General features: G+C 40.6%; 3 protein-coding genes across 8 annotated transcripts; all 3 read left to right on the top strand.

Annotated features, from left to right (window-relative positions):
• Positions 1 to 1319: 1319 nt before the first annotated feature.
• Positions 1320 to 15026, top strand: rpl26 (ribosomal protein L26). Of its 2 annotated transcripts, none has more exons than XM_078411598.1 (4): positions 1320 to 1441; positions 1793 to 1965; positions 9317 to 9457; positions 13932 to 15026. In XM_078411598.1, exons 2-4 carry the CDS (start codon positions 1798 to 1800, stop codon positions 14058 to 14060), a joined length of 438 nt encoding a protein of 145 aa, XP_078267724.1. In that variant the 5' UTR covers positions 1320 to 1441; positions 1793 to 1797; the 3' UTR covers positions 14061 to 15026. The 2 variants fall into 2 exon arrangements, with proteins under 2 accessions (XP_078267724.1, XP_078267725.1); XM_078411599.1 differs by having other exon boundaries at positions 1423 to 1446.
• Positions 15027 to 34305: 19279 nt separating this feature from the next.
• Positions 34306 to 58855, top strand: atp6v0e1 (ATPase H+ transporting V0 subunit e1). 2 transcript variants are annotated; one of them, XR_013548089.1, is made up of 5 exons: positions 34306 to 34459; positions 35478 to 35525; positions 51924 to 52050; positions 52163 to 52211; positions 56834 to 58855. XR_013548089.1 is itself a non-coding variant. In XM_078411600.1 (4 exons), the coding sequence occupies exons 1-3, from the start codon at positions 34356 to 34358 to the stop codon at positions 52015 to 52017; spliced, it is 246 nt and encodes an 81-aa protein (XP_078267726.1). In that variant the 5' UTR covers positions 34306 to 34355; the 3' UTR covers positions 52018 to 52050; positions 56834 to 58850. The 2 variants fall into 2 exon arrangements, 1 of the variants encoding a protein (XP_078267726.1); XM_078411600.1 differs by lacking the exon at positions 52163 to 52211 and having other exon boundaries at positions 56834 to 58850.
• A 5860-nt stretch (positions 58856 to 64715) lies between these two features.
• Positions 64716 to 116856, top strand: crebrf (creb3 regulatory factor). Of its 4 annotated transcripts, none has more exons than XM_078411125.1 (9): positions 64716 to 64799; positions 83171 to 83347; positions 85959 to 86084; positions 87565 to 88627; positions 92804 to 93001; positions 95986 to 96175; positions 104856 to 104929; positions 112832 to 112954; positions 113674 to 116856. In XM_078411125.1, the coding sequence occupies exons 2-9, from the start codon at positions 83339 to 83341 to the stop codon at positions 113787 to 113789; spliced, it is 1899 nt and encodes a 632-aa protein (XP_078267251.1). In that variant the 5' UTR covers positions 64716 to 64799; positions 83171 to 83338; the 3' UTR covers positions 113790 to 116856. The 4 variants fall into 4 exon arrangements, 3 of the variants coding, with proteins under 3 accessions (XP_078267251.1, XP_078267250.1, XP_078267252.1); XR_013548049.1 differs by lacking the exon at positions 113674 to 116856 and adding an exon at positions 99582 to 99652 and having other exon boundaries at positions 64723 to 64868; positions 112832 to 112894; XM_078411124.1 differs by having other exon boundaries at positions 64723 to 64868.
• Positions 116857 to 122313: the final 5457 nt, after the last annotated feature.

Raw genomic sequence — 122313 nt, forward strand, 5'->3', positions numbered from 1 at the left:
CCTGCTCCGCGCCTCGCTTCCTGCAGCTCTTCGACCCCTCGCCACTCCTGCTGGCCCTCCAGCCTCTTCTCCCCGCTCGCCATCTCCGTCATCCCGGGGTCCACTTTCACTTGACCGGCGCACAAAACCTCGAGGCTGGGGCAGCCGAGCAGAGCCGTGGCCAGTTCCTCCCCCTCGGCTCCCAGCACCCGGCCCAGCTCTCGCTACTGCTCGGCCTCTGCTGCTGATCGGCTTCTCCCCGGTCCTCTTCGGCTCGACACTCTGCTCCTCCTCTTCCACTGCCGCCTCTTCCACTGCCGCCTCCTCCAAGCCCGTCGAGCTCTTCCTCGCTGGGCCCTTCGCCCTCAGGCGGGTCGCCGACCTCCAGCGCTCGCTGCTTCTGCCCCTGCAGACCTATAGGCCCCTCGGCTCGGGGTCTTCCCGCTGCTCCTCTCCCAGCTCGCTCAACCCCGTCCTTTCCTCCTCCTCCGCCTCTTCTTCTCCCCCGGCCGGTCGGTGACACTCTGCTTCTCGGCCTTGCTCTCCTGCCTCCCTTCCCGGCCGTGTTTCCCCTTCTGCCTGCTGGCCAGACATCTTCCTAGCTGTTTCTTGCATCCGCGGCTTGGCAGCCCTTCTCCTGGTTCCTCTTCCTCCGCCGGATCCTCCTGCTTCTTCCTCATTTTTTACAGCACAAAAATTGGCCATTTTGGCGTTTTTTTCAAGGTAAGAATGTACCTGTTGTATGTGTTGGTAGTATAAGCAGGAAGCTTCGATGTCCTCCAGACGGCTTCAGCGACCGTGCGTCAAGCACTTTGACCTTACGATCTTACGTGCAATCCCCCCTATTGTTTACAAATGCCTAATCTCTGCTTCCATGACTTTTAAAAATAAAACAAAAAGAGATACAGCTCGTGGAGGTGAAATTAAAATTTGCAGAGAAAGCAAAGAACAGTGCATTAAATATAATCAATTGGCCTGATACATACAGAGTGGATCTCTAGTACAAATATTCAATCAGGTACATCCAAAGTTTAAAGATCACGAAGCAGCAACTCTTCAAGAAATAGTTATAAATGTGAACTATCAACTTATCCAAGAAGTTGAACAAAAATAATTGTTTGCAAACATTTTATATCCGAAGAAATCGCAGAGTTGTGAACACTGCCCAGTCTAGCACACAGATTCTGCTTACTAAAATGGCGCTGACATTTATCCATGACCTACTACGGTTTATAGAGTCGAGTGGTCTATCATGCTCCTCTAGTATCTTTGCTTCCTACACACTCTGCACAGATGCTGCCTGACCCGCTGAGTTCTCCAGCACTTTGTGTTTTACTCAGGGTTCCGGCATCTGCAGGATTTTACGTTTCCGTAATCTCGCGCGGAAGGGAAGCGCACTAGTGATGCACAGCGCATGCGTGCGTTCTCTTTCACCGGCGGCCATCGGAGAGCGGTCGGGGCGGTAAGGTGCTACCACTAATATCTGAAGCCATCCTATGCCTTGCGAGGTTCTCCGGGCTAAACGGTTGTCGATGTTGTTCTTGGGGACATTATGCCCGAAGATTGTGTCAATATTTTTGAACGACGTGGTGCCACACGGCGAACATATCTGTAGAAAGCTGCGGGGCCTAATGGCAGGGTCGGGGATGGCGGGTTGGGGGCTTGGCGTTTGCTGTACCCACTTTCTGGGCTCCTGTTGGCTCTGGCTCCAGTTTTAGTGCTCAGTATTTTTTTACTCGTGTTTAGACTCGGGGACAGCTGTTGTTTTTGTTTCAAAGCCAGCCAATTAAATCTGCATTTATTATCTGTGCAGCCAAGATGAAGCTCAACCCATTTGTAACTTCTTCACGGAGGAAGAATCGTAAAAGACACTTCAATGCTCCGTCGCACATCCGCAGGAAAATCATGTCCTCGCCGCTGTCTAAGGAATTGAGGCAGAAATACAATGTTCGCTCAATGCCCATACGCAAGGATGATGAGGTTCAGGTATGGAACGAGGAAAAGGGAAATTACGAATGTTGAAAATTAACCCGAGATTTTATTTAACGTGTCACCTAGAGTCCGATATAGTCCTCGTTTCTGATTTGCAAATGCTGGTTTGTACCGAAGATAGACACAAAAAGTAACTCGGAATGAAGAAGGGTCCCGACCCGAAATGTCACCCTTCTTTCCAATACTGCTGCCTATCCTGCTTACTTATTCCAACATTTTGTATCTATCTCGTTTATGATTTGTTGTAATGTGCAAACATGAGCATATTTAAAAAAAATAATAAGTTGTAATTATTGTATTAGCAAAGTACAAAGCAAAAGTGCATTTAAGAGGTTACTCCAACATTTTGTGTCAATCTTTGGTATAAACCAACAAGTGACAGATAGGTTTTGCCTTTCTATAGCTATATTCTACATTGGAATTATTGATTTGCGTATTTGAAATTTAATTATCAAATGTTCACCAGCATTTGCAATTTTAGATTTTTAAAAATTTGTTATAGTGTTGTTGTTCAGGTGGAAACATTTGGTTTTGATGACTTATTGGTGGTAATTAATTAAGTACTTGGTTCTACTGAACCATGAAAAACACACTGCAAAATCAACATAGGAAATAAATTAATGTATTCAATTTATAACTTTTCCTCAGAACTAAGAAAAGTTAGATTTTTTTTTCAAGTTCTAGAGTACGGGAAGGGATGACAATAGACAATAGGTGCAGGAGTAGGCCATTCAGCCCTTCGAGCCAGCACCGCCATTCAATGCGATCATGGCTGATCACTCTCAATCAGTACCCCGTTCCTGCCTTCTCCCCATACCCCCTCACTCCGCTATCCTTAAGAGCTCTATCCAGCTCTCTCTTGAAAGCATCCAACGAACTGGCCTCCACTGCCTTCTGAGGCAGAGAATTCCACACCTTCACCACCCTCTGACTGAAAAAGTTCTTCCTCATCTCCGTTCTAAATGGCCTACCCCTTATTCTCAAACTGTGGCCGCTTGTTCTGGACTCCCCCAACATTGGGAACATGTTATCTGCCTCTAATGTGTCCAATCCCCTAATTATCTTATATGTTTCAATAAGATCCCCCCTCATCCTTCTAAATTCCAGTGTATACAAGCCCAATCGTTCCAGCCTTTCAACATACGACAGTCCCGCCATTCCGGGAATTAACCTAGTGAACCTACGCTGCACGCCCTCCATAGCAAGAATATCCTTCCTCAAATTTGGAGACCAAAACTGCACACAGTACTCCAGGTGCGGTCTCACCAGGGCCCGGTACAACTGTAGAAGGACCTCTTTGCTCCTATACTCAACTCCTCTTGTTACGAAGGCCAACATTCCATTGGCTTTCTTCACTGCCTGCTGAACCTGCATGCTTCCTTTCATTGACTGATGCACTAGGACACCCAGATCTCGTTGAACTCCCCCTCCTCCTAACTTGACACCATTCAGATAATAATCTGCCTTTCTATTCTTACTTCCAAAGTGAATAACCTCACACTTATCTACATTAAACTGCATCTGCCATGTATCCGCCCACTCACACAACCTGTCCAAGTCACCCTGCAGCCTTATTGCATCTTCCTCACAATTCACACTACCCCCCAACTTAGTATCATCTGCAAATTTGCTAATGGTACTTTTAATCCCTTCGTCTAAGTCATTAATGTATATCGTAAATAGCTGGGGTCCCAGCACCGAACCTTGCGGTACCCCACTGGTCACTGCCTGCCATTCCGAAAGGGACTCATTTATCCCCACTCTTTGCTTTCTGTCTGTCAACCAATTTTCTATCCATGTCAGTACCCTACCCCCAATACCATGTGCCCTAATTTTGCCCACTAATCTCCTATGTGGGACCTTGTCGAAGGCTTTCTGAAAGTCGAGGATGGACTTGACAAAGGGAATGTGACAAGGCGGAGGTTGGTGAAAGCATTTGGTTTCATCTGTGGAGGTGATCGCATTGTGAGAAGATTAAATTGGAAGAATTGACAGTGATTGTAAGTGTCAGATTACGGGGAGAAGGCAGGAGAATGGAGTCGAGTGGGAAAGATAGATCAGGCATGATTGAAAGGGCTTGATGGGCCGAATTAGCTAATACAGCTGCTAGAATTTATGAACTAATAAATTGTTATTTTGTATTGAAGAATTGTGCCCCAGGATTGTGAAATGGTAGGTATGGCATCACCTGTTAGCATGGGTAGGTGTTGAGAGAAGCAGAATGATTGGAGAGGGAAGTGTGAGACAAGAAGCAAGAGAGGGAATGACATTTTTTTGAAATGCATGACAATTTATACACAGGGATGATCCATTAAAGTTTATTGCTAAAGGCATGATTATGGTGAGGCATAGGTTGCATCCCTGGCACAAACTCAGACAAGCACACAAGAGACGGATTACGCGTGAATTGCACATGCATTATACTTTGGTTTGAAAAACAAGACATTGGTGCAACAAATAATTAGAAAATTTAAAAGAAACATCCATATTATTTAAGAGTTGGGCCTTGGTAGTCTGTTGTTGAGGTACACTGATTGGTTACGTAGATTCGTTCAAGAACCTGGTAATTGAAGGAAAGTAGCTGTTCCTGAACCTGGTATTGTGGAACTTACGGCTTCTGTACCCCGTGTCTGATTCCAGCAGTGAGAAGAGGGCATTTCCTGGATGGTGGGGATACTTGATAGATGCCGTCTTCTGAAGTTAGCATATCATATAGCTGCTTTTGATAGAGGGGAGGGCTGGGCCCGTGATGGACTGGGCTGAATTTACTCCTCAATTGCTATTGAGATGGAAAAGAACAACTAAATTTAATTTTCATCACTGGGTGGGGGCCAAAGTGTGAGAAATTGGATTACTGCATTTATAGGAACTTTGTCAACTACATTAAAAAGAAATCTACAATTAAGAGGAGACTTCTGAAGGACTGGTGTGGAAATATTCAGACTTTGTAATTGTCCTACATACCATGAGCAGAAAAATTGAATTCTTACTTGTTGCAGCTTTTCAGGCCCATTACTGCAATAACGCAATAAATACATAATACAACTAATTAATAATCAGTAATACTAAGTAACCAGACCATAATAATGCAAGATAGACACAAAATGCTGGAGTAACTCAGCAGAAACGGGCAGCATTTCTGGAGAGAAGGAATAGGTGATGTTTCGGGTCTGAAGAAGGGTCTCGTAACAAGAGGATTTCAGTATAGGAGTAGCGAGGTTCTTCTGCAGTTGTATAGGGCCCTAGTAAGACCACATCTGGAGTATTGTGTACAGTTTTGGTCTCCTAATTTGAGGAAGGACATCCTTGTAATTGAGGCAGTGCAGCGTAGGTTCACGAGATTGATCCCTGGGATGGCGGGACTGTCATATGAGGAAAGATTGAAAAGACTAGGCTTGTGTTCACTGGAGTTTAGAAGGATGAGAGGGGATCTTACAGAAACACATAAAATTATAAAAAGGACTGGACAAGCTAGATGCAGGAAAAATGTTCCCAATGTTGGGCGAGTCCAGAACCAGGGGCCACAGTCTTAGAATAAAGGAGAGGCCTTTTAAAACTGAGGTGAGAAGAAACTTTTTCACCCAGAGAGTTGTGAATTTGTGGAATTCTCTGCCACAGAGGGCAGTGGAAGCCAAATCACTGGATGGATTTAAGAGAGAGTTGGATAGAGCTCTAGGGGCTAGTGGAATCAAGGGATATAGGGAGAAGGCAGGCACGGGTTATTGATTGAGGTCGATCAGCCATGATCACAATGAATGGCAGTGCTGGCTCGAAGGGCCGAATGGCCTCCTGCACCTATTTTCTATGTTTCTGCAGGTCTTGTCCCAAGACGTCACCCATTCTCTCCAGAGATGCTGTCTATCCCGCTGAGTTACTCCAGCATTCTGTGTCTATCTTCGATTTAAACCAGCATCTGCAGGTTTTCCTATCCATAATGCAAACCTGAAGTATGCAGATTGTTGCTGAGATCACGTTGAGCAATGTGTTTCAAGAGCCTGATGGTTGTTGGGAAGAAGCTGTTCTTGAACCACCTTCCCTGATAGCAGCAGCAAAATGAGAGCATGGCCAGGGCCGTGTGATACTTTGATATTTGTTGTCATTTTGAGACTGCTCCTGCAGATCCCTTCGATGGTGGAGAGGTCAGTGCCTGTGATGGGTGGGCAATGTGTGCCATTTTCTGGGCCTCCCTAATTCCTGAACATTTAAGTTATCGAGCCATGATGTGATGGAACCAGTCAGTATGTTCTCTACTGTGTACACCTGTGGGAGTTTGATGGTGTATTTGGTGAAGTACCAAATCTCCTCAGTCTTCCAAGATAATGGGCTTTCTTTGTGAATCCATCAATACCCTGGGCCCAGGACGCATCATCCGAGGTGTGCAAACCCACAAACGTGAAGCTGTTGACTCTCCATTGCAGTCTCGTCAACAAAGATAGGTTCGTGAATCCTTGGATTTCCCTTCCTGAATTATCGGGGCAGAAATGATGAGGCCAGCGCAACTGAAATGGAGATGTTCTTGGAAACAGTCGTGGGAGGCTGGTCTGGGCTATTCTTGCAGATTGTGCAACTACAACACTGCCCTATCCAGCAGCTTTGATGATAATGTTGGGGTTAGAGGAGAATGCTGTAGGTGCAAGGGGGATGGGGAGGAAATTAACGTTGAGGCAATGGAAAAATGGAGATTATCAGTGCACGTTGACAGCTGGCAATGCAGAGTGGGCGAATTAACATGAGATTATTAATTACAATTTCAGCTCGGGTATGAAAGAGGGGGTCATTTTCTATTTGGGAATCTAGTCAGAGGGGTGATTGGTGTGGCCGACCTGTTTTGCAATCAAGGTTAATAATTTGGAAGAGGATCACATGTGTGTTCAGATCTACTGATGATGCAAAGCAGGGTGGCTGTAGGGCGGATACAAGGAGATTTTGGGGGGGGGGGGGTAAAAGACAGCAAGGTGACGGGTAAGAATGTTGAAAACGGGAGTATAATTTGGAACAGCATAAGATCGTCTATTTTGGTGGGAAATGTTACGGCAGAGATCTTTGAAAATTGTGAGAGCGTGAAAATAATTGGTGTTCAACAGGAATTGGAATGTTCTTGCACGCAAATTCCTTGACGGTTCAACAAACAAGCAAACAACGTATTGGCATTTATTGGAAGACTAGACCAAGTGGATCTGTTAGGCCCAAAACTCTCCTGCGTTGGTGCAACACCCCCTCCTTCCCGTCCTCTCCTCCCTCCCTTCCCCCACTCCATCCCCCTTATCCTCCCCATCCCGAGGAGATAGATTTAAACTTTTAAATGTGAATAATTTCAATAAAACTTCTTCCATTAGCACCAAAGGGACGACAGTGAGTAAGGTGGGCCTAAACCGTTTTGGCTGTTGTTTGGGAACAAACAAACAAGAGTTTTAGTATATAGAGAAGATGACGATTGGGGTATAAGAGAGATGTCTTGCCCCAATTATATTTATGTTGGGACTGCTGGAATGATTTGTGCAGATCTGATATTCCTACCCAAGGGCTGTTGCAAATACCATGGATGACAAGTTTGTTGTACGAGCATATCGGTGGGAGATTAAAACAATACTTGAGTTTAGTAGAATGGAAGTCTAATCATGTTTGCATTTTAGTCCCACCATTGATTATCGTACATCTCTGCTTGATCTCAGTATTTTGACTAGTGTTGGAGGGAATTTTGTGTTTTACCTGTACACTGATCTTCACGTGAGGCCCAGTTGCCCTCTTAATTACAGCTCAGATAAGAACAAACACAAAGAGTATCTTCTAGATCCGTGGTGAATTTTTAAACGTCGGTTTATTCAAGGCCTTAACGGTATGCACTGGAACACGTTCTGAGAGAACCCAAAGTGTTTCAAAGATTTGTACCTAACAAATGGATGGAAAAAGGACACCTGTTTCTTGGGCAGCTTTCAGCCCAGCAGTATGATTGTTGATTTCTCTAACTTCAAGTAATCCTTGCATCCCCTCTCTCACCGTCCCTCCCCCCACCCTAGTCATTGTACTAGTTTTACTGTCATCTTGCTATTTCATTGTATAACTCGTAATCTTCTAGTTTGCAACCCAAAATAGACCGTTTCCATGATCATTTTTTACATATCTTTCATTCATTTGTTCTATATCTCTCTGTATCACCATGTATATCTCTCTCATTTCCCTTTCCCCTGACTCATTCTGAAGAAGGGTCTCGACCCAAAATGTCACCGATTCCTTTTCTCCAGATAAGCTGCCCGATCGCTGAGTTACTCCAGCTTTTTGCGTCTATCTTCAGTTTAAACCAGCATCTGCAGTTCCTTCCTACAACTCTATTTCTTGTTACACGAGGATTGTGCACCTTACAAACAATTCACCTTTGATCATGTCTCTAGACTTTCATCTTTAAGTTCCTTTCACTATGTTGGCATCTTTTCCCATCATGCTTTCCCAGTACATAAACTCTCGGATTAACCATATCACAACACTACTCGTCTTTCTTATAATTTTTAGATTTTCCTTTATCAGATTCCCCCTTGGCACTTGACCACGCCCAAGTAAGCTGTATTAAATAACACCATCTAATATACCTTCCAGAACTAATTAATGTTGTTGTCCTTTCCTACCTACTTGACCAATATCAAGGTATTCAACTTATCATATTGCTTTTTATTATAACAAATCAGAAAATCAAAACCATCGCAATCAATAACTCTGCTAATACTAATATGTGATAAAGTCCTAATCCATGGTTGTACATTAGCATTCAGTGCCCCGTTCCAGATCCTTCCCAAGTCCATTTTTTTCAAAATGTCTTCGAGCTCTCAGAACATTCATGAACAATCCTTCATCAGTGCCTTCCAATCAGTGTGGAGGTGTGGTATTGGAAATTTGGTTGCAATAAATCTTAATGTCTCATCAGTGTCGTTTTGTAGCACAAAGCTGACTATTATCAAATGTTCATCTTACGGAATCATCAATTCCTTGTCTCTGGTCGTGATCTGTTTAGAAAAACCATGAACTATGACATACTCTGGTATTTTGAAATGTGTAAAACATGCTTAACACATTTTGTGTGTCAACTATTTTAGAAAGTTTTTAGTGTAAACGAATAATGTGTCTCTTATACTTTGTAACTTGGTTTATTTTTTTTAATAAACAGCTCACTTTTGTGGTGTAATGATTCTTTTTCATGGCATGTTTTAATTGTGTTATGTAATTTTTGAGAGCGAACAATTTAAGGGAAATGGAGTGCCTCATAAGCGGTTGGATCCAAATATTAATGGGCTACAAAGGGGATTTTGGTTGTATTCGTGTTAATTAAGAATTTTATTTGATGTTTTTTGTGCAGGTCGTCAGAGGTCACTACAAGGGGCAGCAGATCGGCAAAGTTGTCCAAGTCTACAGGAAGAAATATGTGATCTATATTGAGCGCGTGCAGCGTGAAAAGGCCAATGGTACCACAGTTCATGTTGGCATTCATCCCAGCAAGGTAGTTGCAGCAGAAACTCATTTGTGTCTGAGAATCAAGGAGCTTAACAGCATGGTGAAGGGCCCTTCCGCCTAATTCGTCCATGCTAACCAAGTTGCTTAAGCGAGCTAGTCCTGCTTATGGCCCAAATGGAATACTCTTTATTCCAGGCATACATTGGCCCTATCCCCCAACTCTTTTTCTGCCATACCAACAACTGCATCGGGGCTATCTTGTGCACCTGTGCAGAACTCCTGGACTTTATTAACTTCACCACTAACTTTCACTCGGCCCACAAATGCAACTGGACTGTCTTGGGACACACCCCCCCCCCCCCCTTTCTCGATCTCTCTGTCTCCATCAGGGGAGACAGGCTACCGACAGACATCTGTTACAAAAAAAACCTACTGACTTCCGCTGGTATCTAGATGACACTCCCTCCCACCCCGCCTCTTGCAAAGGCGCTATTCCCTACTCTGAATTCCTCCATCTCTGTCACATCTGCTCTCAAGATAAAGTGTTCTATATTTGGACATCCGAGATGTAATTCTTCAGGGAACTTAGGTTCCCTCCCTCTGTGTCTCGTAGTTCTGCACTCTTCCCCCTCCCCCACAGAAGCAACATTGGCAGAGTTCCCCTCGTTCTCACCTTTCACCCACCAGCTTCCGTATCTAACACATTATCCTTTTACATTTCCGTCACCTCCTAAGGAATCCCACACTAATCACATCTTCCCCTTTCTGCAAGGACCATTCCCTCCACAACTTCTTGGTCCATTCCCACCCAAACCACAGCTTCCCCAGGTACTTTCGCCTAAAAAATTAGGAAATGCACGCCTTTCCTTGTACCTCCTCCCTCGACTCCAACCAGGGACCCTGACCATCCTTTAGACAGAGGATAGTCAGAGGTTCACATCTGCCTCTAACTACATCTATTGATGTGGGCTCCTGTACATTGGTGAGGTCAAATGTGAACAGTGATTTTCGGTGAACATTTGCTCTCGGTCCGTCCCGGTTGCTAACCATTTCAATTCCCATTCTCACACTGACCTTTCTGTCCTGGGCCGCCTCCATTGTCAGAGTGAGGCCACATGCAAATTGGAAGAACAGTGCCTCATTTTTGGTTGGGGTATAAACATTGAATTCTCTAATTTTAAGTAACTTCTACTTCCTTTTTCTGCCGCCCTCCCCTTTGCCCCCTTTCTTAAATCTAGTCAATTTACCAGATCCACGGTCCTCCACATTGTTTTCCTCTTGATATTGCACCTTCCCATACCAACAATCGGCTTACCAGCCATCAGCCTGCCTGAGGTCATCTGGCCAGCCCTGATTGGTCCTGGTGTTTTCTTCCCTCCACCCCCCAGATACATGATAAAGGGAATGAGAAGGGTCCCGACCTGAAATGTCATCCATCCTTTGACTCCAGAGATGCTGGCAGACTATCTCCAGCACAATAGACAATAGGTGCAGGAGTAGGCCATTCGGCCCTTCGAGCCAGCACCACCATTCAATGTGATCATGGCTGATCATTCTCAATCAGTACCCTGTTCCTGCCTTCTCCCCATACCCCCTGACTCCGCTATCCTTAAGAGCTCTATCTAGCTCTCTCTTGAAAGCATCCAGAGAATTGGCCTCCACTGCCTTCTGAGGCAGAGAATTCCACAGATTTACAACTGACTGAAAATGTTTTTCCTCATCTCCGTTCAAAATGGCCTACCCCTTATTCTTAAACAGTGGCCCCTGGTTCTGGCCTCCCCCAACATTGCGAACATGTTTCCTGCCTCTAACGTGTCCAATCCCTTAATAATATATGTTTCAATAAGATCCCCTCTCATCCTTCTAAATTCCAGTGTATACAAGCCTAGTCGCTCCAGTCTTTCAACATACGACAGTCCCGCCGTTCCAGGAATTAACCTAGTGAACCTACGCTGCATGCCCTCAATAGCAAGAATATCCTTCCTCAAATTTGGAGTCCAAAACTGCACACAGTACTCCAGGTGCTGTCTTACTAGGGCCCTGTACAACTGCAGAAGGACCTCTGCTCCTGTACTCAACTCCTCTTGTTATGAAGGCCAACATTCCATTGACTTTCTTCACTGCCTGCTGTACCTGCATGCTTCCTTTCAGTGATTGATGCACTAGGATACCCAGATCTCGTTGTACGTCCCCTTTTCCTAACGTGACACCATTCAGATAATAATCTGCCTTCCTATTCTTACCTCACATGTATCCACATTAAACTGCATCTGCCCACTCACACAACCTGTCCAAGTCACCCTGCAACCTCGTAACATCTTCCTCACAGTTCACACTGCCACCCAGCTTTGTCTCATCTGCAAATTTGCTAATGTTACTTTTAATCCCTTCATCCAAGTCATTAATGTATATTATAAATAGCTGCGGTCCCAGCACCGAGCCTTGCAGTACCCCACTAGTCACTGCCTGCCATTCTGAAAGGGGCCCATTTATCCTCACTCTTTGCTTTCTGTCTGCCAACCAATTTTCTATCCATGTCAGTACCCTACCCCCAATACCATGTGCACTAATTTTGCCTATTAATCTATGTGGGACCTTGTCCAAGGCTTTCTGAAAGTCGAGGTACACTACATCTACCGGCTCTACCCTGTCCATTTTCCTAGTTACTTCCTCAAAAAATTCCAGAAGATTAGTCAAGCATGATTTCCCCTTCATAAATCCATGCTGACTCGGAACGATCCTGTTACTGCTATCCAAATGCTCCGCAATTTCGTCTTTTATAATTGACTCCAGTATCTTCCCCACCACTGATGTCAGACTATCGTGACCATCTCTGCTACTTGCCCATATCCCTCCGAATCTTTCCTGTCCATTGTGACTTAAATGTTATTGTTCGACCTTTTAATTACATTATACTAGACTAAGTGGACCCGTTGGGCCCAAACCTCTCCTGCATTGGTGCTGCACCCTGTTATTGGAGAGCAGCATGGATTTCTAATTCAACTGATCCGTTCAAGAAAAAGTGGGTTAATTATTTGAAGCAGGGACCTGAGAACATTGGAAAAGGAGCAGGGTTTTATCACCAGGATGTGTAGGGACAAAAACTGTAGATGAGGCTTTCACGAGGGTCTCCTCAATATCCCGTTGCTCTGCTCTTACTCCCCCTATTCGTTACAAGGAAAGAGTCCCCCTTGTGCTCACCTTCCACCCCATCAGCCGCCGCATACAACATTTCCGTCACCTCCCAACTGGATCCCACTACAGGCCACATCTTCCCGTCTCCACCCCTTTCTGCTTTCCGCAGAGACCGTTCCCTCCGTAATTCCCTGGTCCACTCATCCCTTCCCACCCAAACCACCCCTCCCCAGGTACTTTCCCCTGCAACCTCAGGAGATGCAACACCTGTCCCTTTACCTCCCCCCTCGACTCCATCTGAGGACCCAAACTGTCTTTCCAGGTGAGACAGGTTCACCTGCACCTCCTCCAACATCATCTACTGTATCTGCTGTTCCAGGTGTTAACTTCTCTATATCGGCGAGACCAAGCGCAAGCTTGGCGATCGTTTCGCTGAACACCTCCGGTCAGTCCGTCTTAACCAACCTGATCTCCCGGTGGCTCAGCACTTCAACTCCCCCTCCCATTCCCAATCTGACTTTTCTGTCCTGGGCCTCCTCCATTGTCAGCGTGAGACCCGGCGCAAATTGGAGGACCCTATATTTCGCTTGGGTAGTTTACAGCCCAGCAGTATGGACATTGACTTCTCTAAGTTCAGATAGTCCCTGCTTTCCCTCTCTATCCCCTCCCTCTTCCTAGTTGTCCCACTAGTCTTCCTGTCTCCTACTACATCCTATCTTTGTCCTGCCCCCTCCTCTGACATCAGTCTGAAGAAGGGTCTCGACCCGAAACGTCTCCCATTCCTTCTCTCCAGAGATGCTGCCTGACCCGCTGAGTTACTCCAGCATTTTGTGCCTGCCAGGGCTTTATCACCTTCAGCTGATGCAAACTGGGTAGAAAGATGGCTTTCTGTGCTCTAGGCTGTCAAACTATGAACTGGCCGATGTGAAAATAATTAGTCACTTTGCAAATTGAGAGGTGTTTTGAGATGTGTGGCTCACTTTTCTTTGGCAATTCTGTTGCATTATTGAAATGATCATTGTGACTTAGACAATAGGTGCAGGAGTAGGCCATTCGGCCCTTCGAGCCAGCACCGCCATTCAATGTGATCATGGCTGATCATTCTCAAATCAGGACCCCGTTCCTGCCTTCTCCCCATACCCCCTGGCTCTATCTACCTCTCTTGAATGCATTCAGAGAATTGGCCTCCACTGCCTTCTGAGGCAGAATTCCACAGATTCACAACTCTCTGACTGAAATTCTTCTGCATTTGTTGAGACAATTCTTTCTCATTACTTAATTTCTGAAAATATTTTTGAAAAATTGCCTATAATGTATGATTGGTATTGATTTATTATTGTCATTGTCATGTACTGAGATAGTGAAAGATTTGTTATTTGTTGCAGGTGGTGATTACCAGGCTAAAGCTGGATAAGGATCGAAAGAAGATTCTGGAGCGCAAAGCGAAATCTCGCCAAGTTGGCAAGGACAAGGGAAAATATAAGGAAGAATCCATTGAAAAAATGCAGGAGTAATCTTTTTTCCGTCTTTGTTGCTTTAAATAAAAATTGGGGAAAAAATGTTTGGTGTCACAGAAAATATAGATTTTTCATATCTTTAACATTCATTTTCGGTTGATTTTACTTTGAAAAGAAATATTGATGCACTACTGTGAACCTACTACAAGAATGCCCCTCCATCTGACCATGGCAATGAGCTGGGAATAATTCCTGACTGGGGAAAGTCTTGAGGTTTTGTTTTTAATGTCAACAGATTGTTGAAGAATTGCAAGTAATGAGCCCATGTGCTGGTGTTCACTACCAAAATATTGAAATGTATAATTGATCCACTATCCCAAGTATTGAAAGAATGTGCTCTTTTCAACAATGTATTGTGATATGGGGTTCGAGTTGGACATTTTTTAGATGATGTCTCGGTTTACACTGAATTCAATGATGCATAGATTATTGAAAATGTAAACTTTACACGTGCTAGTATACAAAAAGGTGAGATCAAATAAGGACCTTGACATATCACAAATCAATACAATTCAGTTTTTTTAAATAGTAAGATCTGAAGAAGCTCTTGTTTGAAAAAAATGTTGGAACAAATTTTGAACAAACAATCTGCTAAAAGAGAGACAAGGAGTATTCCAGAATATATTTTGAGATCAACTGCAATTTTATCTGTACGTCTATCCTAATTTGGTTTGAGGACAAGTGAATGAATTTTGCATTCACTTCTCAAGTTTAGTGAGGTTTTTAGTACGGTATTTATCAGTTAGACATTCTTTATGCAGCTCTACCTCATGTTTTTTTTAGATTAGTTTACAAATCTGAACTTACTTCAACCAGGCAATCTTTTGGGGTTGAAGAAGAAGGCACTGTTTCTGTGTACAATTGTTGAAAATGTTCAGGTGTCGACAAGATTAGCCATTGCTATGGTCTTTTGCAAAATTAATTGGCACTCGTACAATAATAAAATTATGTTAATACCCTGAATGGTGACGATCAAAAGTACAGCCACTTGAGCATTGTGGTCTTCTGCACGTCATAGTAGTGTGCCAATTTGCTTGAGGGTGAGATGACCAGTTTACTACATAATGTAACTTGCCAATTAATATATCCCCACGCGAGGCAGTTCATTTGCAGCGGTTTCTGGTCATTCATTCTCGTTATACACAGGATTGCTATGGACATATATAATAATAATCCATTTATTTTATATAGCGCCTTATCACATGCTCAAAGCGCTTTACAAAAACAATTAACATAGAAACAAACAGACAAACTATCCTGACGGAAAAGCGGCGAATACTCAACGCCAGCGTCCTCTCACGTCAGGGTCCGGCAGTAGACATTAAAAAGCACAAGACACACAGATATAATTTTTTACACAAAACAGCCATCACAGTGATTGCTCTAGGCATACCCTCACTGTGATGGAAGGCAAAGTCTTATCTCCTCCTCATTCTTCTCCCGAGGTGATCGAGGCTCCCAACTTTTTGAAGCCCCCACCGGGCGATGGAAAGTCCCAGGGCCGAGCCGAGCAGGCCGATGAAAGTCCTGAGCCCCCACCGGGCAATGGAAAGTCCCAGGGCCGAGCCGAGCAGGCCGATGAAAGTCCTGAGCCCCCACCGGGCGATGGAAGGTGCCGCGGCCGGGCCACGCAGGGCGATGAGGGGCCTGCGGGCGGGTTGATCGTACCTCGCGCTTCGGGGCGGTCGAAGCTGCTACGGCTGGAGCTCCCAAAAGCCGGTCGCCAGCCAGGGACCTGCGAACTCCCGATGTTGCGGTCTGCAGGGCCCACGGCCGAAGCCTCCGAGATGGTAAGTCCAGGCCCTGCGACCGGAGTCTTTGAGGTCGATCCCAGCTGGAGGCCGCCGACTCCACGATGTTAGGCCATAGCGCGAACGGAGATACGACACGGTAAAGGTCGCATCTCCGTTGAGGAGATTTGAAAAAAAGGTTTCCCCCAACCCCCCCACCACCCCCCTACTTACACAGAATTAAAAATAAAACAAAACGTACATTTAACAACGACAATGACAAAAAAACAACAAAAAAAACGGAGAGACTGCCGGTGAGCCGCAGCTGCAGAACACAGCCACGCCCCCAATATTGCAGGTTTATCATTTACAACACCTGTCAACTTATTCTAAATTGAAATGCAATGACATTCATTGTATAGGGCGCTTGCATGGTAGGTCAAAGGGTGTGACACACGGAGTCACTCAAGTATACTGGAGGACAAGCAAGCCTCTGGCGTACGCTCGTCACGCACGCAACACGTGCGTTCTTACCTGGAAAATACCATAAAAATGGTTGGTTTTTGTGCTGCCTGTCCCGCTGAGTTGCTCCAGTATTTTGTCTACCTTCGATTTAAACCAGCATCTGCACTTCTTCCCGACACATTTTGTCAGTTCCACTGCAAAATCTCAAGGGATGTCTACTTTGAAGAAGTTCTCTCCGACGAGAGTTCAGCAACATCCTCTCTCGCTGCTCCCCCTCTGATTCCGCTATATTATTTTGTCAGGCCAAACCCATAGCCATCCTTTTCTCCTTAACTTCATCCAGCTTGGCTACACTCCCTGTCTCCATTGTCTTCCAATTCCAGCATTTAAGTGAGCTCATTTAACTCCCTCCACCACTGGTATCCATAACCTTAAAGGCTTTGCAGGAATATCTTGAAATCTAACCAGAGCCACTGCAATTGGTCTGTGTACCAAAGCAAGAAAAAGGAACTGTGAAATATAAGTAAGCTCTTTTTCATTAAGCCCTAAGGAAAGACACAAAGTGCTGGAGTAACTCAGCAGGTCAGGCAGCAACCTGGGAGAACATGGACAGGTGATGTTTTGAGCTGGGACCCTTTAGATCAGTCTGAAGAAAGGTTCCAACCCGAAACGTCGCCTATTCACATTCTTCGGGGATGCTACCTGACCTGCTGAATTATTCTGGCATACGTGTCTTTATCTGGTATAAACCAGCATTTGCTGTTCCTTGTTATTACAAGCCACAAGGAACAGTGATTTACGAGTTCTGCAGTTGGTATCTGGCTTATCATCTGTCATCAAAAGAGCATCTTAAATTTAAATATCATCTTCACTATAGAAAGAGGTCCCAAAGAATGTTACAACAATTGGCACAAAATAACAAGGACAAATTAGTCCACCCAATCAATGAGTAAGGGTAGGGAGAATGTGCGAAAGAAGTTGCTGGGGGTTATGGAGAAAATACCAGAGCTCAGAACCAAGCAGAGAGAACCATATTCCATAAGTCATTTCCAGAAAGGTGGAAACAAAATAGAATTTTAAAAAAGGTCTGCTTTAAACAAGGAGAGAAATATTGAGGAATATATCCTGTCTATTTTCAGCTATGAGAAGAATTATTTACTTTGATACGAAGAATTAAAACAAAAGCAGATTTATTTAGAAAAAAACATTCTGCTCAATATCACTGCAAAGAATTACAAGAGTGCTGATAAAACAGAAAATTAAAATGCTGTATGTCAAACGGTGTTTTGATCTTTATTTCCAAAAGGAAAAAAAAAACAGAAAACAAAAAATAAAGAATAGTTTGAACATTCAGCAGTCAAGTAGCATTTCATAGAATCATAGAGGAATATAGCACCAAACAGGCCCTTTGGCCCATCTTGCTCTGATGATCAACAACCTAGCTATATTAATCTCATCTACAGTACTTCATTTATAGTCTTTTATGCCTTAGCAATTCAAATGTTCATCCAGATACTTAAATACTATTAGTCTCTGCTTCCACTCCTTCAGCCAATGTGCTCTAGTTTCCAGTCACAATGTCAGTTTTTGTGCTGTTAAAAATTGTGGCAATAGGGCGTGAGAGCCATTTATCATACTTCAGAATTCCAAAAGTGAGGAGAAATGATGGTAGAGAGAAGCGAGAGTTGAAGGGATAATAACAGCTAAAGTGGTTGGCAAACATTGGCCATGCTAATAACAAGATGGAAAAGATCGAGAATTATCACATTTGTTCACTGCATATCATCAACAGTAAGGCATTTGTGTTTTTTCTTGATTCCTTTGGTATCTAAAAAGTTTTAGAAGTGACAAATCTGGCTGGAAAATTGTTAACAATTTCTTTAAATCAATATTGAATCAATTGCAAATCATTACCACGCCATGTCTATGCAGTAACTCAATACAGGGTCGCCATTCATTGACCCGTACACTGACCCGTATCTTTTCGCATGCAATATGGTGCGTTCTAATTCATGTGGGTATTATTGAAAAGTACAGTCGTAATGCTGTTGCCAGTTGCCCTGTTATGCTTTCGATCGCAAGTCACGCCAGCTCATGGACAGATGCCGGGAGGGATGAGGTTAAATTTATTGATGGCGATTCACTTCCGTGTTCGTATGATTTGTTTACCATGGTTGTCAAGTGGGTGTTTACATGCAAAAAGACAACGTTTCTGAAGGGAAATTTCTCAGAAAAAAATCGCAAATCTTTTATATAATTGAACTCAGGGCCTACAAAATTATACGTGAGTTTTGAATTACATTTTACTCAGGTGCAAGCCAAGGAATGGCAGAATTATTAGCTAGTAATTGAACATAATTCAGTTCAGTCAATTGACAATATCTTTGAAAGGGAGGGGTTTTTAAGCTTTCAGGACATTATTATTATTTTCCAAAATATACGTTTCAATTTTACATGCTTACAGCCCTGTCTAATGTCTCTCTGACAATGACCAACATTGTATCCTCCATGGGGGTCAGGCCCTGCAGGAAAGTATCTCCCATTTTGACTAGTTCTTGCTACCTCTAATTGCAGAAACTTGTCTTCTACAGGAATGAAGAAGTACTATGGATTATACTGGGGTGGTGAGATTGACATGGTTCAACAGGCAGTGTATGCATGTTGTGGTATGTAGCGTGAGGTTTGCAGCTGTACTAAGTTTATTGGGATGAAGTTAAGCAGCCTGGTGTGATTAATTATGTGGTGCCATTCATAAAGATTTTTGGTTGGGACTGAGGTGTTGCAAGTTTAGTAGCGATTTTGGCTTCAGAGTCTGGCAGAATTCTGGCAAAAAAACTGCGACAATTCAACGGCTGCTGGGACCGAAGACGGTCCCTCTGTACTGGCAGCCATAGTAATCAACACACTTGTGCTTGCCTCCAGTGCACCGCTTGTCCTCCAAAAGGCTTTGCATGGCAACATTATGGGTCAAGTGTCGTGACCTCGCCGGCTGTGCAAGCGCCCTATAGCAAAAGAGAATCTGCCTGAGGAACTCAAGAGGTGATGCAGCATCTGCAGAGGCAAAGGGATAGTCAAAGTTGCTGGTTAAGCATTCTTAATCCATCCAAGACACAAAAAAAAACAAAGACAAAGCGCTAGAGTAACTTGGGTCAGGCAGCATCTGGAGAACATGGATAGATCAAATTTTGGCTTTTCAGTCTGAAGAAGGGTCCTGACCTGAAACGTTGCCTATCCATGTTCTCCAGAGATGCTGCTGGAGCTGCTGAGTTACGCCACCACTTTGTGTCTTTTTGTAAACCAGCATCTGCAGTTCTTTGTATCCACAAAAATAAAATGTGTGTTGATGAGGCAAATTACTGACTAGCTACAATGTTGTTAGCTGCTGTACTCATCTTTATGAACAGGTGTTGCACAAGCTTAACAAAACATCCACCACCATTCATTACAAAATAATTGACTTTCACCAACAAGGCTGTGAGGAGTTGCTTCATTTTGTGAATTACTCCAAAGATGATTTGCTCAAAATGTGCCCAACCTGTTCCTTTTGTCTCAGCTCATGCAAACTGCTTACTCTTAAAGCTTGGTTAGTTGAGTTGGCTTTGTTTGTTCTGCTTGTGACAGCCATATCAGCTGCACTCCATTCACTGTTCTAAGATGTTGGAAGTTTCTCCATTAACACTGGCAGATATCAAGTAATAGGCAAATTAATTGCACTAAATGATCATAATGTTTTTTTTAAATTCCTTCAATCTTAGCATTCAGTCAATAAACACGAGTAATGAGCCTTATCTGAATTTCTATCCTTACTGTCCAGTGGTCAATGTGCTGTACATTAAGACAAAGAACCAACCTTATTTAAGCAAAACTGAACTATATAAAAATTCATTTTATTTAAGATTTGTCACTTTTACAGAATTACTATTGGAATTACATCACTAAGAATTTTCAGTAGGATCTAAGCCTTTATTCTCTGCACAGGAAATATGAACCAGGGCAGGTTCATCTAAGTGTTCAATATCGCTGTCTGAATTCTCCTGTGATTTGTCTCGGTGAATCATTTTGTAAACAACCTTCATTGAACCATGGCGTGAAGGGGAACGACTCAATGGCTTTAATGTTGTTAGTTCATCTTCAGTCAGTAAAGGTGACACAAGACCATCAAGGCCACCAGAAGGTGACCTTCGTGGAGATCTACGTCTGCTGATCACAAAGGCTCCACCCATGTGTTCCTCTTTTCGAACAGCTTCCACCTGTTTGTGATGAGAACTATTTATCCCAGCACTGATGCTAGCCTGTGGTTTACGGTACACATCCTTCCCAAATCCAAATTCATCTTCATCTGTATTTTCATCATCTGCTTCAATTGTACCCTCATAATTATCTCCCAACTGAGACACATTCTGGGCACGTTTCTGAGAGAAACTATCACTCTCACGGCGTGATAATGAATGACAGAGGAAGCACAGTCGATCCCTTTTTGACTCACTTCTCCCGTATCTGGGTCCTTTCCCTTTTTGTAATAAACGTGAGTTACCTACATCATCGCCAGCATTTGACAATTGTAGAAGTTGGGAAAATGTTGCGTAATCCATGGAAAGGTCTGTGACATTACGGAAAATCTGTTGGTAATCCAGATATGAAGTATTTCTGACCAGTCTCTCTGACAGAGTTTTAGCTGTTAACAGCGTGTGCTCGGCATTATCTGTCACATCACTGGCAAAAGAAAGCACTTCTTCAGAATATTTAAAAGCAAGCTGTGCTTTTTTCTCACTTTCTCTTGCTTTTTGAGCTGTTGTTGCCGCCGTGATCATTAAATCAACCAGTGCTCGGATCAGGTTCTCCTCACTTTTGGGAGACACTGAACTGCAACTCGCACTTCCCTCAGGTTTACTCTCAGGAGCCTCCTTGTGCGGCTTCAGAGACTCTTGGGGTTGTGGATGGACTTGATTATTATCCTCCACCTCCATCTCAGTGCTAAGAATGAAAAATCCAGCTGTTACAACTTAATGGAATGTAATATCATGATGTGGACCACAGTATTATGATGCAAGCATGATGTAACAAAATTGTAAAGGACGTAAGTGGAGTGTCCAAATACGGTTTAAAGATAGGATAAATACTTAGTCATTTTTTCCAGTGGTAAGAAAAGTGGCATAGTTTTCGTCAGGTTTTCCGTATGTTGGCTCCATGCATGTTGCAATATAATATGATGTTTCCCATAGGCAGAGGAGTTTTGTGTCAATTTACATTACTGACACTGATCCATGAGATTTGGAGAGTGGTTCTGAGAGCAACTTGATGACATCTCAAAAAGTATAGGAAACAGAAAATAGGAATAGGCCATTCAGCCCTTTGAGCCTGCTTTGTCATTCTGTTTGATCATGGCTGTTCATCCAAATTCAATAAACCTGTTCCTACTTTCTCTTCATATTCCTTGACCTCTTATGCCTTAATTACTATATTTATCTCCTTAAATAAACAATAATTTGGCCTCAACTTCCTCAGTCCTGCTCTTTCCTAAATGGCATACCCTGTATTAGGCTGTGAGCCCCTAGTTTTCATAGAGTCCTACAGCACAGAAAGAGGCCCTTCGGCCCATCGTGTCCGTGCCGCCCGTTACCAAACACAGTCTAATTTTAATCCCATTTTCCCGCATTTGGACCGTAGCCCTGAATGTTGTAGCATTTCAAGTGCCCATCCAAATGCTTCTTAAACGTTGTGAGTGTTCCCGCCTCCACCACCACCCCAGGCAGTGAGTTCCAGACTCCAACCACCCTCTGGGTGAAAAAGTTCTTTCTCACATCCCCCCGAAACCTCCCTCCCCTTACCCTGTATCTATGTCCCCTCGTTGTTAAACCTTCCACCAGTGGAAGAAGTTCCCCGCCATCTACCTTATCTATGCCCCTCATGATCTTGTACACCTCGATCATGTCCCCTCTCAGCCTTCTCTGCTCCAGGGAAAACAACCCCAGTCTGCTCAGTCTCTCCTCATAGCCGAGGCCCTTCATCCCTGGCAGCATCCCGGTGAATCTCCTCTGCACCCTCTCCAAAGCTATCACATCTTTTCTATAATGTGGTGACCAGAACTGTACACAATACTCCAGCTGTGGCCTCACCAGTGTTCTGTACAATTCCATCATTACCCCCCTACTTTTATATTTGATGCCCCGGCTAATGAAGGCCAGTAACCCATATGCCTTTTTAACCACCCTGTCCACCTGTCCTGCTGCCTTCAAGGACTTGTGTACCTGTACTCCAAGGTCCCTCTGTACCCCTGTCTTCCCTAGGGTCCTTCCATTCATGGTGTACTCCCTCTCCAAGTTATTTCTGCCAAAGTGCATCACCTCGCACTTTTCAGGATTAAATTCCATCTGCCACTGCTCTGCCCATCTGACCATCTCATCTATATCTTCTTGCAGCTTGCAGATCCCTTCCTCGCTGTTCACCACCCCCCCCTACCTTTGTGTCATCTGCAAACTTGCCGATCATGCCCTGTACGTTGACATCCAGATCATTTATGTAGATTACAAACAGTAAGGGATCCAACACCGATCCCTGCGGCATCCCACTGGACACCGGCCTCCAGTCACAGAAGCACCCTTCTACCATCACCCTCTGCCTTCTGTCACTAAGCCAGTTTTTTATCCATTTTGCCAAGGTGCCCTGGATCCCATGGGCTCTTACCTTCTTGACTAGTCTCCTGTGTGGGACCTTGTCAAAAGCCTTACTGAAATCCATGTATACCACATCCACTGCACTACCCCCATCTACCTCCTTGGTCACCCCTTCAAAAAATTCAATCAAGTTAGTCAGACACGACCTTCCCTTAACAAAGCCATGTTGACTATCCTTAATTAACCCTCGATCCTCCAAGTGAAGACTGATTCTGTCCCTCAGAATCTTTTCTAGCAGCTTCCCCACCACCGATGTCAGCCTCACCGGCCTGTAGTTCCCAGGTTTATCCCTACTGCCCTTTTTAAATAATGGCACCACATTAGCTATCCTCCAGTCCTCCGGTACATCCCCTGTTGCAAGAGAGGCTCTGAAAATTTGTGCCAGAGCCCCCGCAATCTCCTCCCTTGCCTCTCTCAGCATCCTGGGATACATCTCGTCAGGGCCCGGAGACTTATCCACTTTTAAGCCTGCCAGAGCCTCCAGCACCGCCTCCCTGTCAATAGCAATATGCTCAAGAACATCACAACCCTCCTGCTCCATTTCTAAGTCCGCATCACCCTCCTCCCTCGTAAAAACAGATGCAAAAAATTCATTTAAAACATCTCCTACATCCTCTGGCTCCACACACAGCTTTCCACTATGGTCCCTGATGGGCCCCACTCTTTCCCTCGTTATCCTCTTACCCTTGATATACTTATAGAACACTTTGGGATTTTCTTTTATTTTGCCCGCTAGTGCTATCTCATGGCCCCTTTTTGCTCCTAATTTCTTTTTTAAGAACCGCCTAACACCTTCTATATTCCTCTAATGATGTCTGTGCCTTAAGTTCTTTATGCCTTCCAAAAGCCCCCCTTTTTTTCCGAATCAATCCTACTATATCGTTCGACATCCAAGGTTCTTTGGACTTGTTTGTCCCACCCTTGAACTTTAGGGGAACATGCTTCCTCTGTACTTTTTCAATTATTCCTTTGAATGACTCCCACTGTTCTGATGCGGTCCTCCGCACGAGAAGCTGATCCCAGTCCACCAGGGCCAACTTCTGCCTTATCAGATTAAAATCGGCCTTGCCCCAATTTAGAAATTTTCCTCTTTCCTCTGGTCCCTCTTTATCCTTTTCCATTACCACCTTAAATATCACTGAATTGTGATCACTGTCACCAAAATGCTCTGCCACTGACACTTCAGCCACCTGTCCGGCCTCATTTCCCAAGATTAAGTCCAATACCGCCCCCTCCCTTGTTGGACTTTCAACATATTGGCTCAAAAAGCCCTCCTGGATGACCCTTAGGAAATCTGCACCCTCAGAGCCCTTGACACTTTGGCTATCCCAATCAATATTCGGGAAGTTGAAATCCCCTACTATTACTACACTTGTTTTCACACACCCCCGAGATTTGCCTACAAATATGTTCTTCTATTTCCCTCTGACTGTTTGGGGGTCTGTAGTATACACCCAGTAAGGTGCATGCCCCTTTTCTATTTCTCAATTCCACCCAAATAGCCTCATTTGAGGAACCCGCTAATATGTCATCCCTTCTTACAGCAGAAATAGATTCTTTGATTAATACTGCAACACCCCCTCCCCTTTTTCCCTGCTCTCTGTCTCTCCTGAAGATTCTATACCCTGGAATATTGAGCTGCCAGTCCTGCCCTTCCTTCAACCATGTTTCCGTAATGGCAACAATGTCGTACTCCCATTTGTTCAGTAACACCTTCAATTCATCCCCCTTGCTTCCAATACTCCTTGCATTAAAATAAATGCCGTTCAGACTTGCCCTACCCCATTGTGCTGGGGCATTCTTGTTCTGCCTCCCAATCTGACCAGTTTTTTCCTCTATATTTTCCTTCTCCTCACCCCCTATACTAACTCCATGCTGTATCCCAACCCCCTGCCAAATTAGTTTAAACCCTCCCCAACAGTGCTAGCAAACCTCCCTGCCAGGATATTGGTCCCCCTCTGGTTAAGGTGGAGACCGTCCGGCCTATACAGTTCCCACCTTTCCCAGAAACAGGCCCAATTATCCAGAAAAACGAATCCCTCCCCCCTGCTCCAACTCCTGAGCCACACATTAAACTGCTCTATCCTCCTATTTCTATACTCACTAGCTCGTGGCACAGGGAGTAATCCAGAGATTACAACCTTAGATGTCCTACACTTCAATCCTCTACCTAGTCCTTTTTTTTAACTCTCTTCCTAGCGCCCTAAATTCTCCTTTCAGGACCTCTTCCCTTATCCTACCTATATTGTTGGTACCAATATGTACCACGACCTCTGGCTCCTCTCCCTCCCCTTTCAGGATATCCTGGACACGCTCAGACACATCCCGGACACCGGCACCAGGGAGGCAAACCACCATCCGGGTCTCCCGACTGTGTCCACAGAATCGCCTATCTGACCCCCTCACTATAGAGTCCCCTATCACTATCGCTCTCCTCTTCCTTTCCCTACCCTTCTGAGCAACAGGGCCGGACTCCGTGCCAGAGGCCCGGGCGCCATCGCTGCCCCCAGGTAGGCTATACTCCCCAACAACACCTAAACAGGAGTATTTATTGCCAAGGGGTACATCCACTGGGGTACTCTCTCGTCCCTGCCTCTGCTCCTTGCCCCCCCCTAACCGTGACCCACTTGTCTACCTCCCGTGGTCTTGGAGTGACCACCTCTTTATAACTCCTCTCTATAACCTCCTCACTCTCCCTAACCAGACGGAGGTCATCAATCTGCCGCTCCAGGTTCCTAATACGGTCCCTTAGGAGCCCCATCTCATCGCACCTGGCACAGATGTGGATGTCTGGAAGACTATCAGACTCCCAGATTCCCCACATCCGACACCCAGAACAATAAACTGCCCTGGCACACAAACTTTTGGACTCACAATTTCGATCGTCGGCCACGTTCTTTCAGCATCTTGTGGGTCCACCCATCAGAATTTTATACATTTCAACGAGGATCCATCTATTTTCAGTAGCCTTGCTAACGCTAGTCCAATTTCTCTTATCCCTCTTCATCCATCAGTTCTCTCGTATCTGGAATCAATCTGGTGAAATTTCACAACCCTACCCCCGCAGCAAGGACATCATTCTTCAGATAAGGAGACCGAAGGTCCATGCAACACTCAAATTGTGGACTCATTGAGTCTCTGTAGAATTTCAGAAAGACTCCCCTATTTTTGTGTTCAATCTCTCTCACTGGAAAGGCAAACATACAATTTGCATTCTTAAACTGTCTGCTGCATGGTTATTTTGGTTGACAGATGAACAAGGACGTGTGTGTCTCACTGTATCTCCCCCCTTCCTAATCAGCCTTTTGATTTTGCCCAGGAATAATCTCACTCCAGAAATGTTATTCTGCAGGAGAAAATGATGGGTGAATGTTCCTGTGTGCAGTGCAGCCAAGACATGTTCACTGCACAATGGATGCCTCAGCCACAGAAGAGGGAGGAGCAAGAATCTAAAAGCAATAGTTGATGGAAAACAGGTGCTTCTGCGACTAAAGACATAAATCCAGGATGGTGGTTTGCCTCCATTATGCCAGACCTAACAATGTCACAGAACAATTGTAGGACATTCTAAAGGGGGAGATTAAACAGTACGAGTTACAGTAAGGGTATAAAAGAGTTACAGTAAGAAATACTAATAACAGATAAAATGAAGGAAGAGCTCCTGCAACTTGAATTTAGAGTGCAAGGTAGTACATTAATAAACAGGACATCCTAAATTATAATCACTGCTTTACTTCTAGTGCCAGGTGCTAGTGAATATAGGAGATTAGGACAGGTGGCTAAAGGGACAGTGGAGGAGGGAGGACATTCGATTTGTGAATTACTGAGATCATGTCTGGGGAAAGTGGGACTTGTGTAAAATGGAATTTGCACAAGAACAGGAACAAAATCAATGTCCATGTGAAGGGTGGGAGGAGGAGGGGGAGGGTAGCGGTGGGTTAGGAGGTGCAGAACTGCTGAACGGCTGACTTTAAATTAATTTTGCCTGGTAACAGGACACAGTAGGAGCCCAGTAGAAAGTGAGAATATTCAAATGCACAAATCATCAATTTCATCAACTTCACCATCAACGTCCATCTGAGGAAAGACATTCTTGCCATAGAGAAAGTTCACCAGATTGATTCCTGGGATGGCAGGACTTTCATATGAAGAAAGACTGGATAGGCTCGGCTTGTACTCGCTGGAATTTAGAAGATCGAGGGGGGATCTTATAGAAACTTACAAAATTCTTAAGGGGTTGGACAGGCTAGATGCAGGAAGATTGTTCCCGATGTTGGGGAAGTCCAGAACAAGGGGGTCACAGTTTAAGGATAAGGGGGAAGTCTTTTAGGACCGAGATGAGAAAGTTTTTTTTCACAGAGAGTGGTGAATCTGTGGAATTCTCTGCCACAGAAGGTAGTTGAGGCCAGTTCATTGGCTATATTTAAGAGGGAGTTAGATGTGGCCCTTGTGGCTAAAGGGATCAGGGGGTATGGAGAGAAGGCAGGTACGGGATACTGAGTTGGATGATCAGCCATAATCATATTGAATGGCGGTGCAGGCTCAAAGGGCTGAATGGCCTACTCCTGCACCTATTTTCTATGTTTCTATGTTTCTATCCTGCCAACAAATTCACTTTGATCACTTCTGACATCTCCTTCCCTTTTCTTGATCTCTGTCTCCATTTCAGGAGACTATCCATATATATATATTCCAAACCCACTGCAATAAAATTGCTGATTCCCTCAGCTACATTACTACACCTCCTCCCACCCTCTCTCTTGCAAGAATGCTATCCCTTTCCCAACGTTTCTCCATGTCTGCCGCATCGCCTCTTAAGATGAGGCTTTCCACCCTAGGACATCTGACATGCCATATTCAGTCAACGTGGTTTCTCCTCTGTACTTGTGGATGGAGCCTTCACAGAGGTCTCCTCCATCTCGCACAGTTCTGCTCTTGTGCACCCTCTTCCCCTCCCCCAGTGTTAGAGTCATCGAGTCAAACAGTGTAGAAACATGGAAAATAGGTGCAGGAGCAGGCCATTCGGCCTTTCAATCCAGCACTACCATTCAGTGATCATGGGTAATCATCTAAAATCAGTACCGCGTTCCTGTTTTTTCCCCATATCCCCCGATTCCTTTAGCCCTAAGAGCTAAATCTAACTCTCTTGAAAACATCTAGTGAATTGGCCTCCACTGCCTATTGTGGCAAAGAATTCCACAGCTTCACAACTCTCTGGGTGAAAAAAGTTTTCCTCATACTCTCTAGGTGAAAAAGTTTTTCCTATGGAAATTTCCTTCGGAAATAGGCCCTTCAGCTTAACTCGTCCATGCCGAGATGCTCTGTCTAAGGCAGTAAGTGCTATTTACCTGTGTTTGGCCCATTTCCTTCTAAACCTTTCCTATCCACGTACCTGCCTAATTATCTTTAAAAAATACTCTGTGCATTCACCCAATCTATACCTCTCGTTATTTTATACACCATTATAAATTCACTCTTCGGCCTCATGTGCTCCAAGGAATAGTCCTAACCTCTCCCTATATCTCAGCTACTCGAGTACTGGCAACATCTCCTTAATGGCACCTTTGCTATATCAGGGTGACCCAAACTGTACAAAATAGTCCAAGTGCGGCCTTACCAACATCTCGTAGAACTGTAACATAACGTCCCAATTTTTATACTGAATCTCCTGACTGATGAAGGCCAATGTGCCAAAAGCATTCTTCACCACCCTATCGACCTGCAACAACACTTTCAGGGAACTACGTACCTGTACTCCTAGACTCCTCTGCTTCACAATACTGCCCTAACTTTCACTGTGAAGGTTCTGTCCTGGTTGGCTTCCCAAAATGCAAACTTCACACACATCTGAATTAAACTCTTTCAGCCCACGTGACCTGCTGACCAAGATCCTGCTATAATTATTGATAACCATCTTTACTGTCTACTATTTTGGTATCATCTGCAAACTTACTAATCATGCCTTGTACCTTCTCTTCCAAATCATTGAAATAGATGACAAACAGTAATGGGCTAAGCACCAATCTCTGAGACACACCACTGTTCAATTTCAACACATAATTTCCACCAGGTTCAATGTGATTCCACTGCCAGTCTCATTTTCATGTACTCACCCCTTTCTGCTTTCCACAGAGACCACTCCCTCTGAGACATCCTCGTTGCTTATCCCTTTCCACTTACCCTCCCCAGGCACTTTAACCTAAAACCACAGGAGATGCCACACCTGTCCCTGCACCTCCCTCACCTCTATGAAAGGAGACTAACAGCCCTTCCAGGTAAGCCAAAGGTTTGCTTGCACCTCCTCCAACCTCATCTATTGCATTCAGTGCTCTTGAAGTGGCCTCCACTACATCGATGAGATCAAGCATAGACTTGGGGACTGCTTCGCCAAAAAACTTTCTCCGTCCACCAGGGCTCCTGGAGCCCTCGATTGCAAATCGTTAATTCCCCTTCCCATACTGATCTGTCTGTCCTTGTTCTCCTCTGCTGCCAGAATGAGGCCTTGTGCAAACTGGAAGAACAGTATCTCATATTCCACTTTGATAGCTTGCAACTTAATGGCCTTCCTTTCCACGCCCCAAGCCTCCTTCCTGTTACTTTATCCTCCTCCATCCACACACTTCCCACGCTGGTTCTACATTTCACACTCCATCTTCATTCCTTGTCATGTTCCACCATCTGCACCGTTTTGTCTTCTCTACTTATCATCTCCAGTCTCACTTTCAATCTCTTCCTCGTCTGACTCATCTGCTATTCAACCACTCTTCATCTGAAACCACTTATCACTTACTTGCACTTCTCCCACCACTTCTCTACCTTTGTGTACTGGCTATCTCCCCACAACACCATCAGTCTGAAGAAGGGTCCTGATCTGAAATGTCGCCTGTTAATTTCCTTCCAGAGATGCTGCCTAACCCGCTGAGTTCCTTCAGTAGTTTGTTTTTAATTCAAGATTCCATGCTCTGCAGTCCATAGCAGGAAAATGCATAGACCTGACAAGGCACATGGGAATGCAAGGCAGCATGACTGAAAGAAGAGCAGGACAATCAATGCAATACCTCATACTTTGTTTGGGTAGCTTACAACCCAATGGTATGAACATTGAATTTGAACATTGAACATCGATTTAAAGTAACTTCCACAAACACCTCCCTTCCCCCTCCCCTTTCTGCCTATCCGATACTCCCCCTTCTTTACTATTTCCCCCACTCCCTGCCCATAACCCTCCCCAGTCAACCTTGGTTGACCTTGCACCAGTTCCCTCCACCCTCCTCCACTAAATGTCCATTAACTAACTTCACAGTTCGCAACTAGATATCCCTCATGCGCTCACACGTTTCTCTATCCAACATTTTGCCTATTGGGGAACCCCCATATTTGAGGTTATCTGTTGCAGCCTTGATTTGTCCTGCCTCTTTTCGCTTCCATTTTTTTCACCACACTCCCTGCTACAATCAGTCTGAAGAAGGGTCCCAACCTGAAATGTCAACTATCCATTTTTTCCGGTGATGCTGCCCAATTCGCTGAGTTACTCCAACATTTTATGTCTATCTTTGGTATAAACCAGCATTTGCAGTTCCTTTTTTATTACATTTAAACATTGAATTCTCCAATTTCATATAATAACCCCAAGCTCTCTTTCTCCTATCCACACCTGCACCCCCACCCCAGTGGCTCACATTTCTCCCACCACCTCAGGACTTTTGCATCCTTTGTAAGCCCATCTCCCATCCCCAAGTCCTACATCGGACATTAAAAAGTATTGCCTAGGAATAGGTTCTTCGGCCTACAATTTCTGTGCTAAACATGATGCCAAGATAAACTAATCTCATCGGTTTATACATGGTACTTATCACTACATTTCATACACATCCAAGTGAACATTTAAAAACCTATTAAACACCACTATCGTATTTGCCTCATCATCATCACTGGCAAAGCGTTCCAGGCGCATCTCCTTTAAACTTTGCCCCTCTTCCCTCTGGTCTTTAACGTTTCCAACTTGGGCTAAATGTTCTGGCTGTCTACCTATCTACACTTCTATCAGGTCTTCCCTCAATCTCCAGTGTTCCAGATAAACAATCCAAGTCTGTCCAACCTCTCCTTGTAGCTAATACCACCTTAATCCAGGCAGTATTCTGGTGAGCCTCTGCTGTATCCTCTCCAAAGCCTTCACATCCTTCCTGTAATGTCTGACTTATCGGCAGTCTGACTTGTTTGATTTTGTTTGTGAGGAGGTGATGATATGTGTCAATGAGGGTAGTACGGTTGATGTAATCCACATGGACTTCATTAAATCCTTGGATAAGATCACACATGTAGACTGGCCAAAGATTAGAACCCATAGGATCCAAAGTAAGTGAGCAGTTTGGATCCCAAATTAGTTTGATGATGGTCATGAATTGGTTTTGCAAGAGGAATGCTGTGACCAGATATGTACCATGGGATTGGTTCTAGGACCCTTGCTTGTTATATACATTGACAATCTGGATGTGGATATAGGAGGCATGATTTGTGCATTTGCAGATTGATGGTATTGATAGTGAGAAGGATGGTCTTCGACTACAGTATAATTTTGATCAGTGTTCAGATTGACAGAGTAAACATAAATGGAATTTCATCTTAAAAAATAAGGATTTAGGGAGAAGTAATGGGATTAGGATATATAGAATGAATGGTAGGACCTCAATAAGAATTGAGGAGCAGAGGCACCTTGGTTTGGATGCCCATGAATTCCTGAACTCAATAATATAAGGTGGCAATAAAGTTATACGAAATACAAGCATTGATTGGTTGGGATGTAGAATATAAAAACAGAGAGTTTATGTTATAACTATATAAAACTTTATTTATGCCACAGCTGAAGTATTATGGGCAGTATGTTGCCACATGATAGGAAAGATGTAATGGCAAAAGGGGAATCCACATGAATGTTTCCTGGGAAAGAGCTTTTCACCTTTGAGGAGAGACTGGATAAATTGTTCTTTTCTTTGGAGATGAAACGCTGAGGGGAGATTCAAGACACTGCACTTACTGCAATGTGGAGCAAATAACAAACTGCTGGAGGAGCTCAGCAGCCAGGCACCATATATGGAGGCAAAGGGATGGTCAATGTTTCGGATCGAGACCTTGCATTTGGACTGAGAGTATAGAGGGAAGATAGCCAGTATAAAGACGTGAGAAGGAGGGGTAGTGCAGGGACTGGTAGGGGATAGGTGGAACCAGGTGAGGTGGGGGATGATGGGCAATTATCCAGGTGGGCGAGGAGTGCAGGGGGGAAGTTTTGAGTCTGAGCCGACAATCTGATGCAGGGTTTTGATCTGAAACCTGACCATTCCTTTCATAAGGTCATAAGTGATTGGAGCAGAAATAGGCCATTTGGCCCATCATGGCTGATTTATCTCTCCCTCCTAACCCTATTCTCCTGCCTTCTCCCCATAACCCCTGACACCTGTACTAATCAAGAAATTTCCCCTCATAAATGTTGTTCTATCTTCTGAGTACTTCCAGCATATTGTTTGTTGCACTGGAATATGAGGTATTGTTCTTCAGGTTTACTTTGACATCACTTTGGCAGTGGAGAAGGACGAGGACAGCTTGGTGTGGAAGTGGGGAGAGCAGTGGAAGAGACATGCAAGTGAGGTGATCTGATGGAGGTATACAGAATTATGAGAGGTATAGATAAAATAGACGGTGAGAAACCTTTCTTCTCGGCAGAGTGCTTACAACTAGAGAGCTTAGATTTAGAGTATAAGGGTAAGAAATTAGAGGGAAATTGAGAATGAATCTTTCACCCAGAAAGTGGTGGAAACCTGGAACACATCTCTCAAGACAGCGGAAGCCGAAGTATTTGCATGTTTATTGGAATGTGCTCTTGAAATTCATCATGCGTGTTATGTTTGAGTCAATATTTGATTGATAATATCAGAGAGGATATCGTGACTGCAGCTCTTCGAAGACACGTTCCTGGTATTAGAAATCAATGTGGAGCTTGGGACCATTATCCAGCAGACCAGAAGAGTGCAAAAAGTGGTGAACACTGCCCAGTCCATCACGGGTTCTGACCTCCTCACCATCAAAGGGATTCATAGGAGTCGCTGTATCGAAAAGGCAGTCAGCATTATTAGTGACCCACACCACTGTGGCCACATACTCATTTCACTCCTGCCATCGGGAAGAAGACATACGAGCCTAAAAACTGTAACATGCATGTTCAGGAACAGCTTCTCCCCGACAGCCATCAGCCTATTAAAACACCACAACCTCCAAATAAGCTCTGAATGACATAGACACGTGGGCATTGGTTTTGACTTAATTGCACTATTATTGTTTGGTTTTATGTGTGTGTGTATAAAACATATGTATATGTTTATAGATGTACACGCATACTGAACTTTTTTTTCTCGTTTATTATATTGTTTACAGAGTACTATGTTTACATAGAATATGGTTACATATTTGGTTGTGCTGCTGCATGTAAGAATGTCATTGTTCTATCGGGGACATATGGCAATAAAACACTCTTGACGGTATCACGAAATGCTGGAGTAACTCAGCAGGTCAGGCAGCATCTAGGAGAGAGGGAATGGGTGACGTTTCGGGTCGAGACCCTTCTTCAGACTGAAGTCTTGACGTACACTTGCTTATTGAGTTACAAGCAGTGAGATCAATCTTGATGGGAAAATGTGTGCCGCCTCTCTGCTCTGAATTAGGTCCAATTAAGCGGCACCACAGGGTCAGCGGCACCATCGGACACCGATCGTCCTGCCCTCTCGCCGCCACTCGGCCATTGCCCGACCGTGGTGTCCTCTCGTTCTGCGAGGTCCAGAAGCAAAGATACTAGAGGAACAAGATGGACCACTCTGTTGAAATTGCCTACACTGAAGTGTAGTACGCAAAGGAGCGAAACATCCGCCATTTTAGTAGGCAAAACCCGCCGTCCATTATGCCTCTCGCAGTGTAATCAATGTTTTGGGGGAACAGTATGCGTGACGATACCATAAAAAATGCAGAATATATCTCATCTATCAATTCACAGATTTTTGTTATTTTTCTTTTAAAATGTTTCTGCAAGTTTCTGCCTACTAAAATGGCGCCATGACGTACTACGGTTCTTAGGGTCACCCATTCCCTTCTCCCCTGAGATAGACAATAGACAATAGGTGCAGGAGTAGGCCATTCAGCCCTTCGAGCCAGCACCGCCATTCAATGCGATCATGGCTGCCTGACCTGCTGAGTTACTCCAGCATTTTGTGAATAAATACCTTCGATTTGTACCAGCATCTGCAGTTATTTTCTTACACCGTCTAGTTCCTCTAGTATCTTTGTCCAGAAGCACATGACGGAGAGGGCCCCGTTTCCGGCAGCTGAGTTCTGGGAGGGGCTGGCGGCGTGAAAGTGCAGGAAGGACTAGTGCGTTCGCCATGGGTTACAGCGGTCTCACCGTCCCCATCATTGTCCTCACCGTGTTCTGGGGTGTTGTGGGGGGCGTTGTGCCTTGGTTCATCCCCAAAGGACCAAATAGAGGGTGAGGCTTGAAGGTTGTTCGGGGGGAGGGAGGGGGTGATGAGAGGGATGGGGGCTGTGGAGGCCAGCAGTGGGACAGGCTCGGACGCCCTTCACTCTCGGCTCGATCTGCGACACAGAATAAATTGTGGGGCTCCCGAAAAGAGGCGAAACGTGGAGGTGGCACCTCGGGCACAAACTAGCGGGGTACGTGAAGGAGAGAGATCCCTGGTTTGGGGATACACGGGGTGTTAGTGGAGGAGGGGTAAGGACGATCCTGTCCGGGGACAGGAGAGAATTGGGGTGCATGAGACAGGCAGAAGTAGTTTGATGCAATGCCTCCTAATGTGAGGGCTAGGCTGAGTTGCGGGAGGAAAAAGACCGAAGCAATAGAATAGAAGCAATAGAAGAGCACAAGAAATCGGTACGCGAGAAGTGAGTGAAAGAAGCCCTCCTTTCCTGATGTGCGCAGTCTGGAAGAACTAAATCTGCGTTGAGGAAATGTGTATGGTTGCTTGATATTGATGACAGAAGGTTTTCGGGCAGGGGGTTGTAAACCAAGCACGTGATCAACTATTTATAGTTGGATTTAAAACGAATTCTGTCACAGTTTTTATTTTTGTATATGAGTGAGCATTTTGTAGAGTGTTTAAAATGGCAGTACAATATGTGGACCTAAAATTTAGGCAGTCAAATTTGATTTCCGCAGCAGTACTAGCAGTTATTTTGTATTTGCATAAGCACCTTGTGTATTAAAGCTGTAATTGATCTAAATATTTTAATAACTGATTTAAAAATTCAACTTATTCTCTGTCTATTATCATTTTTAATGTAATGAATTTTGCTGGGATTTAACCCAATGTAAATAGTGCACACAATGTAATGTAAGTGGTAAACTGATTTTGCAAAACATGTAGAATTAAAATGTTCCAAAAATACTCTAAATTAGCTTTGCATAACATTTTGTTTAGTAAGTTCTGGCAGAAAATAAAACACTTTTAATGTGTTTATGATGGTTTAAAATCTTCTCTCTTCCGCAGTGTCATTAATACTATGCTGGTGACGAGTGCTGTTTGTTGCTATCTTTTGTAAGTATCAACAATATTCCTCCTGAAGGGTATTTCAAGAACATTGTTATGTTGAAGGGTATTTCAAGAACTGATGTTTTCATTTAAAATTGTCAAGATCTGGGTGTTGCTAGTTGCCCTTGAGAAGGTGGTGATGGTGAGCTGCTGCTGATTCGGTGCAAGTACTCATTGCTGAGAAGTGAGTACTGTGATTTAGACACAAAGTGCTGGAGTAACTCAGCAGGTCGGGCAGCATCTCGGGAGATGCTGCGACCTGCTGAGTTACTCCAGCACTTTGTGAATAAATACCTTCGATTTGTACCAGCATCTGCAGTTATCTTCTTGTACTACTGTGATTTAGACCATTGTTGAAGGGCTGGCAATATATTTTCAAGTCAGAATGTTCTGCAACGAATCTGGATGACAACCAGGAAAGATAGAAGGGGTAGGCAGAGAGTGCAGGATTACTCTGTTGCTATTCCCCTCACTGACAAGTATATCATACTGTACACTACAAGGGCCAGGATGCGAGCGGGCAAGATCATCTCTGACCTCTCTCACCCTGGCCACAAACTCTTCAAAGCACTTCCCTCTGGAAGGCGACTCCGGACTGTCAAAGCAGCCACAGCCAGACATAAAAACAGCTTTTTTCCACGAGTGATAGTTCTACTCAATAACCAAAGTCTGTAGTCTCTTTTTTGCTCTGGTTTATTTTCACCCACATGTTTAGACCGTAATGTTGTATCCTTATTGTTTTGATGTGGTTATACTTTATTCTTAATTGTTAACTGTATGTTTGTGTTATCATTTGTGAGCGGAGCACCAAGGCACATTTCTTGTATATGCATACTTGGCCAATAAATGTATTCATCATTTTGGATCCTGTTAGAGGAGAGCAGCAACCAGATCTGTGGCACAATAATTAGTGATACAGCGTGGAAACTGGCTCCTTGGCGCAACCTGGCCAACATGTCCCAGCTACACTAGTCCCACTTGCCCGTGTTTTGCCCATATCCCTCCAGACCTGTCCTATTCATGTCTAACTGTTTCTTAAATGTTGGGATAGTCCCTGCCTCAACAAACTCCTCTGGCAGCATGTTTTATACACCAACCACCCTTTGTGTAAAAACGTTTTCCCTCGGGTTCCTATTAAATCTTTTCCCTCTCATCTTAATCCTATGTCCTCTGGTCTTCCATTCACTTACTCTGGGCAAGAGGCTCTGTGCATCTACCCGATCTATTCCTCTCATTATTTTATACACCTCTTTAAGATCACCCCTCATCCATTCCCACCCAAACCACCCCCTCCACAGGTACTTTCCCCTGCAACCGCAGGAGATGCAAAGCCTGTCCATATACCTCCTCCCTCAACTCCATTCAGGTACCCCGACAGTCCTTTCATTGAGGCAGAGGTTCACTTGCACCTCCTCCACCTTATCCACTGTATCCGTTGCTCTTGGTGTGGAATCGTATATATCAGCAAGACAAAACGCAGACTGGGCGATTGTTTTGCTGACCACCTTCGCTCAGTCTGCCTTGGTCTATGCAATCTCCTGTTTGCCAAACATTTAAACTCCCCTAGCATGCCCATACTGACCTTTGTCCTGGGCCTCCTCCATTGACAGAGTGAGGCCACACGCAAATTGGAGGAACAGCACCTTGTATTTCACTTGGGCACTTACAGCCTAATGATATGAATATTGATTTCTCTAATTTCTGGTAACCCTTTAATTCCCTCTCACTCCGTCCCTCCCCACCCTAGTCATCCTGCTAGTTTGTCTGTTTGTATTCATTCGTCATCACCATCTCCACAGCCAACAAAGGACTGTTGTGGGCTCTTTGGCCATCGGTGCTGGCTCTGATTTGTTTTGTACCTTTTCATACCTTCAGTTTCCCTCTCCCCTGACTCTCAGTCTGAAGAAGGGTCTTGACCCAAAACATCACCTATTCCTTTTCTCCAAAGATGCTGCCTGACCCACTGAGTTGCTCCATGATTTTGTGTCTATCTTTGAGGAAATGATAGAGGTGGCTAAAATGATATTTCAAGGTACTTGGACAGCTATATAGATAGAAAAGATGCTGACAAGCTGCGAAGGATGCAGAGAAGATTTACGTGGATCTTGCAAGGACTCAAGGGCCTGACCGAAAGGAAGAGGTTGAGCAGGCTAGGACTTTATTCCTTGGAGTTCAGGAGGATGAAGGTTGTAATCCCCTCCTTCCTCATATCGCAAATAGCAAATAGAACTGCACATAATTCTACAAGTGTGGCCTGGCCAGGCCAGTGTTTTGAAAACTATATACCTTTTTCAACACCCTATCTACCCATGCTACCATTTTCTGGGAGTGATGGAATCAAGTCTCCCTGTTCACATGTTTCCTGGTTTCATTAAACTTTGAGTAATTCCATTAAAATGTTCAATTTTGTGCTTGTATCCAGCATGCGCTATCTCAGCACCTCCCTCTTCCTGAATGGCCTTGCCACTCCATCTACCCCGACTTAACAGTGTCCCCCACTTTTCCCCTGTGCATGTGATCTTAGTTGCTGCTCCATCGGTGACATGGTCTTCAACTGTCAATGTTCTGAGCTGAATTTTTTTTTTCTAATTTACTCTGCTTTCCTTTTAGACATGTGCTTTGGTCATCTGTTATATCTCTGTGTAGCTCAGTATTCACATTTTTTAGATGTTTCTGAAGTGCTTTTGGACATTATTACGTACATGAACGTACATTTTTACGTATATAAATGTTGCTGTTGGCTTTTGGAAGGCAATCATTGCTTTTATGAAAAGGTAGAAATACAGACTACTGTTTTTGAAAATCATACTTGTTTAATGTTGATTATGGCTAATATATTTACTTGAAGACAATAATGCAAAAGTTTATTTTAATATGTATGTTACTGAAAATACAGCCAAAACAGTACACGATAGCGCAACAATTTTAGGGGCGCCTTACTCACGGTTCGCCTGCGGTGTGCAGTATCAAGTTTTGTTCAAATTATTGTGCTCTCATGTACTGTTTTGACTGTACATATATATATATATATGAATGAATAAGTTTATTGGCCAAGTATGTGCCTTGGTGCTCCGCTCACAAATGACAATATAAGATGAGATCGCTGGCGTCACGAGAACCCAACGGTTCCACGGGTAGTCTGGTAACAATTAAAACTGCTTTGCGGCTACAAGTCAAGTTATTATTCCCAATTCATTTGATTGCACAGGAAAGAGATTGTGTAATGTTAATTGCAAATATTTCCAATCTGCTAAAATAGAACTAAAACTGAAAATATTTCGGGTTGGGTTGCTGAAATTTCTGTTCTGATTATAAGCATTGTATGGTAACCTTGAATCTAGAGTATTGCATTAAGTGTTCAACTAGAAAAGATTTGCTCTGTAAACAGGATTTTGTGAAATATTTAAGTTGGTCGTTAGATCAACAATACTGAAGGGTCTTGACCCGAAACGTCACCCATTCCTTCTCTCCAGAGATGCTGTCTGTCCCGCTGATTCACTCCAGCTTTTTGTGTCAATCAACAATACTGATCTGCAGCTTATGCAGATTTCTACTAGTTAGGTTTGTTAAACTGAGGTATAATTTTGTTCGAAGGTAGACACAAAATGCTGGAGTGACTCAACGGAACAGGCAGCATCTCTGGAGAGAAGGAATGGGTGACGCTTTGGGTCGAGTCTCTTCAGACTGATAATTTTCTTCTGTTTCAATGTTGGGATAAGTTGGATTGTGAAATCTGTGAACAGCCTCTTTGTTTTAAGTATATCAAATTGTATGTGTGTTTTCATTAAATATGAAATAAACAGCAATTTCTTTCATGAGCCCCATTTGGAAATGGTGAAATTGCTGTTAGCTTTGTGGCACGGTGGCGCAGCGGTAGAGTTGCTGCCTTTCAGCTAATGCAGCGCCGGAGACTCGGGTTCGATCCTGACTACGAGCGCCGTCTGTACAGAGTTTATACGTTCTCCCCGTGACTTGCATGGGTTTTCGCCGAGATCTTCGGTTTCCACACTCCAAAGACGTACAGGTATGTAGGTTAATTAGCTGGGCACATGTTTTTAAAAAATTGTCCCTGGTGTGTGTAGGATAGTGTTAATGTGCGGGGATCGCTGGGCGGCACGGACCCGGTGGGCCGAAGGGCCTGTTTCCGCGCTGTATCTCTAAATCTAAATCTAAAAAATTAATTACTTAAGTTTTGGAATTCAGAAGTCAATGTTGAGTACAAGGTGGTATTTAGAATTCCTTCCAGGGAGAACTGTCCTTTGTCAAAACAGTTCCCCTGTTGAGGTAGACTTCAATCGAATTAAATCTAACTATGTTCTGATGTTTGGCATACATTTCCTAACTCCAATATTAGTGTTCGCTGGCAGCCATGGGCAATTTCATTCCTGCAGGAACACCAACAGAGGGCAGAGTGGAGTGGAGGAACAAAACCAATGTAATGAGTCACAGGGTAATTGCAGACCTGACCGTATTCTTACAGATTCTTGCAATTATTTTCAATGGTATCACTTAATGGTTCCATTGTCACTTCCTGAAAGTAATGAATGAGGAACAAGTGGGTGGGACTTGATTGGTTCTCAGTTTTGTAATTTTGCCCTTTTTAATCCAATTTCCTGTTAGCTACTGGCCATTTCATTATAATATCCTTTGAATTTTGTTCCTTTTAATTGTGCAGAATACAGAAAAGTTGGCAAGCAATTTAGCCAAATGTATTAATATTGCATGCTTCATGATAATTTTGTTACTTTTTTTACATCTGAAAGTTAACCATTGAAATGGAATAGCAAGGCACACAAAGCATAAAGAGATAATGTCAAAATAGCTGTGTTTGTACAGACAATGATCAAGTGTTCATAACTCTTTTTTGATTTAAAAAAATGTTTTCATTCCAACATTGTCAGCCAAATTGTTAGAAAATATACGATGCCTCCGTTGAACTTGTCTGTTGATTTCTAATCAATACGAGTTCAAGTGGACAGAGAAAATTAAAATGAGAAATATTTGATTTAAAAAAAATACTCATTGAGCAATCAACATTCGCACATGACTTTCAAAAACAACTATGCAGAACATCTTTCTTATGGCAGCTGAATGTATAGCACCCAGGGAATTAAGTAAGTCAAAGTGGAGTTTTTGTTTGCCCATTTTTCTGTCTTCAGCACAATTTAGAGGTCTGTTTTAAAAAAGTGATATTTATTGTATGGAACTTGAATTTCTTTAAACTTAAATCCTCTAAGGCATTTAAGTGTTGAGGCACACCTACCTCTAAGGCAGATATCAATTTTATATTAACTTCATAAATTATTCTATTTATTATACTAATCAGGATTAGTGAAGAGTCTAGGACGAGGCCATAGCCTCACAATAAAAGAATGTGCCTTTCGAAAGGAGACAAGGAGGAATTTCTTTATTTTGAGAGAAGTGAATTTGTTGCCACAGGTGGCTGTGGAGGCCATGTCAATGGATATTTTTAAGGTTGAGATTGATAGATTCTTGATTAGTAAGGGTGTCGGGGGTTATGGGGAGAGAAGAAGAATGGGGTTAAGGGAAAGATAGATCAGTCGTTATTGAATGATGTAGTAGACAATGGGCCAAATGGCCTAATTCTGCTCCTATAACTTATGAACATGAAAAATTAATACAGTAAATCATAGATGAAATTGAAAATATTTGTGCATGTGTTTCTTGTAAAAACTGGCAGATTTTATAAATGATTCTATTATACTAATCAGGATGAAGTATTGATATTTTGTCAGGTTAGATTTTAGACAACAATATTTCAGTAGACCTGTTTACGGTGAGAAAGGAGGGGACAGCTTCGTCACAGATAAAATAAAATATTTAGATTTCTCCAACGATGGGAAGAAAATGCAAATTTTTATTATTCATCCTTATTTTTTATTGTTTTCAGAGGAGGATGGGAACATCTCTCTATGCATTCCTTTGAAATTTTGTCTCGACACTTGATGCAAAATCTCTTATTAAATAGTGCAGTCCAAAGGAAGTGATTTGGTTGTAGAAATTGGAAGAAATTGAAAGGTCATTTTTTTTAGAGTTTGGCAATGTTGATGCAGAGATCATGTATCCTTCTTTGGAATGTATGTCCAGAGCCAGGCTCAGTCCAAAAATAAATGGTTGACTATTTGGGGTTTAGATAAGAAGACATTTCTGCACATAGCCAATAATCTCTCTCCAGACTTTGTGATGTCTCAGTTGCTCAGCATAATCAAGATATGGTACAGACCTGAAAGATTAGTCATAGGTTAGGATAGGAGATTGAGGTGAGACTTCGGAGGTTTATAAAATCATGAGGGGCATCGCTGGACATAATAGATAAGAGGAAAGCCACTGTCTTTTTCCCCAGCATAGGAAAGTCTAAAACTGGAGGTACTTGGGCTTGACATGAGAGGGGAAAGACTTGAAAGGGATGTGAGGGCCAATTTTTTCACACATGAAGGATAATAGATATATGGAATAAGCTGCCAGAGGAAGTGGTAGAGGCAGGTACAATGATGACATTTGACAGGTATTTGGACAGGTACATAGATGGGAAAGGTTTGGAGGGACATGGGCCAAATGCGGGCAAGAAATTTCTTGATTTAAATATTTGGGATCATCCTGAGTGGATAGGGTGGAAAGTGAAGTTTTTAACACCACCTTTCGATTTTTGTTTTTTGGGCCTTTGTTTTTCTTTGGTACTAGACAATTATTTATAAGATATCTTAAACTTGAGCCCTTAAACTGGTGTGTGCAACAGAAATTCCAAACCAAATCTCTTATAGTACTTGATTGTCGTAATTTCTCCCAATTTCCACCCTGCTCTTACTTTCGCATGTTCATCTGTGTTACTTACATTTGTGGATTTTATTTGCCTCCATAAGAATACGTCTGTGGCCAATAACTACTTCCAACCTGTTGAATGCATTTGCAACATGGTATTCTCTACATTGGAGAAGTCAGAAGCAAATTGGAAGACCTATTTTAAAAATCTCTTCATTTTGCAAGAGTAACCCTAACCTTCCAATAGTTTGCCACGTTAGTTCATCCTATTTGCATTTTAACATGTAGCTCCTACTCTGTTCCAAGAAAGCCCAATGTAAGCTTCAGGAATTAATTAAGAATCAACATTTTTAAAAAGTACAGTGCTAGAATAACCGTGGGTTGGGTGGGACCCTGGAGAACATGGATAGGTGATGCCTCGGTTCGGGACCCATCTTCAGACTGAATTCATTAGTTTCATTTGTGCAAAGTTAATGTTGGGTTGAGACAATATGAAGGTTGTCGTTAGGTTGAGTCGTTTATGAAGTGTAACTAGTCACGGTGCTACTCTGAAAGAATAATACTTTTTCCTTTATTACATTCAAACAAAAGTTAATAACTGATCTGTTAGATTCTTGACCTTAGTAAAACACAAACCACTTTTAACAAGGAAGCCAGCTACCTTTAAATCCAGCTAGCTTTATCTGGGTCTGAATTGGCTGTAAGTCAGGTTTTCTTCTTGTAATGTAGTACAGAAGAAAATCTGTATAATTACCTTGTTCTTTATTACAAGTACTTTTTAAAAATGTTGATTCTTAATTGTACCAACATGGGAATTTTTTTTAAAAAACACATTAAATAATGCATACATTAAAATACTTAGAACAGTCTAGTGCAGGAACAGACCCTTTGGCCCACAACTTGTTCAAAGAATAAATATTTGTTCATATTCTTTTGAATTTCTGAAATTGATCCAGTACTTTGAGCTTAAATTTGATTACTGAATTTGCAATCTACATAAGATATAAATACAACTTTATTTGACAAGCTTACAAGTTGACCTCTGCACTATGTTGCAAACATGAAGCAGAAATCCTACTAACACTTAGAAATGATCAATGACTCTGGTTAAGGAATTTCTCTCAAATCTGACTTAGAGTGGGAAACCTGGTTACATAAATGGGTTTTGGCTGCTCTTAATCTAAACTTATTGTTGCTACAATATTTGAGAATTTTCCCACATGGCTGGTGTCTCCTGCCCCCATTTTAGTTGTATTTCCCCGATGATCAATCATACCACCTTTCATTTCTTTGCACTTGTGAATTTCTAATTGGTACGGAATTTATTTCCCCCCAACAATTTTCAACCTAGCTCAACAATTATGTAAACAAAATAATTGAAGTTACTGACACATGGAGGTCGAGGTTGTATCGAGGAATTAAGAAATGGTAGAGAAATTAAACAGGTTTTTGGACACAAAAACAGAAATGCCCCTGGAAATAATAGGGAACAAGTAGGAACTGAAATAAATCACCTTTTATAGAACAAATGGAATTAGAAAAATTAACAAATGTTGACAATTCCCCAGGACCTGATGATTTTTATCCTGAAAGAAATGTATGGTGAGTTATGAGTTTTCATGTTCCAAAAATGCTACAGTTCAAATGCAGTTCCTCTTGATTAGAAGATGTAATCCCACTATTTAAGAAAGGAATGGACAGTGAAAACAGAAAACCAAAAGCCAGTTAGCCTGACATCAGGTGGAAGGAAAATGCTGGTATCTCTTACCCAGGAAGTGATAATTAGGGCACATGGAAAATAATAGGATTGTTAATATTGATTTATAAATAATAATAATAATGCATTTTATTTATATAGCGCTTTTCATATACTCAAAGACGCTTTACAGAGATTTTGAGAACATAGGGAAATGAATAAATAGATAAATAAGTAAATAAATAAATGAACAGAGAAAGGAGACAGAAGGTGAGGTGACCTTCAGTGGTTGAAGGCAGTACTGAACAGGTGAGACTTCAGCGATGTTTTGAATGTGGTGAGTGTGGAGGAGTCTCTAACGGTTTGGGGTAGTGAGTTCCATAGGGTGGGAGCAGCGATGGAGAAAGCCCTGTCCCCCCAGGATCTGAGTTTGGTCCGGATGTGGGGGGATAGGAGATTGGCAGCGGCAGAGCGGAGGGTGCAGGTGGGAGTGTGCATGTGGAGGAGGTCGGTCAGGTAGGATGGGGCCAGGTTATGGAGGGCTTTGTAGGTTATGAGGAGGATTTTGTACTGGATTCTCTGGGGGATGGGGAGCCAGTGGAGTTTATAAAGTACGGGGGTGATATGGTCACGGATCGAGGTGTGTGTGAGTAGACGGGCAGCGGAGTTTTGAATGCATTGAAGTTTATTGATGATTTTTGAGGGTGCGCCATAGAGGAGGCTGTTGCAGTAGTCCAGACGGGAGGTGATGAAGGCGTGGATGAGGGTTTCTGCAGCTGTGGAGGAGAGGGATGGACGGAGACGGGCAATGTTTTTGAGGTGGAAGAAGGCTGTCTTTGTGATGTGTTTGATGTGTTTGTCGAAGGAGAGGGTTTGATCAAGGATGATTCCAAGATTCCGGATGTGAGGTGAGGTGGATACTGGGAGACCATCAATGTTGAGGATGAAGTTTTGGGTGGATTTGGTGAGCGTTTTTGGACCAATGATGATGATTTATATTGGGGAAATCATGTTCGACTAACGAGTGGAAATTTTTTGAAGTTGTAAGGAATGGAATAGATAGATGGTGGTGAACCAGTGGATTTGGTGCATTGCACTTTCAGAAGGCTTTCTATATGATGCCAGAGAGTTGAAACAAAATTACATTACCCCACCCCTTGGCCCCTTGCAATGTCCTCATATGGATTGAGAATTGGTTAACGGACAAAAGGGGAATAAATAATTCTTTGGTTTTTGTGTTCTTTGTTATATTTTCCCCCTGGCAATGGTATCTTGAATAGTCTCAAAATAGTTGACTGATCAGGCTAGAAATGTGGAATTTCTTCAGTGAATCCCTTCACAATAGAGCTGTCGAGGTGCTGAGTGTATTCAAGACTGATACATTTCCGTATAGGAAGTGAAGGTCGAGTTGCAGTCAAATAAAAACGTAATCTCACTTGGCATATTTTTTATTAGGGCATTTTTAACAAGGATTTATGTTGGGAGAATCATGTTTGACAAAATGGCATTTTTGATAATGTAGTTACACTTTCAAAAGGCAAGATATGCAGGGATATTGCAGGAAAGTGGCACCAGGGTAAATAGTCCATACTTCCAATTGAACAATGTAGAGGTAGTCAAGTCAAGTTTATTTGTCACATACACGTACACGATGCGCAGTGAAATGAAAGTGGCAAGGCCTGCGAATTGTGCAACAAAAATAAATTACAGTTACAGCATATAAATTAAAGTTAATACAGAAAAGACAAAATTTAGTCCCTGGAGTAATAATAGTTAACAGTCCTGATGGCCTGTGGGAAGAAACTCCGTCTCATCCTCTCCGTTTTCACAGCGTGACAGCGGAGGCGCTTGCCTGGCCGTAGCAGCTGGAACAGTCTGTTGCTGGGGTGGCTCATAATCTTGCTTGCTCTCGATCTACACCTCCTGATGTATAGGTCTTGCAGGGAGGCGAGTGTAGTTCCCATGGTGCGTTCTGCCGAACGCACTACTCTCTGCAGGGCCTTTCTGTCCTGGGCAGAGCTGTTCCCAAACCAGACTGTGATGTTGCCGGACGGGATGCTCTCTACAGCCCCAAAGTAGAAGCATTGAAGGATCCTCAGAGACACTCTGAATTTCCTCAGCTGTCTAAGGTGGTAATGGCGTTGCTTTGCCTTACCCACCAGTGCGGCAATGTGTGTTGTCCATGTCAGATCCTCTTTGATGTGGATTTAAAACCCAGGTATTTAAAACTGCTCACCCTATCCACAGTAGACCCATTTGTTTCCAGTGGCGTGTATGTCCTTGGATGTTGAGCCCTTCTAAAGTCCACAATCAGCTCCTTAGTTTTTTTGACATTCAAGAGGAGGCCCCACCAGAGTGCCAGATCAGTCACCTCCTCCCGGTAGGCCTTCTCATCGTTGTCGGAGATACGGCCTACCACCACAGTGTCATCAGCAAACTTGATGATGGAGTTTGAGCTGAACCTGGCCACACAGTCATGTGTGTACAGGGAGTACAGTAGGGGGCTAAGGACGCAACCCTGGGGGGATCCTATGTTTAGGGTGAGGGGGCTAGATGTGTGTTCCCCCATCCTGACCACTTGGGACCTGGTGGTGAGAAAGTCCAGGACCCAGGCACACAGAGGAGTGCTAAGCCCTAGTTCCAGCAGCATCTCAGCCAGTCTGGTGCGGACTATGGTATTGAAAGCTGAACTAAAGTCAATGAACAGCATCCTCACATAGCCCCGCTTCTGGCTGTCCAGATGAGAGAGAGAGACCGCATCATCCGTGGACCTGTTCGGACGGTATGCGAACTGTAGTGGGTCCATGTTGCGAGGAAGGAGGGCACAGATGTGCTTCTTGATTAGTCTCTCAAAGCATTTCATGACAACCGAGGTGAGGGCCACCGGTCGGTAGTCATTTAAACAAGCTGGAGAGGCATTCTTTGGCACCGGTACAATAATGCATTTTTGAAGCATGCAGGGACCATGGAGAGGTTAAATATTGCCAAGGAGAGGTTAAATATTGTGGTGAGCACTGGAGCAAGCTGGGTAGCACAAAACTTTAGTACTCGCCCAGATATACCATCTGGGCCTCCAGCTTTCCTCGTGTTCACACGCGTCAGAGCCCTCCTCACATCGTGCTCGGACACTGATAATGTGTGCACATCCCCGGCGGTGGATCCCCCTCCAGCCTCGCTAGCCAGCGCCATTTAATAATGCAGTCATCTGTACTATTTAACTGTATAATTATTGAATGTTACTCCTGTGACACACTTTAGAATATCTTATTAGTTGCCTAATGCATTTAAGTACCTGGGTGCACTCTTATTAACAAACAGACTAAACAAACGCCTTGAGAAGAAAAATACAATGAGGTTTTCAATAGGTTTGTAACTGGCGACTTCAAACATTTTCTCTGGTCACACCAAAGTAGCATCAGAGTGAAAATAATTAACAAATGCAATTTGCATAACATGCTCTGCAAGCAGAAGATAGATCAGATATTTTTCAGGTGCAAATCTGAAGTGGGTGATAAAATCTGGGTGGAAATAAATAGGTGTGTGCATCATAGATGAACCAAGAGAGAAATGGCAAAACAAAAGTGCTGAAAACTCGGGTGCAGAAGCAGACAGTTAGATATTAGGATGATCAAAATTTTGGTAAGGACTGCAAAAAAGATTGACAAAGGGAGGCTAGCAAGATGGAAAGTCATTAGGAATGCTGAAGGGATAGAAGGAAACTTCAAAGCATAATGATATCAATTTAAGGGATGGTTGCCAACTGTAAAGTTACACATGGAATGTGAAAATTGGATTAATGAAAGTACAAGTGAGAAACTGCAATGCGAGGTCATACAGTAGGTCACTCAGAAGAGGATAGCTAAGATGTAACACAGAAATGCTGAAGTTCCTTCAAGATTAAGAAAACTACTGGTATTCTGGGTTTTTGAAATAAAATCACTATGTAATACCCGAATCCTGTATTCCTATTGACATTGGAGGATGGGCTTGGGCTGGAATGAGCAATGTTACAAAAGGCAAGGTTTCTTTAATTTCCTTCTGAGTAAGGTTAAAACAATGATTTTCTTTGTGCAATTCTTCTGTAAATGGGTTATTTGGGGGGGGGGGGGGGAAGCTAATGTGACTTGTATGGGACAATTTATGATAAAATGTGAGAGTGAGAAAAGCATAACAATGGGTTATTTGAGAAGCACACAATGGCTGTTGTAAACCAAAAATGAAAGGCACTTTTGTTGAACAGTCTGTTAGTCGATATGTAATTTAGGAAATGGTCTAGATTCTGGGCAGACTTCCTCTTTATTCATCAATGAATTCTTAACATTTTGTTCCCTCATTTGGATTCTGATGTTGCTGTTGCAACCAACCACCTATGTTCTGTTCTTGTCCTGTGGTTCACAGGAAGCCAGGCATACCATGCACTTATTTCTCTGATCTGCTGTGAAAGAATGGTCTTTTGTTCTGCACGCTACTGGATTTAAAGTATATGAAAGATCATACTTATTGTTATTCTACTTATTGTATATCAAGTGCAGCACATATGTAGATATGAATGTTACATTGATTACACCTCCCACCCTCCCTATTGACAGGATGCCACACCTAACTCTCAATTTCTCCATTCCTGCCACATCTGCTCCCAGGATAAGGCTTTCCACAGTAGACATCCCAAGATGTCCTTTGTCTGCAGTAGTTTTCTTCCTTGCTATTGCAGATGGAGCCCTCATTCATGTCACCTGTGTCTCATAGTGCCATTCTTACTCCCTCTGCTCCCAGACGGAACAAGTATAGTGTTCCCCAAGTCCTGGCCTTTCACCCCACCATCCTCTGCATGCAACACATTCACTGACACTTCCCCCAAGTTCAATGTGAATCCACCCCTAGTGGCATCTTCCTGACCCCACACCTTTCCATATAGACCACTCCCTTGTTCACTCATCCCATCCCACCCAACGCGTCCCCAGGTACTTTTCCTTGCAACCACGGAATGTAATACCTGACCCTACATCACCTCTCTTGCATCCATCAACGGACTCTGGTAGCTCTTCCATGTGAGACATGGGTTCACGTGCACCTCTTCCAACATTCGGGGTTTCCAATGTGGCCTCCTTTGCATCATCTTGACAGGGTGACTGTTTCAGCGAACACTGGCGCTCTGTCCGCCAAGGGCTGTGGGATCTCCCGTTGGCTAACCATTTAACCCCTCCATTCCCATGTCGGCCTTTGTGTCCTTGGCCTCTTCCATTGCCAGAGTGAGGCCACCCACAAACTGGAGAAACAGCATCTCGTATTGGATTTGGGTACCTTGCAACCCACAGGAACATTGAATTCTCTGCATTCGAGTAATACTACCTTGTATCTTTTTTTTTTCCCATGCCTCCCAGCCCAGTGTGCATCCATTTCTCCCACCATTTCCCAACCCTCCTTTCTGCCATTCCCCCATCACCTTGATTCTTCTGCTCCTTCGTACACTCATCTCCCAAATCTAAGTTTTGATTTCTCCTTTCCCCTTTATTCCAGCTCGTTCCTCTCCTCCCCTGACCTTCCCACATCCCTCCCTCCGGCTTTATATTTAATTCCTCTCATTATCTAGCACCCGTTTGTCTCCTTTTCACCCCTAGCCTTTCTCACTTACCCCCCTCACCTTATCCATAAAACTTGCCGTGCTGAAGATAGATCCTGACCTGAAATGTCACCCATCCATTCCTTTTAAAGATGTTGCCTGACCACAAACAGTTTGTTTTGTTTAAGATTCCAGCATCTGTGGTTAATTGTTTATGCAATTATTGTGTGAGAGGTAAGATGCCTTAGTCCTAGTCATACCTTTGTTCCCACATTTTAATGACATGCAGGGCTAATAGTGATTATTACTTGTCTGGTGTGCACAGCACATTGTTTCTCTTTTGCCTGTTATCTTTGGTTGCATTAGTTGAATACCTGTCTTTTGACTGAGGTTGAGACGTAAATGTCTTCTCAGGCAAGCAATTCAATGCAATGTTGTATGAACTGTGTATTAATTGTTTGGTTTTCTCATAAAGCATTGACAGCTCTGAAAGATTCCACAGCTATTCAGCTATTCTCTTGGTCTTTTGCCTTGTTGGTGTTTGTGGGTCATTCCAGTGTACAACTTATTTCCTTTCCATTTGTTTTCTTCCACAGTAAAGCACTTTGGGGTATCCTGTATGAGGAGTCCTAGTGTCCTTTCCTTTTTTGAAAGTGACTTTACTGGTATGCATCCCTTACATGCCACTCTTCCCTCTGGTCCCAAATGAGTGAATTTAGATTGTTTAGTTCTAGAACCACATCACAAGTGAACTTGTGCAGGACATAATCTTTCAATTCTGCCAATTATCCTATTTATCATATCCATTGGTGAAATCAGCAAACACAAATCAGCTAAATGAAAATCTAACTGAATGATATATTCTCATTTTAATTCTCATTCTTTCCCTCTTTCAACAAGATACGGAATTCAAATGAATATTCTACACTAGCCTTTTTGTGTCTGAATCTCAAGCTATTCACATCCTCAACTTAGTTCTTATCTCTGCATTTGCCTCAATTCATAGTACACCATATTTTATTGATGGATATTGTATACGCAAGGAATAAAATTTACATGGTGGCTCGCTCAAGTTGCTGGATGAGCAACCCAAAGATTCAGTGTAAATTCTAACATGATGTGAGATTGCATTCGACAAATCAGCTTGGTCGATTTGTCATCTAGCACCTCGCAAATAGACTGAAAGACTATGAATTATTGTAAAGGCTCCAGCTATCCTTTTGGTAAAGGAGCAGCAGATCTTCCTATGTAGACTATATATGCCCTCTGAAAAATTAACAGCAATTGTGGAGGTACTTTCCAAACCAGCAAATATTGCCTCGCAAGACTGAAATGATGTTATAATTGATAACTACACAAGATTTGACCTACTAAAACATCAAATTAACTTCCTGCTTTAAAAAAAAAAAGATTGTTCTTTGTTAATGGTCCCTTTAGACACACCAAAAATTGACCAGAATGCGTCAATCCCTTTCCAATTCTGGCTCTGACATCCTACTTGCAGATTATGTCTAGCCCCATCCTGTTATTGTAGCCTGTTGCGGGCTGGACCCTAGATGACAATCTGACGACATTGTGGTGAGTCCAAGCAATATAGCTAAAATATACCGACAGATTTAAATGTGTAGTTTGGATGGTAACTGCACATACCTTGACCTTAGCTGAGTGTTCTTTAATTAGTTTGCTCTACTCTTTTATTGTGAAGTTTTGAATTATATAAACCTAATAAGATAGTGAATAATAAATCAAAGATTTGACAGCAACATAAACCATACTAACTGCTTCCACGTGACCTGTTTACAGCCTTGTGCAGGTGCCATGCTGTTATGTTAAAAAGTAGTGTCATGGAACAGGTGTTCTGTCCATTTTGACATTTATTTGCACGTGGTCATGAACTTGATATCCCTGAGTGGGACCATTGGTGACTCAACTGATTTATTTCATTCTCATGAGCTTGTAAACATTGTACCTAAACCCTCTACTTGCAGTTCACTTCGATGTCTATTATCAGCAATATTGTGTAACATCTGCTTTGATCATATGACATCTGGGCAATGAACAAAAGATATCGGACCATAAACCACATTATTCCCTATTAAAGCTTATATATCTGAAGAGTGAACAATCAATATTTATGTATTGCTGGATTTCTGTATTGCTAGTGATTTTTTTTTAAGGCAATGATTTAATTTCATTAAAAGACAAACCATTTAAAACGCTGCAACTTAATGTGTGATAAGTTGTCTGTTATGTCATTCTGCCAACTGGAGACAAATCGTGAATATTACCTTTGTTGTTTTCAGATTTTTTATGTAATTAAAGGTTGGAATAGAGATCCTTCTCAGCTAGATCTTCTTTTATTTTGCAGCTGGCTAATTGCAATCCTGTCCCAGTTGAATCCTCTATTTGGTCCACAGTTAAAAAACGATACGGTCTGGTACTTGTTTTACCAGTGGCCTTGAATTCATCAGCAAAACCCGTTTTGTGGAGAAGAGGTGAGCTTTTTTGAGGAATTTACACAATATAAATTCTTTGTTTTAGTGTAGCTTCAGTGTGTACAATAATAATATTTCTGAGCAGAGTAATGACCTTGACATTTGTTTTAAGGACTGGCAGATTACCCAGTTATTTGTTTGGGCGGAACCTAACATGTCAGGTATTTAAAATAAAACTATTTGCACTCAAATTGAAAACCAAATTAAGGTTTCAGACTAATGTGGATCCTTGTAAGCCATTGCATAGTTTAGAAAGAACAGAAATGAAATAATCTCAACTGTGGGCTGTGAAATTGTAGCTTTGTTTTGCTGAATAGCATAACTAAAATAGAGCATGAAAGTGATAACCTGATTTGTTTGATTGTACATTGTGAGCACAGCTGGCTGTAGCCTAGTAATGACAAAGGCGATGGGGCGGAGGAGAAAAGTGCAGGGAATGGAGGGTGTGGTATAGGGCTGACAGGGGAGGGCTCTAGGTATGAGAGAGAAATTAATTGTAGCAAAGAGCATGTGGATGTCAAAAAATTATGTTCACTGCTAAAGATTTGTTGGGTCAGAGCAATTACCTGGTTAGAAAAGCCCACTACTAAAGCAGGGTGTTCTGGTTTGTGCTAGTTTTTCACTGCAGTCTTGCCCCCATCCCACTCTTCAATTGCTGAATCCTAGAACATTTTACAAATAATGAAACAATTCTTGGTGGTGAGAGGAAGGAACAGCTTCAAGTCCTCCTTCATTATTGCATCTTTCTCTCTGGTACTATTTTCATGAATCAAGAATGCAATCTTTTTCATCAATTATAACTGTGGGTTATAACAGTTTTAGCTTTGCCTCTGGTTTCCACTCTTAACATGTTTGTGGTTTTGATTTAGCCATGTGTGGAAGAGTAAATGAATGTGTGAGAACTAATAATGTGGATAACAATAACCTGCATGAAATCATCCTCCAGATAACTGCATTTCATTTTCAGTTTTGTCTACATCAAAAAGCTTGTCAAACAAAATATGCTTTTGACAATACAAAATGAATACTTGTCAGCCACATTAATTTTTTTCAGCAATGTTTATTAATTAGCTGGAAATTGAACCAAAAATGTATGCTGAGTAATGTTAGACAATAGGTGCAAGAGTAGTCCATTCGGCCCTTCGAGCCAACACCACCATTCAATGTGATCATGGCTGATCATTCACAATCTGCCCCATTCCTGCCCTCTTCCCATACCCACTGACTCTGCTATCATTAAGAGCTCTATCTAACTCTCTCTTGAAAGCATCCAGAGAATTGGAGTCCACTGTATTCTGAGGCAGAGGATTCCACAGATTTACAACTCTTAGTGAAAAAGTTCTTCCTCATCTCTGTTCAAAATGGCCTGCCCCTTATTCTTAAACTGTGGCACCTGGTTCTGGATTCCTCCAACATTGGGAACATGTTTCCTGCCTCTAGCGTGTCCAATCCCTTAATCTTATATGTTTCAATAAGATCTCCTCTCATCCTTCTAAATTCCACTGTATACAAGCCCAGTCGCTCCAGTCTTTCAACATACGGCAGTCCTGCCATTCCAGGAATTAACCTAGTGAACCTATGATGCAATCCATCAATAGCAAGAATGTTCTTCCTCAAATTTGGAGACCAAAACTGCATACAGTATTCCAGGTGTGGCCTCACTAGGGCCCTGTACAACTGCAGAAGGACCTCTTTGCTTCTATACTCAACTCCTCTTGTCATGAAGGCCAACATGCCTTTAGCTTTCTTCACTGCCTGCTGTACCTGCATGCTTACTTTCAGTGACTGATGAACAGGACACCAAGATCTCTTGGTACTTCCCTTTTTCCTAACTTGGCACCATTCAGATAATAATCTGCCTACCTGTTCTTACCGCCAAAGTGGATAACCTCACATTTATCCACATTAAACTGCATCTGCCATGCATCTGCCCACTCACACAACCTGTCCAAGTCACCCTGCATCCTCATAGCATCCTCCTCACACTTCACACTGCCACCCAGCTTTGTGTCATCAGCAAATTTGCTAATGTTACTTTTAATCCCTCCATCTAAGTCATTAATGTATATTGTAAATGGCTGCGGTCCCAGCACCAAGCCTTGCGGTACCCCACTAGTCACTGCCTGCCATTCTGAAAGGGACCCATTAATCCCTACTCTTTGTTTCCTGTCTGCCAACCAATTTTCTATCCATGCCAGTACCCTATCCCCAATACCATGTGCTCTAATTTTGCCCACTAATCTCCCATGTGGGACCTTATCAAAGGCTTTTTGAAAGTCCAGGTACACTACATCCACTGGCTCTCCCTTGTCCATTTTCCTAGTTACATCCTCAAAAAAAATCCCGAAGATTAGTCAAGCATGATTTCCCCTTCGTAAATCCATGCTGACTCGGAACGATCCTGTTACTGCTATCCAAAATGTTCCCCAGTTTCTTCTTTTATAATTGACTCCAGCATCTTACCCACCACTGATGTCAGGCTAACTTGTCTATAATTTCCCGTTTTCTCTCTTAAAAAGTGGGATAACATTAGCTCCCCTCCAATCCATGGGAACTGATCCTGAATCTATATAACATTGGAAAATGATCACCAACGCGTCCACGATTTCTAGAGCCACTTTCTTAAGAACCCTGGGATGCAGACCATTAGGTCCTGGGGATTTATCAGTGTTCAGTCCCATCAGTCTACCCAACACCATTTCCTGCCTAATGTGAATTTCCTTCAGTTCCTCCGTACCCTCGGACCTCTGTCCACTAGTACATCTGGGAGATTGTGTCTTCCTTAGTGAAGACAGATCTAAAGTACCTGTTCAACTCGTCTGCCATTTCCTTGTTCCCCATAATAAATTCACCTGCTTCTGTCTTCAAGGGACCCACATTTGTCTTAACTATTTATTTCCTCTTCACATACCTAAAGAAGCTTTTACTAACCTCCTTTATATTCTTGGTTAGCTTGCCTTCGTACCTCATCTTTTCTCCCCGTATTGCCTTTTTAGTTATCGTCTGTTGCTCTTTAAAAGAGTCCCAATCCTCTGGCTTCCCGCTCATCTTTGCTATGTTATAATTCTCTTTTAGTTTTATACTGTCCTTGGCTTCCCTTGTCTGCCATGGTCATCTCTTACTCCCCTTGGAAATTTTCTTCCAATTTGGAATGAACTGATCCTCCACCTTCTGCATTATTCGCAGAAATACCTGCCATTGTTGTTCCACCTACTTCCCTGCTAGGGTCTCTTTCCAGTCAACTCTGGCCAGCTCCTCTCTCATGCCTCCATAGTCCCCCTTGCTCAACTGCAATACTGACACTTCCGATTTTCCCTTCTCCCTCTCAAATTGTAGATTAAAACTTATCATATTATGATCACTACCTCCTAATGGCACTTTTACCTTGAGTTCCCTTATCAGATCCGGTTCATTATACAACACTAAATCCAGAATTGCCTTCTCCCTGGTAGGCTCCAGTACAAGCTGCTCTAAGAATCCATCTCAGAGGCACTCCACAAACTCCCTTTCTTGGGGTCCTTTACTAAGCTGATTTTCCCAGTCTACCTCCATGTTGAAATCTCCCATAACCACTGTAGCATTACCTTTGCGACATGCCAATTTTAACTCTTGATTCAACTTGCACCCTATATCCAGGCTACTGTTTGGGGGCCTGTAGATAACTCCCATTAGGGTCTTTTTACCCTTACAATTCCTCAGTTCTGTCCATACTGATTCTACATCTCCTGATTCAATGTCACCACTGGCAAGGGACTAAATATCATTCCTTACCAACAGAGTGACCCCACCCCCCTCTGTCCACCTGTCTGTCTTTTTGATAGGTCCTATACCCCTGAACATTCAACTCCCAGCTCTGGTCCTCTTGCAGCCATGTCCCTGTAATTCCCACTACATCATACTTGCCAATATCTAACTGAGCCTCAAGCGCATCCACTTTATTTTTTATACTTCGTATTCAAATACAACACTTTAACTTCGGTATTCATCTCCCCTCTCACACCGGTCGTTCACTATTGGCCCTGACCTTACTCTCTTATACCTTCTCGAACTTTCCTTCCAATTAATTCGGGAGTCTTTTGCAACTTTTCCTGTAATCATTTCCCCTTTAACTCCATCTTTATATTCCCAATTTGTGAACCCCTTCCCCCCCCCCCCCCCTCCCCCACTATTTAGTTTAACCCACATGTGTAGCACTAGCAAACCTGCCTGCCAGAACGTTGGTCCCCCTCCAGTTAATGTTGAGAATTAGCTGAATTATCTTTTGCTCTAGTCGATTATCTAGGTGTTGGTGAACATTACCCACAGTTTGGGAGATTAAATATTTTTTACATGTATCCACTTGTACACTCTGGTACATGTTAAAATTGACTCAAAGTGGTAATGAAAACTGCACCAAAATTTCAATTGAGTTGTACTTGCATAAATTAAAGATTTCTAAGTAATTGGGGTATGTTATTGCCAGGCAGCAATAAATCCATAATCCCCCTTGCATTATATTAGAAACCATGCACTGGATTTAATTCAGTTATGGAATTTTGTTATCCTTCATGTTCAATCATCTTAATATTGCTGAAAATGTTTGACTTTACAAATGGGAGTTGGTCATTTGAGACTTGTGGTCATTGTTGCTATTCTGGAAGTAGCTGTGACAATTTTTGGTTTGCTTTTGAATGTCGAGCCACTTTTTCAAATGCCACTAAAAATTCATTAACTGTATGTTCATCTATGAAAATATGTCTGGTGGAATCTTGCTCACATTTTATGCACTGTTTTTCCTTTACAGAGAACGAAAATACCTTTTTAAAAACTACAAATGATTATTTCTTCTGCATCTGAGTAACATAAAACTGGGAACTTTTCCAAACAGCATTCAACAGCATGGATCAATTTGAATTCAGCATTCTGATTTATGTGTGAACTGGAATAGATGATACTTGGCAGTTGAAGTAATAAAACTAACAAGTATGAATGTTTAGCAGCAACTTTGTTGTCAACACAATTAGATTACAACTAAGAATTTTGAGCTTATCTTTTACAACATTTATACCAAAGATTTAAAACAAAATAGAACTGACTGGAAATAATGTTCTGTATCAAACAAATAATGATTTTGTGATATTTTTGTACCAATCTAATTGCATAATTGCCTTATGAAAACAGAACCAATTAATATTTTGCAAATTTTGATTTTACTATAAAACCACTTTAAATATCAAACAATGTAATAAATTCTTAACAATACACTCCACTGCCTCCTCTCTATATTAAATAGTTATACATTATCCTTGCATTGACATAATGTGCAAGTGCCAAATCCTGCATTTAAGAAATTAATTGAGTTTAACTGAGAAATTATATTAATGTTTATGTTGTTTGTAAACAATTTGACAGTTTTTGGGGGCAAAAGCCTATTCAGATGAGGCATGTAAAAGTAAACTTGAAATCATTAACTTTGTCGTATATAAACATTCAGCAAGTGGCCTTGCTGTGGAATGAAAAGTAACTTGTAATTTGTCTGAGGATTTTAAAAAAATCACGTTCTTACTTGTTCTATGTTTAGGGCTCATGATTTAAATTATTGCTAGAGTAGCATCAATTCTGTACTTGGAATAACACCTGGTATGTTATTTGCAGTAGTGTTTGGGTTTAAACAGTAAATTTGCTAATCTTGCTCATGTGAAGTTCAATATATGGAGAAAACTACAGCAAAAAATTATAAGATTAAATATTAATAAAAAGGTTAAATTGGACATAAGCATGAGGAATTATTTCAATTTAAAATCTAGCAGGCATAAGCACATTGAGGTAAAGAAATTAGATCTTATCTGATGATGTTGAAAAGGAAATATTTCCTGAATTGCTGTTTTCTTTCAAATGATTAAATATATGCAAGATAAAATTTGTTACACTGAGATGTAGTGGTCACTTAGCAAGTACAAATTTGCAGCCTCCAACAAAGAAAGCTTTAAATAGAAAACCAAACTTACTTGTGCAAGCCATTGACAAGATTGCAGTTAAAATGTTATGTACATTTCTGGGCATTTTGTTAAAAGACATCTGAGCCAGTAAAAACTTGCCGTTTGCAGTTTGGTACATTTTTTAAGTGTTGCTAGATGTGGGATTTACATACATGCAGAAGTCCTGTACTTGCTGGCAGCTCTTTGACATCTTTTAATGGGAGGAGAAACAATCTCATTCCTCCCTTTGTTTCCCTGTGCTCCTGCAGCTTCTCTCCCCCCCTCTCTCCCCCCTCACCCCCTCTCTCCCCCCTCCCCCCCTCTCTCCCCCCTCTCCCTCTCTCCCATCTTCTATTTACCATTCAATTCAACATTAACTTGCACTAGGGGTTTATATTGTAGCTGATTAACTTAACAGCCCTTTGTAGCATGAGGGAGGAAAATTGGAGCACTCAGAGGAAATCTATGTGCCCACAGGAAGAATGTGCAAACTCTGCACTGACAGCACCTGAAGTCACGATTGCAACTGGGTCCTTGGAGCTGTGAGACAACAGCACCAAGAGCTTTATAATTAGTCCAAGTGCACTAATGTGGGGGAAATTCTGAGCTTACTGTGATAGAATGTAAATGTGCTAGGGAATCTGCCAGAGCTATAACATAATTAACTTTGTTTCTGAAATGATTACATTTAATGCTATTGAAGGTTTTTACTAGAAAAAAAAAGTTGAATTTATGATGGATTGATCCTTTTAGTAGTCGTGAATGTCCCTGACAATTGAACGTTCAAAATCTTTTTTGCAAATTTGACAAGATGAGGGGTTAGCCAACTGTCAAGTCGTCCCCCCCCCCCCCCCCCCCCCCCCCCCCCACGTGCTGTTTCATGGGTGAGATATGTTCTGGCACACCAGATGATCAATTTGACCTGAAGACTCTGCACAGGCCCTTGCTGTTTTGGACTGCATTGGCTTTGTACAGCAACTCTGGAAAAGTCGGACTTGGATCTGGAAAAGTTGTTTTCAAACTTACCATCTGGTTCAGACGTGAGCCTGGCAGTTCGTTGTTGGCAACATTTTCTGGCAAGCTGTAGTTATGAGGAAAGACCTCTTCATATGAATGACTAAGGACAACTGATATTTCAAAATTACTAAATGATTTGGAATAAGTACCAAACAGTTTCTGCTAGAGTAGTTGACAAACAGTAGCCCAGGGATTAGTAGTGACTAGACCAAGTGGACCTGTTGGGCCAAACCTTCTCCTGCATTGGTGCAGCACCCTCTCCCCCCCCAGCCCCCTCCCTCCCTCCGAGATAGATTTACACAATAGGTGCAGGAGTAGGCCATTCAGCCCTTTTAACTGGAAATTTAACCAAAAATGTATGCTGAGTAATGTTAGACAATAGGTGCAAGAGTAGGCCATTCGGCCCTTCGAGCCAGCACTGTGATCATGGCTGATCATTCTCAATCAGTACCCCATTCCTGCCTTCTCCCCATACCCCCTGACTCTGCTATCCTTAAGAGCTCTATCTAGCTCTCTTGAAAGCATTCAGAGAATTGGCCTCCACTGCCTTCTGAGGCTGGGAATTCCACAGATTTACAATTGACTGAAAATGTGAATAACTTTAAAAATATAACACCGATTCCAATGAAACTTCTTCCATTAGCACCAAAGGGACGATAGTGAGTAAGGTGGTCCTAAAATTGTTGTGCTATCGTGAACAAACAAACAAGAGTTTTAGTATATAGATGGGTAGGAATGGCTTTAGACCTGTGTAGAGAATGACATCCAAAGTGGAAGTTGAAGATCTCGGGTTGCAGGAATGGATTAGAACAAAACTTTCAAAAACTGCTAACAGTACAAGTAAAAATCTAAAAAGGTAAACACTTACTAGAAATCTGAAAAAAAATAGAAATACAGGCTGAACCTGTGGTTCAACATATTTTGAATCTGTAGTGCAGATCTGAACTAATTAATTAGAGCTAAAATTAAATAAACTGTACTAATCCATAGCACAACTTTTGCAATCTCAGGTGACAGTATTACACAAACTGCAATGTGGGTAGTTCTTGGATCCCTTGTGCGACCCGGTGTGTCGTATATACTTCAATTCTCCTGCCCAGAGGAAGATGATTGGGGGCAGTTTCTGTGATTGGCATCAGGTCAAAAGGAGGCTGGATTAGAGTTTCAATCTGTAATCAATTTGGGCTGCATTCATAGAGAGGTAAAGAATCAGTTTTAGACTGATGACCTTTGATCAGAAGTTCTGTTGAAAGATTGTTGACCTAATACATTAATTTTCTATCCCCACAGAAGTCTGCATTACGAATGTAGTGGTCAAATAAAAATCTCTTTTGTCTAACAGTGTCCATGATTCTATGCAGATGTTCCATGAGAGTACACTTGCTAGAGGGAGAACATCCAGAGAGAACTCCTGTTCCTGCTATGTATAATGTTGGAGTGAGAATTGGGAATATTTTGATCTCACTTTGAAAAGATGGATTTATTGGATTTGAATATGCTCCTGGACTATTCTTCAAGTGTAAAAAAATGCCATTGTTTCCATTGTACTATGAAGGATTAAAACACTAAGGTAACATTGAAGCACCATCTCAATATCTCTGAAGGAAATTTTGGGGAGATTTTATCTGCCACATGGTAGTTATTCCGTTGACAGGAAATATTCCATTCTACACTATGGATTAAAATGTAAAACAGAATTTGCTCAATTACCCATTATTTCCATGGAAAACCAGCTCTGGTCCTTCAGTAAAATGAACTTGTGAAATTATGTTTACAAAAAATAATCCTATGGTGCTCCAGGCAAAAATCTTAGTAGGGGAGTAGATAACATTAAAAAATGGAAATGGAAAGATTTGGGCAGGAAATTCCTGAAAGTAGTTGACTGTCATCATGGAAGAAGAGCATTAGTGCCAATGTGGTCAGAGCTATTACCAGAGAAAAGTTTGTAATTGGTCATTTTGCATAAACCCACTTTGAGTATACATTTGATTTCAATTATGTCAATATCCACGTGAATGCTGCAACACAGTGTGCTATGATAGGTTACTACTGTAGGATTGGAAAATACTATTCTTTTATACAATAACCTTTGGGCAGATTCCAACTGAACCTCAGTAGAATCTGCAAACAACACAATGATCACGTTCTGATTTGTCTTAATCAAAGTACATCTATGTTAAGCATTTTGTTCCATATAAAGCCATTACAGTATAAAATCTTAAAATTGATTAAAGGAAAATCTAAATTAGATTTGAGGCAAGTTTGTCTGCAAAACACACTTTTTACTGCTTGTTAAATAAACCTAAATGTATATAAACTACCTGCATTACATTTTTGCACTAAAATTAATAGTATTTTAAATGTGGGTAGCGTAATTTACCACATTTTGTTTTTAGTGACCATTTTACTTAATTTCATTAAGTCAGAAGTGGGCATTATTAAAGTGTGGTCTCCCTTATTATTTCCTGTCTTAATATGTCTGCCCCCACTCAGTTCTTTCTAACGTGAATATTTATTGAATTGACTGTTGAGGCTTTCATGCTGCTGTTAGCTCCTGAACCTTAAAATAACAGGAGAAAATTTGGATAGAAAATCAAAGCAAAAATAACCTCTCCAGCTGGGGGCTCAGGAGGCAGGAAATTGTTTTCTCATTAAGTTGATTAGCAAATATTGTTTTTTTTCCAATAATCATGGATTGATGTAATGGCCACAGGTTCTGAACTAATAACTTCCATTTATATAGCATCCATAATATAATAAAAAATATTTGCAAATGCTTTGCAGGCATATTACAAACAGAAAATTGACAGCAAACTATGAGGAATCATAGAAGGACAAAATTATGGCTTTGGAAAAGCCAATAGTGTGAAGGTTTAAATTTGGGGTTCTCAATGCCAGAATTGGAAGATCTATATTTGAGTGTTGACTAATTAGGAGATAATGGTGGAGAGAAAGAACCGCAAATGGGTCAGGAAGGATAAGGCATAATTTTCTGTCACATAGGGAGGATGTCAATAGTGAATTTGATCAGAGCTTACAGTATTGTGGCAAGATCAGGAGTCTGATCAGATGAATTCAAATTTCGGTGAGGATACAACATGTTATGAACTTTGGAATTTTGATGAGAGACCGGAGAGGCAGTAAAGAGTGGACTAATGCAGTTGTATAAAATAGAAATGTGTATATATAGGGTAGACTGCATGAAACATTCCCCATATCAGAGGTGAATAAAACCAGAGGACCTAGATTTAGGGACAGGGGAAGAGACTTAAAAAGGCCCATCTTTACCCAGACAATGGTGAGTATCTGGAAGTGCCAGTGTTGGAAGCAGAGCCACTGACAACATCTAAGTGTCCAGACAAGCATGTAAATCAGCTGGGCAAAGAAGAGTACAGGGCAGGTGTTGTAAAAGGAGATTAATACAAATGGGTGCCCATAGGCCAGTGTAGATGTGATGAGCTAAATAGCCTATTTCCATGATATTTGAACTAATGACTAACTTTGTAATGGTGACATATATGCGGTCGAGCCAGCAGTATAGTACAATTTACTTACAACAACAGAGCAGAAGATCATTAAGTTTATCAGGTCCCAACAGCATAATCCCATCTGTCCTGTTTCCCCTTCCAACCCCACTGCCTCTCAACATCCACCCCTATTATTTTCCTACAGCTGTGAAATTTATTCTCTCTCAAATGACCACCAATTCTCTTGATTCTTAGCTACTTGCCTACACTAACGTTAATTCACAGTAACCTACCACCACGTGTTTGGGAAGTGGGACCCTGTGGACAACACACAGTCAGCAAAAGATGTAAACTCTGCATATACAGTACCCAAGGTCATGATTGAACGCTGTAACATGGAGCTGAAATGCTAATTGCTGAACCTCCCTGCTATCCTAATACTATCCTGGTGAGATACCTGCATGATCCTTCATGCATGCATATTGTGTGGAATTGCAAGCAATTTGAAAAGATATCCTTTGTAAGGTTGGCAGAAATTCATGGCTCTTACCCATTTGCTCTATACAATGCTGCTTCTTTATCTTGAGGAACACTATTCTCGTTTTAAAGCTAGTGGCAGAATTTCATGTAATTTCAAATTCCTGAGAATCCTTGATGTATGTCATCTCCTCATCTACCTTATCTCCCACCACCCCCACCTCAGGTCCTTGTGCATTTGTCACTCAAAGGCAAAATATATTGTTTTATAAGATATGTACAGTCAACATTTAAGTATTCACTTTTTCCTATAAGAAATCAGCTGCTGACGACATCTGTTTCAGGGCAGATGCTATGAGATTGGTGGTTGGAAGTCCCAAAATGTCACAACCAGTTTCCTTGAAATTTGTGCACACTGATGCATTGAAAAGACATCAAGTTTGATTGCTAAAATAACAAATAGATGCTTCCCTGAGAAGCTGACAGTAATCATTTACAAATATGAAGATGCGTTTAGATAAGGCTCCAGTCAGAATTTGATTGGAGACCCTAGTCCTTAGCATAATGTTCACCATGGATACGATATTGAACTCAATGATGTTTAAAGAATTACATATGAACATTTTCAGATTCCTTGTATCCTGGAAAGGGAATGTAACAAGAGCCAGGGTGGTGAATCTCTGAAATTGTCTATCCCAGGGGGTATTTAAAGAGGAAGTAAATCGTTTTTTGAAACTATGAGATTGTGTTGAGATGTTTTTGCATAAAAATGTTTTTGAAATAAAAACAGGATGCTCGAATCATGTCATTCTCTTCAGTTGAACACTCAGTGGCTAAATTTTTTTCTCACTGTCGCCCTGTCTGATGATCAACCCCTGCATTTTCTGTTTTTATTTCAATGGAAAGGAAATTGCCCCGTGTCTGTTTTATTGTGTGTTTGAGAATTTTTTTATCTTTCTGAAATCGCCTTGATTTGATTTTAACTAATCATAATTATTTGTTTTACTTAAAAACACCAAACTGAGATTATACTAATACAAATTAATTACTGTTGAATGGACACAATTGCATATATTAACTTGATACATTAATAAATCATTATTTTTTTTAAAAAGGCAAGCCTTGTGTTTCCTTATAATAAAATCCAGGGGTATAAAATATTTAGTTGACCTATTTGAAAGATCAATGATTTCAAATCGTTCAATGTTTGTCACATAACATTTCCATGTTTAATTTTCACGGAACAACAGCTAAGAAGATTTTGGTTGTATATTTATTGTATACAAAAAATAATCATGCGGTAAATATACCTCGATTACCAACTTATACTTCGAAAAGGTGTATTTTGAAGCTATCAAAGGCTTCAACCTGTTTGTTTTATTGCTTTAAATGAATGCGGAAATGTGAAAACCGAGATGTATCAACAAGATTGTGTTTCTCCCCCTCTCCCCGTCCACTTGAAGCAATATAAAATTATCAGAAGACAGATCGTGCTTTTTTTAATGGATCGTACGTTCCAAATGCAACAAAGCTCTTACTTTCCCACGCCCAGTCATGGGGGCAGATAAGCAGTGAACATTGTGGTCGGTGAAGCTGGAGCCCTTGAGCCAGATGAGGGAGGGGGAGGGGTGAGGGGAGGATGCATGCAAAAACGTCGCGGCTGGCTGCTGCACAGGCAGCACGGCCATTGGTTACTGCGCGACCCCTCCCCCCCTCCGACAAAGCAGTCACGCGCTTTCCAGGAACCCGTCAGGAAGATATCAACAAAACAAACCCGTGAAGGCTCCGGTCACATCCAGCTTGACAACACGCCCTAAATCTTCTGAGGCAGGTGCGGCAAGCTTACAGCGTCTCTAAATGCCGTTTGGAAAGGTCTCGGTTGAGGGAGAGGCGGTGACATGTAAGCAGAGGCCTTTTAAAATCATATCTTCCTCCGCTGAGGCTGAGAGTAGCTCGAGGGAGAGAGATGGAGGAAAGAGGGCGGGGGGGAACCCTCGCGAGCTGTCGTTACGTCACGTCGGTGATTGACAGCCGACTGGCCAATAGGAAGGAGCCGTCAGAATAGGCCCTCCATAAACAGAGGGCGGCGAGCCAATGGGCGAAGCGGGTGGGCGGGACCGGGCGTGCTGTGAAGTGACTGTGATCCCGCCCACGGCGGGTTTGTTTGTGTTGGTCGCCATGTTAGAAACAGGGCAGAGAAACAGAATGTGAGGCCAGGCCCGTCGCCCGAAGCCAGCTGAGAGAGACTGGCAGCTGCCCCAAACGGTCCTTTGGCTTTGTAAACGTGAAGAAGCCATCGGTCCCGGCGGTTTTTGTTGCTTGTGGTGTCGATGGACCAGGAAACCCGCCCACCAACCGTTATGTAAACACATGGCGATATTTTGTTTGTGTCTACAGCTGATGTGTGAAGGGGTTTACTTGGGGGGAAACCCTACTCATTCTGTGTTTTAAGCGGCGACTTTTCTATTGTCGTTCATTTCTATCTTGGTAAATATCCAATTTATATTTACACGTGGTGTCTGTTTACAAGGAAGTTGGTAAGGCACCAGCTGTGCATTGTCTTGTAGTTTTGTGTAATGCAGTCTTGGTAGTGGTTGTTAATATGGCCCCACAACTAACATTATTACTTGTGATTTTGGAGAATAATAATAACCCGTACAAAAAAGCAAATAAACAATGTCCTGATGGTTTATCTTTGGACCACGCCCCCTTCAGTCGGAAAGAGTTTTTGAGTGCTCGACTTCAGTGGCCTATTATCATATCAAAATATTTAAAACCTGGAAATTGGTACTTTTTGTCCATCTGAAAGCATAAATAAAAACACATTTTCAAAGTGCTTTTTAAAGTGTTTAATATAATCTAGGAAGGAGAATCACACGGTAAATATTTTTGCTTCGCACCATTAAATAGTTAAGTTGCTTGAAGCAAAATGCAGAATGATGTGTTCATAATGGCTAAGCCGCAATGAAGATGGTAACTGCTCAGCTGATTTAGTATTTTTTACTAAGTTCTATTTCTTAGGCCTGTAAATTAGGTAGAAAATGTAATTTAATTTCTTTGAATTAATTTTCTTTTTTCCAAACCCAAACTTTGGTTTGTTGATGCCAGATCAAATAGTCAAACTGTTGCTGGGGCTGGCATTAGTACACATCCTTTGAACACATTAATAAACTTTTGAGTTTTTGTATTCTCTTCGGTGCTTCATAGTGAACTGCAGTGGATAAATCTACTAGTATGTTGGAAGACCATGCTTTTGTAAGAAATAATTTGGAAAATATTAATTCATACAAACTATAAAAGTTTTTAAAATGTCATCTAAAAGTGCTGTCATACTAATAAATGTGCAAACAGCATCAAAATATTACAAACATTTATGACAAGGCAAATAAACACTATTCTGATCTGAGGATGTTGACTAACAATCAGCAATGGACTGATATGAAATTATATTTATAATACTGACCTGAAATAAAATCGTAGAATCTTGCCCCAGAGATCTTGATGGGAGCTATAATGATACTTAAAATGCACTTAATTAAAAATAAATTCAAATCCTCTTATGACATGGGAGTTCATTTTGGCCCATCCAATCTGTGCTTATGCACAGGGCAAACCCATTCCCCAAATAATTTTCCTCGTAAACCATTCTCCCTCCAGATTCTGCCATTTTCCTAAACGCCAGTCGCCAATTAACCGACCAGCCCATGTGTCTTTTGGATGTGGGAGGAAACCCACATAATCACAGAAAGAATGTGTAAATTGTGCACAGATGACACTGGAAGGTCAACATTCAACCCTGTTAGAACTGTAAACATCAGCTCTGCCAATTGTGCTATCCAGTGATGCTGAAAATATTAATATTGTAAAAATAATTAAATTCAAGACAATTAAGATTTATTTTCCTTTGTTTGAGAAAGTTAATATCTTATGTCTGAACTTAAAACAGGATGTGTACTAAACTAAGCTCCTGGATACAAACAAATATAAAAGGAGTATCAATGCCTCTGAGGAGAAAAAATATATCCTTTAATGGTCTTAATTGCTTTTATAAAGTTATTAGATAGATAGGATTGACGGAATTTTTTTTCTTTCCCATAACTCTTTCCATATATTTTCCTAATTATTGCCCTAAGGAGATGCTCAGAAAATTTAATGTTTCTCATTGTGGCACTTATATTATTGCAAAAGAGGGTATTTAAAAGATAGAACCCGGAGTACAGGAATTACTGTTGAAAATGGCACTGGTGAGACGACATCTCGAATATTGTGTTCAGATATGGTCTCCACAATTAAAGCAGGATTTACATGCAATGAGGGATTGCAGCAACGTTTCACCTGATGGACACCTGGGATGGTATGTTGGTCATGGATTCATACACATGGAAACAGGCCCTTCAGTCCTCATCTGTGCCGACCAAGGTGCCCCATCTAAGCTAGTTTGATGTGCATATGCTTGGCCCATATCCTGCTCAACCTTTCCTATCCAAGTACATTTAAAACTTCTAAACTTCTTTAAATGTTGTTGTTGTACCTGCCTCAAGTACCACCTCTGGCACCTCATTCCACTTGTTGACACTTTCAGATTACTATGTACTATATTCATCTGCTCTACAACACTTGCCAGGGCCCTACGGTTCACAGCCCTGGTTTCACTTCCCAAAATGCATCATCTGACACCAATCTATATTAAACTCCATTTGCCATTCCTCGGCTAATGTAATTCTTGAACATAATTTTCGCTGTCTATGATATTTTAGTACCATCTGCAAATTTGCTAATCATGCCTTGTATATTCTCTTCCATATCGTTGTTAGAGAAGAAAACCAACAAAGTCCCTAAGGTACACCACTAGTCATAGGTCTAGTCCGAGAAACAATCTTCCACTACCACCCTCTGCTTCCAACTATTAAACCAATTCTGTACAGTTAGTGTGCTCTCACTGGATCCCATGAATCTAACCTTCCAGAGCAATCTACCATGCCAATCATTATCAACTGCTTTGCTGGTCCATATAGACTGCCCATGTAATTCTTCTTAGTTCCTTCTTCAAAAAACTCAATCAAATTCATGTGACATGATCTCCCACATACAAAACCATGCTGACTGTCCCTAATCAATCCCTGTCCATCTAAATGCATGCACATCTTGTGCTTCAAAATCCACTCCAGTAACCTTCCTACCTACCACAGATGACAGGCTCATAGTTCTATAGTTCCCAGGTTTTTGTTTGCAGCCCTTCTTAAATAGAGGCACAACATTTGCCACCTGCAGTCTTCTGGCGCCTCACATATATCAAATGATGATTTATATAACTCAGCCAGTATTCCTGCAATTGCTTCTTTAGCTTTGCATCGTACACATGGTAGAGAGGTTAAGTAGGTTGAGCCAATATCGTCTAGAGTTTAAAATAATGAGAAGTGATATTATCGAAAAGGACAAAATTCTTGGAAGGTTTGACTGGGTTGATTTGGAATTGATATTTCCCCTGGCTGGGGTGCTGAGTAATAGGGGTCACAGACTCTGAGAAGAAATTTCTTCACAGAGAGGGCAGTGAATCTTTCAAATTTTCTTACCAGTGAAACGGGAGGCTCTGTAACTAAGTGTACCCAAGAAAGAAATTGTTTAATTTCTTTATTAAAATATTAACAACATCAAATGATATGGGTATTAACAACATCAAGTGATATGGGTTAGTGCAGGAAGTGGTATCGTAGGTAAAGATCAGCCATGACTTTTTTGAATGGTGAAGCAGCCATGAGGAACCAAATGGATTACATCTGCTTCTATTGCTTATGTTGTTATGAGAGGGATGTGTGCTTATTGTTTGTTTTTGTCGTATTTAAGCTTTATCTGCATGCCACCTGCAGTTGTCTCACCACCCTCTAATGCTACCTTGGAGCCAGGATGATCAAAGGCAGCATGCAAGAATATTCACCGGCATCACATTTAATTGTAGCAGAATAGTGATTGAACATACTTTCCTAACAAGGAGACTAGGATAACTGGTTTGGTTTGTATTGAGAGGTCTTACCATTTTTTCTTGTCCCAAAAGTTTTACTATTTCACAGTTTGGATCAGTGCAGTGTAGGAAAATCTTGGCCGTGCACTGTGGACACTTGCATGATTCTAAGTGATTAGCTTTCAAAAGCTTTGATGTGCTTTGACTTCCTGCATATTTCCATCACACATATCAAGTGATATGAGAAACAGAATTTGCATGGTTAGGTTGAAAATCAAAATAATGAAGTAATAAATAGAGCACAATATATTAGATTTATCGGCAAAGTTTTAGATTCTTGCTATATTGTGAAATGGTATTGGATTGAAGTTTCTGACTTCTAGTTACATTTTGCTTTTGAAATATAGACAAAATGTAGCATTCTTGTAATAAATAATGGCGATACAAATTAAATTGTTCAAATCGTATTGATTGGAAACTTATGAAGTGCGCAAGCAATGGAGTAACTTTCTTGCATTGTTTTCTGTCTTTAATAATTTCTAGAAGCATTAGATAAACAACGGTAGTTGATTACGCAAAATAATTATTGTTTCTGGAAACCAAGTTAGAATTGTAAGTGTTCCACTAAGTTACATTGTTAATTAACAAACAATGACCTTTCAGAGCAAGGAAAGAAAGAAAATTAAACAATATACTAGACCAAATGGACCTGTTGGACCCAAACCTCTCCTGCATTGGTGCAGTACCCTCTCCTCCCCCTCTCCTCCCCCTCTCCTCCCCCCACCCTCCTTCCCCTTCTCCTCCCCCCCACTCCATCCCCCTTATCCCCCCTCCCTCCATCCCATTCTTCCTCCTTCCCTCAGAGATAGATTTAAACTTTAATATGTGAATAACTTAAAAAATATAACACTGATTTCAATGAAACTTCTTCCATTAGCACCAAAGGGACGACGGTGAGTAAGGTGGACCAAAAAATTGTCACGCTATCGTGTACCATTTTGGCAGTAGTTCAGGAACAAACAAACAAAAAAGAGTTTTAGTATATAGATTATATTAAAAGAGGATTTAAGAGGAATTGGTTGCAAGTAAGAAGGTTGCAAAATGTGATAAAAGTTTTAACAAAAATTATATGAGATGAAATTGAATTAAAAATCCAATGCTGTAGATACTGGAAATGATAACCCTATCTTCCTTACTCTCATTGTTGTCTGATGTGCTTTTTCCCTCATTTTATGTTGATGTCAAAGAGAACTGTTCTGATTGAAGTTGATACATTAAATGAAATATAAAGTGAATGAATTTTGTCTATATTTTAAGGATTGCAGAACAAGATTGGAGAATCATTCTAACTTTATCTTCTGCCACATATGGATATAGAAGTGAATAGAATGAGATGCAGAAGATAATCAACTTAGAAACATTGGCATTCGATGTTCAACTAATAGCTTGAGATTTGAAACTCAGCAGCAAGGGAAACGTAATAATTTGAAAATCAGAAGAAAAATGCAGAACCTCTGCAATAAAAACAAAGTGCTGTAAACATCCAGCAGGTTGGACAGCACTTGTGAAAAGAGGTGTAGTTAATGTTTCAGGTTAGACACCTTCAATAGGTAGTCTTCTGATTTGGACAATCAGTCATTAATTTGAAATGTTAATTCTGTTTATCTTTTCATAATTGCTGCCCAACCTGCTAAATGTTTTTAGCATTTGCTGTTTCCATGTAATACTGAAATCACTGCATTTTTATCATGGGTAGTAATTGTTAACTTTCATATGTTGACTGGATATAATAGACAAAAATAAAAATTGTGGGATCCCATAACTCAGATTCCTATTTAAATAACTCAAACTTTACAAAACTTCACTGAAGTTCAAATAAAATTTAAAACAGCTATGGAGGTATCTTATTGAAGACTTTGTGTGTGATTAAAATTTAGACATAATATTCCTAGACACCTGCTTCTGTCATATACAACAAGGCAATACCTTATGCCTCCCGACACATGAAAGGACTTCAGAGAAGGTTTTGAATTTCTAGATCAATTTAGTGTGCCGTTCGCTTATCCTAGTAATGCCAGAAGATGGCACACCAAGGATCCTCAACATTCTGATTGGTGATTGCTTCAAACCCTTAGCTGGCTAGCACTGTAACTAATGACATCCTTATTGCAACAGCTAAACAGGTGTGCAGAATTCATTTGAAAGTTTCAAGCTTGCTTGCAGCCATGTTTGCCTGATAGCAAAGGATTTTAGGTTCATTTTGGAGACACGGTGAAATTTTCTGGGACACATTTCCAAGCCTTTTAGTGTTATACTCTATCAACATTTTCCTTGATTGATAGTATGAAGATTGTGAACGCTGTGATATTGTACCTTATTGGAAGTTATTCAAAGCAACATGAGAAATTGGTCTTCTTGGGGAATGATCTTGATGTTGATAAAGAATGGGAGAAGGAGATAAGATCAGGTAAATGTTGGTGGATTGAGGGCGAGGAAAGGTGTGAGCAGGTTCTTTCAATCGAGAGATTTTATCCTACATTAACATAACCGTGGATATTGAGACTGCTCTTTATGAAGAAAGGCACTGCAGAGTTACAGTGCCCTCCATAATGTTTGGGACAAAGACCCATCATTTATTTATTTGCCTCTGTACTCCACAATTTGAGATTTGTATTAGAAAAAAAAATCACGTGATTAAAGTGCACATTGTCAGATTTTAATAAAGGCCATTTTTATACAGTTTGGTTTCACCATATGGAAATTACAGCTGTGTTTATACACAGTCCCCCGTCCCCATAATGTTTGGGACACAGCAATGTCATGTAAATGAATGTAGTAATTAGTATTTTGTTGCATATCCTTTGCATGCAATGACTGCTTGAAGTCTGCGATTCATGGACATCACCAGTCGCTGGGTGTCTTCTCTGGTGATGCTCTGCCAGGCCGATATTGTAGCCATCTTCTGCTTATGCTTGTTTTGGGGGCTGGTCCCCCTCAGTTTTCTCTTCAGCATACAAAAGGCATGCTCAATTGGGTTCAGATTGGATGATTGACTTGGCCATTCAAGAAATTACCATTTTTTAGCTTTGAAAGACATCTTTGTTGTTTTAGCAGTATGTTTGGGATCATTGTCTTGCTGTAAGAATGAATCGCCGGCCAATGAGTTTTGAGGCATTTGTTTGAACTTGACCAGATAGGATGTGTCTATACATTTCAGAATTCATTATGCCACTACCATCAGCAGTTGTATCATCAATGAAGATAAGTGAGCCAGTACCTTCAGCAGCCATACATGCCCATGCCGTAACACCCCCACCACCGTGTTTCACAGATGAGGTGGTATGCTTTGGATCTTGGGCTGTTCCTGCTCTCCTCCATACTTTGCTCTTGCCATCACTCTGATACAAGTTAATCTTCGTCTCATCTGTCCACAACACCTTTTTCCAGAACTGTGGTTGCTCTTTTAAGTACTTCTTGGCAAACTGTAACCTGGCCATCATATTTTTGCAACTAACTGGTGGTTTGCATCTTGCAGTGTAGCCTCTGTATTTCTGTTCATGAAGTCTTCTGTTGTCAGTGGTCATTGACAAATCCACTCCTGAAGAGTGTTTCTGATCTGTCGGACAGGTGTTTGGGCATTTTTCTTCATTATAGAGAGAAGTCTTCTGTCATCAGCTGTGGAAGTCTTCCTTGGCCTGCCAGTCCCTTTGCGATTAGTAAGCTCACCAGTGCTCTCTTTCTTCGTAATGATGTTCCAAACAGTTGATTTTGGTAAGCCCAAGGTTTGGCTGATGTCTCTACAGTTTTATTCTTGTTTCTCAGTCTCATAACGGCTTCTTTGACTTTCATTGGCACAACTTGGTCCACATGTTGATAAACAGCAATAAAAGTTTCCAAAGGTGATGGAAAGACTGGAGGAAAGACTAGGTGCTGAGAGCTCTATTATATCTGCATTAAGGAGACATTTAAACACACCAGAGCAATTACCAACACCTGTGAAGCCATGTGTCCCAAACATTATGAAATGGGACTATGTATAAACACAGCTGTAATTTCTACATGCTGAAACCAAAATGTATAAAAATACCCATTAATAAAATCTGATAATGTGCACTTTAACCAGATGTGATTTTTTTTCTATTTACAAATCTCAAATTGTGGAGGCAAATAAATAAATGATGGGTCTTTGGCCCAAACATTATGGAGGGCACTGTATGTGGCCACGTCCAAGCAATAGTTATACTTCAACACCACAGTCAACACTCAATTCATGAGGCAATCAAAGTTTGAGTAGGACTTAAATTCTTATGCTGTTGGAAACTTGGAAGCCAGCACAAATTATATAATGAACATCTCTATTTCCATGATCACACTATTAGCAACTCTGTATCTCCAGGATGGAGGTAACTGATGGCCTGTGGGGATGACTAAAACATTATTCCTAAGGAAGATGAGGGGCAAGGTCAAATAGAATTCACCAGTTGCGAGGGGACCCCATTGTCAAGTGGGCCATTGACTGCACACGTATATGCCCATTAGAATCCTTCATATAATTTCTGACATATAGTGGTACGCAGATAGATTCCATTCCCTTCATCATAAAAAAAAACCATTAGTAATCCACGAAATGCCATGAATCTGGGGGGAAAGTGCTTGGTAGTTTATCAGTTAATAAGGAAGACTCTGGTGGCATGAATCACAATTCTTTTTGTTTGTATTCCTTCTTTTTCCCCCACCCCCTCCAAATCCCCTAGAAAGCTCCGCATACCAACTGAGTATTTCCTTATTTAAAGCTACATTGCTACCAAATTATCTTCAAGCAGGATTTTGATGTAGTAGGTGCCTTCTAGAACTGTTTGAAAAGGGCCCAAAACTTTAGTAACTTGAAACATGCTACACAGATTGAAAATTGTGGAAGACCAGCAATAAATGTTTCACAGGATCAAACATACAAAATAAAGAGCAATAAGAGTAAACTTGCACTTCGAAGGAATCTTGTTGGTAACTAATTCAATGCCACCAGTCCTTCAACAGACCTCGGAACTATGTTGCCAAATCTCTTTTGATCCATGACGGAGGATCATAAAGGTCACTGCTAAAAAAAAAAAATCACCAATTCCTTTACTATTTATCACTTTCATTGCTTTTTATCGCTCACTTGCATGGTTCATAACCATGTTGATTATCCAGATATGGTCTTGGCTGCTTTGATGCAACCTATGGCAGCGGCATGTCAGGCTGCTGCGAAACTATTTCTCCTTCAATGTCCATAAGACTTGGGCAGCAATGATCCTGCTTCTGGCTGACCCATATTAGTAGGCATTTCACAAATTAAGAATTGCAACAGCAAAGATGGAGTATTGTGGGAGGGTCAAGAAATGTTACTATTTTCCATTATAATATAGCAGAAAGAGTGGAATCCAAAGTTCAATGAGAGCTTTATAATAAATGGAACTGAACTTATAATTCCATTAAGAGTGATAGACTTGCATCCCAGGACAGTTCTCTGAAGAGATAGTGAATGGATTAATGTGGTCTTTCACAATTTTCTGTATTATGGAAAAGTCTTGGTGGATTTTCAAAAAGGAAATTTCAATAAAGAAAGGTGGGAAACCACTGTGGGTTATTTAGCCTGACATCTATTGTGTAAATTTCCCCAGTGTGGGACGAATAAGGAATATATTATTGTCAGGAAAATGCTCGTGAAGCAATAATTTTAATACTTAGTATTTTTGGATGATTTTCTACAGATGCTGGAAATCTGAACAAAAAATGTGATACTGAAAATATGTTGCAGATCAATTGGCATCTTTAGAATGTTAAACAGAGTTAATGTTTTAGGGACAGTAGATGAGAAGTCATCAGCCTGACAAGCTAACTCCAATTTTCTCCATGCAGATGCAGCTTGACCTGTGTATTTCCAGTCTAGTATTCTATTTTAACTTAAATCATAATCTCTTTACGCAAAGTCAACATGTTGTTATGAAAGGTAAATTGCTTTTGTCAATTCTTCATCATAATCATCATAATCATAATTTATTAGCCAAGTATGTTTTGCAACATTCTTTCTTTTATTGTACCTTCTGATCCACAAACCCCAATTGTAGTTTCATATTGATGAGTAATTTTTAAATCAGAATGTACAATGCAAGGGAATGCAGTGACACTATCGATCCAGGTCTTTTTTTGACAATGTAGATATAAGCTTTCTACCAGTAGATGGCACTGCAATGCTTTTTGTTCCATAAGTAAACTTCAACAACTACTCTTCATGACAATTTCCTTATATTTGAGCAGCTTGTCTATATTTCTTAATTATGAACTAAAATAATATTATTGTTTGGATACATTGTTTCTATCTAGTGTATGCTGCAGCCCCATACCATTGATTTTAAATTGTAAATTATTTTAATTTAGATCTCCTCTAATTTAATTGGCCTGTCTATGACATTCTAGCTTGAAATTGATAGTTTGACATTTTGTTCCTAATCTGCTTTTGATTTTTGATGCTTTTCTTAAAAATTCAGATATTCCTCTGAATTATCTGTTCCAACCTCATTTATTTGCAGTCTGTCAGCAGCCAATATTTCAAATCTCCTTCAATGTCTTCAGAAACGGTTAAATTTCCCATTGTATCTGGGCAGCTCTGCTACTTTGGCTGAGGATGCAAAGAGACTTCAAGAAAATACACTCAAGCTAAGTAATTGTCATAGATGGAGTTCAGTGAGGGAAAACTATGTCATCCACTTTACTTGGAAAAAAAGTGGAAATGCTGAGTTTTTTTTACAATAATAAGAAATGTATTGAATTTCAAGAGGATCTAGAAGTTTGCTCCAGTGACTAGAGGATAAAATGCAAGTAATTAAGAAGGTAAATTTTGTACTTCATTGGAAAAGAAATTGAACACAATAGCAATAATGTCTTGCTATTGAGCAAATGCAGCAAAGGCTGACGTCTTGGATGGTGGTCTGTTACATGAGATTTTGTATTAGCCAAACATCTCTGACTTCTGAAACATACAAATTACTTGGAGGGCTCAGCAGGGCAGATAGCAGGAAGATGTTTTCCCAAACTATGGAGTCTGGAACTAGGAGGCAAGCACAAAATATTGGGTAAACTGCAGCTTTATAGGACTTTGTAGAAACAAGGAACTGCAGATTCTGGTTTACAAAAAAAGGACACAAAGTTGCAGGGTGACTTGGACAGGTTGTGTGAGTGGACAGATGCATGGCAGAAGCTGTTTAATGTGGATAAATGTGAGGTTATCCACTTTGGTGGTAAGAACAGGAAGGCAAAATATTATCTGAATGGTATCAAGTTAGGAAAAGGGGAAGTACAACGAGATCTGGGTGTCGTAGTTCATCAGTCACTGAAAGGAAGCATGCAGGTAAAGCAGGCAGTGAAGAAAGCCAATGGAATGTTGGTCTTCATAACAAGAGGAATTGAATATAGGAACAAAGAGGTCCTTCTGCAGTTGTACAGGACCCTAGTGAGACCACACCTGGGGTATTGTGTGCCGTTTTGGTCTCCAAACTTGAGGCAGAACATTCTTGCTATTGAAGGAGTACAGCATAGGTTCACAAAGTTAATTCCCGGAATGTCGTATGTCGAAAGACTGGTGCGACTAGGCTTGTATATGCTGGAATTTAGAAGGCTGAGAGGGGATCTTATTGAAACATACAAAATTAGTAAGGGATTGGACACACTAGAGGTAGGAAACATGTTCCCGATGTTGGGGGAGTCCCGAACCAGGGGCCACAGTTTAAGAATAAGGGTAGGCCATTTAGAACGGAGATGAGGAAAAACTTTTTCACTCAGAGAGTTGTGAAGCTGTGGAATTCTCTGCCTCAGAAGGCAGTGGAGGCCAATTCTCTGGATGCTTTCAAGAGAGAGTTAGATAGACCTCTTAATGATAGCGGAGTCAAGGGATATGGGGAGAAAGCAGGAACGGGGTACTGATTGTGCATGATCATGGTGAATGGCGGTGCTGGCTCAAAGGGCCGAATGGCCTACTCCTGCACCTATTGTCTATTGTCTATAAAATACTGCAGTACCTCAATGGATCAGGCAGCATCTCCGGAGAAAATGGTGAGGTGATGTTTTGGGTTAGGACCCTTCAGACTGATTGCGGGGAGGCAGGACAAAGTTTAGGGCAAATAACAGTTGGATACAGGTGAGGGAGGGGTTCAATAGGCAGATGGTTGGACAAAGGCCAGAGATGAAAAGACAGAAGGTGTGAGACAAAAAGATTGAAGAGTTGCGAATTGTGAAGATAGAGGAAGGAATGTAGGTAAAAGGGGAGGGGGAAGGAGAGAAATAGGTGCAAGTCCAGGTGGGCCAAAGGGGAGGTTGGGTGGAAGTAGTTGTGGGGTGAGTTGGGTGTTATTTATTTGCCCAAAATTGGAGAGTACTGATCATACTGATGGGTTGCAAGCTACGAAGTGGAACTGTTCCTCCAGTTTGCATGTGGTCTCACTTATGAAAGAGGCCCAGGATTGAAAGCTCAATACGGAAATGGAAACATGAGTTTATTTTGGTTTATGTATTTTACGACCATTATTGTCTGAAGGGCCTGTTCCTGTACCAATTGGATAACCTATGTTCTTGACCAAATGGACTAAATCGAGGAGAAATCTTTCGAATTCTGTACATTAGAAGCAAAGACATGAATGTATTCAAAAAGCAGCAGTGGAATTGATGGAGTCAGTGTATTTCAGTGTCCGAGCAGTGGGAGATTTCAAAACGCAGCAGTTGGATAGGTTGAGTGATCGGAATGGACAAATTGAGCAGCCATCCAAAGTTCCTACTGCAGGATGTGGGGAGTCAGGGAAATTGGTTGTGTCCCTGATCACTGTACCTGTGGGAATTGTGTCCTGGTGCAGCTCTTTAAAAACTTAACATACTAAACCTGAAGCTGGATGACCACAGGATATTCTGGGAGAATGAGAGCTTCATTGATAGGAGTTATAGCGAGGTGGTTAGACAAGCAAGCATTCGTGCGCATTTGCGGCTGGTAAGGTGCTGTGGCGTTCTCAATATGGTTCAGTTACATGTAAGGTACCAGAGAAAGTAGGTGGGTAACCATGAGGAAAGGGAATAGACAGAATGCAGGTGACTGCGGGGTAGACACAAAATGCTGGAGTAACTCAGCGGGTCAGGCAGCATCTCTGGAGAGAAGGAATCTCCAGAGATGCTACCTGACCCACGAGTTACTCCAGCATTTTGTGTCTACCTTTGATTTAAACCAGCATCTGCAGTTCTTTCCTACACATGCAGGTGACTCCTGTGGCCATTCCCTTTCAAAACAAGTATACCCTTTTGGAAACTGTTGGGGGTCGGGGGGGGGGGGGGGGAGGATGGCCCGTCAAGGTGAGCAGTAGTAGCAGCCAGGTCTGTGGTAGCGAGCTGGCTCTGTGGCATAGCAGGGAAAGCTTGTGTCAGGATAGCCACAGTGATAGGAGACACATTAATGAGGGAGGTGGACAGGAAATCTTGTGGAGCAATTGAGTCTCCAGGATAGTCACAAAATGCTGGAGTAACTCAGCGGGGACAGGCAGCATCTCTGGAGACAAGGAATGGGTGATGTTTCGGGTCAAGACCGCCGAGCCAGTGCTTGGTCTCCAGGATAATGTGTTGCTTCCCTGGTGCCATGGTCGAGGTGTCTCAGAGCAGCTGCGTGACATTCCCAATGGGTAGGGTGAGCAGCCACGTGTCATTGCCCATGTTGGCACAAATAACTTAGGGATGAGATCCTGCTAAATGAATATAGTGAGTTAGGCAAAAGGATAAAAAAACAGGTCCTCCAGGGTAGTGATGTCTAATTACTCCTGGTGCCGTGTGCTGGTGAGGGTTTGAACGAGAAGATAGGATAGATGAATGCTTGAAGAGTTGGTGCAGGGGGCAGGGATTGTGATTATTGGACCATTAGGATCTATTGTGAGGCAGAGGTGGCCTGTGCAAGAGGGATGGGTTACACCTGAACTGAAGGGGGACCAATATCCTGGAAGCCAGATTAGCTAGTGCTACATTGGTGGGTTTCAACTGGATTGGCAAGGGGATGGGATCCAAAGTGGGATGGAGACAGGTGAGAGGCTTGAAGTCAATTGGGTGCTACAGGAGAGATAGAGGTGGGGGTAAAAGGGGAGGGCGTGTTGCTTTATTGATTATGGAGAATGTCACGGCAGTAGTCTGAGATATCATTACTAATTGTTTCTCTAGTGAGGATATATGTTTGGAGCTGAGAAATGAAAAGGGATGATCACTTTTCCAGAAGTGCACTATTGGCCCCCAAATAGTATACGAGAATTAGAAGAGCAAATATGCCAGGAGATTGCAAGCAATTGCAAGACTAATAAGATTGTTATGGTAGGGAATTTTAACTTTCTCAATAAAAATGGACTGTCATAGAGTCAAGGGCTTAGACGGGGTGGAATTTGTTAAATGGAAAGAGTGCGAAGAAAATTTACAAGGATGTTTCTAAGACTTGATGGCCTGTGCTATAAGTAGAGGTTGGGCAGTCAAGGACTTTATCCCTTGGAGCGCAGGAGAATGAGGTATGATTTTATAGAGGTGTTTAACATCATGATGAGAATAGGTCGGGTCAATGTACAGAAACTTTTACCCAGAGTAGGGGAATCAAGAACCATAGGACATAGGCTTTAAGGTGAGAGGGAAAAGATTTAAAAATAACCCAAAGGGCAACTTTTTCACACAGGGTGGAACGAGTTGCCAGAGGATGTATTTGAAGCATTTAGGCGGGTGCACAGATAGGACAATTTGTAGGAGATGGGCCAAGTGTAGATGGGAGCATCTTGTTTGGCTTGGGCAATCTGGGCCAAAGGGCCTGTTTCTTTTGCTGTATGACTAACTTGGAAACTGACAGATTTCTACATGATGGAGGAATCAAAGGGTATGGAGTGAGATAAGGAAGGAAAATAATGTTGAAGTATATTCACCTTAATTTTGTTGAATTGCAACCAGGTTAGAGGGACTGAATAATCTATTCCTGCTTTCATCTTTATCCTTTTATTTTAAATTTCCGCATATAACTGAAGAAATACACCAAATCTTTTCACGCTTATAACTCTGAGACTCAGTTTTCATAATTTTTTTTAAATGTTATCGTGATTGATTGAAACCTTTTTGCCAGTTTAATGGTTCAATGTTTTTCGTTGTCACTGGGTCAAATCCTAGAACTCCCCAGCTGACAGCATTGTAGAAGGATCTTCACCAAACCAACTCTACTAGTTTAAGGAGATTCTCACCATTGACTTTTATCTATATTTTATTAAAGAATAATGGAGGAAGACAAGTGGGCCAAAGTTATGTTTTTTATTTGTCGCAGGAAATTAGGAAATATAGTTCTCTATATGCTGGAAAATGAGTTGAGGCAAAGAACTTGAAAAAGATTACAACAAAGAATTTTCAATCTGAAGAAGGGTCTCGACCCGAAACGTCACCCATTCCTTCTCTCCAGAGATGTTGTCTGGCCCACTGAGTTACTCCAGCATTTTGTGTCTACCTTCAATTTAAACCAGCATCTGCAGTTCTTTCCTACACAAAGAATTTTCCATATTTGCCACAAATAGACCTCGGACCTTAATGTGTTTTCGTGCTGATATTGTTTTTTTATATAGAGAAATGAGTGCAACTAGAAATAAAATTGTTGGTGTAAGAACCAGTTTGCTTAAGCTTGGAGAGAGGATGAATGAGGACTGGTTGATTCCCTGTTCCAGGAAGAATAAGCGAGTTCAGTATCTCGACTGTGCATGCCCAGGTCATAGGTCACTCGCGCTAAACATTCTCGCCGGCTGAGCTGCTGCGTGTATACAGACCTGTGTTTCATCCGTATTTTCCAGTTTTGCTTCTTCAAGGTACTGCTTTCAAAATTATTAACTTGGTGTATTTATGGTTAATTTGTACAAAACTACGATGATTTGGTTGGTTTTATTGATTTATGCTTCGGTGAGTGAGCGAGATCGTGACGATTTTCTTTTGCATTGTAACTTGTACCAGTATATAATGGACATGTCTACAGGACCCCTATTTGAATTAACATATGATTGACTTTATTATTTATTTTGTTTTAGATGTTACTGGGCAAAGCCATGTGCATTTGTGCAATTTTGGGCTGTGGGAGTAGCACGTATCACCTGAATAAGTGCAGAATGTGTGTGACTGCCATATCTGTCAATTTGCAACGGGAAACTGTTTCTGCCCACCTCCCTTCAAACTCTCGGGAAAAAAACTGCAGATGCTGGTTTAAATAAAAGGTAGACACAAAATGCTGGAGTAACTCAGTGGGTCAGGCAGCATCTCGGGAGAGAAGGAATGGGCGATGTTTCGGGTCGAGACCCTTCTTTAGAAGTCTGCAGAATAAGCGAGTTCGGTATCATATGTTAATTCAAATAGGGTCCTGTAAGCATGTCCATTACATAGGGTACAAGTTACAATGCAAAAGAAAATCGTCACGATCTCGCTCATTCATCGAAGCAGAAAGTAATAAAAGCAACAAAATCATCGTAGTTTTGTACAAATTAACCATAAATACACCCAGTTAATAGTTTTGAAAGCACTATTTTCTTACCTCGAAGAAGCAAATCTGGAAAATAAGGATGAAACGCAGGTCTGTATACACACTGCAGCTCAGCCGGCGAGAATGTCTAGCGCGAGTGATCTTTGACCTGGGCATGCGCAGTCGAGACACCAAATTTGCTTATTGCCATAGCCATAGATTGTCCTCGTGAGCAATAGAGGTGGAGAGGAACTGGATGCCTAGTTGATTAGGCAGGTATTAGGGCCGGGCTAATTTTAGTTGGAAAGTTGTTGTTCCTCTTGATCTTTGTGCTGGCTTATGTTACCATTATTTCACACCCTTACCTTATTGAGAAAGACACTGGGGATAACTCCATAATGGCGAGTATGTGAGCTGTTCAGAAAATTAAAAATATTCCTTGGCATAGAAATTAAACTATGTTGCTTATTTTTATGCTATGTGGATCATGTGGGTGTTCTCTAAGTTTGTGCTCCAGGTTTGAACTGAATCTTGAAGTTTTGTAGGGGCTGATGTGTCAAAAATGCAAAAAGATAACTCAAATTCTGCCACGTGTGTACACAGTGTATGAGCCCTTAAAATGCTTATTAATTAAATTGCTTGGAGTCTTGTTGCATATAATTTTTGAGGATTTGAAAATAAATAATTATGCTTTATTGGCCATGATCATTCCACCTGGGATTTCTCAACAGAATTCACATCCATTGAACTGTACTTTTAATTGTAATGTTATGGCCTTTACTACATGGATACAGGTATCAACTAAGTACACGCGAGCATTGTATTCAGTGATCTATGAATAGGTAGTCTTTTGGCAGTGTTGACCAGCACGGTGTTCTTTGGAGATCATCCATTGGATTGGGGCATGCAGATGGCTCCAAGGTTTATCGTCCAAAATGAAATAATGGATCGCAACAACACAGCATCCCATTTCTTTGTAGAAGTAAAATGTCAGTGTAGATAATAATTTCAAATGCATGATGAAAATTGAGCGTAAGCTTCTAACTTGGTGTTACTAATTGAGTCAAAATATGCACTATTGTAAGGATTTGCAATCTTGGAAAGAAAAACTATTCAAATTCTTTACTGGAAACTAATTATACCTTGCCAAACAGATGAGTTTTACATGTGTATTTTCACAATCTATCATGTATGAATTCCAAAAATTGGTCATATATCAGCTAATTATTTGTTCACTAAATATAGCCTTTACAAAATACATTGGGTATTAGTTATTAAAATGTGTTTTATTAAGTGGAACACATGAAGAAAGTTCCTTTTATTAGCCAACAGCAAAATAGTTGCTCTGAATCAGCAGCTTCATCTCGGAGACTTCTGTAAAACAGCTTCATGGAGGTTTCAAAGTCTTCATTAAATGGATTGTCATCAATCGGCATTCTTTTTCTATCATTCCTGGTCTTAAAATTATACTTTGGGATTACATGTCTTATTTTCGTACTGTTAAAATAAACATGGGAAATAGATTTTGAGTATGTTACTGAATTGCTGCTGTGTTGTGAAGAATTATGGGATGGCAAGGTAATTTATTCAGGAGAAGATAAGTAAAATTGGTTTAACAAATGCAAATATATAAATGAATCAATATCCATGTTTTTGACGATATAACTGAGCAGTGCAGCACATTTTCGGGGAAATTTTTCTGATTACCATTTGGCTTTATTTTTCTTAGGCTTGTGAGATAAAAAAAATGATTCCAGGAGAAATTTCAAAACATTGAATTTTATGTACTAAGGTTGACATATTTGTACATCACTTCAACTATTCATTAAAACTGGAAACGACTCAACCAACACAACAGGAAAAAATTCTCTTGGATAAAGCAGATGTGGGTTTGGGAATGCCGCAGGTGAGTTTTGAATCGTGCAGATCTCAACTCTAAAATTATTCTGTCATAGGACTCTCCATTTGTGCTTTCAGGCCTTGATGTTAAAGTAACATTTTAAGAGTTAAAGTTTCAACCATTTTGGAACTTTTATTTTGTCACCTTTTATAATTTGAATAAACATAAGCAAGACTAAAAAATTTACTGATTCTAAGGATTGAAATGTAATTTATGGCTTGAGAGCTAAGGTATGTGAAGAATTAAATTTTCTCCAGCAGTACAATTTTACTACAATATACATGGTATTGATTTGGTAAATAGAATGTAATGCAGGTCCACTACCAATTTTCCAGTACCCTTGGTTCCAGAGATTTATTGTAATATCCGTTTTGCAGGACCAATAGAAGTCACATCCTTGGGCCGAGTCAATAGACAATAGGTGCAGGAGTAGGCCATACGGCCCTTCGAGCCAGCACCTCCATTCAATGTGATCATGGCTGATCATTCACAATCAGTACCCCGTTCCTGCCTTCACCCCATATCCCTTGACTCCGCTATCTTTAAGAGCTCTATCTAGCTCTCTCTTGAAAGCATCCAGAGAATTGGCCTCCACTGCCATCTGAAGCAGAGAATTCCACAGCTTCACAACTCTCTGAGTGAAAAAGTTTTTCCTCATCTCCGTTCTAAATGGCATACCCCTTATTCTTAAACTGTGGCCCCTGGTTCTGGACTCCCCCAACATTGGGAACATGTTTCCTGCCTCTAACGTGTCCAATCCCTTAATAATCTTATATGTTTCAATAAGATCCCCTCTCATCCTTCTAAATTCCAGCGTATACAAGCCTAGTCGCTCCAGGCTTTCAACATACGACAGTCCCGCCATTCCAGGAATTAACCTTGTGAACCTACGCTGCACTCCCTCAATAGCAAGAATGCCCTTCCTCAAATTTGGAGACCAAAACTGCACACAGTACTCCAGGTGCGGTCTCACTAGGGCCCTGTATAACTGCAGAAAGACGTCTTTGCTGCTATACTCAACTCCTCTTGTCATAAAGGCCAACATTCCATTAGCTTTCTTCATTGCTTGCTGTACCTACATGCTAACTTTAAGTGACTGATGAACAAGGACACCCAGATCTCTTTGTACTTCCCCATTTCCTAACATCACCATTCAGATAATAATCTGCCTTACCACCAAAGTGGATAACCTCACATTTATCCACATTAAACTGCATCTGCCATGCATCTGCCCACTCACACAACCTGTTCAAGTCACCCTGCATCCTCATAGCATCCTCCTCACAGTTCACACTGCCACCCAGCTTTGTGTCATCTACAAATTTGCTAATGTTACTTTTAATCGCTTCATCTAAGTCATTAATGTATATTGTAAATAGCTGCGGTCCCAGCACCGAGCCTTGCGGTACCCCACTAGACACTGCCTGCCATTCTGAAAGGGACCCGTTAATCCCTACTCTTTGTTTCCTGTCTGCCAACCAATTTTCTATCCATGTCAGCACCCTCCCCCCAATACCATGTGCTTTAATCTTGCCACCTAATCTATGTAGGACCTTATCAAAGGCTTTCTGAAAGTCCAGGTACACTACATCCACTGGCTCTCCCTTGTCCATTTTCCTAGTTACATCCTCAAAAAATTCCAGAAGATTAGTCAAGCATGATTTCCCCTTCGTAATTTCATGCTGACTCGGAACGATCCTGGCCTGCAAAGTCAGCTGCAGAAGTCGGCTATGGGACCAGCTTCAGCCAGGCTGGGATTCCAGAGCACCGGCTGCAGGGGAAATTCGACCTGCTGATCAGCCATGGTAGTCAGGTATGGGAACGGATCTGCTGGCTCCAGTTGGATCGGAGTTCCAGAGCCCGGCCGCAGGGGGCAAATTCAACCTGCTGATCGATGCGGAAGTCCCAGTGAGGTTCAGATCGGCCACCTCACCCGGCCTAGGCGCCATATTTTTTGGGAGACATCAATGGGGGATTTCTAGTGCGTTCTTGTAATTTTGTTTGAATTAAAGGAGGTGCCGGATCATCAGTTGCTGGAAAATCGGTGGTGGACTTGTACTGTAATTTAAAGTCAAACATCTTGAGTGGAGCAAAGCCTTGATTTTTGGAAAGCAAGTCTCTTTCAGAAACACAAATGAGAAATTTCCAGAATGTCTGCTGATATCACCAGTGCCAATCAATGAGTTGGAGAAGGAATGGGCTATATGAATGGGCTGACATTAACTGTCTCAACATAGTTCATTTATTTAGGAAACAGATAAATTTATGACTGATATTGAAGTCATTTTTCTTGATAAACCAGTACATGGATATGAAAGTTCTAGCGGGAGAAGTTGGCCCTTTTATGAATTTATGAAAAGCACAGTCATTTCTCTGGTACATGTAGCATAGGGGATGTTTTACTCAAGTGTAAAATTGATCTCATTATAGCCCAACTACTTTCACTTTAGCTGGAAATAAAGAAGTTCCTCACTAATGATTATTATGACATCCACAGTAGCTTAATATTAACAATAGTAGCACCTATATTTGTTACCTGAAATAAATCTCAGTTTTGTACTTTTTTTAAAATGAACTGCTGTTCTATTAATGTGCTGTGCATCCATTTTCTTTTCAGCCCAATGTTAGTGGAATGGATCCTCCACTTGGGGATGCCTTTCGAAATCGCACATTTTCAGATCAGGCCTTAACCAGCACGGATTTGTTGGGGAATAATTCGGAACCTGATTTCATATATGAACTGGTAAGATTCATTTTATGGTTGTCAATTAATAACTAATTTACTTTAATTGTTTCATTTGTTGCCTGTTTTTTCACCACTTGCAGTTACCTCTCTAGCTTGGCTACCTGATTCTCTTTTTTCTGGATGCACAAGTTGTTGATTGGGTGTGGATGTATCTTGTCAACGATACTTGCACAATTGGCCATTCGTACTACTACATTCTGGAGATAGATTGTTTGCAGGATATTCAATTGTGCATATTAGATATCAATGAGCCAGATTCTATTAATTTCAAAATACACATACCCGGTAGGAAGATTGAATAGCATTGAAATTGGAGGAAGAAAATGCCTTTGTGGTTCCAAGAGCAAAAGTAAAATACTCTTCAGTGCCCCACCTGTCTTTTTAAAAATGCAGGCTGCTAGTTACACTGCAGGAGGACATTGAAATTGACAAGCAATTGCTTCGATCAACACTTGTGCAATGATGAACTCTATTAAACAATGTAACAAATAGGTTGCAGTAACAAAAATACATCTTTAGTTAGAACTTTGTATTTGAAAAGCATGTTGTTTCAAGGAGTGACCAACCACAAGGAGTGGTTGGAGCAAATTCCTGACTCGGTTATGGCGGACAATCACAATAACAGACACCATTCCCCCCTCCCCCCCCCCCCCCATAGTCGGTTGCAACAAGGATTATCTGTATATTTTTTTACTCCTGTATTCAAATCTCCTCATGATAAAAGTTAACTTACTAGTTGCCCTTCTGATTGCTAGTTGCACTTGCATTGCTTGCTTTCAGTGACTTGCGTTCTAGGACATCCAGATTTTTTGGAACATCAACCTTTCCCAATCTGTTTAAAAAATATCCTGTTATTCTGTTCTGTGTTCCAAAGTGGATTAATTTATATTTTTTCCACTTACTATTTCATCTGCCTCGTTTCTGCCAACTCACTTAATTTGTCTAAATGGCTTTGAAGCCTCTTCGCATTCTCTGCATGACTCGCAATCCCGCCTAGGTTTGTATTAACAGGAAACTTAGAACTGTAACATTTGCCCCCCTCAGCCAAACCATTGATACATACTGTGAATAACTGGGGCCCGAGTGCTAATCTTTGTAAAAGAGTAGTTGGTTTGGAAAAGCAAACAAAAAATGCACATGCTGGAAATCTGAAATGAAAGCATAAATATTTAGCAGGGCTGGCAGCCTTAATGTAACATGAAACTGTAAATGTTTCAGATCGATGAAAGAGTCATCAACCTAAAATGTTAACCTTGTTTCTTCATAAAGATATCATATGACCTATTGATTATTTCTCGTTTACTCTATTTTTGTTTCAGTGTGGGTCAGTTTGCTCCTTTATGAAAAAATATGAATTATAGTTTTCATTACAGTTCCCTAATTTGATTCGATTATAAAGCCAATTTGTGGTAAAATTCGATTTTTGTGTTCCTGAATCTATGTAATGTTTTTAATAGAATGTTTTCATTTCTTGCAGGATAGAGAAATGACTTGCACTTACAGCTCTAGAGATGATCCTGTTACTTCGCAAGAGTGTAAAGACATGGATATTTTAGAGCCTTTAAATGAGCTACTGGATTCAGACCCCTCCTATACTTCAAACTGGGAGCAATGGGACGCATGCTGGGAAGACTTAACAAAATATACCAAATTAACTAGCTATGATATTTGGGGAACCAAGGAAGTGGATTTCCTTGGGCTTGATGATTTTTCCAGTCCATACCAAAATGAAGAGGTCATCAGCAGAACTCCTACCTTGGCCCAGCTAAATTGTGAAGATTCGCAACCTGTTTTAGATTCATTATATCATCCCGATTTATTAAAAAGTTTAAATCAGAATTCATTAACCTCTTCTCTGGCTGGTAAAAAACTTGCTGCAAATAGGGCAATGCCTCCAGTATCATCTGCCAGAAGTCCCTGTTTAGATGCCTGCTTGCCTGAGACAACACAAATGATAGCCAGATCAATTACAACAAGTGCATCTGTAGACAACAGCAACAAACCACAGATTCTTAACAGCAAAATAGGTTCTGTTCATGAGGATAACAAAGACTTTGTTAAGAAAGCTGAAGTCTGGATTAATCCCATCTCACCTGGTAAGTCAACCTTGGGTGCTACCCAAGTTACCCACAGCAACTTGCCAGATATTTCCTGTTGTAGTGACATTGGAGCAACGCCCAGGAAACTGGAGAAAAAGAGTACAGAAACTCTATATGCAAGTAAAGTAACCACAGTATTCAAAGAAAGTAATGACTTGTATACTCCAACTGAAACAGTTGAAATGTTATCACCACCTGTTTCTGATCACACCCAGAAAAAGGAAGAGCATAATTATTCTTTGTTTGTTTGTGATGGCGTGAATGAAAAGTCCCCTAGTATTGAACAGGAGGCAGAAGATGACGATGAGGATGAAGATGATGATGAGGACCATGATGAAGGATTTGGTAGTGAGCATGAGTACAGTGATAATGACGAAGATGATGATGATGAAGAGGAGGAAGACAAGGATGATGATGTCAGCGACACCTTCTCTGAACCAGGTACACTAGATTGTAATCAAACTGGAAGACTACTTTGGCACTTTGGTATGTGGAATGTGCAGCAAAGAAATCTTTACACAAGACTTACACACATACACCATATTTACCCCTATCAGTATTATGTGCATGTTTAAGATTCACACTTTTTTTCTTGCATGATTTATTATTTTGAATAACAATCAAGTACAGGGGGAGGGGGGTGGGGAGTGACTTTAAATAATTTCAGGCTTGAATGCACAATGAAACATGGGGAAGAGTGCACAATTAAATTCAGAACTATTTATAGATTAAAAGTGAGGAGATTTATTTATAGTCCATGTGGTTCTATGTAGGTGAGCATATGGAAGTTAGTTAAGAATAAAAGATATAGGAACAAGAGGAGCCATGACCCCTTAAAAGTTCTTCACCATTGAATAAAATCATGGCTGATCTTGTACCCCAACATTAGTTCTGGACGCCCAATTGCAGGAAGGATGAGAAGACTTTGGACAGAGAGCAGAGGAGATTTACCAGGCTTGGATTAGAGGATATCAGCTATAAGGAGAGGTTGGACAAACTTGGACTGTTTTCTCTGGAGCATTGGATGCTGAGAGGCAATAATGGAAGTTTATAAAATTATGAGGCCTAGATAGGGTAGATAGCCAGCAATATTTTCCAACGTTGGAAATGCCAAATACTAGAGGGTATAGCATTAAGTTCAGAGGGGGAACTTTAAAGGGGAAGTACAGGACAAGTTTCTTTTTACAGAGCAGTTGGTGCCTGGAATGCGATGCCTGCTGTGATGATGGAAGTAGATACAATGCAGAGAAAAATCTCCATTTACTGAGCATTGTCCCATTTGATCTGTTTTCACACCTTACCCTTCCATATCTCAATGTCTCTCTCTCCCCCCTAACTCTTAGTCTGAAGAAGAGTCTTGGCCCGAAACATCACCCATTCCTTCTATCCAGAGATGCTGCCTGTCCCACTGGGTTACTCCATTATTTTGTGTTGATATCCAGATGCAATGGTTGTTGCTTTTAGATAGGCACATGAATACGCAGGGAATGAAGGGTTATGGAGCATGCACAGGCAAAAGGATTAGTTTAATTTGACACCATGTTTCACACAGATATCATGGGCTGAAAGGCCTGTTCCTGTGCCGAACTGTCTGTGTTCCAATTTCTTGTCCTATTTGTCTATCTGTTGATTCCTTCCATTTCCAGAAATCTGTCAGTCTCTATTTTGAACTTCACAGCCCTCTGGTGTGCACTGCCCAGGCGGATGTATTGATTCAGCCAGCTCTTGCCCCACAGAACTTAAATTCTCATTCCCTTTGTTTTAATCCCTTCCCATTTATTGTAACATCACTGATGCTTTCCATTTATTTTTATAGTTTCCAGTTTTCTGGTCACAACTGGCTCATCTTTACATGGACACCTAATCCCTGTGCATCTCTATCTGATACCAATATGATCTTAGTTCTACAAAGGCTCCACCACTTACTCACTTGGCTTGCTGAACACCTACTTGTGTTAAACAATTTTCCTTCAACTACACTCACTTTATCCAAGTCTCAGGTATGACAATGAGAACTTGGATGGACCCCAAGCTATGCCTATCGCGGGAGATCCTGGCGTGGGATACTTTGTAACTTTATCTTGGCGCTTTATGTGGCTCTTATGTGACTTTGCATACCTTGGGTGTGCAAAACAAAGAATATCACTGACTTGTCACATGTGACAAACTTTCATTCGTTTATTCATACCACACCTTCCACCCCACCAGTTTCCATATTCACCACTGTTCAAAAATTCTCTTCACCTCTCCTTTCAATAAGTTGAAAGGGCCACTTTCTTTACAAATTCCCTGTTCATTCTTCCATCTGCACTGCCTATTCTTGGGAATTTCCCATGAGGCCTTGGTAGATAGATATGGCCTCTTCCCAATACAATACAATACAATATATCTTTATTGTCATTGTACAGGAGTACAACGAGATTGGGAATGCGCCTCCCATACGATGCAATAATTTAATTAGCTAGTCAGTATTAATTTAAACAACCCAATGAAACAAATTGTAACAATTTAAAAACAGAATAAAGTGCAAGTAGATCTGTGCCGGATCACTGTGCGATGTGACCATACGGCTCAGCAGGACCGGTTCATAGCAGCTGTGGCCCTGGGGATGAAGCTGTTCCTGAGTCTGGAGGTGCGGGCGTAGAAGGCCTTGTATCGTCTGCCCGATGGGAGAAGTTCGAACAGACTGTTGCAGAGGTGTGAAGAGTCTTTGTGGATGCTGGTGGCTTTTCTGAAGCATCGTGTGTTGTAGATGCCCTCCAAGGCTGGTAGCTGTGTTCCGATGGTCCTCTGAGCTCTATGGACTATCCGCTGAAGAACTTTCCTCTCTGCCTCCGTGCAGCTGAGGTACCACACAGGGATGCCATGTGTTAGGATGCTCTCTATGGTGCAGCGGTAGAATGTCTTCAGCAGCTGTTGGGGTAGACCTGCGACTCAAATAATTTTGTTATTTGAAACAGCAATGCACTTGCATTTCTTCCAATTTAGTGTATTTGGTGTTCACAATGTGGTCACCTCTACCTTGGAAAATTCAGATATCAATAGGCTGACCACTTTGCAAAACACTTCCAATCAATCCTCATGAGTGATCCTAGAATTCTATTTGTCAATCACTTTAATTTTCTTCCTTACTTACTACAGTTTAACCCTCGTTTTACCAAACACTTTATAACGGATTTTGGTATAGTGGACTGACGCCATCCCAGCTTGCACCTTTTACCCAGCCCTGGCTCAGGCTTCTGATGCCATTTCTGGCTCGCAAGGTGCACCAGCGAGCTCTTCTTCAATCACAGCACTGTACGGTTGACGCGACTGTTGTTGCAGCTCACGTTGTAGCCCCTGAGGATAGTGCTTTCTTCAGGCCACTGCCAATGACATGGTGCGCTTGGACACTGGGGCTCCCACTCCTCTCACCAGCTGTCGCTTTGTCCACATGGTCTTCTTTCCCCCTCCACCGCTGCCTCCTCCTCTTCCTGTCGCTCTGTCCACTTGTTCTCTCCCCCTCCTCTCCACTGCCACTTTCTCTTCCTTTTCACCCGGCCCCTTTGCCCCCCTCCACCGCCACCTCCTCCTTCCCCCGGAGTCGTCGACATACGCCATCTTGGAAGGGGGAGCGGACAAAGCGTTGGCCGACAGGAAGAAGGTGTAGCTGGTGAGGGAAGCGCATCCTGTCCTGTCAGTGGCACTGCCTGGAGAATGTGTCATCATTCTAGAATTGAGATCTAACCAATATATATTTTTTAATTTAGTGTAACTTCCTTGCTTCCTCCACAAAACCAAGGATGCTGTATATTTTAATATCCTTCTAAACTTGTTCATTAATCCAAAGATAAACACAACAAACTAAAGTAACAGCGGGTCAGGCAGCATCTCTGGAGAAAGGGGTGACATTTCGGGTCAAGGGCCTTCTTTAGACTGAGAGTTAGGGGAATGCGGAGGACTTATACAGGACATAGAACAAATGACTGAAAAGCAAAAAGCAACAATGATCAAGGAAAGGTGGAGACCACAATGTTCATTGTTGGCTGTGGGATAGGTGATAACAAGTTATACAGACAGTGAAACCTGACGACAACAGTGAAACTAGTACATCTACTAGGGTTGGGGAGGGGCGGAGAGAGTGGGGATGCAAAGGTTACTTGAAGTTAGAGAAATCAATACATACCATTGGGTTGTAATCTGCCTAAGCAAAATATGAGGTGCTTTTCCTCCAATTTGTGTTTGGCCTCACTCTGACAATGGAGGAGGCCCAGGACAGGTCAGAATGGGAAGGGGAGTTAAAGTGTTTGGCAACCGGGAGATCATGTAGGCCAAGGTGGACTGAGCGAAGGAGTTCAGCAAAACGATCGCCCAGCTTGGTCCCGCCGATATATATTTTTCATTGCTTCCACCTCTCCATATCTCCACTTCCTCCACCATCTTTAACATTGCACTATTTATTTCCTATCCATTATCTTTCAGATAAAATCATCATTTCACATAAACCTCTTTTAAAATTCATCTGCCCTATGTCTATCAATTGATCAGTAGATGTTACTCTATTACAGTGCATTGGTGTGACTGTCTTGTGGGTTTCAAAATGATTTCGGTGTTGTCAAGTTTGATTCTTGTCTGCAGGATATGAAAATGATACAGCAGATGATCTCAAAGACACATTAACTGGCGTTTCAAGAAAAAGAAGCAAAAGAAGATATTTCTGGGAATACAGTGAACAATTGATTCCACCACCTAAACAAGATCGAATGTTAAAGCCTTCTGAATGGGATAGAGATACCTTGCCCAGTAATATGTATCAGAAAAATGGTTTACAGCATGGTAAGCTGAATGGTTAAAAGTGTTGTAAAGGGGAGATCATGCTTCTTGAAAAAATGGACTCCTGAAACCCAATGTCTGAACTTAATTCTCCTAAAAATAATTATTCTGTCTGGATTAATTTATTTTATCACAAATGGAGGGGAGTAGATTAATAAGTGTTTGTAGTTACTGGGCAAACAATTAGAATGGGACTATTGATCAACACAAACTCAAATCGTTCTTAGGCATCTGGAGAATTTAAATTCAGTCCATTTAATGTATTTTGGAACTGCCCACATCCCCCTCTCACCCCCCCCCTCCAAGGTCCCCCTGTTCAACACCCTTCTCTCTTTGTTTTGTTCCCCCAATCACTCAATCATCGCTTTCTCTTCCCTAAACCCCCTTCTTCTCCTGTCATCTTGCCACGGCTCTATAAACCAACACGTTGAGCTTCCATTTGGTTCTCCTGGCTTCTGCCTCTCTTTCCTACATGCTCTCTTTTCTCAGTCAACATAAAGTTTCCTGTGCAATTCAATAAGATCATGGCTGATGCAGTCTTGGCCTCAGCACCTCTTCCCTGCTTCCTCTTATACTTCTTTTTCCATACCTCTTGACTACATTATAATTCAAATATATTCCCTTGAATATTTCTGTACCTCCATAGCTCTCTGGAGTAGGGAATTGTAAAGACCCAGGATCTTTTTGGGAGAATAAATTCATTCTCATCTTTGTTTTAATGGTAAGCCCTGATACTGAAACTTTTCTGCAGTTCTGGATCCCTCCATTGTGGGAAGTACTCGCTTAGCATTCACCCTCAGAATATTAGAGGATTACCCCTCATTCTTCTGGACTTCAACCTTTCTTAATGCATCAACCTAGTGAACCTTCCATGCAAAAAAAAAACCCTCAATGTGCTGGAGTAACTCAGTGGGTATGGTAGCTTCTCTGGAGAACATGGAAAAGTGACATTTTGGATCGGGATCCTAATTCCAACTGATTCTGGGGGTGGGGGGGGGGGGTGAAAGCCGAAAGAAAGGAGGGGCAGGTGAGCCTACATTTGGTCTCGCCTATGTACTGGAAGCCACATTGGTAACAGCGGATGCAGTAGATAAGATTAGAGGAAGTACACTTGAACCTCTGCCTCACCTGGAAGGACTTCTGGGGTCCCTGGATGGAGGTTTCAGAGGGGTATAGGGACAGGTGTTACATGCCCTTCGGTTGCAGGAGAAAATATCTGTGGACAGGTGTTACATCCCCCTCCACAGTCTGTGGTGTCATGGTCAAGGTATGAGGAGGTGTCCAAGAGCTGGCGCCTTGCCTCAGCACGATAGTCAGCATGTCAGACGACAACAGCACCTCCCTTGCCGGCGGGTTTAATAACAATGTTGGAATTGTTCTAAGTAAACAAAGTGCTGTGCTTTCAGATGGTGTGAGATTAGAGTTTCTGAGGGGAGGAGAAAAGTCAAGACAGCTGATGTTGCGCCAGCAGTTAGAAATAAAAAAGACCAGAAGGCCGGCAGGAGGAGTCCAAGAGGAGGGGGAATGTTGTGGACAGGAGAAAAACCTGCAGTCCTAAAGTCTCGCAGGTAATAGGTTGCTACAAAGGCTAGAGATAAAAAGATAAAAGGTGTGAGACAAAAGGATTGAAGGGTTTCAAATTGGGAAGAAGGAATATAGGGGGAGGGAAGAAATAGGTGCAAGTCCAGGTGGGGCACAGGGGAGGAAGGGGGGAGAAATGCAAAATTTGGAGTGTCACTATTTAAATACTAATTTACTTTGATATTCTTCCTTCCAAAGTGGCACCCTTGGACTTTTTCCCACATGATATTCCATTTGCAAATTTCTTGCCTGTTTACTGAACCTATCGACAGTAGAATTCTGAACATCCAGTATTTGATTCTTCAGAATCCCTATGGTTCAGCATTTGTCTCACTCATTAGTCCACAGTGTAGGCCACACTGAGGGTCGGGAATCTTGGTTGTTTTGACACACGTACCAATTTAACTTGTGAATTCTTATTATGTATTTTATGAACGTGTGTATGTAAATAGACAATAGACAATAGGTGCAGGAGTAGGCCATTCGGCCCTTCGAGCCAGCACCGCCATTCAATGCGATCATGGCTGATCATTCTCAATCAGTACCCCGTTCCTGCTTTCTCCCCATACCCCCTGACTCCCTGACTCCGCTATCCTTAAGAGCTCTATCTAGCTCTCTCTTGAATGTATTCAGAGAATTGTCTTCCACTGCCCTCTGAGGCAGAGAATTCCACAGATTCACAACTCTCTGACTGAAAAAGTTTTTCCTCATCTCTGTTCTAAATGGCCTACCCCTTATTCTTAAACTGTGGCCCCTGGTTCTGGACTCCCCCAACATTGAGAACATGTTTCCTGCCTCTAATGTGTCCAACTCCTTAATAATTTTATACGTTTCGATAAGATCCCCTCTCATCCTTCTAAATTCCAGTGTATACAAGCCTAGTCGCTCCAGTCTTTCAACATATGACAGTCCCGCCATTCCGGGAATTAACCTAGTAAACCTACGCTGCACGCCCTAAAATTATTTAAACATTTTGTTACTACTTGAGGGATTTTAATCTAATAAAAAGTAATGTAACTGTGTGGGGTTTTCTAGGAATAACAGCCAATGCTTCATATTGCCAACATACACTGTTTATTGTAAATCATGAAAATCTTAGTTGATAATAAATTTCAGTTAACTTTAGTTGATTTAAGAACAAGGAAAATGGTGAATAGAAAAAATGATTTCATGCAGTTTGTCTTCTATTATCCTGCATGATAATTGTTAATTATTCAAAGGCGTTAATCTGTACCATTAGCCAAGCAGAAATGTGCAAACATGGCATAGTAGACTCAAGTGGTGTCTACTAATGCTACAGTTGAATTATCATATATATAATTAGTCATGCTGTATTCATAATTGTTTAATTTCATAATGTTTTGGGTGACAGCATGAACTAATGATCTGTGTTCTTATTAAAATAGGAAAATATTTAGTGAAGAAATCTCGTAGAACAGATGTTGAAGATTTGACTCCAAATCCAAGAAAGTTACTACAGATTGGAAATGAACTTAGAAAATTAAACAAGGTGATTAGCGATCTGACACCTGTAAGTGAACTGCCATTAACTGCCAGGCCAAGATCCAGAAAAGAGAAGAACAAACTAGCATCCAGGTAATGAAGAAGAATTCTAAGCAACATTGTCGGTCCTGTGTATAAACAGTGTAATTTATAATTGGAAACAAAATTATTTAAACATTTTGTTACTATTTGAGGGATTTTAATCTAATAAACATTTGATTTATATTCTTGTTCCCTCAATTTAATTATATTGAATTAATGAATGGGTGGGTAGAACTCTAAACCACCCACAATTTTTTGTGCAATTTTGGATATTTTGGAAAAAAATTACTTGAATCATATCAATAAAAGGATTTTCAAACTTAATGGAAAAATCAAACTCAATTGTTTTGTATTATCTTCATTGATTCTACTCCACATATGTATACCTAGGTGGCCTATCCAACTGGGAAATTCACTGGGACATCTGTCCCTTCGTATTTTAATGTAGCTGTGTGATAATTGCACTCTACAAGGGCACCTCCAGTTAAACATCTTTATTTTTTTTCTCCTGCCATTGACCCTTATTGTTTTGTTTGTTGCATCGCATTTGAAATCTTCTCAATCAACACTTTCTACGGCCCTGATGCTAAAATTTCTTACCTTTGAAAGAATATTCAGTATCTGCATTTTGTTTTGCTGAATTTAAGGTTCTATATCAGCTGTAGATCCTTTCTATTGTCAGCAAACATATATGTGCATCCAGTGCTTTCCTCTTGATCACATTGTGAACTCTTGCATTTGGTAGTAGGATGAATCAGATCACAGCATCATCATTCATCCAAAATGCAGATAACTACCAAAGCTCTGACATGCATATTGATTACATCCCAGATCTCCTCATCTTCTGAGAAAAGCAGGAATACAATGGAAAAATAACACTTTTCAGTGCGCTAAAGGAAAAATAAAATTTGATGCACCTATTTTTGATCCATTCTAACCTTGTGAGCTCAGCTGTTCTTTGAGAGGTGCCAAAAAGCAACTACTTGTGATTCTCACCCTTATAGAAAGCTGCAAGCGTAATTTTCCACAGTTAACTTGAAGTTGGTTTACCATTGCGCTGGCTTATTCCAATTCGGGTTTTTGTCTTGTGCTGGTGCATACTCTCATGAATGTACATGGACAATGAAAACATCCCACTGATAACGATTGAAATCTTTCTGGAAGTTCATGGCTAGAAACATCAGGTAAGTTTATTGGAGGCAATTTTAAAGGCTGGAGCCAATATGTCCAAAGGCAAACCTGCACAGATAGAAAACTGAAACGATTGGTTCAAAGATTTCATTTTTCATTGAACTGTTAAGATTTCAGTAGACAAGGATCTCTGCACCTTAATTTGAAGGATGAAGTTACAATTCCTTGCAGTGCTCATCTTGTGGAGTATCTCATCTGGTTCTGAATCAACCAGTGAAACCGGGGAATAATCATTAATAATAGCAAATGGAGAGTCATTAGGTGGTATTGTCCTTTCATAGAGCAACGATGATAATAAAAATACTTAGCAATCCAGAAATATTTTGTATGACGGTATGTCATTTTATTTTAAAACAATGAAGGTAAAATATCTGCTCCTTTTACCTCCTTTTTTCACAATGACAGATGTTCAAACTTATTGATATCTTTAAGTGGATGTGGTTCCACAAAAGAAAGCTTGTGATAATTATTATACTCACCATCATTCAGAAAGCATGCTGTAATCCATTGCTGACATATAGTCATTCATGAACTACCAACACAGATTGCGACAGCAATCACTCTTGCTTTTGAAAAGAAGCACTTATGGTATTTATAAACCCTGGAATCATTATTACACTTTCGGCCTGCAATAGAGCCATTTTGCCATTTAAAGTGGGCAAGCTCTATATTTGAAATGAATGAGATAACCGAACTGATGAGAGAACTTTAACTGTGTATGGAATTATTTTCCTGCCAATAATGGCATGATTGGTTTACTTCATCCCAGCAAGAGAAATTATGATATTTGCTCCGTTTGTCGTCTTCCTCCATCCTTCATTAAGTAATAGAAGTTGCACCAGACTGCTCTTGGACGTTTTCACATTCTGGGCTCTCTTCTACCTGGAAATAAATCTTCTGGCTCCATTTCAAAGCAGAATTCTCTGCACTGAAAGGAATATAAGCAAGAAACCTATCCCTAACCTGTTTATTATCAAATCATAATCCGATGCCTCTGGATTTCAACCCACCCAATCTAGTAGAACAATTATAACTTCTCATTCCTTCACAATGGCTTTCTGTGGCGATTTAAAAATAGGTGTTAGTTGAGCACCTGGACTAAAGTAGAAATGGAAGAGCTGCTGCGCATTCTAACTTTCAATTTTGTTCCTGTGTTTGGATGGAGTGCTGGCGCAGTGAGTAGTTTATTCGGAGATGAAAACAGCTTGTGGCAAGCTACATGGCATTCAAGCATGTCATTTAAAGAAGCATATAGCTGGGTCCAATAGATTTTCTGACCCAAGCAACTGAACATGGATACTTTGTTTTGAATTTGGTGAAGATGGAAATCACTAGTGGACCACCTACTTATTAGAGCTGCGCAGCATTAAGAATGGTAATTGTACAGATACTGTTAACACTTGATATATCTTGAAAGAACAGCTGAGCCCAATCCAGGTTTGGAGTTTTTAAAAAATCAGAATGTTCTTGCAGTTATATTCAAATTTATTCTCTCATGGTGTCCTATAGGTGGCAATCAACTGATCAAGGAAAAACTTTGATTGCTTTCTTACTTTGTGCACCAACCACCCTATCTACAGATTTTTGATGAAGATGTGCAAAAACACCATTGGATGACCTCATCATTATCAGAGTCCTCTTTGGCTCATCATTTTGTCTCTCAAATGCTTGAATATCGACACTTAAGGCAAAATGACCATTCTGTCCACTTTAGTTTTTCTTTTTCGTTAATAAGAGAGCCAAAACTTATTGTTAATGACTTCCAAGAATCTTAAATTGCCAGCAACAGAATTTTGCAGAGATTTTCTGCTTTTAGCGTTGGCAATCTGGAGAGGCTGTTAAGTGTTATTTTTGATCCTAAGATTTGATTTCTCTTGAGATAAAGCTTGATGTACATTTATATCCTGGAACTGCTGTATGCAAGATTTCAGCACTACTCCATGGAACTATCTGCAAAAGCACTCTCTATCTTTCGTTATCAAGTGGAAAGACATTCTTTGGAAAGCCACTCCTTGAATTTTGTCCCCACACCGAGACCCAACCAATTGCTTGATCCAAGCATGGGATCTTTGTGCTATATAATCTGATGCAACCCTACCCCAGCCCCAGCACCAGCCCATATTGAGCCAATGGCTACTGTAGATTAAAGCTGCTGTCAAAAGGACTTTGTTCCTAACTCTGTTCTCTGCCAGGAGTGTTGGTGAACTTCACGCAGTAGTATCGGAGGCACAGCCCTGTAATTTTTTTAATTATTTTTTTCCCCCAGTTGAATAGGCTACCTACCCTTGGGATGTGGAGTGTACCTTTTCAGAAAATGATGGCTACATTATTCTAAAGGTGAGTAATGCTCTTTATTACAAGGAGATACAGCTTTGATGACAATATTTCTTAAATTACATTTCATAAAGTTTTTGCATGCCATGACTACTTGCACCATTTGCATTTCTTATAACTATTTTTCATAATCATTGCTTTTGGTTAACAGAACAAATGGCCTGGAAACTGTTTTATTGAGAAACCAATGAGGGGTATTTTCCAACACCTGAAAAATACTTTTGTTAATGAATCAGACACAGAATTTACATCTGTTTAAAATTGTATATAAATTGCATCTAAAACGAAAGCACTGGTTCTTTTTTCTTTCCCATTTTCTCTCTAATTCTGAACACTGACTCTCTTTGAGGGGATTTTCGTGTGCTTTCTATGCCAACGTAGTTATTGAAGGAGGAAGGGAAAATCCTTCTCCTTGCCTATTTGTACATACAAGTATGCTGGATAATAATGAAGTTTGAAAATCAAGCTGATTTTCCACTTCCGCTGTGGAGAACAGGGAGATAGTGACAAAAATAGTTCAGTCAGCACCTCAAGTCTGTCTGTCCTTCAGTTATGTGTGATCTGTGTCCTAATTTCATTATCTACATTGGCTACTTGTCCTTTGCCACCCTGAGCGAGAAAAGATTCTTGAGCTCAGCTTTAAAGTAGTTAATTAATTCAAATATGTGAGTAACTTCCACCATCCATTTTCTTGAAGTATTTTGCAACTTCTGGCTCAGTAGTTTTATAATTGTCCACTTGCAGAAAATATTTATTTTTCATTTCCTTGTATCAATTCCTTTCAAAGAACTTAAAAGTAAAAGAGGTAAAATGAAGTTAAATGATCACAACCGTTAAAATAATAAAATATTTATCAGCCCATATAACAAAAAAGTTTAAATGAGAATATGGTCATAATGGAATGGTCAGGAAAAAAAATCAGTAACAAAGCGATATTTATTAATTAATTTGCATCGTTACTTACTTAAAATGGAACACTTAAACACAAAATCAAAATTATATTACAAATTAAATGTGGAATTAAATACAAGGGAAATATTGAATAAAACAGTACAAATGCCCTTGATTGCTTGGAGTACATCCACATATTCTCAGAATTTATGCAAGACAATCATATAAACATTATATACATTTACTAATTCATTAGAAAAAAAGATGTACCCGAGGAGTGATGGATAACCTTGGACTGCATGTCATAAGATGGAATAAGTCCAGGAAGTTACAGAAGTATCATGGCTTTAGTTTGTTATGAATAGAATCTAATCACAGAGAAAAATAGTACACATCAATACTTAACTATTAACAACCATTGATGAAGGAATATGGAGTGGTTAATAGTAATGCAGCAGTTATGATATAATTGGATTTATAAAAGAACTTGGATAAGGTATTACAAAATGAGACTAAGAATAAATTAGGGTTATGTATAGAGAGGGATCAAGAAAAGACACTGAATTGGTTGAAGGACAGCAAACAGAGAACGAAGCATAACTGACTGGTAGAGTGTGGAAAGTACTGAACATGGACAGTGGGAATCTGATAATGATTAAATATGAACTGTTCACAACATATATTAATTATTTAGACTTTGGAATCAAAATATTTTTAAAATCTGTTAAATAAATAATTTGGGAGAGTCAACAATGAAATGGGGTACAATAAATAAACAGGAAAATATTGATATTTATGAATGGGTTTATAAATTGACAAATTGATTTCAATGTAACATTATGAGGAATGCCATATTCTTTAATAAAGGATTAAATGCTATTTTTATAATAAAAACTAAGTAGGTTAGAGGACCAAAGGGAGTTGGAAGTACAAATACATAAAATGCAAAAGGTTGTGATGTCGGTTACGAAGCCTATAACAAAAACAAGCATGTGTTTATTTCTGAGGGAATAGCATTGAAAAGTGGAGGAGTTCTGCTAAGCATTATGAAAACTTGATTAGTTTACCATTGGCATTCAGCATATAATTGTGGTTAGTATATTATACAAAGGCTTTCAAGGCTGTGGACTAGGTTTAGATTTACAAGATTACTGGAACTGTGAAGTTGTACCTTACAGGAAATATACAGGATTGGCCCCAAAGAAAGCTAAAGGATGATTTGAGAGAGGTCTTTAAAATTATGAGAGAACGGAGTAGGGTGGCAATGTTTTTCATGAGGAAGAGGAAAGCCAAAAACTATCAATACATAATTAATATATAACTAGACCAAGTGGACCCGTTGGGCCCAAACTTCTGCATTGGTGCAGCACCCTCTCCTTCCCTCCTCCCCCTCCCCCTCCCTCCACCCCCCTCCCTCCACCCCCCTCCCTCCTCCCCCCTCCCTCCTCCCTCCTCCCCCCTCCCTCCTCCCCCTCCCTCCTCCCCCCTCCCTCCCTCCTCCCCCTCCCCCTCCCCCTCCCTCCCTCCCTCCTCCCCCTCCCTCCCTCCCTCCTCCCCCTCCCCCTCCCTTCCTCCTCCCCTCTTCCTCCCCTTTCCCTCCCCTCTTCCCCTCCCCCTTTCCCCTCCCCCCTTCCCCTCCCTCCCTCCTCCCCCCTCTCGCGCTATCGTGTACCATTTTGGGTGTAGTCCAGGAACAAACAAACAAGAGTTTTAGTATATAGATTATCAGTACAAAAAGAAATGTCTTTACTGAGAGGGAAATTAAATGTAAAACTCATTATTTCAGAGATGATTTAAGGAGACTGTTGATACATTTAAGCTGGAGGAAAGTATGGAGGATTCGGCTATCAGAGTTTGAACAATTCAGCTGAATAGACTATTTCCTAACTGTATATTCTATATAACTTTGTAGCCATTAAAGCAATGAAAGCATTGAGGAATTGGCAGTCTGGTTTTTCCAAATAAATTTCTAAATGCAATGCCCAGAGCACTGGAGACCATTTGTAGCAATACATTCTGCCATTTATATTCCAAGTTTTAACTCGGATAGTGACTTGAATTTTTATTAAATATCTGACTACTTTAACTTACATGATTCATGGGTGGTTAAATCACATAAAAATACGTGGCTATATCTCTGGTCCAAAATGATTGAATTTGACTGTTCAGACATTTTTGCTTTATTTTAATTATCATTAAATGTAGGTAATTGAGGTTCCAATGCATATTCATGTAGGACACCACTTGTCACTTCTCAAGTTCTAGCACATACACATTTTCCAAAGTCTTCCACCAGTCTGCTATTAATTTGCCTGTAATTCCATTTACTTTAAATTGTCTGTCTTTTGTGTGAAATTTTTACAAAATAGCTTCTGGAAATCCATAAAGACAACATCCGTAGAAAAAATCCTACTTTTCAACAATATTTAAATCATTAAACGTAAACCACTTGTTATTTGGTCTAAATATGGCTGAGAAGATAATCTAGCACACTGCTATTATTATCAACATGCTAAACCATTAGTTAAACAAATAGGGTTTACCATGATCTTTTTATTTTTTTTAAACCATAAAAGTGGTGTAAATGCTTTTGGACAGTTGCCTATCCCTGTATAACACTTTTCAAGGGTAAAAGTTAGAGAACAAGTTCAACATTAGAAAAACGTGAGCCTCTCACATTTTTTTCTAATGTGGCAACCCTAGCATTTAAACAATGAAGATTCTACTTTTGATTTTACTTTTACCACTCGTAACTTTTTTGTTAAATGGTAATTTATAAAATGTTAATGAAAAGGGGGAAAATGGTAAATGATCTGCAGGTTGGTACAGGGAGTTCTGCTAGAACACACGTTTCCATAATATGAATTGGATAAAACAAGACAATTCATTAGATTGACAAGCAGAAAAGAAGCTGTCTTGGATTTGAACAGGGGGAAAGACCTGTTTCTATGTAACCTCTTGCAGTTACTGGATACCATTGCCTCTTAAGCACACAGCTGCTACTTTTAAATGTGGATGGCCTTTGAAATTATCAAGCAATCACTTTTATTGAACCCTGTGCAAGGATACTTTGTTAATAGACAATGTGACATACAGCCTTGTGTATTTTTAGCCAGCAGTAACAAAAATAAACATTGCTATTGAAAAAGATTGTTTTGGAAAATCTATGGGGAAAAAAACCTCTGTTATTGTGAATCTGAAACGTTCTAATTGCTCACCTCCTTTACCCTTATTGGCACAATTGTCCTCATAATGTGATTTTCTATAAAAAGCGGTTTCTTAGGAACACAACCATCACATTATGGCAGAACTACCTGTACTGACTTTTCACAAGTTCACAAGTTATAGGAGTAGAATTTGGCCATTCGGCCCAGCGAGTCTACTCCACCATTCAATCATGGCTAATCTCTGCCACCTAATCCCATTTTCCTGCCTTCTCCCCATAACCCTTCACACCCGTTCTAATCAAGAACTTGTCTATCTCTGCCTTAAATATATCCACTGACTTGGCATCCACAGCCCTCTGTGGCAATGAGTTCCACAGGTTAAATACCCTATGACTAAAGAAGTTCCTCCTCACCTCCTTTTTAAAAGAGCGTCCTTTAATTCTGAGGCTATGACCTCTTGTCTTAGACTCTCCCACCAGTGGAAACATCCTTTCTAAATCCACTCCATGCCTTTCATTATTCTGTAAGTTTCAATGAGGTTGTTAGAAATATTTTCCCAACAAACGACAGTCACAGCAATTTAGATCCAACTGAATGTTTAATATATGAGAGAGGATTGCACAGAGTACAGGAGTCTGAACAAGTCTATCTAACGCAGCAGTGCCCCCCTCATTTCTTTATACCATGGAGTAAACAAAGATGTATTGAACACAACTTAATCCCATCATGCAAGTATGTAACACAACTTAATCATCATGCAGGTATGCAACACAACTTAATCATCATGCAGGTATGCAAAGTACAACTTAATCAATCTGATCATGCAGGTATGCAAAGTACAAAACTACAGTTAGCACCTAATAGAAGTGAGCAAAGTCTACGAACAAGCATCTGCTTGTCCATACATTATTCTTAAAGGTACAGTCCCCGATAACTATAGGAATGAATTTTTTTAATATATATATCAGAGGTCCCCCCTCAACCTTCTAAACTCCAGCGAGTAAAGGCCCAGTGGTGTCAAATGCTCTTCATATGTTAACCCACTCATTCCTGGTTTTCTACTTTTCTACTTAGTAAGTTTACAGTTAACTTACCTAGGTTTGCAATTTGAAAGTAAGCATTTCCTGATTGTATATTTTTATTTGCAGGGCTTGTCGCCTAAAGAAAAAGGCACAATATGAAGCTAATAAAGTAAAGCTGTGGGGTCTCAACACAGAATATGGTAAGATCATAGGTTTGCTCAATTTATTTTGGATTAATTATTCTAGCTGTTATAAGTTTAATTTTCTTCGTCGTTTTAAGGCTATGTTATTTAATAAACATGAATTCTATTATACATATTTCTGGCTGAACAATTATTTAATATATTAGCATCTTTCAATTAATAACATCAAACTTCCAGTTTACTCAAATTGATATCAGTGCTGCAGAAATTGTAATATCTGTTTTGTCGTAACCCACGGCAAATCTGGTGCAATATCTTTTCTTGATCTATCACAACAAACACAGAAGATACACCAGAAAAAGACACAATGTGCCGGAGTAACTCAGCAGGTCTGGCAGCATCTCTGGAAAACATGGATTGATGATGTTTAGGGTTGGGATCCTTCTTCCAACTAATTGTGGTTAGAAAGGTGAGAAAGTTGAGAAAACAGGTGGGGGCTGGTACAAGGCCTGGCGAGTGATAGGTGAAGGGGGGGGGGGGGTGTTTATTGACGGTTGGGTGAACATAGGCCAACGGTCCATGAGAATCTCTGTCTCCCCTGGAAGAACTGCTGTCCCTGAATGGATGTAAGGGAGGAGGTGTAAGGCCAGGTGTAATGGGGGATATATCTGGGGAAGGGATGGGTAGTTTGGGTGAGAAGGAACACATGGAATTGCAGATGGAGTGTCCCCATGAAAGTGGAAATAGGTGGGGTGGGAAGATATGACAGGTGGTGGGTCACGTTGAAGGTGGTGGAAATTTCGGAGAATGTTGTTTTGGATGTGAGGTTGGTGACGTGAATGGTAAGGACTTAGGGAACTCTTTTCTTTTTCCTTCTGGGGGAAAGGGAGTGAGAGCAGAACTACAGGACTGAGGAGACGTGGGTGAGAGATCCATCTAGAACCGGGAGGAGACCACATTTGCTAAAAAAAAGAGGACATCTCGGATATCATAGAGTAGAGAGAGAGAGAGACTAAGATATACCATTCTTTCACTAACTGTGAAGAGCTTTGTGCAAGATTCATGATTATGTATAAATAATCCAGTATATATGTAGGGAATCCCAGCCAGGCAGTTCTGCTATAATGTAATACTTGCATTCCTAAGGAACTTTGTGTTGCAGAAAATCATGTTAAAAAAACCTCAATGGAGAAAAGAGGGTTAGGGACTATAGACTCACAATAACAAAGTTTTCTTGCAGGATTTTAAGAACCGTCTTTTTAATAGTTGTAGGTTTATGTTACATTGTTTAAGAAGGTAACAATACACAGGTTTCAATGGAAGCGATTGCCTGCCAATTTCGATGGTTATCTGTGCTGAAAGTGACAAACTGTTCTTGAGAGACGATGGTGACTGATTACTGTGAGAAGGTTGGAAAGATATATTTTCATTTACCTAGTATGCTTTTTTTTTGCAGGCACCTTTTTTTCTGCTTGTCAATTTCCAAAGAAAACTTTAAGCAGTTCTCTAGTTCTGAATCAAAATCGTGTTATTACCAATTCAGTCCACGCAATATAAATAATGTTAATTCATCTAATTTATCAACCAGATTATCTCCAATTCACTGGAAATGCACATTGTGGCAGAATATAAGTGCATCACCATTTAAAGGAAAAAAAAGAAGTTCTAGTAGGGACCTTTTCATGCAATTCTAGTGATTGCTCAATGTCTAGGTAGTTGAAAAAACTAATATGCCCCTCTACCATTCTGTTGCCCTCTGATAATAACTGTTCTTGCAAAACTAGAAAATATGGAACGCTTCCCATAGCTTGGGAAGCGCCGTTCAGCAGTGATAAAATTCACCAAAGCCTTTCGTGTGCCTTTAGTGGCTTCAGGAAAAGGAATTTTGATGATAAATACCTCTGACCATATGGTTTACTGGGCAGAAGTGATCCCTGCCTTTCTATTTACTTCAGAAACCTAGACTACCTATAACAGGTATTTTGACGTGCTGGGAAAATACCACCAACGCTGTCTCAGCAAAATATTCCAAATTGACTGAAACACCAAATATTAGTGTCCTCTCTCAGAACAACAATCCCCAGCATTGAGGTTACATTGGCTAGCACATTGTTTGCATGCCTGTCATGGACTTCCAAACAGATGATCATTCTTCTTCCTCAACATAACATGGAATAATTAATGATCAGAGAAAAAAAATAAAGGATATGCTCAGCTTCCTTGAAAAAGTGGGATATTCTTTACTACTGGGATCCGCTGGTTAGAGTTAAATTGAGAATCCCAAGGATATGCATGGGAATCACTCCTTGGCCATGTACAGTGCATTCAGAAAGTATTCAGCCCCTTCACTTTTTCCACATTTTGTTACGTTACGGCTTTATTTTAAAATGGATTAAATTCTTTTTTTTTAATCATCAACCTACACACAATACCCCAGAATGAAGTGAAAACAGGTGTTTAGAAATTTTTGCAAAGTAATTAAAAAAAACCTGAAATATCACATTTACATAAGTATTCAGACCCTTTGCTATGACACTCAATATTGAGGTTATGTTCATCCTGTTTCCATTGATTACCCTTGAGTTTCTACAACTTGATTGGAGTCCACCAGTGGTAAGTTAAATTGATTGGACATGATTTGGAAAGGCACACACCTGTCTATATAAGGTCCCACAGTTGACAGTGCACGTCAGAGCAAAAACCAAGCCATGAAAATGAAGGAATTGTCCATAGACCTCCGAGACAGGATTGTGTCGAGACAGATCTGGGGAAGGGTATAAAACAATTTCTGCAGCATTGCAGGTCCCGAAGAGCACAATGGCCTTCGTCATTCTTAAATGGAAGAACTTTGGAACCACCTGGACTCTTCATAGAGCTGGCTGCCAGGCCAAACTGAGCAATCGGGGGAGAAGAGCCTGGGTCAGGGAGGTGACCAAGAACCCGATGGTCACTCTGACAGAGCTCCAGAGTTCTTCTGTGAAGATGGGAGAACCTTCCAGAAGGACAACTATATCTGCAGCACTCCACCAATTAGGCCTTTATGGTAGAGTGGCCAGATGGAAGCCACTCCTCAGTAAAAGGCACATGACAGCCCGCTTGGAGTTTGCCAAAGGGCACCTAAAGAACTCTCAGACCATGAGAAACAAGATTCCCTGGTCTGATGAAACCAAGATTAAACTCTTTGGCCTGAATGCCAAGCAGCACTGCTCATCACCTGACCAATACCATACCTATAGTGAAGCATGGTGGTGGCAGCATCATTCTGTGGGGATGTTTGTCAGCAGCATGATGGGAGACTAGTCAGGCTCGAGGGAAAGATGAATGGAGCAAAGTACAGAGAGATCCTTGATGAAAACCTGCTCCAGAGCGTTCTGGACCTCGGACTGGGGAGGAGGTTCACCTTCCAACAGGACAACGACCCTAAGCACACAGCCAAGACAACACAGGAGTGGCTTCGTGACAAGTCTGTGAATGTCCTTGAGTGGCCAAGCCCGATTGATGATTAAAAAAAAGAATTTAATCCATTTTAAAATAAGGCTGTAACGTAACAAAATGTGGAAAATTTGAAGGGATCTGAATACTTTCTGAATGCACAGTATAAGCAAAAGGAGGATTGTTCCTCTTTGCAAACCATCCACCCTCCCTTATAACTGGGCCTCTTTTAATCCATCCTTTGAAGAGCGCGTTTCCCACATTGGCTTCAGTAGCCACTCCAGAACTGATAGAATTGAAGTCATCCTCAGTCTTTCGAGACTGCCTAAGAAAGAGAAGATGACATTTCACAGATTTAGTTCAGTGTATATCTGCTTGATTTGGAGTTCCTAACAAGCCGTGGATTTAGTTAGTTATCAGTCATATCCCCTTTGAAGATCATGCTGGACTGGTCTTGGAAATGGATAACTACCCCCTGGAGAGAAGAAAAGAAAAACTGTTAATGTACTCCGGAAGGTGGAATCAATTTTTTTTTCTCCAACCAGGTCTGTTCAATTTCAACCTGGTATATTTGACCACTTCTCAGGGTGCATGTGTAGGAAGTATGTAATCCATACGCATGAACAACCACAATAATTCAGCTTCATTCTTCAATATGTAATTCAACTGTATAGCACCTAGTAGGTACTTCTTCCCCCCAAAACAGCAATTTAATAGAAAGGTTGAAAAGTAAACCAACATGGTAAGCTCAGAGGCTAATCTTGCTTGGTTCATGTATAATCATCAGGCTGAAGACGGGTCCCAACCTGTTGCCTGACCCGCCGTGTTCTTCCATCCCTTTTTTTCCCCCAGCATCTGCAGTTTCTTGTGTCTCTATGTAACAATAGTGCTTACTGCATCATCGTCGCATGGTTTCTCCAGTTTTGTACACTGCGCTGATAAACTGATTAAGAAGAAGATAAGTTCAGTAGAATCTAAGTCGAATTCGTTTATGAATTATGTAAGAGCTCGACTCAGGAGCAGGCCATTGAGTATCCTGCTCCACCATTCTATAGCTACATTTCCACTTCTTGCTATATCCCCACATTCCTTAATTCTTCTAGTACCCAAGATTGTCAGTCTTGGATGCATTCATCAACTGATTGATCAACCATTGGGTTAGAGAATTTCAAAAATTCACAACTTTCCTGGTGAAGAAATTTCCCATCATCTTTGTCTTAAATAGCTATTAACTATTCAATAAATTATGATTCCTGGATCCAGACTCTTCAAGCAAGTGAAGATGGCCTTAATAAATAATTTGACAGGATAATATTTTAAAAGTAGATGCTGAGAAAGTGTCACTTTTTTTTTAAAGGATCATTGGTCAATTTGAGGTATTGAGCCTATTTAAGTGTTTTATAGAAATGTAATAATCTCTCATGGCACTACTTTCATTTGTTAGGAACTTAAGAGAATTATTCTGGGGTGCAGCCAATATATATCTTACAGAGAATGCAGCAGATTTTATGCTCAACTGATCATTGATAATTGGTAGTTTGTGGGATATTCCTGTTGGCAAGTGATGCCTACTTACCTCTGAAACTAAAGAGAATATCCTTAAAACATAATTTGCTAGCAAATTGTTTGGAACTTGACTTGAAAGAGAGTATTTGAAATTGAAATTGTTTAGTTTCACTTTTTCTTCCAAGCAAATTACTTATCTCTCCCCCGAGAATATCTCCATGCCTGCGTGTCCCTGCAGAGGGAACAGCACTGATCTCTCGAAGCCTTTAGAAAATTGTGGGTGTTGCTGGTCAAAAAATAATAATTCTGGAAATACTCAGTAGGTCAGCCAGCATCTGTGAAAAAAGAAACAAAGTTCATATTTCAGGTCAAATGATGATTAGAGAAACAAATCTAATCAGAAAAGCTAGGTTTAAAAAACAGCCTGTATATTGGTCAGTCAGAACGGCATAACTACTGTGGGAAGAGGTAAACTCACGTTAAGCAATAAATATATTAGATAGAAGCTTGAGGCAAATTTTGGGTCAGGATGGAGCGACTCTTAACTTTGATTTAACACAAAACAACTTTCACTGGAGTGTAATTCAGATGACTACATCGAATAATTTATTTTCCAAGGAAACATTATCATTCTTTTTGCCATGACAGATGGTAAAGGATCATGCCATATTTGTTTCTATGTGGGAACATGTAAACTGCAGTGTACACACCCAATAGAAAGGTGGTACAATTCATTGACATACTAAATTTGGAGCCGGGTTTAAAATTTGCTGCTGCTATTTATGGATTTCCCAGGGCTCAGGAAGTTTGGCAATAAAATAGAGGTGTGGGCTGCTGACTCAGAAAAATACTTTTACGGTATCTCTTATGAGCCAGGACAAGCAAGAGTGCTCTCTGCTGATCTGTCAATGAAGTGTTTCCTTTCTCTTGTGATCCTATTGTGTTTATACACAAGCAGTCCTTTGAATTCTTAGCTTGGAGAGTTTTCCTTACAACGTCATCGAAGGTATTTATTCACAAAATGCTGGAGTAACTCAGCAGGTCAGGCAGCATCTCGGGAGAGAAGGAATGGGCGACGTTTCGGGTTGAGACCCTTCTTCAGACTGATGTCAGGGGGGGGCGGGACAAAGGAAGGATATAGGTGGAGACAGGAAGATAGAGGGAGATCTGGGAAGGGGGAGGGGAAGAGAGGGACAGAGGAACTATCTAATATAATATAATATAATAACTCTCTTCCCCTCCCCTTCCCAGATCTCCCTCTATCTTCCTGTCTCCACCTATATCCTTCCTTTGTCCTGCCCCCCTGACATCAGTCTGAAGAAAGGTCTCGACCCGAAACGTCGCCCATTCCTTCTCTCCCGAGATGCTGCCTGACCTGCTGAGTTACTCCAGCATTTTGTGAATAAATACCTTCGATTTGTACCAGCATCTGCAGTTATTTCCTTACAACGTCATACACTCTTCCGAAGTAAATATCAAGATCAATGTTTCTGTTGATGTGCAAAAATAGACAATGTTAGTAAAATGTTATTTGCTTAGTATTTCCACGAAAATATCAAAACTGTTACAACCGATCAAATAGAAGTTTTAACTATGAATCAAAAAGCAGGAAATCTGCAGAAAGATACTGACCCAAAATTTTAACTCGGTTTTTCTACTAGCAGACACTACTGAGAACTTGCAGTATTTTCTGTTTTAAATTACTTTAATTAGGTAAACTAACTAAACATGTTGATCACAAGACTTTCTGTTTCCCATCATTAAAAGCAATGTTCATAAAAGTTTGAATGTGTTTTAGGTGGTGCGATAAATATATAATTTGTCAATGGAGAAGAATATTGGTTTTGTTTATGGTGCTTATTTCTCCATATATATTACCAATTCAAATGTATTCCTTTGCCCAAATCTTTATGTATTTTAAATAAGATACAGGAGTTTGAAAATTGTGACGTCCAGGTTCAGGAATAGCATCTTCCAAACAACCATCATGCCATTGAACACAACAAACTCCATTAAACTCTGAACTGTCTTCATTGTGCTATGGACTTCAGGCTTTGTTTTATGCACTGTATTGTTTCTTGGGTTTTTTAAAAAAATGTTTATTTTGTTATCTACTTCCTACTGTGTTGACAAATCCATTGTCAAGAGATTTCAAGATCAATTTATTGTCACATGTACCAATTAAGGTACAGTGAAATTTGAGTTACCATACAGCTATACTAAGTGAAAAGCAACAAGACACACAGCCACATAAAATAAAATTTGACATAAACATCCACCACAGCAAATTCCACATTCCTCACTGTGTTGGAAGGTAATAAAGTCCAATCATCTTCCCCTTTGTTCTCCCGCGGTCGGGGCTGTTGAACCATCCACAGTCGGGGTTCCGGATCAAAGCACCTGCAGCTGACGGTCCGAAGCCCACGTGTCGGGACAGTTGAAACTCTCAGTGGCATGGAGCTCCCAAGTCGGCCTCTTACCAGAGGCCGCAGGCTTCACGATGTTAAAGTCCACAGGCCCCGTGGTTGGAGCTCTCCACAGTCGATCCCCGGCAAAGGGATCGCAGCTCCGCAATGTTAAAGCCCGCGCCGCGCCCGCAGCATGAAGCGCCGGGCCGGCCTCCAAGAAAGGCCGCCAACTCCTTGATGTTAGGCCGCAGTAGGGACGGAGATACGATACGGAAAAAAATCGCATCTCCGTCGAGGTAAGAGATTGGAAAAAAAAGTGTCCGCCAACTCTTCCCTCCCACCACCCACATAAAACAAACCAAGGAACACTAAAACATACTTTTAACACATACTTAAAATAACAAAAACAAAAGAAAGGACAGACTGTTGGCGAGGCAGCTATTGCTGGTGGTGCCACCTGGTGGAATTTGTACTGCTGAAAGTAATAATTTAATTGTTCCAATTCAATACATATCACAATTAAACACTCTTGACAATTAAACACTTGACAACTACTGACATTTGTTTAAATACACAGTGGATTTTCTAAGTGTACGTATATTTTTCTTTGCAGATCACCTGCTTTATGTGATTAACTCAATTAAACAAGAAATAGTAAGTCGTGTACAGAATCAGGGGGAAAAGGAAGGCAACAGCATGCTAGAAAAGCTTGAAAATCTTTTAAACAAAACATTTGGTAAGAAATTATATCCTATTTATTTTCATTCTTTGCCTTATCAACCTCCATTTTCCCTCGTGTGCATAAAGATTAATGTGCATGGCAAACTTTGATAGGATGCTTCGCTATAACAAATAGCTAAATTGTTCTCTCAGTGTTTGTTAAATATTTACATGTTCTGGACGTTACACAATAAACTTTGAAGAGGACAATCCCCATTATTTGGAATGGATAAATCACAAGTTATCTTTAGACTACTATGTGTATATTTGTAATTTTTCCACAATTCCCCTTGGTTTTATGCCATGTAGTTTCTATTATTTTCCTTGCAAAAGTAAATTTTGATTGACATGAATGTTGGGATGAGTTAATGTTGGGATGAGTTAATGTGGGGAATGTATATTGGAGAATCTTACAAACCTGAATTTTCAAAGAAGCAATTCCCTGATTTAAAATCTGCACAGCTGATTACATCAAACTTCTCTGTGCAAGTAGAAGGTATACAGGAAAGATTAGAGAGATTCAGCAATGAGTAGCTGTTGTTTGATGCTTTTTAAAAATCTTTTCCTTTTCCTCCCTCAGCCTTGTAATACCTGCAAGCTTGGTTTATAACATAGCCCTTGGTTGCTCATTAGTGCTGTTCTTGCTTCTAATTCCGTATACCTGCTAGCATAAATGGAGTCTCTTTTTCATTATTAATTAGCTGATCTTTTTTTAATGATTTGTATTTTTGATAGGGACAATGGTAGCTGGTCAAACATCTGACTTTGTCAACCAAGTGTTGGATAAAACAGGAGAAGGGGACCCAACAGGTGGTCTTGAAGGTCTTCGAGTCCCTACATCAAAAGCATAGCGTGCCATCCTCTGTCCAAAACAGCTTCAGCCTATAATTACATGTCTGCCATTTCTGTGATAAATGTTTGATTCATTATAAAAAGTGACAGTTTGTTAGTTGTTTGAGGGCTGCTTTAAAAAGAGAGGGGGAAACTCATGTTGATATAGTTCTGGAAAAAGGAATGCTCTTTATAGATATGGTTATGTGCTCAGGTACTAGAAGGTAAATTTTACTTACCTATTTTTGAAATGGCCTAGTGATTGATGTGTTCTAATATGTTGGTTGAAACTTATGTTAAGTTTCAGGAGAGATATGGATATAGTGGTTTAATCAAGAAATCAAAAAAATATTATTTGTAGTTCCTTATAGAGTTAACAGCTGTTGCTGTTTTTTTTCCATTAACACCATTACTATATATTCCTTTTGTATATATTCTTGTATTATTAAGTATGCGTTAACTAGTTCATATAGTAAAGTACATGGCCTTTTCAGACATTGCATTAGTATTTAAGTTTCAGAAAGGAGTAATATTCTTTGTGCCTTGTATTTAAAATGAAAGAAAAGATGTAAGGTAATGGATGTACAGTGGGTAAATTTTATGGATTTAAAAAGTATTTGTTTATTTTCACTCTTTGGCTGTTTAAACCAATATGAATGTATATAAGAATATTTCAACGATGTAGATATATATGCCACAGAGTCTGTATTGTATAAAGATGGTTATTGAAACAAGGGTTTCGGTACTTTTCAGAAATATTTGCACACTATTTTGTACCAAAGAAAAATGCAATTATTTGGCATAATGCCAGTGAAGTAAAGTTTTGCACAGCTTACACTGATACAAAATTGAATGTAATCAGGGTTGGGTTAGGGTTTTACGAGAACTGTGAAATATGTTGCGTGGGTCCAAATATCCACAGAAAGAGGATGCAAGTACACTTTCTAAGATTTTGATCCCATAAGCTTCTAGAAAATCAGATATTGAAAGATTATAGGCTCATATCTTCTGCAGATGTAGCTGCATAGCGAAAGAATGTAATTTATAAATAGATTTGTGTTAACATTTCGGTGTATTATAGTGGCTTGCAGTTGTTACATTAAAAAAGATAAAAAGCATGTATGTGGTACACTCTTGAAACAAAGGCAAATAACCAAAATTTAATTTTAACTATTTGTACAATTGTATAAATGTATATTGCCTACCTATATTAAAATTCCTCAGTTGCCACCTTTTGCATTTAATGTAGTAACGTGCATGTCAAATTTCTAAATGTTACTTGATAGGATGTAAAAAGTACTTCTAAAGCTATATATTTTTGTATTTTCAATTAGGTAACCAAAATAGATATTGTTAAAGGTAAATATATGAATACAGTTGATTTTATTTGTTCGTTGCTGTAGCTTCTCAATTAAGACATTATAAAAGATCAACTTGGGTTTCAGTTTTTATTTTGTATAAGCATTAGTTGTAACTGGATTGAAAAGTTGTGTCATTTTAGTAAGTCATGGTTCCAAAAGGATGCTTCACAATTATTGACTTCATTAATTGTGAACAACTGATGGCTGAGAGTTATTGTCAAATTTCAGAGTTTAGTGTGAACATCCATGCTATATACTACTGGCAGCCTATTGAAGTGCAGTTGGATTTTGATTAGCAGCATTTCTCTGTAAATAAAAATAGCTTGTTCATTGATGATATTTTACTTTACGGATATTAGAATTGCACTTTTGTCATCATTGCATTTGTATTCCTGCCATTTGCTGCTACTCCTGACCTGTAAGAATGCTACATTGATACTTGATTTATACCTGTTAGTAAAATGTACAGTTACACTTGGGCATCAAGATGAAAGCAAGCTGTGCAGCTTTACATTTTACCAGGGGACTCTGTGGCACTAAACAGTCTAGAAATGGTTGTAATTTGATGCCAGTAATATCTTGCTTCCTTTTTTCATGAAATATTTTAATGTATGCTAATATATAAAAATAACCTCATAAAAAGAGAAATGTATAATGTTCTATTTGGAATTTTTGATATATTGAGCATGTTCAGTGTTCTTGGAATGATTGGTTTATCCTTGTCATAAGTTTTGGAACAACAGATCTGTAAAACTATCTCCAGTCACAAAGTACCTTGTAGGACTGAATAGCTATATTTTATAACTTTAAATATATTTAGTCCTATTTTCAGACCCTAAACTCTCTTTTACCTGGCCTAATTGCAACAGTTTCACAATGCAGCGCTGAGCTGCACATGTCACTAAATTAGCAGTTTGGATAAATCAAATTGATGACTTCTGTTCCTTTAATATTTTCATTTTGTAACCTGGATTTTTAATGTGTGGTGAAAGAACCATCTATTCTAAATTTCAAAAAAAGTATAAAGCTGGCAACAAAGTCAGTGGAAGTAGTTTGAAGAAATGTTTACGAACTAAAGGTAGGAGTAGGTCATTCAGTTCTTCATGCCTGTTCTGCTATTCTTTTACCTCAGTGCCACTTTCATGCACTCATCCAAAATCCCTTAATATCCTTAATAACCAAAAATCTAGCAATTTCTGCTGAAAATACTCTGCCTCCACCACCCTTTTGCGAAGAGAATTCCAAAGATTCACTATCCTCTGGTTAAATAATTTTTTTTCCACGTATCAGTCCTAAGTGTCTGACGTCACCCTTGCTTCTATATATTTCTGCTGGGGTAATATTATCTTGTGGAGTTCTGAAGAAGTTTGTGTTTCATTGAAATCACCACTTATTGTTCTGAGCTTGAAAATATAGTCCTGGCTGAGACCTGACTGGCGCACAACATTCTGGGTGCATTTTCACCTGTATAATCACATTAAAACATTTTTACCCTGTACTCATTTTTTTTGCGATAAACGATGACATATTCGTAGCCTTCCTAATTTCATGCTTCTGCTGCATATTAATTTGAAGTGTACAAAGACACGCAGGTCTCTGAAATTCTTAAATCTTTTAACATTTAAAACAGTATTCAGCCTTTCTGTGTTCTCGACCCAAGTGAATGACCTTTTTTTTTTTACAGTTTCATATTCCGTTTACCATGTACCGGCCAGTTGTGTCTTGAAACCCCTTACAAATTATACTGTGACCCCCCCCCCCCCCCCAACATTCCCCCCCCCCCCCCCCCCCCTCGGCCTGGCTTGGATATATCACACTCGGTCTTCAAGCCATAAATATAAATGGTGAACAGCTCGGGCACCTGCACTGTTCCTTGCAACACCTCGTTAGTCACAGCCTCCTAACTTGAAAATAACCTGTTTATTCCCACACTGTTTTTGTTAGTTAATAAATCTTCAATCAAAAAATGATTTAACTGTTCAATAACCCCCTATGGCATCTTGCCCAAGTCCTTCTAAAACTACTCACATCTCTGGTTTTCTTCTTGCTTATTCTATGCATTACACCTTTAACAAAACTCAACAGATTTGTCAGATATGATTAGCCTTTACGCCTTAACAAAATGTATCCTCAAACTGTTGCCATGTACAATTTTAGACAGTGTTCACAAAATAGTGTTGGAATTTTGATGTTGTTGGAAACTATTAAGAATAGTTGAGGTTGTTGTTTTAATAGTGAATTTGTTCAAAGCTAAACAATAACTGCCAGTATGACCCCACTTAATGCTTCTTGATGAAATTAGATGTGGGTATTCCAAAGCAACCTAACTTTGAAAGTATATTCCCTGTTTGATTGCATTCAATTTTTCTCATTAATGTTGTTTCAAAATTTCATAATTTACTAAGAATGGTAGCATTGCTCATATTGATCAGCTATTTAGATTTTATTACATTTCCATTCTATATTGTAAATTTGAAGTATATAAGACCCACAGAATGCAACATACTTAGCATTAGTATTTTGTTTTGACATACATTTTACTTGCACTAGTGTCTCGTGATTAATTAGATCATTCCTCATTCACTTTATAATTCAGAATTTATTGTTGAAAGAATTTATTTATATTTTTCAAAACTATTCTATTTTCATCCAATTTATTTTATTAAAATATTCTAACAAATTTAATTATATAGACATTTTAAGAAAATCTGTGCCCGTGTAAACATTTTTTTGCCAGACGTACAAGTTTGCCATAACCATGTCAATGAATATGTAACAATTTAATGATATGTTTTGCATCTACCATTAAATTAAGCTCTTTAATGAATGCAACAAACAAATATACACTTGGTCAAAGTTAACAGGTCTGTTGTTTCCAATACAAAGATGCTTACCTACTTTAAAAGAAAATGTGTTTGATACATAATATATATTTAGTAGTAGCACAATAGATTATGTTTGAAATCCTGAACATCTATGCAGTTGTCTTCCATCCTCAAGTTAAGTAAGTGCTCACTTTACAAGACATTTTGAACTTCTGTCTGCTTTCTCTAAATTCTAGCTATAATTCATCTTGAGTAAAGAATATTAAATTGAACTGCTGGCGAATTTACTACTGTCATTTGTTTTTGTTTCATTCATACCATTTCCATTTCTGCAACATCATTATCTGGTGTCTTACTGAAAGTGGATATAGGATGTTGAAGTGTCATTATTGTTAATTTCTAGTGAATGAGTTTAAAAAAACTTAATGATATATAATGTCATATATATAAATATATATATATACCAAAATTATACTGAATCATAATTGTATTCATTGTACATTCTGACATCCATGGGACGCTATGTTTAACAAATATATGTAAACGTTATTCATTGCTACGATGTACTGAAGAAAATGAGACGATGAAAATTTATTTGTAAAATACTTATTGCCTTTTTAAGAAAATAATTTCAGTGGGATATTTGAATTTGATTATTACTGCTGTTGTATCTTGCCACAAAATAGTATCCATATTGCACTTGGAATTTGCATCAATTTAAATATTAGTGAAATGTACAGTATAATATGTACATAAGTATTTTTACATTTGGGAGACTTTTTTAATTAGGCCTGTTTGGTACCAGCATTGTGTTTAAGGAAGTTATGACACCAGTAACTATTCCATATCTTATTTCAATAAAGCACTTTAATACATTCATGACATAATAGCAGAAGAGACTAATCTGGGCCAACAGTTTAAGGTTGTTAGAATTGTTATTCGAAGTACCATACCTATTGAATATAGAGTATTAAATGTCTTCTGCAACTTTAGAACACTAATATTTCCACCACCAACAAAATTATTAATGTCATATCCTGGTAAATATTTTTTTTTATAATAGAATTTTGCTATTTGTTTTGTTACTTGATTCGAAAGGGGAACTGTTCTAAGCCTCTTCCTCTTTTTATTCCATGTTAACTTTTTTCATGTTGTTCACTTAGAATAATGCCACAAATTAGATTTCTGCATTCACTTCATGTATATTAATTTGGTTCCTATTACAATATCTATACTTGTTCCTGTCATGCAATCCAGAGTTCCCTGCAATTTCTTCAAATTAATATTAACCATGAAAGCACCATATATTTTAATATCTCAAAAGAAAGGGTGATCACTCCAAATTATATCCATTTTTATTTTAAACAATCTTGGTAACTGATTACCATTTTCATATAAATATTCATGGACACAATTAAGTCACGTGGAAACATTAATTAAAAAGTTTTAAAATATATATAAATTGGTTATGATAGTGTGTTAATAGTTGTGTAGTCTATAAATGAGATTGATGCTGGTACACAGCGGAGCCTTGCATTACAATTAATTTTGTACTCATTAAAAACGTGGTTAACGGTGGTGCACTTAAAGATGTACTGTGCCATGAGGTGGTAGAACAAGGATTTAAGGTCATGTTTCTCTATTTGCTGATGGCCAGTCTTGAAAAATTGGATGATGACACCAGCCAAAAGTCAGGGACTTTACCCACAAGAGGGAAAATTGGAGGACAGCTCACTGTGAGTTTTGATTATTTAGCTAGCTGAAGAGTGACATAGGCCGACTCCTAAAAATGGGAAAATTGCTATGATTTTTTGACGAGACTTAAAGGGATTTTTTTTAAAGTTGGCAACTAGTTACCAATGATATATTTGTTTTTTTGCCTGTCGATTTGGAGGCATTTTGTTTAAACCTCAACGTAGGTTTATGTTCGTGTAGGGGTTTTCATTCGTATGCATTTGCTGACTGTACAGAAAATGGTGGAAAATATTTTAATGAACAAGGTTGTGTTGTGTTTTGGTGATTGTGCCCCATTAACAGTTTTCTTAATTACTTTGTATCAGCCAGGTGTTGGTACTACAGCTACTTGTAATCACAGTCTGAATTTCATATTGTTTTGCAGAGATTATAATAAAGCAACTAAAACCTAGAATGTAAATTGACTTTTTATTCTTAAATATATAATAAAAATCTGTGTGCAGTGGTGATGTATGGATTGGGTTGTCATAAACTTTTCTTTCCACTTGTTATTGATTGATTTTTTTTTGTTGCTAAATAACACTTTTAAGAGGCATTGTATAAAACCATTAAGGACAACTTGGCCTGCTACTATTCAGAGATTTCATGATAGTGGTAAGAGGGTGCTTATTGGTAAAACTGAAAGCAGTCAAAGGACGATGACCAGGTAATATTTGACATCAGAACACAAGTCCAAAATTTGTTAAAATGTTAACTACATAGAAAGGCTTTTGATAAAGTCCCCCATGATTGGCTGATCCAGAAGATTAAAATGCACAGGATCAACAGTGTCTTGTTCATATGTATCCAGAACTGGCATATTGATAGAAGACAGGGTTGTGGTTGAAAAAAAAAAATTCAGGCTGAAGATCTGTGACCAGTGGAGTTCTGTAGGGATCTGTGCTGGGACCTCTGTTTATTGTGATAAATATAAGTGGCTTGGACGTAAACATAGATGGGTTGGTTAGTAAATTTGCAGATTACACCAAGATTGCTGGGGTCATGAACTGTAAAGAAGGCTGTCAAAGTATACAGCGGGATATATATCAGCTACAGAAATAAGTGGAGAAATTGAGTTTAGTCCGAGCAAGTGTGAGGTGTTGCACAAAATACACAACTAATGGCAAGACCTTTAACAGCATTGATGTACAGAGATCTTGGAGTCCAAGTCCATAACAATATGGTGTCTTTATTAACTCTTCCCATAAGTAAGTAATTTACTTAGGTCACTGATTTAACCAGGATTTTACACTACCAAAGATGGCAATAAGATGCCAAAGGACAGAAAAAATGCAGTCGTGCTGAAGCAGGAAACTACCACTGTGGCAATTTATTTTCATTATGTAAGATTGTCTAACTCTGTTCCTACTTTATTGCATCTTTTGAAATTTCTTGAATCTTTGAAGTTCTTGTATTCAATGTCTTTACTGTAGAAGGTGCTTGTCTTTGGAACTTCCTGAAAGGGCGATGGAAGTGAAGTCTTTGAGAATTTTAAAGTTAGATTTTGATCAAGTGGTAGACAGAAATGGTGAGTTGAGGTTACAGTCAGATCAGTTGTAATCTTTTTGGAAAGTGGAGAAAGCTCCACAGGCTGTACGGCCACTCCTGCTCTTAATTCGTTGAACCATTCCTGATTATTTTGTGCCTCTGCAATTTCCCATAATTTGCCCACAGCTGATGATAAGCTAATAGGCATCTGAAAATAGAGAAATGGGTAGGCTGGAATGCTTTACCCAAGTAGCCCTTCAGTCCTCTGACATCAAACTTAAAACGAAAGAGGATTGGAAATTGATAGTAAGAATCTCTGCCACTTGGTCTCTCATTTCTTGTCAGAGTTTAGGATACATGTTATCCTAGCCTGGAGATTTATCAAGTTTTAAATATTCATAACTTTGTAGTATTTATTTTCTCTACAATATTTTATATATTTTCTCCTTTTGACAAGGTCCCACACAAGAGATTAGTGTGCAAAATTAGAGCACATGGTATTGGGGGTAGGGTATTGATATGGATAGAGAACTGGTTGGCAGACAGGAAGCAAAGAGTAGGAATTAACGGGTCCTTTTCAGAATGGCAGGCAGTGACTAGTGGGGTGTCGCAAGGCTCAGTGCTGGGACCCCAGTTATTTACAATATATATATTGACGATTTAGAAGAGGGAATTAAATGTAACATCTCCACGTTTGCGGATGACACAAAGCTGGGTGGCAGTGTGAGCTGCGAGGAGAATGCTATGAGATAGGGTGACTTGGATAGGTTAGGTGAGTGGGAAGATGCATGGCATGATGCAGTATAATAATGTGGATAAATGTGAGTTTATCCACTTTGGTGGCAAGAACAGGAAGGCAGATTATTATCTGAATGGTATCAAATTAGGAAAAGGGGAGGTGCAATGAGACCTGGGTATGGTTGAACATCAGTCACTGAAAATAAGCATGCAGGGTAAGACAGGCAGTGAAGAAAGCTAATGGCATGTTGGCCTTCATTACAAGAGGATTTGAGTTTAGGAGCAAGGAGGTTCGACTGCAGTTCTCCAGGGCCCTTGTGAGACCACGCCTTGGGTCTTGTGTGCAGTTTTGGTCTCATTTGAGGAAGGACATTCCTATTGAGGGAATGCAGCATAGG

The sequence above is a fragment of the Rhinoraja longicauda genome, chromosome 14 (genome assembly GCF_053455715.1).
Source record: "Rhinoraja longicauda isolate Sanriku21f chromosome 14, sRhiLon1.1, whole genome shotgun sequence".
In the NCBI taxonomy this organism is placed as follows: Eukaryota; Metazoa; Chordata; class Chondrichthyes; order Rajiformes; family Arhynchobatidae; genus Rhinoraja; species Rhinoraja longicauda.

Bases quoted from the DNA above. Each gene is read 5' to 3' on its own strand.
- rpl26 (XM_078411598.1), top strand. From the start codon at position 1,798: ATGAAGCTCAACCCATTTGTAACTTCTTCACGGAGGAAGAATCGTAAA. The intron at 1,966-9,316 runs GTATGGAACGAG...TTTTTTGTGCAG, and splicing joins GCAAGGATGATGAGGTTCAG to GTCGTCAGAGGTCACTACAA. The intron at 9,458-13,931 runs GTAGTTGCAGCA...TATTTGTTGCAG, and splicing joins TTGGCATTCATCCCAGCAAG to GTGGTGATTACCAGGCTAAA.
- crebrf (XM_078411125.1), top strand. The intron at 88,628-92,803 runs GTACACTAGATT...TCTTGTCTGCAG, and splicing joins CGACACCTTCTCTGAACCAG to GATATGAAAATGATACAGCA. The intron at 96,176-104,855 runs GTAATGAAGAAG...TTTTATTTGCAG, and splicing joins AAGAACAAACTAGCATCCAG to GGCTTGTCGCCTAAAGAAAA.
- atp6v0e1 (XM_078411600.1), top strand. From the start codon at position 34,356: ATGGGTTACAGCGGTCTCACCGTCCCCATCATTGTCCTCACCGTGTTC. The intron at 34,460-35,477 runs GTGAGGCTTGAA...TCTCTTCCGCAG, and splicing joins CCCAAAGGACCAAATAGAGG to TGTCATTAATACTATGCTGG. The intron at 35,526-51,923 runs GTAAGTATCAAC...TTTATTTTGCAG, and splicing joins GCTGTTTGTTGCTATCTTTT to CTGGCTAATTGCAATCCTGT.